The following is a 142,410-nucleotide window of genomic DNA, read 5'->3' as shown; positions in this document are numbered from 1 at the left end:
TTTCCGATTTTTTTCGTTTTTTTTCGATTTTTTTTCGATTTTTTCCGTTTTTTTCCCGTTTTTTTTCCAATTTTTTTCGGATTTTTTTACCGATTTTTTTCCGATTTTTTTTCCAATTCTTCCGATTTTTTTCCGATTTTTTTTCCCGATTTTTCCGATTTTTTTCCGATTTTTTTCCGATTTTTCAAAAAAAAATCCCGATTTTTCCGATTTTTTTCCGATTTTTTTCCGATTTTTTTCTGATTTTTTACCGATTTTTCCGATTTTTTTCCGATTTTTTCCGTTTTTTTTCGGAATTTTTTTCCGATTTTTCCGATTTTTTTCCGATTTTTTCCGATTTTTCCGATTTTTTCCGATTTTTTTTCCGATTTTTTTCCGATTTTTTCCGATTTTTTCCGATATTTTTTCCGATTTTTTCGGATTTTTTCCCCGATTTTTTTCCGATTTTTTCCGATTTTTTCCGATATTTTTTCCGATTTTTTCGGATTTTTTCCCCGATTTTTTTCCGATTTTTTCCGATTTTTTCCAATTTTTTTTCCGATTTTTTCCGATTTTTTTCCGATTTTTTCCGATTTTTCCCGATTTTTTCCGATTTTTTTTCCGATTTTTTCCGATTTTTTTCCGATTTTTTCAGATTTTTTTCCCGATTTTTTCCGATTTTTTCTGTTTTTTCCGATTTTTTTCTGAATTTTTTTCCGTTTTTTCAGATTTTTTCAGATTTTTTCAGATTTTTTTTCAAATTTTTTGCCGATTTTTTCCGATTTTTTTCAGATTTTTTTCCCGATTTTTCCGATTTTTTTCCCAATTTTTTCTGAATTTTTTTCCGATTTTTTCCGATTTTTTCCCGTTTTTTCCGATTTTTTTTCAAATTTTTCCGATTTTTTTCGTTTTTTTTCGATTTTTTCCGATTTTTTCCGGATTTTTTCCCCCGATTTTTTTCCGATTTTTTTTCCGATTTTTTTCGGATTTTTTTTCAGATTTTTTCCGATTTTTTCCAATTTTTTTCCGATTTTTTTTCCCGATTTTTCCGATTTTTTTCCGATTTTTTTCCGATTTTTTCAAAAAAAAAATCCGATTTTTCCGATTTTTTTCCCTATTTTTTCCGATTTTTTTCCCATCTTTTCCGATTTTTTTCCGATTTTTTCCGATTTTTTCGGATTTTTTTATAGATTTTTTAAGATTTTTTCCGATTTTTTCGGATTTTTTCCCCGATTTTTTTCCGATTTTTTCCGATTTTTTCCGATTTTTTTTCCGATTTTTTTTCGGATTTTTTCAGATTTTTTCAGATTTTTTCTGTTTTTTTCAGATTTTTTCCAGATTTTTTCCAGATTTTTTTCCGATTTTTTTCCGTTTTTTCCGATTTTTTCAAATTTTTTGCCGATTTTTTCCGATTTTTTTCGGATTTTTTTCCGAATTTTTTTCCGATTCTTTCCGATTTTTTTACCGATTTTTCTGAATTTTTTCCAATTTTTTTTCCGATTTTTTCCAATTTTTTTCCCGATTTTTCCGATTTTTTTTCCGATTTTTTTCAGATTTTTCTCGGAATTTTTTTCCGATTTTTTCCGATTTTTTCCAATTTTTTTTCCGATTTTTTCCGATTTTTTTCCGATTTTTTCCGATTTTTTCCGATTTTTTCCGATTTTTTTTCCGATTTTTTCCGATTTTTTTCCGATTTTTTCAGATTTTTTTCCCGATTTTTTCCGATTTTTTCTGTTTTTTCCGATTTTTTTCTGAATTTTTTTCCGTTTTTTCAGATTTTTTCAGATTTTTTCAGATTTTTTTTCAAATTTTTTGCCGATTTTTTCCGATTCTTTTCAGATTTTTTTCCCGATTTTTCCGATTTTTTTCCCAATTTTTTCTGAATTTTTTTCCGATTTTTTCCGATTTTTTCCCGTTTTTTCCGATTTTTTTTCAAATTTTTCCGATTTTTTTCGTTTTTTTTCGATTTTTTTTCGATTTTTTAAGTTTTTTTTTCCCGATTTTTCCGATTTTTTTTCGGATTTTTTCGAATTTTTTCCGATTTTTTTCAGATTTTTTTCGGATTTTTTCCGATTTTTTAAAAAAAAAATCCGATTTTTTCCGATTTTTTTTGGATTTTTTCCGATTTTTTCCGATTTTTTGGGGATTTTTTTTTCCCGATTTTTCCGATTTTTTTCGGATTTTTTTCCGATTTTTTCAGATTTTTTCCCGATTTTTCCAATTTTTTTTCCAGATTTTTTCCGATTTCTTTCCGATTTTTTCCAGATTTTTTCCGATTTATTCCGATTTTTTTCACATTTTTTTCGGATTTTTTTTCCGATTTTTTTCCGATTTTTTCCAATTTTTTCCAATTTTTTTTCCAGATTTTTTCCGATTTCTTTCCGATTTTTTCCGATTTTTTCCGATTTTTTCCGATTTTTTCCCGTTTTTTCCGATTTTTTTTTCCAATTTTTCCGTTTTTTTTCGTTTTTTTTCGATTTTTTTTCGATTTTTTCCGTTTTTTTTTCCGTTTTTTTCCAATTTTTTTCCAATTTTTTCCGTTTTTTTCAGATTTTTTTCCGATTTTTTTTCCAATTTTTTCCGAATTTTTTTCCGATTTTTTCCGATTTTTTCCCGTTTTTTCCGATTATTTTTCCAATTTTTCCGATTTTTTTCGTTTTTTTTCGATTTTTTTTCGATTTTTTCCGTTTTTTTCCCGTTTTTTTTCCAATTTTTTTCGGATTTTTTTACCGATTTTTTTCCGATTTTTTTTCCAATTCTTCCGATTTTTTTCCGATTTTTTTTCCCGATTTTTCCGATTTTTTTCCGATTTTTTTCCGATTTTTCAAAAAAAAATCCCGATTTTTCCGATTTTTTTCCGATTTTTTTCCGATTTTTTTCTGATTTTTTACCGATTTTTCCGATTTTTTTCCGATTTTTTCCGTTTTTTTTCGGAATTTTTTTCCGATTTTTCCGATTTTTTTCCGATTTTTTCCGATTTTTCCGATTTTTTCCGATTTTTTTTCCGATTTTTTTCCGATTTTTTCCGATTTTTTCCGATATTTTTTCCGATTTTTTCGGATTTTTTCCCCGATTTTTTTCCGATTTTTTCCGATTTTTTCCGATATTTTTTCCGATTTTTTCGGATTTTTTCCCCGATTTTTTTCCGATTTTTTCCGATTTTTTCCAATTTTTTTTCCGATTTTTTCCGATTTTTTTCCGATTTTTTCCGATTTTTCCCGATTTTTTCCGATTTTTTTTCCGATTTTTTCCGATTTTTTTCCGATTTTTTCAGATTTTTTTCCCGATTTTTTCCGATTTTTTCTGTTTTTTCCGATTTTTTTCTGAATTTTTTTCCGTTTTTTCAGATTTTTTCAGATTTTTTCAGATTTTTTTTCAAATTTTTTGCCGATTTTTTCCGATTTTTTTCAGATTTTTTTCCCGATTTTTCCGATTTTTTTCCCAATTTTTTCTGAATTTTTTTCCGATTTTTTCCGATTTTTTCCCGTTTTTTCCGATTTTTTTTCAAATTTTTCCGATTTTTTTCGTTTTTTTTCGATTTTTTCCGATTTTTTCCGGATTTTTTCCCCCGATTTTTTTCCGATTTTTTTTCCGATTTTTTTCGGATTTTTTTTCAGATTTTTTCCGATTTTTTCCAATTTTTTTCCGATTTTTTTTCCCGATTTTTCCGATTTTTTTCCGATTTTTTTCCGATTTTTTCAAAAAAAAAATCCGATTTTTCCGATTTTTTTCCCTATTTTTTCCGATTTTTTTCCCATCTTTTCCGATTTTTTTCCGATTTTTTCCGATTTTTTCGGATTTTTTTATAGATTTTTTAAGATTTTTTCCGATTTTTTCTGATTTTTTCCCCGATTTTTTTCCGATTTTTTCCGATTTTTTCCGATTTTTTTTCCGATTTTTTTTCGGATTTTTTCAGATTTTTTCAGATTTTTTCTGTTTTTTTCAGATTTTTTCCAGATTTTTTCCAGATTTTTTTCCGATTTTTTTCCGTTTTTTCCGATTTTTTCAAATTTTTTGCCGATTTTTTCCGATTTTTTTCGGATTTTTTTCCGAATTTTTTTCCGATTCTTTCCGATTTTTTTACCGATTTTTCTGAATTTTTTCCAATTTTTTTTCCGATTTTTTCCAATTTTTTTCCCGATTTTTCCGATTTTTTTTCCGATTTTTTTCAGATTTTTCTCGGAATTTTTTTCCGATTTTTTCCGATTTTTTCCAATTTTTTTTCCGATTTTTTCCGATTTTTTTCCGATTTTTTCCGATTTTTTCCGATTTTTTCCGATTTTTTTTCCGATTTTTTCCGATTTTTTTCCGATTTTTTCAGATTTTTTTCCCGATTTTTTCCGATTTTTTCTGTTTTTTCCGATTTTTTTCTGAATTTTTTTCCGTTTTTTCAGATTTTTTCAGATTTTTTCAGATTTTTTTTCAAATTTTTTGCCGATTTTTTCCGATTCTTTTCAGATTTTTTTCCCGATTTTTCCGATTTTTTTCCCAATTTTTTCTGAATTTTTTTCCGATTTTTTCCGATTTTTTCCCGTTTTTTCCGATTTTTTTTCAAATTTTTCCGATTTTTTTCGTTTTTTTTCGATTTTTTTTCGATTTTTTAAGTTTTTTTTTTCCGTTTTTTTCCAATTTTTTTCCGATTTTTTCCGATTTTTTCAGATTTTTTTCCGATTTTTTTCGGATTTTTCCGATTTTTTCCGATTTTTTTCCGATTTTTCCGATTTTTTTCAGATTTTTCCCGATTTTTCCGATTTTTTTTCCGAATTTTTCCGATTTTTTTCCGATTTTTTCGATTTTTTTCCCATCTTTTCCGATTTTTTCCGATTTTTTCCGATTTTTTTCGGTTTTTTCCATTTTTTTTTCCAGATTTTTTCAGATTTTTTCAGATTTTTTTCAGATTTTTTGCAGATTTTTTCGGATTTTTTTATAGATTTTTTTCGATTTTTTCCGATTTTTTCCCCAATTTTTTTCTGATTTTTTTCCCGATTTTTCCGATTTTTTTCCGATTTTTTTCCGTTTTTTTTCGGAATTTTTTTCCGATTTTTCCGATTTTCTTCCGATTTTTTCCGATTTTTCCCGATTTTTTCCGATTTTTTTCCGATTTTTTTCGGATTTTTTCCGATTTTTTCCGATTTTTTTTTCCAATTTTTCCGATTTTTTTCGTTTTTTTTCGATTTTTTTTCGATTTTTTCCGTTTTTTTTCCGTTTTTTTTCCAATTTTTTTCCGATTTTTTCCGATTTTTTCCGATTTTTTCCCGATTTTTTTCGGAATTTTTTTCCGATTTTTCCGATTTTTTTCCGATTTTTTCCGATTTTTCCGATTTTTTTCGGAATTTTTTTTCCGATTTTTTTCCGATTTTTTCCGATTTTTTCCGATTTTTTCCGATTTTTTCCGATTTTTTTTCCGATTTTTTTCCGATTTTTTCCGATTTTTTCCGATTTTTTTCCCAATTTTTTCTGAATTTTTTTCCGATTTTTTCCGATTTTTTCCCGTTTTTTCCGATTTTTTTTCAAATTTTTCCGATTTTTTTCGTTTTTTTTCGATTTTTTTCCGATTTTTTCCGGATTTTTTCCCCCGATTTTTTTCCGATTTTTTTTCCGATTTTTTTCGGATTTTTTTTCAGATTTTTTCCGATTTTTTCCAATTTTTTTCCGATTTTTTTTCCCGATTTTTCCGATTTTTTTCCGATTTTTTTCCGATTTTTTCAAAAAAAAAATCCGATTTTTCCGATTTTTTTCCCTATTTTTTCCGATTTTTTTCCCATCTTTTCCGATTTTTTTCCGATTTTTTCCGATTTTTTCGGATTTTTTTATAGATTTTTTAAGATTTTTTCCGATTTTTTCGGATTTTTTCCCCGATTTTTTTCCGATTTTTTCCGATTTTTTCCGATTTTTTTTCCGATTTTTTTTCGGATTTTTTCAGATTTTTTCAGATTTTTTCTGTTTTTTTCAGATTTTTTCCAGATTTTTTCCAGATTTTTTTCCGATTTTTTTCCGTTTTTTCCGATTTTTTCAAATTTTTTGCCGATTTTTTCCGATTTTTTTCGGATTTTTTTCCGAATTTTTTTCCGATTCTTTCCGATTTTTTTACCGATTTTTCTGAATTTTTTCCAATTTTTTTTCCGATTTTTTCCAATTTTTTTCCCGATTTTTCCGATTTTTTTTCCGATTTTTTTCAGATTTTTCTCGGAATTTTTTTCCGATTTTTTCCGATTTTTTCCAATTTTTTTTCCGATTTTTTCCGATTTTTTTCCGATTTTTTCCGATTTTTTCCGATTTTTTCCGATTTTTTTTCCGATTTTTTCCGATTTTTTTCCGATTTTTTCAGATTTTTTTCCCGATTTTTTCCGATTTTTTCTGTTTTTTCCGATTTTTTTCTGAATTTTTTTCCGTTTTTTCAGATTTTTTCAGATTTTTTCAGATTTTTTTTCAAATTTTTTGCCGATTTTTTCCGATTCTTTTCAGATTTTTTTCCCGATTTTTCCGATTTTTTTCCCAATTTTTTCTGAATTTTTTTCCGATTTTTTCCGATTTTTTCCCGTTTTTTCCGATTTTTTTTCAAATTTTTCCGATTTTTTTCGTTTTTTTTCGATTTTTTTTCGATTTTTTAAGTTTTTTTTTCCGTTTTTTTCCAATTTTTTTCCGATTTTTTCCGATTTTTTCAGATTTTTTTCCGATTTTTTTCGGATTTTTCCGATTTTTTCCGATTTTTTTCCGATTTTTCCGATTTTTTTCAGATTTTTCCCGATTTTTCCGATTTTTTTTCCGAATTTTTCCGATTTTTTTCCGATTTTTTCGATTTTTTTAACCATATTTTCCGATTTTTTCCGATTTTTTCCGATTTTTTTCGGTTTTTTCCAATTTTTTTTCCAGATTTTTTCAGATTTTTTCAGATTTTTTTCAGATTTTTTTCCGATTTTTTCGGATTTTTTTATAGATTTTTTTCGATTTTTTCCGATTTTTTCCCCAATTTTTTTCTGATTTTTTTCCCGATTTTTCCGATTTTTTTCCGTTTTTTTTCGGAATTTTTTTCCGATTTTTCCGATTTTCTTCCGATTTTTTCCGATTTTTCCCGATTTTTTCCGATTTTTTTCCGATTTTTTTCGGATTTTTTCCGATTTTTTCCGATTTTTTTTTCCAATTTTTCCGATTTTTTTCGTTTTTTTTCGATTTTTTTTCGATTTTTTCCGTTTTTTTTCCGTTTTTTTTCCAATTTTTTTCCGATTTTTTCCGATTTTTTCCGATTTTTTTCCGATTTTTTTCGGAATTTTTTTCCGATTTTTCCGATTTTTTTCCGATTTTTTCCGATTTTTCCGATTTTTTTCGGAATTTTTTTTCCGATTTTTTTCCGATTTTTTCCGATTTTTTCCGATTTTTTCCGATTTTTTCCGATTTTTTTTCCGATTTTTTTCCGATTTTTTCCGATTTTTTCCGATTTTTTCCGATTTTTTTTCGGATTTTTTTTCGGATTTTTTCGGATTTTTTTCTGATTTTTTCAGATTTTTTTCCCGATTTTTTCAGATTTTTTCAGTTTTTTTCCGATTTTTTCCAATTTTTTTCCGATTTTTTTTTCCCAATTTTTCCGATTTTTTTCCGATTTTTTTCCGATTTTTCCCATTTTTTTTCAGATTTTTTCCGATTTTTTTCCAGATTTTTTTCGGATTTTTTTTCAGATTTTTTTCCGATTTTTTTTCCAATTTTTCCGATTTTTCCCATTTTTTTTCCAGATTTTTTCCGATTTTTTTTCAGATTTTTTTCGGATTTTTTTACCGATTTTTTTCCGATTTCTTTTCCAATTTTTCCGATTTTTTTCGTTTTTTTTCGATTTTTTTTCGATTTTTTCCGTTTTTTTTCCGTTTTTTTTCCAATTTTTTTCCGATTTTTTCCGATTTTTTCCGATTTTTTCCGATTTTTTTCAGATTTTTTTCGGATTTTTTCAGATTTTTTCCGATTTTTTTCAGATTTTTTTCGGATTTTTTCAGATTTTTTCAAAAAAAAATCCGATTTTTTCCGATTTTTTTGGGATTTTTTTTTCCCGATTTTTCCGATTTTTTTTCGGATTTTTTCGGATTTTTTCCGATTTTTTTCAGATTTTTTTCGGATTTTTTCCGATTTTTTAAAAAAAAAATCCGATTTTTTCCGATTTTTTTTGGATTTTTTCCGATTTTTTCCGATTTTTTGGGGATTTTTTTTCCCCGATTTTTCCGATTTTTTCGGATTTTTTTATAGATTTTTTAAGATTTTTTCCGATTTTTTCGGATTTTTTCCCCGATTTTTTTCCGATTTTTTCCGATTTTTTCCGATTTTTTTTCCGATTTTTTTTCGGATTTTTTCAGATTTTTTCAGATTTTTTCTGTTTTTTTCAGATTTTTTCCAGATTTTTTCCAGATTTTTTTCCGATTTTTTTCCGTTTTTTCCGATTTTTTCAAATTTTTTGCCGATTTTTTCCGATTTTTTTCGGATTTTTTTCCGAATTTTTTTCCGATTCTTTCCGATTTTTTTACCGATTTTTCTGAATTTTTTCCAATTTTTTTTCCGATTTTTTCCAATTTTTTTCCCGATTTTTCCGATTTTTTTTCCGATTTTTTTCAGATTTTTCTCGGAATTTTTTTCCGATTTTTTCCGATTTTTTCCAATTTTTTTTCCGATTTTTTCCGATTTTTTTCCGATTTTTTCCGATTTTTTCCGATTTTTTCCGATTTTTTTTCCGATTTTTTCCGATTTTTTTCCGATTTTTTCAGATTTTTTTCCCGATTTTTTCCGATTTTTTCTGTTTTTTCCGATTTTTTTCTGAATTTTTTTCCGTTTTTTCAGATTTTTTCAGATTTTTTCAGATTTTTTTTCAAATTTTTTGCCGATTTTTTCCGATTCTTTTCAGATTTTTTTCCCGATTTTTCCGATTTTTTTCCCAATTTTTTCTGAATTTTTTTCCGATTTTTTCCGATTTTTTCCCGTTTTTTCCGATTTTTTTTCAAATTTTTCCGATTTTTTTCGTTTTTTTTCGATTTTTTTTCGATTTTTTAAGTTTTTTTTTCCGTTTTTTTCCAATTTTTTTCCGATTTTTTCCGATTTTTTCAGATTTTTTTCCGATTTTTTTCGGATTTTTCCGATTTTTTCCGATTTTTTTCCGATTTTTCCGATTTTTTTCAGATTTTTCCCGATTTTTCCGATTTTTTTTCCGAATTTTTCCGATTTTTTTCCGATTTTTTCGATTTTTTTAACCATATTTTCCGATTTTTTCCGATTTTTTCCGATTTTTTTCGGTTTTTTCCAATTTTTTTTCCAGATTTTTTCAGATTTTTTCAGATTTTTTTCAGATTTTTTTCCGATTTTTTCGGATTTTTTTATAGATTTTTTTCGATTTTTTCCGATTTTTTCCCCAATTTTTTTCTGATTTTTTTCCCGATTTTTCCGATTTTTTTCCGTTTTTTTTCGGAATTTTTTTCCGATTTTTCCGATTTTCTTCCGATTTTTTCCGATTTTTCCCGATTTTTTCCGATTTTTTTCCGATTTTTTTCGGATTTTTTCCGATTTTTTCCGATTTTTTTTTCCAATTTTTCCGATTTTTTTCGTTTTTTTTCGATTTTTTTTCGATTTTTTCCGTTTTTTTTCCGTTTTTTTTCCAATTTTTTTCCGATTTTTTCCGATTTTTTCCGATTTTTTTCCGATTTTTTTCGGAATTTTTTTCCGATTTTTCCGATTTTTTTCCGATTTTTTCCGATTTTTCCGATTTTTTTCGGAATTTTTTTTCCGATTTTTTTCCGATTTTTTCCGATTTTTTCCGATTTTTTCCGATTTTTTCCGATTTTTTTTCCGATTTTTTTCCGATTTTTTCCGATTTTTTCCGATTTTTTCCGATTTTTTTTCGGATTTTTTTTCGGATTTTTTCGGATTTTTTTCTGATTTTTTCAGATTTTTTTCCCGATTTTTTCAGATTTTTTCAGTTTTTTTCCGATTTTTTCCAATTTTTTTCCGATTTTTTTTTCCCAATTTTTCCGATTTTTTTCCGATTTTTTTCCGATTTTTCCCATTTTTTTTTCAGATTTTTTCCGATTTTTTTCCAGATTTTTTTCGGATTTTTTTTCAGATTTTTTTCCGATTTTTTTCCAATTTTTCCGATTTTTCCCATTTTTTTTCCAGATTTTTTCCGATTTTTTTTCAGATTTTTTTCGGATTTTTTTACCGATTTTTTTCCGATTTCTTTTCCAATTTTTCCGATTTTTTTCGTTTTTTTTCGATTTTTTTTCGATTTTTTCCGTTTTTTTTCCGTTTTTTTTCCAATTTTTTTCCGATTTTTTCCGATTTTTTCCGATTTTTTCCGATTTTTTTCAGATTTTTTTCGGATTTTTTCAGATTTTTTCCGATTTTTTTCAGATTTTTTTCGGATTTTTTCAGATTTTTTCAAAAAAAAATCCGATTTTTTCCGATTTTTTTGGGATTTTTTTTTCCCGATTTTTCCGATTTTTTTTCGGATTTTTTCGGATTTTTTCCGATTTTTTTCAGATTTTTTTCGGATTTTTTCCGATTTTTTAAAAAAAAAATCCGATTTTTTCCGATTTTTTTTGGATTTTTTCCGATTTTTTCCGATTTTTTGGGGATTTTTTTTCCCCGATTTTTCCGATTTTTTTCGGATTTTTTTCCGATTTTTTCAGATTTTTTCCCGATTTTTCCAATTTTTTTTCCAGATTTTTTCCGATTTCTTTCCGATTTTTTCCAGATTTTTTCCGATTTATTCCGATTTTTTTCACATTTTTTTCGGATTTTTTTTCCGATTTTTTTCCGATTTTTTCCAATTTTTTCCCGTTTTTTCCGATTATTTTTCCAATTTTTCCGAATTTTTTCGTTTTTTTTCGATTTTTTTTCGATTTTTTCCGTTTTTTTCCCGTTTTTTTTCCAATTTTTTCGGATTTTTTTACCGATTTTTTTCCGATTTTTTTTCCAATTCTTCCGATTTTTTTCCGATTTTTTTTCCCGATTTTTCCGATTTTTTTCCGATTTTTTTCCGATTTTTCAAAAAAAAATCCCGATTTTTCCGAATTTTTTCTGATTTTTTACCGATTTTTCCGATTTTTTTCCGATTTTTTCCGTTTTTTTTCGGAATTTTTTTCCGATTTTTCCGATTTTTTTCCGATTTTTTCCGATTTTTCCGATTTTTTCCGATTTTTTTCCGATTTTTTTCCGATTTTTTCCGATTTTTTTCCGATTTTTTTTCGGATTTTTTCCGATTTTTTTCCGATTTTTTCCGATTTTTTCCGATTTTTTTCCGATTTTTTCCGATTTTTTCCGATTTTTTTTCTGATTTTTTTCGGATTTTTTTGGATTTTTTTCTGATTTTTTCAGATTTTTTTCCCGTTTCATTTCCAATTTTTTTCCGATTTTTTCCAATTTTTTCCGATTTTTTTTTCCCGATTTTTCCGATTTTTTTCCGATTTTTTTCCGATTTTTCAAAAAAAAAATCCGATTTTTCCGATTTTTTTTCCGATTTTTTTCCGATTTTTTTCCGATTTTTCCCATTTTTTTTTCAGATTTTTTCCGATTTTTTTCCAGATTTTTTTCGGATTTTTTTTCAGATTTTTTTCCGATTTTTTTTCCAATTTTTCCGATTTTTTTCGTTTTTTTTCGATTTTTTTTCGATTTTTTCCGTTTTTTTTCCGTTTTATTTCCAATTTTTTTCCGATTTTTTCCGATTTTTTCCAATTTTTTTCCCAGATTTTTTCCGATTTCTTTCCGATTTTTTCCAGATTTTTTCCGATTTATTCCGATTTTTTTCACATTTTTTTCGGATTTTTTTTCCGATTTTTTTCCGATTTTTTCCAATTTTTTCCATTTTTTTTTCCAGATTTTTTCCGATTTCTTTCCGATTTTTTCCGATTTTTTCCGATTTTTTCCGATTTTTTCCCGTTTTTTCCGATTTTTTTTTCCAATTTTTCCGTTTTTTTTCGATTTTTTTCGATTTTTTTTCGATTTTTTCCGTTTTTTTTCCGTTTTTTCCCAATTTTTTTCCAATTTTTTCCGTTTTTTTCAGATTTTTTTCCGATTTTTTTTCCAATTTTTTCTGAATTTTTTTCCGATTTTTTCCGATTTTTTCCCGTTTTTTCCGATTATTTTTCCAATTTTTCCGATTTTTTTCGTTTTTTTTCGATTTTTTTTCGATTTTTTCCGTTTTTTTCCCGTTTTTTTTCCAATTTTTTCGGATTTTTTTACCGATTTTTTTCCGATTTTTTTTCCAATTCTTCCGATTTTTTTCCGATTTTTTTTCCCGATTTTTCCGATTTTTTTCCGATTTTTTTCCGATTTTTCAAAAAAAAATCCCGATTTTTCCGATTTTTTTCAGATTTTTTTCCGATTTTTTTCTGATTTTTTTACCGATTTTTCCGATTTTTTTCCGATTTTTTCCGTTTTTTTTCGGAATTTTTTTCCGATTTTTCCGATTTTTTTCCGATTTTTTCCGATTTTTCCGATTTTTTCCGATTTTTTTTCCGATTTTTTTCCGATTTTTTCCGATTTTTTCCGATTTTTTTTCGGATTTTTTTTCGGATTTTTTCGGATTTTTTTCTGATTTTTTCAGATTTTTTTCCCGATTTTTTCAGATTTTTTCAGTTTTTTTCCGATTTTTTCCAATTTTTTTCCGATTTTTTTTCCCAATTTTTCCGATTTTTTTCCGATTTTTTTCCGATTTTTCAAAAAAAAATTCCGATTTTTCTGATTTTTTTTCCGATTTTTTTCCGATTTTTTTCCGATTTTTCCCATTTTTTCCGATTTTTTCCGATTTTTTTTCCGATTTTTTTCCGATTTTTTCCGATTTTTTCCGATTTTTTTTCTGATTTTTTTTCGGATTTTTTCGGATTTTTTTCTGATTTTTTCAGATTTTTTTCCCGTTTCATTTCCAATTTTTTTCCGATTTTTTCCAATTTTTTTCCGATTTTTTTTTCCCGATTTTTCCGATTTTTTTCCGATTTTTTTCCGATTTTTCAAAAAAAAAATCCGATTTTTCCGATTTTTTTTCCGATTTTTTTCCGATTTTTTTCCGATTTTTCCCATTTTTTTTTCAGATTTTTTCCGATTTTTTTCCAGATTTTTTTCGGATTTTTTTTCAGATTTTTTTCCGATTTTTTTCCAATTTTTCCGATTTTTTTCGTTTTTTTTCGATTTTTTTTCGATTTTTTCCGTTTTTTTTTCCGTTTTATTTCCAATTTTTTTCCGATTTTTTCCGATTTTTTCCAATTTTTTTCGGAATTTTTTTCAGATTTTTCCGATTTTTTTCCGATTTTTTTCCGATTTTTCCCGATTTTTTTTCCGATTTTTTTCCGATTTTTTCCGATTTTTTCCGATTTTTTTTCGGATTTTTTTTCGGATTTTTTCGGATTTTTTTCTGATTTTTTCAGATTTTTTTCCCGATTTTTTCAGATTTTTTCAGTTTTTTTCCGATTTTTTCCAATTTTTTTCCGATTTTTTTTCCCAATTTTTCCGATTTTTTTCCGATTTTTTTCCGATTTTTCAAAAAAAAATTCCGATTTTTCCGATTTTTTTTCCGATTTTTTCCGATTTTTTTCCGATTTTTCCCATTTTTTCCGATTTTTTCCGATTTTTTTTCCGATTGTTTTCCGATTTTTTCCAATTTTTTCCAATTTTTTTTCCAGATTTTTTCCGATTTCTTTCCGATTTTTTCCGATTTTTTCCGATTTTTTCCGATTTTTTCCGATTTTTTCCCGTTTTTTCCGATTTTTTTTTCCAATTTTTCCGTTTTTTTTCGTTTTTTTTCGATTTTTTTTCGATTTTTTCCGTTTTTTTTTCCGTTTTTTCCCAATTTTTTTCCAATTTTTTCCGTTTTTTCAGATTTTTTTCCGATTTTTTTTCCAATTTTTTCTGAATTTTTTTCCGATTTTTTCCGATTTTTTCCCGTTTTTTCCGATTATTTTTCCAATTTTTCCGATTTTTTTCGTTTTTTTTCGATTTTTTTCGATTTTTTCCGTTTTTTTCCCGTTTTTTTTTCCAATTCTTTTCGGATTTTTTTACCGATTTTTTCCGATTTTTTTTCCAATTCTTCCGATTTTTTTCCGATTTTTTTTCCCGATTTTTCCGATTTTTTTCCGATTTTTTTCCGATTTTTCAAAAAAAAATCCCGATTTTTCCGATTTTTTTCAGATTTTTTTCCGATTTTTTTCTGATTTTTTTACCGATTTTTCCGATTTTTTTCCGATTTTTTCCGTTTTTTTTCGGATTTTTTCCGATTTTTTCAGATTTTTTTCCGATTTTTTTCGGATTTTTTCCGATTTTTTAAAAAAAAAATCCGATTTTTTCCGATTTTTTTCGGATTTTTTCCGATTTTTTCAAAAAAAAATCCGATTTTTTCCGATTTTTTTCGGATTTTTTTTCCCGATTTTTCCGATTTTTTCCGAATTTTTTTCCGATTTTTCCGATTTATTTCAGATTTTTCCCGATTTTTCCGATTTTTTTCCGATTTTTTTCTGATTTTTTTCCCGATTTTTCCGATTTTTTTTCCCGATTTATTCCGATTTTTTTCGTTTTTTTCGATTTTTTTTCGATTTTTTCCGTTTTTTTTTCCGTTTTTTTTCCAATTTTTTTCCAATTTTTTCCGATTTTTTCAGATTTTTTTCCGATTTTTTTTCCAATTTTTCCGATTTTTTTCGTTTTTTTTCGATTTTTTTTCGATTTTTTCCGGGTTTTTTTCCGTTTTTTTTCCAATTTTTTTCCGATTTTTTTCAGATTTTTTTCCGATTTTTTTCGGATTTTTTCCGATTTTTTCAAAAAAAAAATCCGATTTTTTCCGATTTTTTCCGAATTTTTTTCCGATTTTTCCGATTTATTTCAGATTTTTCCCGATTTTTCCGATTTTTTTCAGATTTTTTTCAGATTTTTTTCCCGATTTTTCCGATTTTTTTTTCCGATTTTTTTTCCGATTTTTTTCGGAATTTTTTTCCGTTTTTTTCCGATTTTTTTCCGATTTTTTTCCGATTTTTTTCCGATTTTTTCCGATTTATTCCGATTTTTTTCACATTTTTTTCCGATTTTTTTTCCGATTTTTTTCCGATTTTTTTCCGATTTTTTCCAATTTTTTCCAATTTTTTTTCCAGATTTTTTCCGATTTCTTTCCGTTTTTTTCCGATTTTTTTCCGATTTTTTCCGATTTTTTTCCGATTTTTTCAGATTTTTTTCGGGATTTTTTCAGATTTTTTCTGTTTTTTTCCGATTTTTTTTCCGATTTTTTTCCGATTTTTTCCGATTTTTTTCCGATTTTTTTCGATTTTTTTTCCAATTTTTTTCTGAATTTTTTTCCGATTTTTTCCCGTTTTTTCCGATTTTTTTTTCCAATTTTTCCGATTTTTTTCGTTTTTTTTCGATTTTTTTTCGATTTTTTCCGTTTTTTTTCCCGTTTTTTTTCCAATTTTTTCCGATTTTTTCCGATTTTTTTCCGATTTTTTTCGGATTTTTTTTCCCGATTTTTCCGACTTTTTCCGATTTTTTTTCTGTTTTTTTTCCCGATTTTTCCGATTTTTTTTTCCGATTTTTTTCGGAATTTTTTTCAGTTTTTTTCCGATTTTTTTCCGATTTTTTCCGATTTTTTTCAGATTTTTTCCGATTTATTCCGATTTTTTTCACATTTTTTTCGGATTTTTTTTCCGATTTTTTTCCGATTTTTTTCCGATTTTTTCCAATTTTTTCCAATTTTTTTTCCAGATTTTTTCCGATTTCTTTCCGATTTCTTTCCGATTTTTTCCGATTTTTTTCCGATTTTTTCCGATTTTTTTCAGATTTTTTCCGATTTATTCCGATTTTTTTCACATTTTTTTCGGAATTTTTTTCCGATTTTTTTCCGATTTTTTTCCGATTTTTTCCAATTTTTTCCAATTTTTTTTCCAGATTTTTTCCGATTTCTTTCCGATTTTTTCCGATTTTTTCCGATTTTTTTTCCGATTTTTTTCCGATTTTTTCCGATTTTTTTTTACCAATTTTTTTTCCGGATTTTTTTCGATTTTTTTCCGATTTTTTCCGATTTTTCCGGGATTTTTTCAGATTTTTTCTGTTTTTTTCCGATTTTTTTTCCGATTTTTTTCCGATTTTTTCCGATTTTTTTCCGATTTTTTTCGATTTTTTTTCCAATTTTTTCTGAAATTTTTTCCGATTTTTTCCCGTTTTTTCCGATTTTTTTTTCCAAATTTTCCGATTTTTTTCGTTTTTTTTCGATTTTTTTCCGATTTTTTCCGATTTTTTTTACCAATTTTTTTTCGGATTTTTTCCGATTTTTTCAGATTTTTTTCCGATTTTTTTCGGATTTTTTCCGATTTTTTCAAAAAAAATCGGATTTTTTTCCGATTTTTTTCCGATTTTTTTTCCCGATTTTTCCGATTTTTTCCGATTTTTTCCGATTTTTTTCCGATTTTTTTCGAATTTTTTCCGATTTTTTCAGATTTTTTTCCGATTTTTTTCGGATTTTTTCCGATTTTTTAAAAAAATCCGATTTTTTCCGATTTTTTTCCGATTTTTTCCGATTTTTTCAAAAAAAAATCCGATTTTTTCCGATTTTTTTCGTATTTTTTTTCCCGATTTTTCCGATTTTTTCCGAATTTTTTTCCGATTTTTCCGATTTATTTCAGATTTTTCCCGATTTTTCCGATTTTTTTCCGATTTTTTTCTGATTTTTTTCCCGATTTTTCCGATTTTTTTTTCCGATTTTTTTCCGATTTTTTTCGGAATTTTTTTCCGTTTTTTTCCGATTTTTTTCCGATTTTTTCCGATTTTTTTCCGATTTTTTCCGATTTAATTCCGATTTTTTTCACATTTTTTTCGGATTTTTTTTCCGATTTTTTTTCCGATTTTTTTCCGATTTTTTCCAATTTTTTCCAATTTTTTTTCCAGATTTTTTCCGATTTCTTTCCGATTTTTTCCGATTTTTTCCGATTTTTTTTCCGATTTTTTTCCGATTTTTTCCGATTTTTTTCCGATTTTTTCCGATTTTTTTCGGGATTTTTTCAGATTTTTTCTGTTTTTTTCCGATTATTTTTCCGATTATTTTCCGATTTTTTCAGATTTTTTTCCGATTTTTTTCGATTTTTTTTCCAATTTTTTTCTGAATTTTTTTCCGATTTTTTCCGATTTTTCCGGGATTTTTTCAGATTTTTTCTGTTTTTTTCCGATTTTTTTTTCCGATTTTTTTCCGATTTTTTCCGATTTTTTCCCGATTTTTTTCGATTTTTTTTCCAATTTTTTCTGAATTTTTTTCCGATTTTTTTTCCAGATTTTTTCCGATTTCTTTCCGATTTTTTCCGATTTTTTCCGATTTTTTTTCCGATTTTTTCCGATTTTTTCCGATTTTTTTTACCAATTTTTTTTCCGGATTTTTTTCGATTTTTTTCCGATTTTTTCCGATTTTTCCGGGATTTTTTCAGATTTTTTCTGTTTTTTTCCGATTTTTTTTTCCGATTTTTTTCCGATTTTTTCCGATTTTTTTCCGATTTTTTTCGATTTTTTTTCCAATTTTTTCTGAATTTTTTTCCGATTTTTTCCGATTTTTTCCCGTTTTTTCCGATTTTTTTTCCAAATTTTCCGATTTTTTTCGTTTTTTTTCGATTTTTTTCCGATTTTTTCCGATTTTTTTTACCAATTTTTTTTCGGATTTTTTCCGATTTTTCAGATTTTTTTCCGATTTTTTTCGGATTTTTTCCGATTTTTTCAAAAAAAAATCGGATTTTTTTCCGATTTTTTTCCGATTTTTTTTCCCGATTTTTCCGATTTTTTCCGATTTTTTCCGATTTTTTTCCGATTTTTTTCGGATTTTTTCCGATTTTTTCAGATTTTTTTCCGATTTTTTTCGGATTTTTTCCGATTTTTTAAAAAAATAATCCGATTTTTTCCGATTTTTTTCCGATTTTTTCCGATTTTTTCAAAAAAAAATCCGATTTTTTCCGATTTTTTTCGTATTTTTTTTCCCGATTTTTCCGATTTTTTCCGAATTTTTTTCCGATTTTTCCGATTTTTTTCAGATTTTTCCCGATTTTTCCGATTTTTTTCCGATTTTTTTCTGATTTTTTTCCCGATTTTTCCGATTTTTTTTCCGATTTTTTTCGGAATTTTTTTCAGTTTTTTTCCGATTTTTTTCCGATTTTTTCCGATTTTTTTCAGATTTTTTCCGATTTATTCCGATTTTTTTCACATTTTTTTCGGATTTTTTTTCCGATTTTTTTCCGATTTTTTTCCGATTTTTTCCAATTTTTTCCAATTTTTTTTCCAGATTTTTTCCGATTTCTTTCCGATTTCTTTCCGATTTTTTCCGATTTTTTTCCGATTTTTTCCGATTTTTTTCAGATTTTTTCCGATTTTTTCCGATTTTTTTTACCAATTTTTTTTCGGATTTTTTTCCGATTTTTTCAGATTTTTTTCCGATTTTTTTCGGATTTTTTCCGATTTTTTCAAAAAAAAATCGGATTTTTTTCCGATTTTTTTCCGATTTTTTTTCCCGATTTTTCCGATTTTTTCCGATTTTTTCCGATTTTTTTCCGATTTTTTTCGGATTTTTTCCGATTTTTTCAGATTTTTTTCCGATTTTTTTCCGATTTTTTCCGATTTTTTAAAAAAAAAATCCGATTTTTTCCGATTTTTTTCCGATTTTTTCCGATTTTTTCAAAAAAAAATCCGATTTTTTCCGATTTTTGTCGTATTTTTTTTCCCGATTTTTCCGATTTTTTCCGAATTTTTTTCCGATTTTTCCGATTTATTTCAGATTTTTCCCGATTTTTCCGATTTTTTTCCGATTTTTTTCTGATTTTTTTCCCGATTTTTCCGATTTTTTTTCCGATTTTTTTCCGATTTTTTTCGGAATTTTTTTCCGTTTTTTTCCGATTTTTTTCCGATTTTTTCCGATTTTTTCCGATTTTTTCCGATTTAATTCCGATTTTTTTCACATTTTTTTCGGATTTTTTTTCCGATTTTTTTCCGATTTTTTTCCGATTTTTTCCAATTTTTTCCAATTTTTTTTCCAGATTTTTTCCGATTTCTTTCCGATTTTTTCCGATTTTTTCCGATTTTTTTTCCGATTTTTTTCCGATTTTTTCCGATTTTTTTCCGATTTTTTCCGATTTTTTTCGGGATTTTTTCAGATTTTTTCTGTTTTTTTCCGATTATTTTTCCGATTTTTTTCCGATTTTTTCCGATTTTATTCCGATTTTTTTCGATTTTTTTCCAATTTTTTTCTGAATTTTTTTCCGATTTTTTCCGATTTTTTCCCGTTTTTTCCGATTTTTTTTCCAATTTTTCCGATTTTTTTCGTTTTTTTTCGATTTTTTTTCGATTTTTTCCGTTTTTTTTCCCGTTTTTTTTCCAATTTTTTCCGATTTTTTCCGATTTTTTTCCGATTTTTTTCGATTTTTTTCCGATTTTTTCCGATTTTTTCAAAAAAAAATCCGATTTTTTCCGATTTTTTTCGTATTTTTTTTCCCGATTTTTCCGATTTTTTCCGAATTTTTTTCCGATTTTTCCGATTTATTTCAGATTTTTCCCGATTTTTCCGATTTTTTTCCGATTTTTTTCTGATTTTTTTCCCGATTTTTCAGATTTTTTTTTCCGATTTTTTTCCGATTTTTTTCGGAATTTTTTTCCGTTTTTTTCCGATTTTTTTCCGATTTTTTCCGATTTTTTTCCGATTTTTTCCGATTTAATTCCGATTTTTTTCACATTTTTTTCGGATTTTTTTTCCGATTTTTTTCCGATTTTTTTCCGATTTTTTCCAATTTTTTCCAATTTTTTTTCCAGATTTTTTCCGATTTCTTTCCGATTTTTTCCGATTTTTTCCGATTTTTTTTCCGATTTTTTTCCGATTTTTTCCGATTTTTTTCAGATTTTTTCCGATTTTTTCCGATTTTTTTTACCAATTTTTTTTCGGATTTTTTCCGATTTTTTCAGATTTTTTTCCGATTTTTTTCGGATTTTTTCCGATTTTTTCAAAAAAAAATCGGATTTTTTTCCGATTTTTTTCCGATTTTTTTTCCCGATTTTTCCGATTTTTTCCGATTTTTTCCGATTTTTTTCCGATTTTTTTCGGATTTTTTCCGATTTTTTCAGATTTTTTTCAGATTTTTTTCCGATTTTTTCCGATTTTTTAAAAAAAAAATCCGATTTTTTCCGATTTTTTTCCGATTTTTTCCGATTTTTTCAAAAAAAAATCCGATTTTTTCCGATTTTTTTCGTATTTTTTTTCCCGATTTTTCCGATTTTTTCCGAATTTTTTTCCGATTTTTCCGATTTATTTCAGATTTTTCCCGATTTTTCCGATTTTTTTCCGATTTTTTTCTGATTTTTTTCCCGATTTTTCCGATTTTTTTTCCGATTTTTTTCCGATTTTTTTCGGAATTTTTTTCCGTTTTTTTCCGATTTTTTTCCGATTTTTTCCGATTTTTTTCCGATTTTTTCCGATTTAATTCCGATTTTTTTCACATTTTTTTCGGATTTTTTTTCCGATTTTTTTCCGATTTTTTTCCGATTTTTTCCAATTTTTTCCAATTTTTTTTCCAGATTTTTTCCGATTTCTTTCCGATTTTTTCCGATTTTTTCCGATTTTTTTTCCGATTTTTTTCCGATTTTTTCCGATTTTTTCCGATTTTTTCCGATTTTTTCCGATTTTTTTCCGATTTTTTTCGGATTTTTTCCGATTTTTTCAGATTTTTTTCCGATTTTTTTCGGATTTTTTCCGATTTTTTAAAAAAAAAATCCGATTTTTTCCGATTTTTTCCGATTTTTTCAAAAAAAAATCCGATTTTTTCCGATTTTTTTCGTATTTTTTTTCCCGATTTTTCCGATTTTTTCCGAATTTTTTTCCGATTTTTCCGATTTTTTTCAGATTTTTCCCGATTTTTCCGATTTTTTTCCGATTTTTTTCTGATTTTTTTCCCGATTTTTCCGATTTTTTTTTCCGATTTTTTTCCGATTTTTTTCGGAATTTTTTTCCGTTTTTTTCCGATTTTTTTTAGATTTTTTCCGATTTTTTTCCGATTTTTTTCCGATTTTTTCCAATTTTTTCCAATTTTTTCCAATTTTTTTTCCAGATTTTTTCCGATTTCTTTCCGATTTTTTCCGATTTTTTCCGATTTTTTTTCCGATTTTTTTCCGATTTTTTCCGATTTTTTTCCGATTTTTTCCGATTTTTTTCGGGATTTTTTCAGATTTTTTCTGTTTTTTTCCGATTATTTTTCCGATTTTTTTCCGATTTTTTCAGATTTTTTTCCGATTTTTTTCGATTTATTTTCCAATTTTTTTCTGAATTTTTTTCCGATTTTTTCCGATTTTTCCGGGATTTTTTCAGATTTTTTCTGTTTTTTTCCGATTCTTTTTTCCGATTTTTTTCCGATTTTTTCCGATTTTTTTCCGATTTTTTTCGATTTTTTTTCCAATTTTTTCTGAATTTTTTTCCGATTTTTTCCGATTTTTTCCCGTTTTTTCCGATTTTTTTTCCAAATTTTCCGATTTTTTTCGTTTTTTTTCGATTTTTTTCCGATTTTTTCCGATTTTTTTTACCAATTTTTTTTCGGATTTTTTCCGATTTTTTCAGATTTTTTTCCGATTTTTTTCGGATTTTTTCCGATTTTTTCAAAAAAAAATCGGATTTTTTTCCGATTTTTTTCCGATTTTTTCTCCCGATTTTTCCGATTTTTTCCGATTTTTTCAGATTTTTTTCCGATTTTTTTCGGATTTTTTCCGATTTTTTCAGATTTTTTTCCGATTTTTTTCCGATTTTTTCCGATTTTTTAAAAAAAAATCCGATTTTTTCCGATTTTTTTCCGATTTTTTCCGATTTTTTCAAAAAAAAATCCGATTTTTTCCGATTTTTTTCGTATTTTTTTTCCCGATTTTTCCGATTTTTTCCGAATTTTTTTCCGATTTTTCCGATTTATTTCAGATTTTTCCCGATTTTTCCGATTTTTTTCCGATTTTTTTCTGATTTTTTTCCCGATTTTTCCGATTTTTTTTCCGATTTTTTTCCGATTTTTTTCGGAATTTTTTTCCGTTTTTTTCCGATTTTTTTCCGATTTTTTCCGATTTTTTTCCGATTTTTTCCGATTTAATTCCGATTTTTTTCACATTTTTTTCGGATTTTTTTTCCGATTTTTTTCCGATTTTTTTCCGATTTTTTCCAATTTTTTCCAATTTTTTTTCCAGATTTTTTCCGATTTCTTTCCGATTTTTCCGATTTTTTCCGATTTTTTTTCCGATTTTTTTCCGATTTTTTCCGATTTTTTTCCGATTTTTTCCGATTTTTTTCGGGATTTTTTCAGATTTTTTCTGTTTTTTTCCGATTATTTTTCCGATTTTTTTCCGATTTTTTCAGATTTTTTTCCGATTTTTTTCGATTTTTTTTCCAATTTTTTTCTGAATTTTTTTCCGATTTTTTCCGATTTTTCCGGGATTTTTTCAGATTTTTTCTGTTTTTTTCCGATTTTTTTTTCCGATTTTTTTCCGATTTTTTCCGATTTTTTTCCGATCTTTTTCGATTTTTTTTCCAATTTTTTCTGAATTTTTTTCCGATTTTTTCCGATTTTTTCCCGTTTTTTCCGATTTTTTTTCCAAATTTTCCGATTTTTTTCGTTTTTTTTCGATTTTTTTCCGATTTTTTCCGATTTTTTTTACCAATTTTTTTTCGGATTTTTTCCGATTTTTTCAGATTTTTTTCCGATTTTTTTCCGATTTTTTCCGATTTTTTTCGGATTTTTTCCGATTTTTTTCGGGATTTTTTCAGATTTTTTCTGTTTTTTTCCGATTATTTTTCCGATTTTTTTCCGATTTTTTCAGATTTTTTTCCGATTTTTTTCGGTTTTTTTTCCAATTTTTTTCTGAATTTTTTTCCGATTTTTTCCGATTTTTCCGGGATTTTTTCAGATTTTTTCTGTTTTTTTCCGATTCTTTTTCCGATTTTTTTCCGATTTTTTCCGATTTTTTCCGATTTTTTTCGATTTTTTTTCCAATTTTTTCTGAGAATTTTTTTCCAATTTTTTCCGATTTTTTCCCGTTTTTTCCGATTTTTTTCCAAATTTTCCGATTTTTTTCGTTTTTTTTCGATTTTTTTCCGATTTTTTCCGATTTTTTTTACCAATTTTTTTCGGATTTTTTCCGATTTTTTCAGATTTTTTTCCGATTTTTTTCGGATTTTTTCCGATTTTTTCAAAAAAAAATCGGATTTTTTTCCGATTTTTTTCCGATTTTTTTCCCGATTTTTCCGATTTTTTCCGATTTTTCCGATTTTTTTCCGATTTTTTTCGATTTTTTCCGATTTTTTCAGATTTTTTTCCGATTTTTTCCGATTTTTTCCGATTTTTTTTAAAAAAATCCGATTTTTTCCGATTTTTTTCCGATTTTTTCCGATTTTTTCAAAAAAAATCCGATTTTTTCCGATTTTTTTCGTATTTTTTTTCCCGATTTTTCCGATTTTTTCCGAATTTTTTTCCGATTTTTCCGATTTATTTCAGATTTTTCCCGATTTTTCCGATTTTTTTCCGATTTTTTTCTGATTTTTTTCCCGATTTTTCCGATTTTTTTTTCCGATTTTTTTCCGATTTTTTTCGGAATTTTTTTCCGTTTTTTTCCGATTTTTTTCCGATTTTTTCCGATTTTTTTCCGATTTTTTCCGATTTAATTCCGATTTTTTTCACATTTTTTTGGATTTTTTTTTCCGATTTTTTTCCGATTTTTTTCCGATTTTTTCCAATTTTTTCCAATTTTTTTTCCAGATTTTTTCCGATTTCTTTCCGATTTTTTCCGATTTTTTCCGATTTTTTTTCCGATTTTTTTCCGATTTTTTCCGATTTTTTTCCGATTTTTTCCGATTTTTTTCGGGATTTTTTCAGATTTTTTCTGTTTTTTTCCGATTATTTTTCCGATTTTTTTCCGTTTTTTTCAGATTTTTTTCCGATTTTTTTCGATTTTTTTTCCAATTTTTTTCTGAATTTTTTTCCGATTTTTTCCGATTTTTTCCGGGATTTTTCAGATTTTTCTGTTTTTTTCCGATTTTTTTTTCCGATTTTTTTCCGATTTTTTCCGATTTTTTTCCGATCTTTTTCGATTTTTTTTCCAATTTTTCTGAATTTTTTTCCGATTTTTCCGATTTTTCCCGTTTTTTCCGATTTTTTTTCCAAATTTTCCGATTTTTTTCGTTTTTTTTCGATTTTTTTCCGATTTTTTCCGATTTTTTTTACCAATTTTTTTTCGGATTTTTTCCGATTTTTTCAGATTTTTTTCCGATTTTTTTCGGATTTTTTCCGATTTTTTCAAAAAAAAATCGGATTTTTTTCCGATTTTTTTCCGATTTTTTTTCCCGATTTTTCCGATTTTTTCGAATTTTTTCCGATTTTTTTCCGATTTTTTTCGGATTTTTTTCCGTTTTTTTCCGATTTTTTTCCGATTTTTTCCGATTTTTTTCCGATTTTTTCCGATTTAATTCCGATTTTTTCACATTTTTTTCGGATTTTTTTTCCGATTTTTTTCCGATTTTTTTCCGATTTTTTCCAATTTTTTCCAATTTTTTTTCCAGATTTTTTCCGATTTCTTTCCGATTTTTTCCGATTTTTTCCGATTTTTTTTTCCGATTTTTTTCCGATTTTTTCCGATTTTTTTCCGATTTTTTCCGATTTTTTTCGGGATTTTTCAGATTTTTCTGTTTTTTTCCGATTATTTTTCCGATTTTTTTCCGATTTTTTCAGATTTTTTTCCGATTTTTTTCGATTTTTTTTCCAATTTTTTTCTGAATTTTTTTCCGATTTTTTCCGATTTTTCCCGGGATTTTTTCAGATTTTTTCTGTTTTTTTCCGATTTTTTTTTCCGATTTTTTTCCGATTTTTCCGATTTTTTCCGATCTTTTTCGATTTTTTTTCCAATTTTTTCTGAATTTTTTTCCGATTTTTTCCGATTTTTTCCCGTTTTTTTCCGATTTTTTTTCCAAATTTTCCGATTTTTTCGTTTTTTTTCGATTTTTTTCCGATTTTTTCCGATTTTTTTTACCAATTTTTTTTCGGATTTTTTCCGATTTTTTCAGATTTTTTTCCGATTTTTTTCGGATTTTTTCCGATTTTTTCAAAAAAAATCGATTTTTTCCGATTTTTTTCCGATTTTTTTTCCCGATTTTTCCGATTTTTTCGAATTTTTTCCGATTTTTTTCCGATTTTTTTCGGATTTTTTCCGATTTTTTCAGATTTTTTTCCGATTTTTTTCCGATTTTTTCCGATTTTTTCAAAAAAAAATCCGATTTTTTCCGATTTTTTTCCGATTTTTTCCGATTTTTTCAAAAAAAAAATCCGATTTTTTCCGATTTTTTTCGTATTTTTTTTCCCGATTTTTCCGATTTTTTCCGAATTTTTTTCCGATTTTTCCGATTTATTTCAGATTTTTCCCGATTTTTCCCGATTTTTTTCCGATTTTTTTCTGATTTTTTTCCCGATTTTTCCGATTTTTTTTTCCGATTTTTTTCCGATTTTTTTCGGAATTTTTTTCCGTTTTTTTCCGATTTTTTTCCGATTTTTTCCGATTTTTTTCCGATTTTTTCCGATTTAATTCCGATTTTTTTCACATTTTTTTCGGATTTTTTTTCCGATTTTTTTCCGATTTTTTTCCGATTTTTTCCAATTTTTTCCAATTTTTTTTCCAGATTTTTTCCGATTTTTTCCGATTTTTTTCCGATTTTTTCCGATTTTTTTCGGGATTTTTTCAGATTTTTTCTGTTTTTTTCCGATTATTTTTCCGATTTTTTTCCGATTTTTTCCGATTTTTTTCCGATTTTTTTCGATTTTTTTCCAATTTTTTTCTGAATTTTTTTCCGATTTTTTCCGATTTTTTCCCGTTTTTTCCGATTTTTTTTCCAATTTTTCCGATTTTTTTCGTTTTTTTTCGATTTTTTTTCGATTTTTTCCGTTTTTTTTCCCGTTTTTTTTCCAATTTTTTCCGATTTTTTCCGGTTTTTTCCGATTTTTTTCGGATTTTTTTCCCCGATTTTTCCGACTTTTTCCGAATTTTTTTCCGATTTTTCCGATTTTTTTCAGATTTTTCCCGATTTTTCCGATTTTTTTCCGATTTTTTTCTGATTTTTTTCCCGATTTTTCCGATTTTTTTTTCCGATTTTTTTCGGAATTTTTTTCAGTTTTTTTTCCGATTTTTTTCCGATTTTTTCCGATTTTTTTCAGATTTTTTCCGATTTATTCCGATTTTTTTCACATTTTTTTCGGATTTTTTTTCCGATTTTTTTCCGATTTTTTTCCGATTTTTTCCAATTTTTTCCAATTTTTTTTCCAGATTTTTTCCGATTTCTTTCCGATTTCTTTCCGATTTTTTCAGATTTTTTTCCGATTTTTTTCGATTTTTTTTTCCAATTTTTTTCTGAATTTTTTTCCGATTTTTTCCGATTGTTCCGGGATTTTTCAGATTTTTTCTGTTTTTTTCCGATTTTTTTTTCCGATTTTTTTCCGATTTTTTCCGATTTTTTTCCGATCTTTTTCGATTTTTTTTCCAATTTTTTCTGAATTTTTTTCCGATTTTTTCCGATTTTTTCCCGTTTTTTCCGATTTTTTTCCAAATTTTCCGATTTTTTTCGTTTTTTTTCGATTTTTTTCCGATTTTTTCCGATTTTTTTTACCAATTTTTTTCGGATTTTTTCCGATTTTTTCAGATTTTTTTCCGATTTTTTTCGGATTTTTTCCGATTTTTTCAAAAAAAAATCGGATTTTTTTCCGATTTTTTTCCGATTTTTTTTCCCGATTTTTTCCGATTTTTTCGAATTTTTTCCGATTTTTTTCCGATTTTTTTCGGATTTTTTCCGATTTTTTCAGATTTTTTTCCGATTTTTTTCCGATTTTTTTCGATTTTTTCAAAAAAAAATCCGATTTTTTCCGATTTTTTTCCGATTTTTTCCGATTTTTTCAAAAAAAAATCCGATTTTTTCCGATTTTTTTCGTATTTTTTTTCCCGATTTTTCCGATTTTTTCCGAATTTTTTTCCGATTTTTCCGATTTATTTCAGATTTTTCCCGATTTTTCCCGATTTTTTTCCGATTTTTTTCTGATTTTTTTCCCGATTTTTCCGATTTTTTTTTCCGATTTTTTTCCGATTTTTTTCGGAATTTTTTTCCGTTTTTTTCCGATTTTTTTCCGATTTTTTCCGATTTTTTTCCGATTTTTTCCGATTTAATTCCGATTTTTTTCACATTTTTTTCGGATTTTTTTTCCGATTTTTTTCCGATTTTTTTCCGATTTTTTCCAATTTTTTCCAATTTTTTTTCCAGATTTTTTCCGATTTTTTCCGATTTTTTTCCGATTTTTTCCGATTTTTTTCGGGATTTTTTCAGATTTTTTCTGTTTTTTTCCGATTATTTTTCCGATTTTTTTCCGATTTTTTCCGATTTTTTTCCGATTTTTTTCGATTTTTTTTCCAATTTTTTCTGAATTTTTTTCCGATTTTTTCCGATTTTTTCCCGTTTTTTCCGATTTTTTTTCCAATTTTTCCGATTTTTTTCGTTTTTTTTCGATTTTTTTTCGATTTTTTCCGTTTTTTTTCCCGTTTTTTTTCAAATTTTTTCCGATTTTTTCCGGTTTTTTCCGATTTTTTTCGGATTTTTTTCCCCGATTTTTCCGACTTTTTCCGAATTTTTTTCCGATTTTTCCGATTTTTTTCCGATTTTTCCCGATTTTTCCGATTTTTTTCCGATTTTTTTCTGATTTTTTTCCCGATTTTTCCGATTTTTTTTTCCGATTTTTTTCGGAATTTTTTTCAGTTTTTTTCCGATTTTTTTCCGATTTTTTCCGATTTTTTTCCGATTTTTTCCGATTTATTCCGATTTTTTTCACATTTTTTTCGGATTTTTTTTCCGATTTTTTTCCGATTTTTTTCCGATTTTTTCCAATTTTTTCCAATTTTTTTTCCAGATTTTTTCCGATTTCTTTCCGATTTCTTTCCGATTTTTTCCGATTTTTTTCCGATTTTTTCCGATTTTTTTCAGATTTTTTCCGATTTATTCCGATTTTTTTCACATTTTTTTCGGATTTTTTTTCCGATTTTTTTCCGATTTTTTTCCGATTTTTTCCAATTTTTTTTCCAGATTTTTTCCGATTTCTTTCCGATTTTTTCCGATTTTTTCCGATTTTTTTTCCGATTTTTTTCCGATTTTTTCCGATTTTTTTTACCAATTTTTTTTCCGGATTTTTTTCGATTTTTTTCCGATTTTTTTCCGATTTTTTTCGATTTTTTTTCCAATTTTTTCTGAATTTTTTTCCGATTTTTTCCGATTTTTTCCCGTTTTTTCCGATTTTTTTTCCAAATTTTCCGATTTTTTTCGTTTTTTTTCGATTTTTTTCCGATTTTTTCCGATTTTTTTTACCAATTTTTTTTCGGATTTTTTCGGATTTTTTCAGATTTTTTTCCGATTTTTTTCCGATTTTTTCGGATTTTTTCAAAAAAAAATCGGATTTTTTCCGATTTTTTTCCGATTTTTTTTCCCGATTTTTCCGATTTTTTCCGATTTTTTCCGATTTTTTTCCGATTTTTTTCGGATTTTTTCCGATTTTTTCAGATTTTTTTCCGATTTTTTTCGGATTTTTTCCGATTTTTTTTTAAAAAAATCCGTTTTTTTCCGATTTTTTTCGGATTTTTTCAGATTTTTTCAAAAAAAAATCCGATTTTTTCCGATTTTTTTCGGATTTTTTTTCCCGATTTTTCCGATTTTTTCCGAATTTTTTTCCGATTTTTCCGATTTATTTCAGATTTTTCCCGATTTTTCCGATTTTTTTCCGATTTTTTTCTGATTTTTTTCCCGATTTTTCCGATTTTTTTTTCCAATTTTTTCCGATTTTTTCCGATTTTTTTCCGATTTTTTTCGGATTTTTTTTCCCGATTTTTCCGACTTTTTCCGATTTTTTTCTGATTTTTTTCCCGATTTTTCCGATTTTTTTTTCCGATTTTTTTCGGAATTTTTTTCAGTTTTTTTCCGATTTTTTTCCGATTTTTTCCGATTTTTTTCAGATTTTTTCCGATTTATTCCGATTTTTTTCACATTTTTTTCGGATTTTTTCCGATTTTTTTCCGATTTTTTTCAGATTTTTTTCGGGATTTTTTCAGATTTTTTCTGTTTTTTTCCGATTTTTTTTCCGATTTTTTTCCGATTTTTTCCGATTTTTTTCCGATTTTTTTCGATTTTTTTTCCAATTTTTTTCTGAATTTTTTTCCGATTTTTTCCGATTTTTTCCCGTTTTTTCCGATTTTTTTTCCAATTTTTCCGATTTTTTTCGTTTTTTTTCGATTTTTTTTCGATTTTTTCCGTTTTTTTTCCCGTTTTTTTTCCAATTTTTTCCGATTTTTTCCGATTTTTTTCCGATTTTTTTCGGATTTTTTTTCCCGATTTTTCCGACTTTTTCCGATTTTTTTCTGATTTTTTTCCCGATTTTTCCGATTTTTTTTCCCGATTTTTTTCGGAATTTTTTTCAGTTTTTTTCCGATTTTTTTCCGATTTTTTCCGATTTTTTTCAGATTTTTTCCGATTTATTCCGATTTTTTTCACATTTTTTTCGGATTTTTTTTCCGATTTTTTTCCGATTTTTTTCCGATTTTTTCCAATTTTTTCCAATTTTTTTTCCAGATTTTTTCCGATTTCTTTCCGATTTCTTTCCGATTTTTTCCGATTTTTTTCCGATTTTTTCCGATTTTTTTCAGATTTTTTCCGATTTATTCCGATTTTTTTCACATTTTTTTCGGATTTTTTTTCCGATTTTTTTCCGATTTTTTTCCGATTTTTTCCAATTTTTTTTCCAGATTTTTTCCGATTTCTTTCCGATTTTTTCCGATTTTTTCCGATTTTTTTTCCGATTTTTTTCCGATTTTTTCCGATTTTTTTTACCAATTTTTTTTCCGGATTTTTTTCGATTTTTTTCCGATTTTTTTCCGATTTTTTTCGATTTTTTTTCCAATTTTTTCTGAATTTTTTTCCGATTTTTTCCGATTTTTTCCCGTTTTTTCCGATTTTTTTTCCAAATTTTCCGATTTTTTTCGTTTTTTTTCGATTTTTTTCCGATTTTTTCCGATTTTTTTTACCAATTTTTTTTCGGATTTTTTCGGATTTTTTCAGATTTTTTTCCGATTTTTTTCCGATTTTTTCGGATTTTTTCAAAAAAAAATCGGATTTTTTCCGATTTTTTTCCGATTTTTTTTCCCGATTTTTCCGATTTTTTCCGATTTTTTCCGATTTTTTTCCGATTTTTTTCGGATTTTTTCCGATTTTTTCAGATTTTTTTCCGATTTTTTTCGGATTTTTTCCGATTTTTTTTAAAAAAAATCCGTTTTTTTCCGATTTTTTTCGGATTTTTTCAGATTTTTTCAAAAAAAAATCCGATTTTTTCCGATTTTTTTCGGATTTTTTTTCCCGATTTTTCCGATTTTTTCCGAATTTTTTTCCGATTTTTCCGATTTATTTCAGATTTTTCCCGATTTTTCCGATTTTTTTCCGATTTTTTTCTGATTTTTTTCCCGATTTTTCCGATTTTTTTTTCCAATTTTTTCCGATTTTTTCCGATTTTTTTCCGATTTTTTTCGGATTTTTTTTCCCGATTTTTCCGACTTTTTCCGATTTTTTTCTGATTTTTTTCCCGATTTTTCCGATTTTTTTTTCCGATTTTTTTCGGAATTTTTTTCAGTTTTTTTCCGATTTTTTTCCGATTTTTTCCGATTTTTTTCAGATTTTTTCCGATTTATTCCGATTTTTTTCACATTTTTTTCGGATTTTTTCCGATTTTTTTCCGATTTTTTTCAGATTTTTTTCGGGATTTTTTCAGATTTTTTCTGTTTTTTTCCGATTTTTTTTCCGATTTTTTTCCGATTTTTTCCGATTTTTTTCCGATTTTTTTCGATTTTTTTTCCAATTTTTTTCTGAATTTTTTTCCGATTTTTTCCGATTTTTTCCCGTTTTTTCCGATTTTTTTTCCAATTTTTCCGATTTTTTTCGTTTTTTTTCGATTTTTTTTCGATTTTTTCCGTTTTTTTTCCCGTTTTTTTTCCAATTTTTTCCGATTTTTTCCGATTTTTTTCCGATTTTTTTCGGATTTTTTTTCCCGATTTTTCCGACTTTTTCCGATTTTTTTCTGATTTTTTTCCCGATTTTTCCGATTTTTTTTCCCGATTTTTTTCGGAATTTTTTTCAGTTTTTTTCCGATTTTTTTCCGATTTTTTCCGATTTTTTTCAGATTTTTTCCGATTTATTCCGATTTTTTTCACATTTTTTTCGGATTTTTTTTCCGATTTTTTTCCGATTTTTTTCCGATTTTTTCCAATTTTTTCCAATTTTTTTTCCAGATTTTTTCCGATTTCTTTCCGATTTCTTTCCGATTTTTTCCGATTTTTTTCCGATTTTTTCCGATTTTTTTCAGATTTTTTCCGATTTATTCCGATTTTTTTCACATTTTTTTCGGATTTTTTTTCCGATTTTTTTCCGATTTTTTTCCGATTTTTTCCAATTTTTTTTCCAGATTTTTTCCGATTTCTTTCCGATTTTTTCCGATTTTTTCCGATTTTTTTTCCGATTTTTTTCCGATTTTTTCCGATTTTTTTTACCAATTTTTTTTCCGGATTTTTTTCGATTTTTTTCCGATTTTTTTCCGATTTTTTTCGATTTTTTTTCCAATTTTTTCTGAATTTTTTTCCGATTTTTTCCGATTTTTTCCCGTTTTTTCCGATTTTTTTTTCCAAATTTTCCGATTTTTTTCGTTTTTTTTCGATTTTTTTCCGATTTTTTCCGATTTTTTTTACCAATTTTTTTTCGGATTTTTTCGGATTTTTTCAGATTTTTTTCCGATTTTTTTCCGATTTTTTCGGATTTTTTCAAAAAAAAATCGGATTTTTTCCGATTTTTTTCCGATTTTTTTTCCCGATTTTTCCGATTTTTTCCGATTTTTTCCGATTTTTTTCCGATTTTTTTCGGATTTTTTCCGATTTTTTCAGATTTTTTTCCGATTTTTTTCGGATTTTTTCCGATTTTTTTTAAAAAAAATCCGATTTTTTCCGATTTTTTTCGGATTTTTTCAGATTTTTTCAAAAAAAAATCCGATTTTTTCCGATTTTTTTCGGATTTTTTTTCCCGATTTTTCCGATTTTTTCCGAATTTTTTTCCGATTTTTCCGATTTATTTCAGATTTTTCCCGATTTTTCCGATTTTTTTCCGATTTTTTTCTGATTTTTTTCCCGATTTTTCCGATTTTTTTTTCCAATTTTTTCCGATTTTTTCCGATTTTTTTCCGATTTTTTTCGGATTTTTTTTCCCGATTTTTCCGACTTTTTCCGATTTTTTTCTGATTTTTTTCCCGATTTTTCCGATTTTTTTTTCCGATTTTTTTCGGAATTTTTTTCAGTTTTTTTCCGATTTTTTTCCGATTTTTTCCGATTTTTTTCAGATTTTTTCCGATTTATTCCGATTTTTTTCACATTTTTTTCGGATTTTTTCCGATTTTTTTCCGATTTTTTTCAGATTTTTTTCGGGATTTTTTCAGATTTTTTCTGTTTTTTTCCGATTTTTTTTCCGATTTTTTTCCGATTTTTTCCGATTTTTTTCCGATTTTTTTCGATTTTTTTTCCAATTTTTTCTGAATTTTTTTCCGATTTTTTCCGATTTTTTCCCGTTTTTTCCGATTTTTTTTCCAATTTTTCCGATTTTTTTCGTTTTTTTTCGATTTTTTTTCGATTTTTTCCGTTTTTTTTCCCGTTTTTTTTCCAATTTTTTCCGATTTTTTCCGATTTTTTTCCGATTTTTTTCGGATTTTTTTTCCCGATTTTTCCGACTTTTTCCGATTTTTTTCTGATTTTTTTCCCGATTTTTCCGATTTTTTTTCCCGATTTTTTTCGGAATTTTTTTCAGTTTTTTTCCGATTTTTTTCCGATTTTTTCCGATTTTTTTCAGATTTTTTCCGATTTATTTCGATTTTTTTCACATTTTTTTCGGATTTTTTTTCCGATTTTTTTCCGATTTTTTTCCGATTTTTTCCAATTTTTTCCAATTTTTTTTCCAGATTTTTTCCGATTTCTTTCCGATTTCTTTCCGATTTTTTCCGATTTTTTTCCGATTTTTTCCGATTTTTTTCAGATTTTTTCCGATTTATTCCGATTTTTTTCACATTTTTTTCGGATTTTTTTTCCGATTTTTTTCCGATTTTTTTCCGATTTTTTCCAATTTTTTCCAATTTTTTTTCCAGATTTTTTCCGATTTCTTTCCGATTTTTTCCGATTTTTTCCGATTTTTTTTCCGATTTTTTTCCGATTTTTTCCGATTTTTTTTACCAATTTTTTTTCCGGATTTTTTTCGATTTTTTTCCGATTTTTTCCGATTTTTCCGGGATTTTTTCAGATTTTTTCTGTTTTTTTCCGATTTTTTTTCCGATTTTTTTCCGATTTTTTCCGATTTTTTTCCGATTTTTTTCGATTTTTTTTCCAATTTTTTCTGAATTTTTTTCCGATTTTTTCCGATTTTTTCCCGTTTTTTCCGATTTTTTTTCCAAATTTTCCGATTTTTTTCGTTTTTTTTCGATTTTTTTCCGATTTTTTCCGATTTTTTTTACCAATTTTTTTTCGGATTTTTTCCGATTTTTTCAGATTTTTTTCCGATTTTTTTCGGATTTTTTTTCCGATTTTTTCGGATTTTTTCAAAAAAAAATCGGATTTTTTCCGATTTTTTTCCGATTTTTTTTCCCGATTTTTCCGATTTTTTCCGATTTTTTCCGATTTTTTTCCGATTTTTTTCGGATTTTTTCCGATTTTTTCAGATTTTTTTCCGATTTTTTTCGGATTTTTTCCGATTTTTTTTAAAAAAAATCCGATTTTTTCCGATTTTTTTCGGATTTTTTCAGATTTTTTCAAAAAAAAATCCGATTTTTTCCGATTTTTTTCGGATTTTTTTTCCCGATTTTTCCGATTTTTTCCGAATTTTTTTCCGATTTTTCCGATTTATTTCAGATTTTTCCCGATTTTTCCGATTTTTTTCCGATTTTTTTCTGATTTTTTTCCCGATTTTTCCGATTTTTTTTTCCAATTTTTTCCGATTTTTTCCGATTTTTTTCCGATTTTTTTCGGATTTTTTTTCCCGATTTTTCCGACTTTTTCCGATTTTTTTCTGATTTTTTTCCCGATTTTTCCGATTTTTTTTTCCGATTTTTTTCGGAATTTTTTTCAGTTTTTTTCCGATTTTTTTCCGATTTTTTCCGATTTTTTTCAGATTTTTTCCGATTTATTCCGATTTTTTTCACATTTTTTTCGGATTTTTTCCGATTTTTTTCCGATTTTTTTCAGATTTTTTTCGGGATTTTTTCAGATTTTTTCTGTTTTTTTCCGATTTTTTTTCCGATTTTTTTCCGATTTTTTCCGATTTTTTTCCGATTTTTTTCGATTTTTTTTCCAATTTTTTTCTGAATTTTTTTCCGATTTTTTCCGATTTTTTCCCGTTTTTTCCGATTTTTTTTCCAATTTTTCCGATTTTTTTCGTTTTTTTTCGATTTTTTTTCGATTTTTTCCGTTTTTTTTCCCGTTTTTTTTCCAATTTTTTCCGATTTTTTCCGATTTTTTTCCGATTTTTTTCGGATTTTTTTTCCCGATTTTTCCGACTTTTTCCGATTTTTTTCAGATTTTTTTCCCGATTTTTCCGATTTTTTTTCCCGATTTTTTTCGGAATTTTTTTCAGTTTTTTTCCGATTTTTTTCCGATTTTTTCCGATTTTTTTCAGATTTTTTCCGATTTATTTCGATTTTTTTCACATTTTTTTCGGATTTTTTTTCCGATTTTTTTCCGATTTTTTTCCGATTTTTTCCAATTTTTTCCAATTTTTTTTCCAGATTTTTTCCGATTTCTTTCCGATTTCTTTCCGATTTTTTCCGATTTTTTTCCGATTTTTTCCGATTTTTTTCAGATTTTTTCCGATTTATTCCGATTTTTTTCACATTTTTTTCGGATTTTTTTTCCGATTTTTTTCCGATTTTTTTCCGATTTTTTCCAATTTTTTCCGATTTTTTTCACATTTTTTTCGGATTTTTTCCGATTTTTTTCCGATTTTTTTCAGATTTTTTTCGGGATTTTTTCAGATTTTTTCTGTTTTTTTCCGATTTTTTTTCCGATTTTTTTCCGATTTTTTCCGATTTTTTTCCGATTTTTTTCGATTTTTTTTCCAATTTTTTTCTGAATTTTTTTCCGATTTTTTCCGATTTTTTCCCGTTTTTTCCGATTTTTTTTCCAATTTTTCCGATTTTTTTCGTTTTTTTTCGATTTTTTTTCGGTTTTTTCCGTTTTTTTTCCCGTTTTTTTTCCAATTTTTTCCGATTTTTTCCGATTTTTTTCCGATTTTTTTCGGATTTTTTTTCCCGATTTTTCCGACTTTTTCCGATTTTTTTCTGATTTTTTTCCCGATTTTTCCGATTTTTTTTTCCGATTTTTTTCGGAATTTTTTTCAGTTTTTTTCCGATTTTTTTCCGATTTTTTCCGATTTTTTTCAGATTTTTTCCGATTTATTTCGATTTTTTTCACATTTTTTTCGGATTTTTTTTCCGATTTTTTTCCGATTTTTTTCCGATTTTTTCCAATTTTTTCCAATTTTTTTTCCAGATTTTTTCCGATTTCTTTCCGATTTCTTTCCGATTTTTTCCGATTTTTTTCCGATTTTTTCCGATTTTTTTCAGATTTTTTCCGATTTATTCCGATTTTTTTCACATTTTTTTCGGATTTTTTTTCCGATTTTTTTCCGATTTTTTTTCCGATTTTTTCCAATTTTTTCCAATTTTTTTTCCAGATTTTTTCCGATTTCTTTCCGATTTTTTCCGATTTTTTCCGATTTTTTTTACCAATTTTTTTTCCGGATTTTTTTCGATTTTTTTCCGATTTTTTCCGATTTTTCCGGGATTTTTTCAGATTTTTTCTGTTTTTTCCGATTTTTTTTCCGATTTTTTTCCGATTTTTTTCGATTTTTTTCCGATTTTTTTCGATTTTTTTTCCAATTTTTTCTGAATTTTTTTCCGATTTTTTCCGATTTTTTCCCGTTTTTTCCGATTTTTTTTTCCAAATTTTCCGATTTTTTTCGTTTTTTTTCGATTTTTTTCCGATTTTTTCCGATTTTTTTTACCAATTTTTTTTCGGATTTTTTCCGATTTTTTCAGATTTTTTTCCGATTTTTTTCGGATTTTTTCCGATTTTTTCAAAAAAAAATCGGATTTTTTTCCGATTTTTTTCCGATTTTTTTTCCCGATTTTTCCGATTTTTTCCGATTTTTTCCGATTTTTTTCCGATTTTTTTCGGATTTTTTCCGATTTTTTCAGATTTTTTTCCGATTTTTTTCGGATTTTTTCCGATTTTTTAAAAAAAAAATCCGATTTTTTCCGATTTTTTTCGGATTTTTTCCGATTTTTTCAAAAAAAAATCCGATTTTTTTCGATTTTTTTCGGATTTTTTTTCCCGATTTTTCCGATTTTTTCCGATTTTTTTTCCGATTTTTCCGATTTATTTCAGATTTTTCCCGATTTTTCCGATTTTTTTCCGATTTTTTTCTGATTTTTTTCCCGATTTTTCCGATTTTTTTTTCCGATTTTTTTCCGATTTTTTTCGGATTTTTTTTCCGATTTTTTCCGATTTTTTTCCGATTTTTTCCGATTTTTTTCAGATTTTTTCCGATTTAATTCCGATTTTTTTCACATTTTTTTCGGATTTTTTTTCCGATTTTTTTCCGATTTTTTTCCGATTTTTTCCAATTTTTTCCAATTTTTTTTCCAGATTTTTTCCGATTTCTTTCCGATTTTTTCCGATTTTTTTAAAAAAAAATCCGATTTTTTCCGATTTTTTTCGGATTTTTTCAGATTTTTTCAAAAAAAAATCCGATTTTTTCCGATTTTTTTCGGATTTTTTTTCCCGATTTTTCCGATTTTTTCCGAATTTTTTTCCGATTTTTCCGATTTATTTCAGATTTTTCCCGATTTTTCCGATTTTTTTCCGATTTTTTTCTGATTTTTTTCCCGATTTTTCCGATTTTTTTTTCCAATTTTTTCCGATTTTTTCCGATTTTTTTCCGATTTTTTTCGGATTTTTTTTCCCGATTTTTCCGACTTTTTCCGATTTTTTTCTGATTTTTTTCCCGATTTTTCCGATTTTTTTTTCCGATTTTTTTCGGAATTTTTTTCAGTTTTTTTCCGATTTTTTTCCGATTTTTTCCGATTTTTTTCAGATTTTTCCGATTTATTCCGATTTTTTTCACATTTTTTTCGGATTTTTTCCGATTTTTTTCCGATTTTTTTCAGATTTTTTTCGGGATTTTTTCAGATTTTTTCTGTTTTTTTCCGATTTTTTTTCCGATTTTTTTCCGATTTTTTCCGATTTTTTTCCGATTTTTTTCGATTTTTTTTCCAATTTTTTTCTGAATTTTTTTCCGATTTTTTCCGATTTTTTCCCGTTTTTTCCGATTTTTTTTCCAATTTTTCCGATTTTTTTCGTTTTTTTTCGATTTTTTTTCGATTTTTTCCGTTTTTTTTCCCGTTTTTTTTCCAATTTTTTCCGATTTTTTCCGATTTTTTTCCGATTTTTTTCGGATTTTTTTTCCCGATTTTTCCGACTTTTTCCGATTTTTTTCTGATTTTTTTCCCGATTTTTCCGATTTTTTTTTCCGATTTTTTTCGGAATTTTTTTCAGTTTTTTTCCGATTTTTTTCAGATTTTTTCCGATTTAATTCCGATTTTTTTCACATTTTTTTCGGATTTTTTTTCCGATTTTTTTCCGATTTTTTTCCGATTTTTTCCAATTTTTTCCAATTTTTTTTCCAGATTTTTTCCGATTTCTTTCCGATTTTTTCCGATTTTTTTAAAAAAAAATCCGATTTTTTCAGATTTTTTTCGGATTTTTTCAGATTTTTTCAAAAAAAAATCCGATTTTTTCCGATTTTTTTCGGATTTTTTTTCCCGATTTTTCCGATTTTTTCCGAATTTTTTTCCGATTTTTCCGATTTATTTCAGATTTTTCCCGATTTTTCCGATTTTTTTCCGATTTTTTTCTGATTTTTTTCCCGATTTTTCCGATTTTTTTTTCCAATTTTTTCCGATTTTTTCCGATTTTTTTCCGATTTTTTTCGGATTTTTTTTCCCGATTTTTCCGACTTTTTCCGATTTTTTTCTGATTTTTTTCCCGATTTTTCCGATTTTTTTTTCCGATTTTTTTCGGAATTTTTTTCAGTTTTTTTCCGATTTTTTTCCGATTTTTTCCGATTTTTTTCAGATTTTTCCGATTTATTCCGATTTTTTTCACATTTTTTTCGGATTTTTTCCGATTTTTTTCCGATTTTTTTCAGATTTTTTTCGGGATTTTTTCAGATTTTTTCTGTTTTTTTCCGATTTTTTTTCCGATTTTTTTCCGATTTTTTCCGATTTTTTTCCGATTTTTTTCGATTTTTTTTCCAATTTTTTTCTGAATTTTTTTCCGATTTTTTCCGATTTTTTCCCGTTTTTTTCCGATTTTTTTTCCAATTTTTCCGATTTTTTTCGTTTTTTTTCGATTTTTTTTCGATTTTTTCCGTTTTTTTTCCCGTTTTTTTTCCAATTTTTTCCGATTTTTTCCGATTTTTTTCCGATTTTTTTCGGATTTTTTTTCCCGATTTTTCCGACTTTTTCCGATTTTTTTCTGATTTTTTTCCCGATTTTTCCGATTTTTTTTTCCGATTTTTTTCGGAATTTTTTTCAGTTTTTTTCCGATTTTTTTCCGATTTTTTCCGATTTTTTTCAGATTTTTTCCGATTTATTTCGATTTTTTTCACATTTTTTTCGGATTTTTTTTCCGATTTTTTTCCGATTTTTTTCCGATTTTTTCCAATTTTTTCCAATTTTTTTTCCAGATTTTTTCCGATTTCTTTCCGATTTCTTTCCGATTTTTTCCGATTTTTTTCCGATTTTTTCCGATTTTTTTCAGATTTTTTCCGATTTATTCCGATTTTTTTCACATTTTTTTCGGATTTTTTTTCCGATTTTTTTCCGATTTTTTTCCGATTTTTTCCAATTTTTTCCAATTTTTTTTCCAGATTTTTTCCGATTTCTTTCCGATTTTTTCCGATTTTTTCCGATTTTTTTTCCGATTTTTTTCCGATTTTTTCCGATTTTTTTTACCAATTTTTTTTCCGGATTTTTTTCGATTTTTTTCCGATTTTTTCCGATTTTTCCGGGATTTTTTCAGATTTTTTCTGTTTTTTTCCGATTTTTTTTCCGATTTTTTTCCGATTTTTTTCGATTTTTTTCCGATTTTTTTCGATTTTTTTCCAATTTTTTCTGAATTTTTTTCCGATTTTTTCCGATTTTTTCCCGTTTTTTCCGATTTTTTTTCCAAATTTTCCGATTTTTTTCGTTTTTTTTCGATTTTTTTCCGATTTTTTCCGATTTTTTTTACCAATTTTTTTTCGGATTTTTTCGGATTTTTTCCGATTTTTTTCCGATTTTTTTCGGATTTTTTCCGATTTTTTCAAAAAAAAATCGGATTTTTTTCCGATTTTTTTCCGATTTTTTTTCCCGATTTTTCCGATTTTTCCGATTTTTTCCGATTTTTTTCCGATTTTTTTCGGATTTTTTCCGATTTTTTCAGATTTTTTTCCGATTTTTTTCGGATTTTTTCCGATTTTTTAAAAAAAAAATCCGATTTTTTCCGATTTTTTTCGGATTTTTTTTCCCGATTTTTCCGACTTTTTCCGATTTTTTTCTGATTTTTTTCCCGATTTTTCCGATTTTTTTTTCCGATTTTTTTCGGAATTTTTTTCAGTTTTTTTCCGATTTTTTTCCGATTTTTTCCGATTTTTTTCAGATTTTTTCCGATTTATTTCGATTTTTTTCACATTTTTTTCGGATTTTTTTTCCGATTTTTTTCCGATTTTTTTCCGATTTTTTCCAATTTTTTCCAATTTTTTTTCCAGATTTTTTCCGATTTCTTTCCGATTTCTTTCCGATTTTTTCCGATTTTTTTCCGATTTTTTCCGATTTTTTTCAGATTTTTTCCGATTTATTCCGATTTTTTTCACATTTTTTTCGGATTTTTTTTCCGATTTTTTTCCGATTTTTTTCCGATTTTTTCCAATTTTTTCCAATTTTTTTTCCAGATTTTTTCCGATTTCTTTCCGATTTTTTCCGATTTTTTCCGATTTTTTTTCCGATTTTTTTCCGATTTTTTCCGATTTTTTTTACCAATTTTTTTTCCGGATTTTTTTCGATTTTTTTCCGATTTTTTCCGATTTTTCCGGGATTTTTTCAGATTTTTTCTGTTTTTTTCCGATTTTTTTTCCGATTTTTTTCCGATTTTTTTCGATTTTTTTCCGATTTTTTTCGATTTTTTTCCAATTTTTTCTGAATTTTTTTCCGATTTTTTCCGATTTTTTCCCGTTTTTTCCGATTTTTTTTCCAAATTTTCCGATTTTTTTCGTTTTTTTTCGATTTTTTTCCGATTTTTTCCGATTTTTTTTACCAATTTTTTTTCGGATTTTTTCGGATTTTTTCCGATTTTTTTCCGATTTTTTTCGGATTTTTTCCGATTTTTTCAAAAAAAAATCGGATTTTTTTCCGATTTTTTTCCGATTTTTTTTCCCGATTTTTCCGATTTTTTCCGATTTTTTCCGATTTTTTTCGATTTTTTTCGGATTTTTTCCGATTTTTTCAGATTTTTTTCCGATTTTTTTCGGATTTTTTCCGATTTTTTAAAAAAAAAATCCGATTTTTTCCGATTTTTTTCGGATTTTTTCCGATTTTTTCAAAAAAAAATCCGATTTTTTCCGATTTTTTTCGGATTTTTTTTCCCGATTTTTCCGATTTTTTCCGAATTTTTTTCCGATTTTTCCGATTTATTTCAGATTTTTCCCGATTTTTCCGATTTTTTTCCGATTTTTTTCTGATTTTTTTCCCGATTTTTCCGATTTTTTTTTCCGATTTTTTTCCGATTTTTTTCGGAATTTTTTTCCGATTTTTTCCGATTTTTTTCCGATTTTTTCCGATTTTTTTCAGATTTTTTCCGATTTAATTCCGATTTTTTTCACATTTTTTTCGGATTTTTTTTCCGATTTTTTTCCGATTTTTTTCCGATTTTTTCCAATTTTTTCCAATTTTTTTTCCAGATTTTTTCCGATTTCTTTCCGATTTTTTCCGATTTTTTCCGATTTTTTTTCCGATTTTTTTCCGATTTTTTCCGATTTTTTTCCGATTTTTTCCGATTTTTTTCGGGATTTTTTCAGATTTTTTCTGTTTTTTTCCGATTATTTTTCCGATTTTTTTCCGATTTTTTCCGATTTTTTTCCGATTTTTTTCGATTTTTTTTCCAATTTTTTTCTGAATTTTTTTCCGATTTTTTCCGATTTTTTCCCGTTTTTTCCGATTTTTTTTCCAATTTTCCGACTTTTTTCGTTTTTTTTCGATTTTTTTTCGATTTTTTCCGTTTTTTTCGGATTTTTTCCGATTTTTTAAAAAAAAAATCCGATTTTTTCCGATTTTTTTCGGATTTTTTTTCCCGATTTTTCTGATTTTTTCCGAATTTTTTTCCGATTTTTCCGATTTATTTCAGATTTTTCCCGATTTTTCCGATTTTTTTCCGATTTTTTTCTGATTTTTTTCCCGATTTTTCCGATTTTTTTTTCCGATTTTTTTCCGATTTTTTTCGGAATTTTTTTCCGTTTTTTTCCGATTTTTTTCCGATTTTTTCCGATTTTTTTCAGATTTTTTCCGATTTAATTCCGATTTTTTTCACATTTTTTTCGGATTTTTTTTCCGATTTTTTTCCGATTTTTTTCCGATTTTTTCCAATTTTTTCCAATTTTTTTTCCAGATTTTTTCCGATTTCTTTCCGATTTTTTCCGATTTTTTCCGATTTTTTTTCCGATTTTTTTCCGATTTTTTCCGATTTTTTTCCGATTTTTTCCGATTTTTTTCGGGATTTTTTCAGATTTTTTCTGTTTTTTTCCGATTATTTTTCCGATTTTTTTCCGATTTTTTCCGATTTTTTTCCGATTTTTTTCGATTTTTTTTCCAATTTTTTTCTGAATTTTTTTCCGATTTTTTCCGATTTTTTCCCGTTTTTTCCGATTTTTTTTCCAATTTTCCGACTTTTTTCGTTTTTTTTCGATTTTTTCCGTTTTTTTTCCCGTTTTTTTTCCAATTTTTTCCGATTTTTTCCGATTTTTTTCCGATTTTTTTCGGATTTTTTTTCCCGATTTTTCCGACTTTTTCCGAATTTTTTTCCGATTTTTCCGATTTTTTTCAGATTTTTCCCGATTTTTCCGATTTTTTTCCGGTTTTTTTCTGATTTTTTTCCCGATTTTTCCGATTTTTTTTTCCGATTTTTTTCGGAATTTTTTTCAGTTTTTTTCCGATTTTTTTCCGATTTTTTCCGATTTTTTTCAGATTTTTTCCGATTTATTCCGATTTTTTTCACATTTTTTTCGGATTTTTTTTCCGATTTTTTTCCGATTTTTTTCCGATTTTTTCAAAATTTTTCCAATTTTTTTTCCAGATTTTTTCCGATTTCTTCCGATTTTTTTCCGAATTTTTTCGGATTTTTTCGGATTTTTTCAGATTTTTTTCCGATTTTTTTCGGATTTTTTCCGATTTTTTAAAAAAAAAATCCGATTTTTTCCGATTTTTTTCGGATTTTTTCAGATTTTTTCAAAAAAAAATCCGATTTTTTCCGATTTTTTTCGGATTTTTTTTCCCGATTTTTCCGATTTTTTCCGAATTTTTTTCCGATTTTTCCGATTTATTTCAGATTTTTCCCGATTTTTCCGATTTTTTTCCGATTTTTTTCCGATTTTTTTCAGATTTTTTTCCGATTTTTTTCGGATTTTTTCCGATTTTTAAAAAAAAAAATCCGATTTTTTCCGATTTTTTTCGGATTTTTTCCGATTTTTTCAAAAAAAAATCCGATTTTTTCCGATTTTTTTCGGATTTTTTTTCCCGATTTTTCCGATTTTTTCCGAATTTTTTTCCGATTTTTTTCGGATTTTTTCCGATTTTTTCAGATTTTTTTCCGATTTTTTTCGGATTTTTTCCGATTTTTAAAAAAAAAAATCCGATTTTTTCCGATTTTTTTCGGATTTTTTCAGATTTTTTCAAAAAAAAATCCGATTTTTTCCGATTTTTTTCGGATTTTTTTTCCCGATTTTTCCGATTTTTTCCGAATTTTTTTCCGATTTTTCCGATTTATTTCAGATTTTTCCCGATTTTTCCGATTTTTTTCCGATTTTTTTCCGATTTTTTTCAGATTTTTTTCCGATTTTTTTCGGATTTTTTCCGATTTTTTAAAAAAAAAATCCGATTTTTTCCAATTTTTTTCGGATTTTTTCCGATTTTTTCAAAAAAAAATCCGATTTTTTCCGATTTTTTTCGGATTTTTTTTCCCGATTTTTCCGATTTTTTCCGAATTTTTTTCCGATTTTTCCGATTTATTTCAGATTTTTCCCGATTTTTCCGATTTTTTTCCGATTTTTTTCTGATTTTTTTCCCGATTTTTCCGATTTTTTTTTCCGATTTTTTTCCGATTTTTTTCGGAATTTTTTTCCGTTTTTTTCCGATTTTTTTCCGATTTTTTCCGATTTTTTTCAGATTTTTTCCGATTTAATTCCGATTTTTTTCACATTTTTTTCGGATTTTTTTTCCGATTTTTTTCCGATTTTTTTCCGATTTTTTCCAATTTTTTCCAATTTTTTTTCCAGATTTTTTCCGATTTCTTTCCGATTTTTTCCGATTTTTTCCGATTTTTTTTCCGATTTTTTTCCGATTTTTTCCGATTTTTTTCCGATTTTTTCCGATTTTTTTCGGGATTTTTTCAGATTTTTTCTGTTTTTTCCGATTATTTTTCCGATTTTTTTCCGATTTTTTCCGATTTTTTTCCGATTTTTTTCGATTTTTTTTCCAATTTTTTTCTGAATTTTTTTCCGATTTTTTCCGATTTTTTCCCGTTTTTTCCGATTTTTTTTCCAATTTTTCCGATTTTTTTCGTTTTTTTTCGATTTTTTTTCGATTTTTTCCGTTTTTTTTCCCGTTTTTTTTCCAATTTTTTCCGATTTTTTCCGATTTTTTTCCGATTTTTTTCGGATTTTTTTTCCCGATTTTTCCGACTTTTTCCGAATTTTTTTCCGATTTTTCCGATTTTTTTCAGATTTTTCCCGATTTTTCCGATTTTTTTCCGATTTTTTTCTGATTTTTTTCCCGATTTTTCCGATTTTTTTTTCCGATTTTTTTCGGATTTTTTTTCAGTTTTTTTCCGATTTTTTTCAGATTTTTTCCGATTTTTTTCAGATTTTTTCCGATTTATTCCGATTTTTTTCACATTTTTTTCGGATTTTTTTTCCGATTTTTTTCCGATTTTTTTCCGATTTTTTCAAATTTTTTCCAATTTTTTTTCCAGATTTTTTCCGATTTCTTCCGATTTTTTTCCGATTTTTTTCGGATTTTTTCCGATTTTTTCAGATTTTTTTCGGATTTTTTCCGATTTTTTAAAAAAAAAATCCGATTTTTTCCGATTTTTTTCGGATTTTTTCAGATTTTTTCAAAAAAAAATCCGATTTTTTCCGATTTTTTTCGGATTTTTTTTCCCGATTTTTCCGATTTTTTCCGAATTTTTTTCCGGTTTTTCCGATTTATTTCAGATTTTTCCCGATTTTTCCGATTTTTTTTCTGATTTTTTTCCCGATTTTTCCGATTTTTTTTTCCAATTTTTTCCGATTTTTTCCGATTTTTTTCCGATTTTTTTCGGATTTTTTTTCCCGATTTTTCCGACTTTTTCCGATTTTTTTCTGATTTTTTTCCCGATTTTTCCGATTTTTTTTTCCGATTTTTTTCGGAATTTTTTTCAGTTTTTTTCCGATTTTTTTCCGATTTTTTCCGATTTTTTTCAGATTTTTTCCGATTTATTCCGATTTTTTTCACATTTTTTTCGGATTTTTTCCGATTTTTTTCCGATTTTTTCAGATTTTTTTCGGGATTTTTTCAGATTTTTTCTGTTTTTTTCCGATTTTTTTTCCGATTTTTTCCGATTTTTTTCCGATTTTTTTCGGATTTTTTTTCCCGATTTTTCCGACTTTTTCAGATTTTTTTCTGATTTTTTTCCCGATTTTTCCGATTTTTTTTCCGATTTTTTTCGGAATTTTTTTCAGTTTTTTTCCGATTTTTTTCCGATTTTTTCCGATTTTTTTCAGATTTTTTCCGATTTATTCCGATTTTTTTCACATTTTTTTCGGATTTTTTCAGATTTTTTTCCGATTTTTTCAGATTTTTTTCGGGATTTTTTCAGATTTTTTCTGTTTTTTTCCGATTTTTTTTCCGATTTTTTTCCGATTTTTTCCGATTTTTTTCCGATTTTTTTCGATTTTTTTTCCAATTTTTTTCTGAATTTTTTTCCGATTTTTTCCGATTTTTTCCCGTTTTTTCCGATTTTTTTTCCAATTTTTCCAATTTTTTTCGTTTTTTTTCGATTTTTTTTCGATTTTTTCCGTTTTTTTTCCCGTTTTTTTTCCAATTTTTTCCGATTTTTTCCGATTTTTTTCGGATTTTTTTTCCCGATTTTTCCGACTTTTTCCGATTTTTTTCTGATTTTTTTCCCGATTTTTCCGATTTTTTTTTCCGATTTTTTTCGGAATTTTTTTCAGTTTTTTTCCGATTTTTTTCCGATTTTTTCCGATTTTTTTCAGATTTTTTCCGATTTATTCCGATTTTTTTCACATTTTTTTCGGATTTTTTTTCCGATTTTTTTCCGATTTTTTTCCGATTTTTTCCAATTTTTTCCAATTTTTTTTCCAGATTTTTTCCGATTTCTTTCCGATTTCTTTCCGATTTTTTCCGATTTTTTTCCGATTTTTTCCGATTTTTTTCAGATTTTTTCCGATTTATTCCGATTTTTTTCACATTTTTTTCGGATTTTTTTTCCGATTTTTTTCCGATTTTTTTCCGATTTTTTCCAATTTTTTCCAATTTTTTTTCCAGATTTTTTCCGATTTCTTTCCGATTTTTTCCGATTTTTTCCGATTTTTTTTCCGATTTTTTTCCGATTTTTTCCGATTTTTTTTACCAATTTTTTTTCCGGATTTTTTTCGATTTTTTTCCGATTTTTTCCGATTTTTCCGGGATTTTTTCAGATTTTTTCTGTTTTTTTCCGATTTTTTTTCCGATTTTTTTCCGATTTTTTCCGATTTTTTTCCGATTTTTTTCGATTTTTTTTCCAATTTTTTCTGAATTTTTTTCCAAATTTTCCGATTTTTTTCGTTTTTTTTCGATTTTTTTCCGATTTTTTCCGATTTTTTTTACCAATTTTTTTTCGGATTTTTTCCGATTTTTTCAGATTTTTTTCCGATTTTTTTCGGATTTTTTCCGATTTTTTCAAAAAAAAATCGGATTTTTTTCCGATTTTTTTCCGATTTTTTTTCCCGATTTTTCCGATTTTTTCCGATTTTTTCCGATTTTTTTCCGATTTTTTTCGGATTTTTTCCGATTTTTTCAGATTTTTTTCCGATTTTTTTCGGATTTTTTCCGATTTTTTCAAAAAAAAATCCGATTTTTTCCGATTTTTTTCGGATTTTTTTTCCCGATTTTTCCGATTTTTTCCGAATTTTTTTCCGATTTTTCCGATTTATTTCAGATTTTTCCCGATTTTTCCGATTTTTTTCCGATTTTTTTCTGATTTTTTTCCCGATTTTTCCGATTTTTTTTCCGATTTTTTTCCGATTTTTTTCGGAATTTTTTTCCGTTTTTTCCGATTTTTTTCCGATTTTTTCCGATTTTTTTCAGATTTTTTCCGATTTAATTCCGATTTTTTTCACATTTTTTTCGGATTTTTTTTCCGATTTTTTTCCGATTTTTTTCCGATTTTTTCCAATTTTTTCCAATTTTTTTTCCAGATTTTTTCCGATTTCTTTCCGATTTTTTCCGATTTTTTCCGATTTTTTTTCCGATTTTTTTCCGATTTTTTCCGATTTTTTTCCGATTTTTTCCAATTTTTTTCGGGATTTTTTCAGATTTTTTCTGTTTTTTTCCGATTATTTTTCCGATTTGTTTCCGATTTTTTCCGATTTTTTTCCGATTTTTTTCGATTTTTTTTCCAATTTTTTTCTGAATTTTTTTCCGATTTTTTCCGATTTTTTCCCGTTTTTTCCGATTTTTTTTTCCAATTTTTCCGATTTTTTTCGTTTTTTTTCGATTTTTTTTCGATTTTTTCCGTTTTTTTTCCCGTTTTTTTTCCAATTTTTTCCGATTTTTTCCGATTTTTTTCCGATTTTTTTCGGATTTTTTTTCCCGATTTTTCCGACTTTTTCCGAATTTTTTTCCGATTTTTCCGATTTTTTTCAGATTTTTCCCGATTTTTCCGATTTTTTTCAGATTTTTTTCTGATTTTTTTCCCGATTTTTCCGATTTATTCCGATTTTTTTCACATTTTTTTCGGATTTTTTTTCCGATTTTTTTCCGATTTTTTTCCGATTTTTTCCAATTTTTTCCAATTTTTTTTCCAGATTTTTTCCGATTTCTTTCCGATTTCTTTCCGATTTTTTCCGATTTTTTTCCGATTTTTTCCGATTTTTTTCAGATTTTTTCCGATTTATTCCGATTTTTTTCACATTTTTTTCGGATTTTTTTTCCGATTTTTTTCCGATTTTTTCCAATTTTTTCCAATTTTTTTTCCAGATTTTTTCCGATTTCTTTCCGATTTTTTCCGATTTTTTCCGATTTTTTTTCCGATTTTTTTCCGATTTTTTCCGATTTTTTTTACCAATTTTTTTTCCGGATTTTTTTCGATTTTTTTCCGATTTTTTCCGATTTTTCCGGGATTTTTTCAGATTTTTTCTGTTTTTTTCCGATTTTTTTTCCGATTTTTTTCCGATTTTTTCCGATTTTTTTCCGATTTTTTTCGATTTTTTTCCAATTTTTTCTGAATTTTTTTCCGATTTTTTCCGATTTTTTCCCGTTTTTTCCGATTTTTTTTCCAAATTTTCCGATTTTTTTCGTTTTTTTTCGATTTTTTTCCGATTTTTTCCGATTTTTTTTACCAATTTTTTTTCGGATTTTTTCCGATTTTTTCAGATTTTTTTCCGATTTTTTTCGGATTTTTTCCGATTTTTTCAAAAAAAAATCGGATTTTTTTCCGATTTTTTTCCGATTTTTTTTCCCGATTTTTCCGATTTTTTCCGATTTTTTCCGAATTTTTTCCGATTTTTTTCGGATTTTTTCCGATTTTTTCAGATTTTTTTCCGATTTTTTTCGGATTTTTTCCGATTTTTTCAAAAAAAAATCCGATTTTTTCCGATTTTTTTCGGATTTTTTTTCCCGATTTTTCCGATTTTTTCCGAATTTTTTTCCGATTTTTCCGATTTATTTCAGATTTTTCCCGATTTTTCCGATTTTTTTCCGATTTTTTTCTGATTTTTTTCCCGATTTTTCCGATTTTTTTTCCGATTTTTTTCCGATTTTTTTCGGAATTTTTTTCCGTTTTTTTCCGATTTTTTTCCGATTTTTTCCGATTTTTTTCAGATTTTTTCCGATTTAATTCCGATTTTTTTCACATTTTTTTCGGATTTTTTTTCCGATTTTTTTCCGATTTTTTTCCGATTTTTTCCAATTTTTTCCAATTTTTTTTCCAGATTTTTTCCGATTTCTTTCCGATTTTTTCCGATTTTTTCCGATTTTTTTTCCGATTTTTTTCCGATTTTTTCCGATTTTTTTCCGATTTTTTCCGATTTTTTTCGGGATTTTTTCAGATTTTTTCTGTTTTTTTTCCGATTTTTTTTCCGATTTTTTTCCGATTTTTTCCGATTTTTTTCCGATTTTTTTCGATTTTTTTTCCAATTTTTTTCTGAATTTTTTTCCGATTTTTTCCGATTTTTTCCCGTTTTTTCCGATTTTTTTTCCAATTTTTTCAATTTTTTTCGTTTTTTTCGATTTTTTTTCGATTTTTTCCGTTTTTTTTCCCGTTTTTTTTCCAATTTTTCCAATTTTTTTCGTTTTTTTTCGATTTTTTTTCGATTTTTTCCGTTTTTTTTCCCGTTTTTTTTCCAATTTTTTCCGATTTTTTCCGATTTTTTTCAGATTTTTTTCGGATTTTTTTTCCCGATTTTTCCGACTTTTTCCGATTTTTTTTCCGATTTTTCCGATTTTTTTCAGATTTTTCCCGATTTTTCCGATTTTTTCCGATTTTTTTCTGATTTTTTCCCGATTTTTCCGATTTTTTTTTCCGATTTTTTCGGAATTTTTTTCAGTTTTTTTCGATTTTTTTCCGATTTTTTCCGATTTTTTTCAGATTTTTTCCGATTTATTCCGATTTTTTCACATTTTTTTTGAATTTTTTTTCCGATTTTTTTCCGATTTTTTTCCAGATTTTTTCCGATTTCTTTCCGATTTCTTTCCGATTTTTTCCGATTTTTTTCCGATTTTTTCCGATTTTTTTCAGATTTTTTCCGATTTATTCCGATTTTTTTCACATTTTTTTCGGATTTTTTTTCCGATTTTTTTCCGATTTTTTCCGATTTTTTCCGTTTTTTTTCCCGTTTTTTTTCCAATTTTTCCAATTTTTTTCGTTTTTTTTCGATTTTTTTCGATTTTTTCCGTTTTTTTCCCGTTTTTTTTCCAATTTTTTCCGATTTTTTCCGATTTTTTTCAGATTTTTTCCGATTTATTCCGATTTTTTTCACATTTTTTTCGGATTTTTTTTCCGATTTTTTTCCGATATTTTTCCGATTTTTTCCAATTTTTTCCAATTTTTTTTCCAGATTTTTTCCGATTTCTTTCCGATTTTTTCCGATTTTTTCCGATTTTTTTTCCGATTTTTTTCCGATTTTTTCCGATTTTTTTTACCAATTTTTTTTCCGGATTTTTTTCGATTTTTTCCGATTTTTTCCGATTTTTCCGGGATTTTTTCAGATTTTTCTGTTTTTTTCCGATTTTTTTTCCGATTTTTTTCCGATTTTTTCCGATTTTTTTCCGATTTTTTTCGATTTTTTTTCCAATTTTTTCTGAATTTTTTTCCGATTTTTTCCGATTTTTTCCCGTTTTTTCCGATTTTTTTTCCAAATTTTCCGATTTTTTTCGTTTTTTTTCGATTTTTTTCCGATTTTTTCCGATTTTTTTTACCAATTTTTTTCGGATTTTTTCCGATTTTTTCAGATTTTTTTCCGATTTTTTTCGGATTTTTTCCGATTTTTTCAAAAAAAAATCGGATTTTTTTCCGATTTTTTTCCGATTTTTTTCCCGATTTTTCCGATTTTTTCCGATTTTTTCCGATTTTTTTCCGATTTTTTTCGGATTTTTTCCGATTTTTTCCGATTTTTTTCCGATTTTTTTCGATTTTTTTTCCAATTTTTTTCTGAATTTTTTTCCGATTTTTTCCGATTTTTTCCCGTTTTTTCCGATTTTTTTTCCAATTTTTTCAATTTTTTTCGTTTTTTTCGATTTTTTTTCGATTTTTTCCGTTTTTTTCCCGTTTTTTTTCCAATTTTTCCAATTTTTTTCGTTTTTTTTCGATTTTTTTTCGATTTTTTCCGTTTTTTTTCCCGTTTTTTTTCCAATTTTTTCCGATTTTTTCCGATTTTTTTCAGATTTTTTTCGGATTTTTTTTCCCGATTTTTCCGACTTTTTCCGAATTTTTTTCCGATTTTTCCGATTTTTTTCAGATTTTTCCCGATTTTCCGATTTTTTCCGATTTTTTTCTGATTTTTTTCCCGATTTTTCCGATTTTTTTTTCCGATTTTTTTCGGAATTTTTTTCAGTTTTTTTCCGATTTTTTTCCGATTTTTTCCGATTTTTTTCAGATTTTTTCCGATTTATTCCGATTTTTTTCACATTTTTTTTGAATTTTTTTTCCGATTTTTTTCCGATTTTTTTCCAGATTTTTTCCGATTTCTTTCCGATTTCTTTCCGATTTTTTCCGATTTTTTTCCGATTTTTTCCGATTTTTTTCAGATTTTTTCCGATTTATTCCGATTTTTTTCACATTTTTTTCGGATTTTTTTTCCGATTTTTTTCCGATTTTTTTCCGATTTTTTCCGTTTTTTTTCCCGTTTTTTTTCCAATTTTTCCAATTTTTTTCGTTTTTTTTCGATTTTTTTTCGATTTTTTCCGTTTTTTTTCCCGTTTTTTTTCCAATTTTTTCCGATTTTTTCCGATTTTTTTCAGATTTTTTCCGATTTATTCCGATTTTTTTCACATTTTTTTCGGATTTTTTTTCCGATTTTTTTCCGATATTTTTCCGATTTTTTCCAATTTTTTCCAATTTTTTTTCCAGATTTTTTCCGATTTCTTTCCGATTTTTTCCGATTTTTTCCGATTTTTTTTCCGATTTTTTTCCGATTTTTTCCGATTTTTTTTACCAATTTTTTTTCCGGATTTTTTTCGATTTTTTTCCGATTTTTTCCGATTTTTCCGGGATTTTTTCAGATTTTTTCTGTTTTTTCCGATTTTTTTCCGATTTTTTCCGATTTTTTCCGATTTTTTTCCGATTTTTTTCGATTTTTTTCCAATTTTTTCTGAATTTTTTTCCGATTTTTTCCGATTTTTTCCCGTTTTTTCCGATTTTTTTTCCAAATTTTCCGATTTTTTTCGTTTTTTTTCGATTTTTTCCGATTTTTTCCGATTTTTTTTACCAATTTTTTTTCGGATTTTTTCCGATTTTTTCAGATTTTTTCCGATTTTTTTCGGATTTTTTCCGATTTTTTCAAAAAAAAATCGGATTTTTTTCCGATTTTTTTCCGATTTTTTTTCCCGATTTTTCCGATTTTTTCCGATTTTTTCCGATTTTTTTCCGATTTTTTTCGGATTTTTTCCGATTTTTTCAGATTTTTTTCCGATTTTTTTCGGATTTTTTCCGATTTTTTCAAAAAAAAATCCGATTTTTTCCGATTTTTTTCGGATTTTTTTTCCCGATTTTTCCGATTTTTTCCGAATTTTTTTCCGATTTTTCCGATTTATTTCAGATTTTTCCCGATTTTTCCGATTTTTTCCGATTTTTTTCTGATTTTTTTCCCGATTTTTCCGATTTTTTTTCCGATTTTTTTCCCGATTTTTTTCGGAATTTTTTTCCGTTTTTTTCCGATTTTTTTCCGATTTTTCCGATTTTTTTCCGATTTTTTCCGATTTAATTCCGATTTTTTTCACATTTTTTTCGGATTTTTTTTCCGATTTTTTTCCGATTTTTTTCCGATTTTTTCCAATTTTTTCCAATTTTTTTTCCAGATTTTTTCCGATTTCTTTCCGATTTTTTCCGATTTTTTCCGATTTTTTTTCCGATTTTTTTCCGATTTTTTCCGATTTTTTTCCGATTTTTTCCGATTTTTTTCGGGATTTTTTCAGATTTTTCTGTTTTTTTTCCGATTATTTTTCCGATTTTTTTCCGATTTTTTCCGATTTTTTTCCGATTTTTTTCGATTTTTTTTCCAATTTTTTTCTGAATTTTTTTCCGATTTTTTCCGATTTTTTCCCGTTTTTTTCCGATTTTTTTTCCAATTTTTCCAATTTTTTTCGTTTTTTTTCGATTTTTTTTCGATTTTTTCCGTTTTTTTTCCCGTTTTTTTTCCAATTTTTCCAATTTTTTTCGTTTTTTTTCGATTTTTTTTCGATTTTTTCCGTTTTTTTTCCCGTTTTTTTTCCAATTTTTCCGATTTTTTCCGATTTTTTCCGATTTTTTTCGGATTTTTTTTCCCGATTTTTCCGACTTTTTCCGAATTTTTTTCCGATTTTTCCGATTTTTTTCAGATTTTTCCCGATTTTTCCGATTTTTTCCGATTTTTTTCTGATTTTTTTCCCGATTTTTCCGATTTTTTTTTCCGATTTTTTTCGGAATTTTTTCAGTTTTTTCCGATTTTTTTCCGATTTTTTCCGATTTTTTTCAGATTTTTTCCGATTTATTCCGATTTTTTTCACATTTTTTTTGGATTTTTTTTCCGATTTTTTTCCGATTTTTTTCCGATTTTTTCCAATTTTTTCCAACTTTTTTTCCAGATTTTTTCCGATTTCTTTCCGATTTCTTTCCGATTTTTTCCGATTTTTTTCCGATTTTTTCCGATTTTTTTCAGATTTTTTCCGATTTATTCCGATTTTTTTCACATTTTTTTCGGATTTTTTTTCCGATTTTTTTCCGATTTTTTTCCGATTTTTTCCAATTTTTTCCAATTTTTTTTCCAGATTTTTTTCCGATTTCTTTCCGATTTTTTCCGATTTTTTTCCGATTTTTTTTCCGATTTTTTTCCGATTTTTTCCGATTTTTTTCCGATTTTTTCCGATTTTTTCGGGATTTTTCAGATTTTTTCAGATTTTTTCCGATTTTTTTTCCGATTTTTTTCCGATTTTATTCCGATTTTTTTCACATTTTTTTCGGATTTTTTCCGATTTTTTTCCGATTTTTTCAGATTTTTTTCGGGATTTTTTCAGATTTTTTCTGTTTTTTTCCGATTTTTTTTCCGATTTTTTTCCGTTTTTTTCCGATTTTTTTCCGATTTTTTCCGATTTTTTTCGGGATTTTTTCAGATTTTTTCTGTTTTTTTTTCCGATTTTTTTCGATTTTTTTTCCAATTTTTTTCTGAATTTTTTTCCGATTTTTTCCGATTTTTTCCCGTTTTTTCCGATTTTTTTTTCCAATTTTTCCAATTTTTTTCGTTTTTTTTCGATTTTTTTTCGATTTTTTCCGTTTTTTTTCCCGTTTTTTTTCCAATTTTTTCCGATTTTTTCCGATTTTTTTCCGATTTTTTTCGGATTTTTTTCCCGATTTTTCCGACTTTTTCCGATTTTTTTCTGATTTTTTTCCCGATTTTTCCGATTTTTTTTTCCGATTTTTTTCGGAATTTTTTTCAGTTTTTTTTCCGATTTTTTTCCGATTTTTTCCGATTTTTTTCAGATTTTTTCCGATTTATTCCGATTTTTTTCACATTTTTTTCGGATTTTTTTTCCGATTTTTTTCCGATTTTTTTCCGATTTTTTCCAATTTTTTCCAATTTTTTTTCCAGATTTTTTCCGATTTCTTTCCGATTTCTTTCCGATTTTTTCAGATTTTTTTCCGATTTTTTCCGATTTTTTTCAGATTTTTTCCGATTTATTCCGATTTTTTTCACATTTTTTTCGGATTTTTTTTCCGATTTTTTTCCGATTTTTTTCCGATTTTTTCCAATTTTTTCCAATTTTTTTTCCAGATTTTTTCCGATTTCTTTCCGATTTTTTCCGATTTTTTCCGATTTTTTTCCGATTTTTTTCCGATTTTTTCCGATTTTTTTTACCAATTTTTTTCCGGATTTTTTCCAATTTTTTCCAATTTTTTTTCCAGATTTTTTCCGATTTCTTTCCGATTTCTTTCCGATTTTTTTCCGATTTTTTTCCGATTTTTTCCGATTTTTTTCAGATTTTTTCCGATTTATTCCGATTTTTTTCACATTTTTTTCGGATTTTTTTTCCGATTTTTTTCCGATTTTTTTCCGATTTTTTCCAATTTTTTCCAATTTTTTTTCCAGATTTTTTCCGATTTCTTTCCGATTTTTTCCGATTTTTTCCGATTTTTTTTCCGATTTTTTTCCGATTTTTCCCGATTTTTTTTACCAATTTTTTTTCCGGATTTTTTTCGATTTTTTTCCGATTTTTCCGATTTTTCCGGGATTTTTTCAGATTTTTTCTGTTTTTTTCCGATTTTTTTTCCGATTTTTTTCCGATTTTTTCCGATTTTTTTCCGATTTTTTTCGATTTTTTTTCCAATTTTTTCTGAATTTTTTTCCGATTTTTTCCGATTTTTTCCCGTTTTTTCCGATTTTTTTTCCAAATTTTCCGATTTTTTTCGTTTTTTTTCGATTTTTTTCCGATTTTTTCCGATTTTTTTTACCAATTTTTTTTCGGATTTTTTCCGATTTTTTCAGATTTTTTTCCGATTTTTTTCGGATTTTTTCCGATTTTTTCAAAAAAAAATCGGATTTTTTTCCGATTTTTTTCCGATTTTTTTTCCCGATTTTTCCGATTTTTTCCGATTTTTTCCGATTTTTTTCCGATTTTTTTCGGATTTTTTCCGATTTTTTCCGATTTTTTCCGATTTTTTTCGATTTTTTTTCCAATTTTTTTCTGAATTTTTTTCCGATTTTTTCCGATTTTTTCCCGTTTTTTCCGATTTTTTTTTCCAATTTTTCCGATTTTTTTCGTTTTTTTTCGATTTTTTTTCGATTTTTTCCGTTTTTTTTCCCGTTTTTTTTCCAATTTTTTCCGATTTTTTCCGATTTTTTTCCGATTTTTTTCGGATTTTTTTTCCCGATTTTTCCGACTTTTTCCGAATTTTTTTCCGATTTTTCCGATTTTTTTCAGATTTTTCCCGATTTTTCCGATTTTTTTCTGATTTTTTTCTGATTTTTTTCCCGATTTTTCCGATTTTTTTTCCGATTTTTTTCGGAATTTTTTTCAGTTTTTTTCCGATTTTTTTCCGATTTTTTCCGATTTTTTTCAGATTTTTTCCGATTTATTCCGATTTTTTTCACATTTTTTTCGGATTTTTTTTCCGATTTTTTTCCGATTTTTTTCCGATTTTTTCAAATTTTTTCCAATTTTTTTTCCAGATTTTTTCCGATTTCTTCCGATTTTTTTCCGATTTTTTTCGGATTTTTTCCGATTTTTTAAAAAAAAAATCCGATTTTTTCCGATTTTTTTCGGATTTTTTCAGATTTTTTCAAAAAAAAATCCGATTTTTTCCGATTTTTTTCGGATTTTTTTTCCCGATTTTTCCGACTTTTTGCGATTTTTTTCTGATTTTTTTCCCGATTTTTCCGATTTTTTTTTCCGATTTTTTTCGGAATTTTTTTCAGTTTTTTTCCGATTTTTTTCCGATTTTTTCCGATTTTTTTCAGATTTTTTCCGATTTATTCCGATTTTTTTCACATTTTTTTCGGATTTTTTCCGATTTTTTTCCGATTTTTTCAGATTTTTTTCGGGATTTTTTCAGATTTTTTCTGTTTTTTTCCGATTTTTTTTCCGATTTTTTCCGATTTTTTCCGATTTTTTTTCGGATTTTTTTTCCGATTTTTCCGACTTTTTCCGATTTTTTTCTGATTTTTTTCCCGATTTTTCCGATTTTTTTTCCGATTTTTTTCGGAATTTTTTTCAGTTTTTTTCCGATTTTTTTCCGATTTTTTCCGATTTTTTTCAGATTTTTTCCGATTTTATTCCGATTTTTTTCACATTTTTTTCGGATTTTTTCCGATTTTTTTCCGATTTTTTCAGATTTTTTTCGGGATTTTTTCAGATTTTTTCTGTTTTTTTTCCGTTTTTTTTCCGATTTTTTTCCGATTTTTTCCGATTTTTTTCCGATTTTTTTCGATTTTTTTTCCAATTTTTTTCTGAATTTTTTTCCGATTTTTTCCGATTTTTTCCCGTTTTTTCCGATTTTTTTTCCAATTTTTCCAATTTTTTCGTTTTTTTTCGATTTTTTTTCGATTTTTTCCGTTTTTTTTCCCGTTTTTTTTCCAATTTTTTCCGATTTTTTCCGATTTTTTTCCGATTTTTTTCGGATTTTTTTTCCCGATTTTTCCGACTTTTTCCGATTTTTTTCTGATTTTTTTCCCGATTTTTCCGATTTTTTTTTCCGATTTTTTTCGGAATTTTTTTCAGTTTTTTTCCGATTTTTTTCCGATTTTTTCCGATTTTTTTCAGATTTTTTCCGATTTATTCCGATTTTTTTCACATTTTTTTCGGATTTTTTTTCCGATTTTTTTCCGATTTTTTTCCGATTTTTTCCAATTTTTTCCAATTTTTTTTCCAGATTTTTTCCGATTTCTTTCCGATTTCTTTCCGATTTTTTCCGATTTTTTTCCGATTTTTTCCGATTTTTTTCAGATTTTTTCCGATTTATTCCGATTTTTTTCACATTTTTTTCGGATTTTTTTTCCGATTTTTTTCCGATTTTTTTCCGATTTTTTCCAATTTTTTCCAATTTTTTTTCCAGATTTTTTCCGATTTCTTTCCGATTTTTTCCGATTTTTTCCGATTTTTTTTCCGATTTTTTTCCGATTTTTTCCGATTTTTTTTACCAATTTTTTTTCCGGATTTTTTTCGATTTTTTTCCGATTTTTTCCGATTTTTCCGGGATTTTTTCAGATTTTTTCTGTTTTTTTCCGATTTTTTTTCCGATTTTTTTCCGATTTTTTCCGATTTTTTTCCGATTTTTTTCGATTTTTTTCCAATTTTTTCTGAATTTTTTTCCGATTTTTTCCGATTTTTTCCCGTTTTTTCCGATTTTTTTTCCAAATTTTCCGATTTTTTTCGTTTTTTTTCGATTTTTTTCCGATTTTTTCCGATTTTTTTTACCAATTTTTTTTTCGGATTTTTTCCGATTTTTTCAGATTTTTTTCCGATTTTTTTCGGATTTTTTCCGATTTTTTCAAAAAAAAATCGGATTTTTTTCCGATTTTTTCCGATTTTTTTTCCCGATTTTTCCGATTTTTTCCGATTTTTTCCGATTTTTTTCCGATTTTTTTCGGATTTTTTCCGATTTTTTCAGATTTTTTTCCGATTTTTTTCGGATTTTTTCAGATTTTTTCAAAAAAAAATCCGATTTTTTCCGATTTTTTTCGGATTTTTTTTCCCGATTTTTCCGATTTTTTCCGAATTTTTTTCCGATTTTTCCGATTTATTTCAGATTTTTCCCGATTTTTCCGATTTTTTTCCGATTTTTTTCTGATTTTTTTCCCGATTTTTCCGATTTTTTTTCCGATTTTTTTCCGATTTTTTTCGGAATTTTTTTCCGTTTTTTTCCGATTTTTTTCCGATTTTTTCCGATTTTTTTCAGATTTTTTCCGATTTAATTCCGATTTTTTTCACATTTTTTTCGGATTTTTTTTCCGATTTTTTTCCGATTTTTTTCCGATTTTTTCCAATTTTTTCCAATTTTTTTTCCAGATTTTTTCCGATTTCTTTCCGATTTTTTCCGATTTTTTCCGATTTTTTTTCCGATTTTTTTCCGATTTTTTCCGATTTTTTTCCGATTTTTTCCGATTTTTTTCGGGATTTTTTCAGATTTTTTCTGTTTTTTTTCCGATTATTTTTCCGATTTTTTTCCGATTTTTTCCGATTTTTTTCCGATTTTTTTCGATTTTTTTTCCAATTTTTTTCTGAATTTTTTTCCGATTTTTTCCGATTTTTTCCCGTTTTTTCCGATTTTTTTTCCAATTTTTCCAATTTTTTTCGATTTTTTTTCGATTTTTTTTCGATTTTTTCCGTTTTTTTTCCCGTTTTTTTTCCAATTTTTCCAATTTTTTTCGTTTTTTTTCGTTTTTTTTTCGATTTTTTCCGTTTTTTTCCCGTTTTTTTTCCAATTTTTTCCGATTTTTTCCGATTTTTTTCAGATTTTTTTCGGATTTTTTTTCCCGATTTTTCCGACTTTTTCCGAATTTTTTTCCGATTTTTCCGATTTTTTTCAGATTTTTCCCGATTTTTCCGATTTTTTTCCGATTTTTTTCTGATTTTTTTCCCGATTTTTCCGATTTTTTTTTCCGATTTTTTTCGGAATTTTTTTCAGTTTTTTTTCCGATTTTTTTCCGATTTTTTCCGATTTTTTTCAGATTTTTTCCGATTTATTCCGATTTTTTTCACATTTTTTTTGGATTTTTTTTCCGATTTTTTTCCGATTTTTTTCCGATTTTTTCCAATTTTTTCCAACTTTTTTTCCAGATTTTTTCCGATTTCTTTCCGATTTCTTTCCGATTTTTTCCGATTTTTTTCCGATTTTTTCCGATTTTTTTCAGATTTTTTCCGATTTATTCCGATTTTTTTCACATTTTTTTCGGATTTTTTTTCCGATTTTTTTCCGATTTTTTTCCGATTTTTTCCGTTTTTTTTCCCGTTTTTTTTCCAATTTTTCCAATTTTTTTCGTTTTTTTTCGATTTTTTTTCGATTTTTTCCGTTTTTTTTCCCGTTTTTTTTCCAATTTTTTCCGATTTTTTCCGATTTTTTTCAGATTTTTTCCGATTTATTCCGATTTTTTTCACATTTTTTTCGGATTTTTTTTCCGATTTTTTTCCGATTTTTTTCCGATTTTTTCCAATTTTTTCCAATTTTTTTTCCAGATTTTTTCCGATTTCTTTCCGATTTTTTCCGATTTTTTCCGATTTTTTTTCCGATTTTTTTCCGATTTTTTCCGATTTTTTTTACCAATTTTTTTTCCGGATTTTTTTCGATTTTTTTCCGATTTTTTCCGATTTTTCCGGGATTTTTTCAGATTTTTTCTGTTTTTTTCCGATTTTTTTTCCGATTTTTTTCCGATTTTTTCCGATTTTTTTCCGATTTTTTTCGATTTTTTTCCAATTTTTTCTGAATTTTTTTCCGATTTTTTCCGATTTTTTCCCGTTTTTTCCGATTTTTTTTCCAAATTTTCCGATTTTTTTCGTTTTTTTTCGATTTTTTTCCGATTTTTTCCGATTTTTTTTACCAATTTTTTTTCGGATTTTTTCCGATTTTTTCAGATTTTTTTCCGATTTTTTTCCGATTTTTTTCCGATTTTTTCCAATTTTTTCCAATTTTTTTTCCAGATTTTTTCCGATTTCTTTCCGATTTTTTCCGATTTTTTCCGATTTTTTTTCCGATTTTTTTCCGATTTTTTCCGATTTTTTTCCGATTTTTTCCGATTTTTTTCGGGATTTTTTCAGATTTTTTCTGTTTTTTTTCCGATTATTTTTCCGATTTTTTTCCGATTTTTTCCGATTTTTTTCCGATTTTTTTCGATTTTTTTTCCAATTTTTTTCTGAATTTTTTTCCGATTTTTTCCGATTTTTTCCCGTTTTTTCCGATTTTTTTTCCAATTTTTTCAATTTTTTTCGTTTTTTTTCGATTTTTTTTCGATTTTTTCCGTTTTTTTTCCCGTTTTTTTTCCAATTTTTCCAATTTTTTTCGTTTTTTTTCGATTTTTTTTCGATTTTTTCCGTTTTTTTTCCCGTTTTTTTCCAATTTTTTCCGATTTTTTCCGATTTTTTTCCGATTTTTTTCGGATTTTTTTTCCCGATTTTCCGACTTTTTCCGAATTTTTTTCCGATTTTTCCGATTTTTTTCAGATTTTTCCCGATTTTTCCGATTTTTTTCCGATTTTTTTCTGATTTTTTTCCCGATTTTTCCGATTTTTTTTTCCGATTTTTTTCGGAATTTTTTTCAGTTTTTTTCCGATTTTTTTCCGATTTTTTCCGATTTTTTTCAGATTTTTTCCGATTTATTCCGATTTTTTTCACATTTTTTTTGGATTTTTTTTCCGATTTTTTTCCGATTTTTTTCCGATTTTTTCCAATTTTTTCCAACTTTTTTTCCAGATTTTTTCCGATTTCTTTCCGATTTCTTTCCGATTTTTTCCGATTTTTTTCCGATTTTTTCCGATTTTTTTCAGATTTTTTCCGATTTATTCCGATTTTTTTCACATTTTTTTCGGATTTTTTTTCCGATTTTTTTCCGATTTTTTTCCGATTTTTTCCAATTTTTTCCAATTTTTTTTCCAGATTTTTTTCCGATTTCTTTCCGATTTTTTCCGATTTTTTTCCGATTTTTTTTCCGATTTTTTTCCGATTTTTTCCGATTTTTTTCCGATTTTTTCCGATTTTTTTCGGGATTTTTTCAGATTTTTTCAGATTTTTTCCGATTTTTTTTCCGATTTTTTTCCGATTTTATTCCGATTTTTTTCACATTTTTTTCGGATTTTTTCCGATTTTTTTCCGATTTTTTCAGATTTTTTTCGGGATTTTTTCAGATTTTTTCTGTTTTTTTCCGATTTTTTTTCCGATTTTTTTCCGTTTTTTTCCGATTTTTTTCCGATTTTTTTCGATTTTTTTTCCAATTTTTTTCTGAATTTTTTTCCGATTTTTTCCGATTTTTTCCCGTTTTTTCCGATTTTTTTTCCAATTTTTCCAATTTTTTTCGTTTTTTTTCGATTTTTTTTCGATTTTTTCCGTTTTTTTTCCCGTTTTTTTTCCAATTTTTTCCGATTTTTTCCGATTTTTTTCCGATTTTTTTCGGATTTTTTTTCCCGATTTTTCAGACTTTTTCCGATTTTTTTCTGATTTTTTTCCCGATTTTTCCGATTTTTTTTTCCGATTTTTTTCGGAATTTTTTTCAGTTTTTTTCCGATTTTTTTCCGATTTTTTCCGATTTTTTTCAGATTTTTTCCGATTTATTCCGATTTTTTTCACATTTTTTTCGGATTTTTTTTCCGATTTTTTTCCGATTTTTTTCCGATTTTTTCCAATTTTTTCCAATTTTTTTTCCAGATTTTTTCCGATTTCTTTCCGATTTCTTTCCGATTTTTTCCGATTTTTTTCCGATTTTTTCCGATTTTTTTCAGATTTTTTCCGATTTATTCCGATTTTTTTCACATTTTTTTCGGATTTTTTTTCCGATTTTTTTCCGATTTTTTTCCGATTTTTTCCAATTTTTTCCAATTTTTTTTCCAGATTTTTTCCGATTTCTTTCCGATTTTTTCCGATTTTTTCCGATTTTTTTTCCGATTTTTTTCCGATTTTTTCCGATTTTTTTTACCAATTTTTTTTCCGGATTTTTTTCGATTTTTTTCCGATTTTTTCCGATTTTTCCGGGATTTTTTCAGATTTTTTCTGTTTTTTTCCGATTTTTTTTCCGATTTTTTTCCGATTTTTTCCGATTTTTTTCCGATTTTTTTCGATTTTTTTTCCAATTTTTTCTGAATTTTTTTCCGATTTTTTTCCGATTTTTTCCCGTTTTTTCCGATTTTTTTTCCAAATTTTCCGATTTTTTTCGTTTTTTTTCGATTTTTTTCCGATTTTTTCCGATTTTTTTTACCAATTTTTTTTCGGATTTTTTCCGATTTTTTCAGATTTTTTTCAGATTTTTTTCGGATTTTTTCCGATTTTTTCAAAAAAAAATCGGATTTTTTTCCGATTTTTTTCCGATTTTTTTTCCCGATTTTTCCGATTTTTTCCGATTTTTTCCGATTTTTTTCCGATTTTTTTCGGATTTTTTCCGATTTTTTCAGATTTTTTTCCGATTTTTTTCGGATTTTTTCCGATTTTTTCAAAAAAAAATCCGATTTTTTCCGATTTTTTTTGGATTTTTTTTCCCGATTTTTCCGATTTTTTCCGAATTTTTTTCCGATTTTTCCGATTTATTTCAGATTTTTCCCGATTTTTCCGATTTTTTTCCGATTTTTTTCTGATTTTTTTCCCGATTTTTCCGATTTTTTTTCCGATTTTTTTCCGATTTTTTTCGGAATTTTTTCCGTTTTTTTCCGATTTTTTTCCGATTTTTTCCGATTTTTTTCAGATTTTTTCCGATTTAATTCCGATTTTTTTCACATTTTTTTCTGATTTTTTTTCCGATTTTTTTCCGATTTTTTTCCGATTTTTTCCAATTTTTTCCAATTTTTTTTCCAGATTTTTTCCGATTTCTTTCCGATTTTTTCCGATTTTTTCCGATTTTTTTTCCGATTTTTTTCCGATTTTTTCCGATTTTTTTCCGATTTTTTCCGATTTTTTTCGGGATTTTTTCAGATTTTTTCTGTTTTTTTCCGATTATTTTTCCGATTTTTTTCCGATTTTTTCCGATTTTTTTCCGATTTTTTTCGATTTTTTTTCCAATTTTTTTCTGAATTTTTTTCCGATTTTTTCCGATTTTTTCCCGTTTTTTCCGATTTTTTTTTCCAATTTTTCCGATTTTTTTCGTTTTTTTTCGATTTTTTTTCGATTTTTTCCGTTTTTTTTCCCGTTTTTTTTCCAATTTTTTCCGATTTTTTCCGATTTTTTTCCGATTTTTTTCGGATTTTTTTCCCGATTTTTCCGACTTTTTCCGAATTTTTTTCCGATTTTTCCGATTTTTTTCAGATTTTTCCCGATTTTTCCGATTTTTTTCAGATTTTTTTCTGATTTTTTTCCCGATTTTTCCGATTTTTTTTCCGATTTTTTTCGGAATTTTTTTCAGTTTTTTTCCGATTTTTTTCCGATTTTTTCCGATTTTTTTCAGATTTTTTCCGATTTATTCCGATTTTTTTCACATTTTTTTCGGATTTTTTTTCCGATTTTTTTCCGATTTTTTTCCGATTTTTTCAAATTTTTTCCAATTTTTTTTCCAGATTTTTTCCGATTTCTTCCGATTTTTTTCCGATTTTTTTCGGATTTTTTCCGATTTTTTAAAAAAAAAATCCGATTTTTTCCGATTTTTTTCGGATTTTTTCAGATTTTTTCAAAAAAAAATCCGATTTTTTCCGATTTTTTTCGGATTTTTTTTCCCGATTTTTCCGATTTTTTCCGAATTTTTTTCCGATTTTTCCGATTTATTTCAGATTTTTCCCGATTTTTCCGATTTTTTTCCGATTTTTTTCTGATTTTTTTCCCGATTTTTCCGATTTTTTTTTCCGATTTTTTCCGATTTTTTCCGATTTTTTTCCGATTTTTTTCGGATTTTTTTTCCCGATTTTTCCGACTTTTTGCGATTTTTTTCTGATTTTTTTCCCGATTTTTCCGATTTTTTTTTCCGATTTTTTTCGGAATTTTTTTCAGTTTTTTTCCGATTTTTTTCCGATTTTTTCCGATTTTTTTCAGATTTTTTCCGATTTATTCCGATTTTTTTCACATTTTTTTCCGATTTTTTCCGATTTTTTTCCGATTTTTTCAGATTTTTTTCGGGATTTTTTCAGATTTTTTCTGTTTTTTTCCGATTTTTTTTCCGATTTTTTCCGATTTTTTTCCGATTTTTTTCCGATTTTTTTTCCCGATTTTTCCGACTTTTTCCGATTTTTTTCTGATTTTTTTCCCGATTTTTCCGATTTTTTTTCCGATTTTTTTCGGAATTTTTTTCAGTTTTTTTCCGATTTTTTTCCGATTTTTTCCGATTTTTTTCCGATTTTTTCCGATTTTATTCCGATTTTTTTCACATTTTTTTCGGATTTTTTCCGATTTTTTTCCGATTTTTTCAGATTTTTTTCGGGATTTTTTCAGATTTTTTCTGTTTTTTTCCGATTTTTTTTCCGATTTTTTTCCGATTTTTTCCGATTTTTTTCCGATTTTTTTCGATTTTTTTTCCAATTTTTTTCTGAATTTTTTTCCGATTTTTTCCGATTTTTTCCCGTTTTTTCCGATTTTTTTTCCAATTTTTCCAATTTTTTTCGTTTTTTTTCGATTTTTTTTCGATTTTTTCCGTTTTTTTCCCGTTTTTTTTCCAATTTTTTCCGATTTTTTCCGATTTTTTTCCGATTTTTTTCGGATTTTTTTTCCCGATTTTTCCGACTTTTTCCGATTTTTTTCTGATTTTTTTCCCGATTTTTCCGATTTTTTTTTCCGATTTTTTTCGGAATTTTTTTCACTTTTTTTCCGATTTTTTTCCGATTTTTTCCGATTTTTTTCAGATTTTTTCCGATTTATTCCGATTTTTTTCACATTTTTTTCGGATTTTTTTTCCGATTTTTTTCCGATTTTTTTCCGATTTTTTCCAATTTTTTCAAATTTTTTTTCCAGATTTTTTCCGATTTCTTTCCGATTTCTTTCCGATTTTTTCCGATTTTTTCCGATTTTTTTCAGATTTTTTCCGATTTATTCCGATTTTTTTCACATTTTTTTCGGATTTTTTTTCCGATTTTTTTCCGATTTTTTTCCGATTTTTTCCAATTTTTTCCAATTTTTTTTCCAGATTTTTTCCGATTTCTTTCCGATTTTTTCCGATTTTTTCCGATTTTTTTTCCGATTTTTTTCCGATTTTTTCCGATTTTTTTTACCAATTTTTTTTCCGGATTTTTTTCGATTTTTTTCCGATTTTTTCCGATTTTTCCGGGATTTTTTCAGATTTTTTCTGTTTTTTTCCGATTTTTTTTCCGATTTTTTTCCGATTTTTTCCGATTTTTTTCCGATTTTTTTCGATTTTTTTCCAATTTTTTCTGAATTTTTTTCCGATTTTTTCCGATTTTTTCCCGTTTTTTCCGATTTTTTTTCCAAATTTTCCGATTTTTTTCGTTTTTTTTCGATTTTTTTCCGATTTTTTCCGATTTTTTTTACCAATTTTTTTTCGGATTTTTTCCGATTTTTTCAGATTTTTTTCCGATTTTTTTCGGATTTTTTCCGATTTTTTCAAAAAAAAATCGGATTTTTTTCCGATTTTTTTCCGATTTTTTTTCCCGATTTTTCCGATTTTTTCCGATTTTTTCCGATTTTTTTCCGATTTTTTTCGGATTTTTTCCGATTTTTTCAGATTTTTTTCCGATTTTTTTCGGATTTTTTCCGATTTTTTCAAAAAAAAATCCGATTTTTTCCGATTTTTTTCGGATTTTTTTTCCCGATTTTTCCGATTTTTTCCGAATTTTTTTCCGATTTTTCCGATTTATTTCAGATTTTTTCCGATTTAATTCCGATTTTTTTCACATTTTTTTCGGATTTTTTTTCCGATTTTTTTCCGATTTTTTTCCGTTTTTTTTCCAATTTTTTCCAATTTTTTTTCCAGATTTTTTCCGATTTCTTTCCGATTTTTTCCGATTTTTTCCGATTTTTTTTCCGATTTTTTTCCGATTTTTTCCGATTTTTTTCCGATTTTTTCCGATTTTTTTCGGGATTTTTTCAGATTTTTTCTGTTTTTTTCCGATTATTTTTCCGATTTTTTTCCGATTTTTTCCGATTTTTTTCCGATTTTTTTCGATTTTTTTTCCAATTTTTTTCTGAATTTTTTTCCGATTTTTTCCGATTTTTTTTCCGATTTTTTTCCGATTTTTTCCGATTTTTTTTACCAATTTTTTTTCCGGATTTTTTTCGATTTTTTTCCGATTTTTTCCGATTTTTCCGGGATTTTTTCAGATTTTTTCTGTTTTTTTCCGATTTTTTTTCCGATTTTTTTCCGATTTTTTCCGATTTTTTTCCGATTTTTTTCGATTTTTTTTCCAATTTTTTCTGAATTTTTTTCCGATTTTTTCCGATTTTTTCCCGTTTTTTCCGATTTTTTTTCCAAATTTTCCGATTTTTTTCGTTTTTTTTCGATTTTTTTCCGATTTTTTCCGATTTTTTTTACCAATTTTTTTTCGGATTTTTTCCGATTTTTTCAGATTTTTTTCAGATTTTTTTCGGATTTTTTCCGATTTTTTCAAAAAAAAATCGGATTTTTTTCCGATTTTTTTCCGATTTTTTTTCCCGATTTTTCCGATTTTTTCCGATTTTTTCCGATTTTTTTCCGATTTTTTTCGGATTTTTTCCGATTTTTTCAGATTTTTTTCCGATTTTTTTCGGATTTTTTCCGATTTTTTCAAAAAAAAATCCGATTTTTTCCGATTTTTTTCGGATTTTTTTTCCCGATTTTTCCGATTTTTTCCGAATTTTTTTCCGATTTTTCCGATTTATTTCAGATTTTTCCCGATTTTTCCGATTTTTTTCCGATTTTTTTCTGATTTTTTTCCCGATTTTTCCGATTTTTTTTCCGATTTTTTTCCGATTTTTTTCGGAATTTTTTTCCGTTTTTTTCCGATTTTTTTCCGATTTTTTCCGATTTTTTTCAGATTTTTTCCGATTTAATTCCGATTTTTTTCACATTTTTTTCGGATTTTTTTTCCGATTTTTTTCCGATTTTTTTCCGATTTTTTCCAATTTTTTCCAATTTTTTTTCCAGATTTTTTCCGATTTCTTTCCGATTTTTTCCGATTTTTTCCGATTTTTTTTCCGATTTTTTTCCGATTTTTTCCGATTTTTTTCCGATTTTTTCCGATTTTTTTCGGGATTTTTTCAGAATTTTTCTGTTTTTTTCCGATTATTTTTCCGATTTTTTTCCGATTTTTTCCGATTTTTTTCCGATTTTTTTCGATTTTTTTTCCAATTTTTTTCTGAATTTTTTTCCGATTTTTTCCGATTTTTTCCCGTTTTTTCCGATTTTTTTTCCAATTTTTCCAATTTTTTTTCGTTTTTTTTCGATTTTTTTTCGATTTTTTCCGTTTTTTTTCCCGTTTTTTTTTCCAATTTTTCCAATTTTTTTCGTTTTTTTTCGATTTTTTTTCGATTTTTTCCGTTTTTTTTCCCGTTTTTTTTCCAATTTTTTCCGATTTTTTCCGATTTTTTTCCGATTTTTTTCGGATTTTTTTTCCCGATTTTTCCGACTTTTTCCGAATTTTTTTCCGATTTTTCCGATTTTTTTCAGATTTTTCCCGATTTTTCCGATTTTTTTCCGATTTTTTTCTGATTTTTTTCCCGATTTTTCCGATTTTTTTTTCCGATTTTTTTCGGAATTTTTTTCAGTTTTTTTCCGATTTTTTTCCGATTTTTTCCGATTTTTTTCAGATTTTTTCCGATTTATTCCGATTTTTTTCACATTTTTTTAGGATTTTTTTCCCGATTTTTTTCCGATTTTTTTCCGATTTTTTCCAATTTTTTCCAATTTTTTTTCCAGATTTTTTCCGATTTCTTTCCGATTTCTTTCCGATTTTTTCCGATTTTTTTCCGATTTTTTCCGATTTTTTTCAGATTTTTTCCGATTTATTCCGATTTTTTTCACATTTTTTTCGGATTTTTTTTCCGATTTTTTTCCGATTTTTTTCCGATTTTTTCCAATTTTTTCCAATTTTTTTTCCAGATTTTTTTCCGATTTCTTTCCGATTTTTTCCGATTTTTTTCCGATTTTTTTTCCGATTTTTTTCCGATTTTTTCCGATTTTTTTCCGATTTTTTCCGATTTTTTTCGGGATTTTTTCAGATTTTTTCAGATTTTTTCCGATTTTTTTTCCGATTTTTTTCCGATTTTTTCCGATTTTTTTCCGATTTTTTTCGATTTTTTTTCCAATTTTTTTCTGAATTTTTTTCCGATTTTTTCCGATTTTTTCCCGTTTTTTCCGATTTTTTTTCCAATTTTTCCGATTTTTTTCGTTTTTTTTCGATTTTTTTTCGATTTTTTCCGTTTTTTTTCCGTTTTTTTTCCAATTTTTTCAGATTTTTTCAGATTTTTTTCCGATTTTTTTCCGATTTTTTCCGATTTATTTTTAGATTTTTTCTGATTTTTTCCCGTTTTTTTCCGATTTTTTTCCAATTTTTCCGATTTTTTTCGTTTTTTTTCGATTTTTTTTCGATTTTTTCCGGTTTTTTTTCAGTTTTTTTTCCAATTTTTTTCCGATTTTTTCCGATTTTTTCCGATTTTTTTCCGATTTTTTTCGGATTTTTTCCGATTTTTTCCGATTTTTTTCCGATTTTTTTCGGATTTTTTTTCCCGATTTTTCCGATTTTTTCCCGATTTTTTTTCCGATTTTTCCGATTTTTTTCCGATTTTTCCCGATTTTTCCGATTTTTTTCCGGATTTTTTTGATTCTTTCCGATTTTTTTTCCAAAAAAAACGAAAAAAATCGGAAAAATTGGAAAAAAATCGGAAAAAACGGGAAAAAATCGGAAAAAATCTTAAAAAAAATCGGAAAAAATCGGAAAAAAATCGGAAAAATCGGAAAAAAAATCGGGAAAAAATCGGAAAAATCGGGAAAAAAAATCCGAAAAAAATCGGGAAAAAATCGGAAAAATCGGGAAAAAAAATCCGAAAAAAATCTGAAAAAAATCGGAAAAAATCCGAAAAAATCCGAAAAAAATCGGAAAAAAATCGGAAAAAATCGGAAAAAATCGAAAAAAAACCGAAAAAAATCGGAAAAAAATCGGAAAAAATCGGAAAAAATCGAAAAAAAATCGAAAAAAAACGAAAAAAATCGGAAAAATTGGAAAAAAATCGGAAAAAACGGGAAAAAATCGGAAAAAATCTAAAAAAAAATCGGAAAAAAATCGGAAAAAATCGGAAAAAATCGAAAAAAAATCGAAAAAAATCGAAAAAAATCGGAAAAATCGAAAAAAAATCGAAAAAAAACGAAAAAAATCGGAAAAATTGGAAAAAAAATCGGAAAAAAATCGGAAAAAATCGGAAAAAAATCTGAAAAAAAATCGGAAAAAATCGGAAAAAATCTGAAAAAATTCCGAAAAAAATCGGAAAAAATCGGAAAAAAATCGAAAAAAATCGGAAAAAAATCGGAAAAAATTGGAAAAAAATCGGAAAAAATTGGAAAAAAATTGGAAAAAATCGGAAAAAAATTCCGAAAAAAATCGGAAAAAAATCGGAAAAATCGGGAAAAAAATCAGAAAAAAATCGGAAAAAAATACGAAAAAATCGGAAAAAAATTGCAAAAAATCGGAAAAAAAATTGGAAAAAATAGGAAAAAATTATTTTTTTCCCGATTTTTTCCGATTTTTTCCCGATTTTTCCCCGATTTTTTCAGATTTTTTCCCATTTTTTCCCGATTTTTTTCCGATTTTTTCCCGATTTTTTTCCGATTTTTTTTTTTTTTTTTTTCCGATTTTTTCCGATTTTTTCCGATTTTTTTCCCGATTTTTTCCGATTTTTTCCGATTTTTTTCCGATTTTTTCAGATTTTTTCCGATTTTTTAACCGATTTTTTTCCGATTTTTTTCCCCGATTTTTTTCCCCTATTTTTTTCGGATTTTTTTTCCCGATTTTTCCGATTTTTTTCCGATTTTTTTCCGATTTTTCAAAAAAAAAATCCGATTTTTCCGATTTTTCCGATTTTTTTTCCGATTTTTTCCGATTTTTCCCATTTTTTTTCAGATTTTTTCCGATTTTTTTCCAGATTTTTTTCGGATTTTTTTACCGATTTTTTCCGATTTTTTTGGGAATTGTTTTCCAATTTTTTCCCGATTTTTTCCGATTTTTTTCCGATTTTTGTCGATTTTTTTTCCAATTTTTTCTGAATTTTTTTCCGATTTTTTCCGATTTTTTTCGGTTTTTTTTCGATTTTTTTTCGATTTTTTCCGTTTTTTTTCCCAATTTTTTTCCGATTTTTTCCGATTTTTTCCGATTTTTTTCCGATTTTTTTCGGATTTTTTCCGATTTTTTTAGATTTTTTTCCGATTTTTTTCGGATTTTTTCCCGATTTTTCCCCGATTTTTTCAGATTTTTTCCCATTTTTTTCCCGATTTTCCCGTTTTTTTTCGATTTTTTTTCGATTTTTTCGGGTTTTTTTCCGTTTTTTTCCAATTTTTTTCCGATTTTTTTCCGATTTTTTTCGGATTTTTTCCGATTTTTTTCGGATTTTTTTTCCCGATTTTTCCGATTTTTTTCCTAATTTTTTTCCGATTTTTCCGATTTTTTTCAGATTTTTCCCGATTTTTCCGATTTTTTTCCGAATTTTTTTCCGATTTTTCAGATTTTTTTCAGATTTTTCCCGATTTTTCCGATTTTTTTTCCGAATTTTTCCGATTTTTTTCCGATTTTTTCAGATTTTTTTCCGATTTTTTTCGGATTTTTTCCGATTTTTTCAGATTTTTTTCCGATTTTTTTCGGATTTTTTCCGATTTTTTCAAAAAAAAATCCGATTTTTTCCGATTTTTTTCGGATTTTTTTTCCCGATTTTTCCGATTTTTTTCCGAATTTTTTTCCAATTCTTTCCGAATTTTTTTCCGATTTTTCAGAATTTTTTCCTATTTTTTCCAATTTTTTTTCCGATTTTTTGCAATTTTTTTCCAATTTTTTCCTATTTTTTTCCGATTTTTTTCTGATTTTTTTCCCGATTTTGCCGATGTTTTTTCCGATTTTTTTCCGATTTTTTTCGGAATTTTTTTCCGATTTTTTCAGATTTTTTTCCGATTTTTTCCGATTTTTTTCCGATTTTTTCCGAGTTATTCCGATTTTTTTCACATTTTTTTCGGATTTTTTTTCCGATTTTTTTCCGATTTTTTTCCGATTTTTTCCAATTTTTTCCAATTTTTTTTCCAGATTTTTTCCGATTTTTTTCCGATTTTTTCCGTTTTTTTCCGATTTTTTCCGATTTTTTTCCGATTTTTCCCATTTTTTTTCAGATTTTTTCCGATTTTTTTCCAGATTTTTTTCGGATTTTTTTACCGATTTTTTCCGATTTTTTTGGGAATTGTTTTCCAATTTTTTTCCGATTTTTTCCGAATTTTTTCCGATTTTTGTCGATTTTTTTTCCAATTTTTTCTGAATTTTTTTCCGATTTTTTCCGATTTTTTCCCGTTTTTTCCGATTTTTTTTCCAATTTTTCCGATTTTTTTCGGTTTTTTTCGATTTTTTTTCGATTTTTTCCGTTTTTTTCCGTTTTTTTCCCAATTTTTTTCCGATTTTTTTCGGATTTTTTCCGATTTTTTTTAGATTTTTTTCCGATTTTTTTCGGATTTTTTCCGATTTTTTCAAAAAAAAATCCGATTTTTTCCGATTTTTTTCGGATTTTTTTTCCCGATTTTTCCGATTTTTTTCGGATTTTTTCCGATTTTTTCAGATTTTTTTCCGATTTTTTTCGGATTTTTTCCGATTTTTTTTCCAATTTTTCCGATTTTTTTCGTTTTTTTTCGATTTTTTTTCGATTTTTTCCGGATTTTTTTCCGTTTTTTTCCGATTTTTTTCCGATTTTTTCCGATTTTTTCCGATTTTTTTCCGATTTTTTTTCCAATTTTTCCGATTTTTTTCGTTTTTTTTTCGTTTTTTTTTCGATTTTTTCGGGTTTTTTTCCGTTTTTTTCCAATTTTTTTCCGATTTTTTTCCGATTTTTTTCGGATTTTTTCCGATTTTTTTCGGATTTTTTTTTCCCGATTTTTCCGATTTTTTTCCTAATTTTTTTCCGATTTTTCCGATTTTTTTCAGATTTTTCCCGATTTTTCCGATTTTTTTCCGAATTTTTTTCCGATTTTTCAGATTTTTTTCAGATTTTTCCCGATTTTTCCGATTTTTTTTCCGAATTTTTCAAAAAAAAATCCGATTTTTTCCGATTTTTTTCGGATTTTTTTTCCCGATTTTTCCGATTTTTTTCCGATTTTTTTTCGGATTTTTCCGATTTTTTTCAGATTTTTCCCGATTTTTCCGATTTTTTTCCGAATTTTTTTCCGATTCTTTCCGAATTTTTTTCCGATTTTTCTGAATTTTTTCCTATTTTTTCCAATTTTTTTTCCGATTTTTTGCAATTTTTTTCCGATTTTTTCCTATTTTTTTCCGATTTTTTTCTGATTTTTTTCCCGATTTTGCCGATGTTTTTTCCGATTTTTTTCCGATTTTTTTCGGAATTTTTTTCCGATTTTTTCCGATTTTTTTCCGATTTTTTCCGATTTTTTTCCGATTTTTTCCGATTTATTCCGATTTTATTCACATTTTTTTCGGATTTTTTTTCCGATTTTTTTCCGATTTTTTTCCGATTTTTTCCAATTTTTTCCAATTTTTTTTCCAGATTTTTTCCGATTTTTTTCCGATTTTTTCCGTTTTTTCCGATTTTTTTCCGATTTTTTCCGATTTTTTCCGAATTTTTTCCGATTTTTTTTCGGATTTTTTACCGATTTTTTTCCGATTTTTTTTAAAAAATTTTTCCGATTTTTTCCGATTTTTTCCGATTTTTTTCCCGATTTTTTCCGATTTTTTCCGATTTTTTTCCGATTTTTTCCCGATTTTTTCCCGATTTTTTTACCGATTTTTTTCCGATTTTTTCCGATTTTTTTCCCCGATTTTTTCCCCGATTTTTTTTCCAATTTTTTCTGAATTTTTTTCCGATTTTTCCGATTTTTTCCCGTTTTTTCCGATTTTTTTTCCAATTTTTCCGATTTTTTTCGTTTTTTTTCGATTTTTTTTCGATTTTTTCCGGTTTTTTTTCCGATTTTTTTCCGATTTTTTCCGATTTTTTCAGATTTTTTTCCGATTTTTTTTCCAATTTTTCCGATTTTTTTCGTTTTTTTCTCGATTTTTTTTCGATTTTTTCGGGTTTTTTTCCGTTTTTTTCCAATTTTTTTTCGATTTTTTTCCGATTTTTTTCGGATTTTTTCCGATTTTTTTCGGATTTTTTTTTCCCGATTTTTCCGCTTTTTTTCCTAATTTTTTTCCGATTTTTCCGATTTTTTTCAGATTTTTCCCGATTTTTCCGATTTTTTTCCGAATTTTTTTCCGATTTTTCAGATTTTTTTCAGATTTTTCCCGATTTTTCCGATTTTTTTTCCGAATTTTTCCGATTTTTTTCCGATTTTTTCAGATTTTTTTCCGATTTTTTTCGGATTTTTCCGATTTTTTTTCGATTTTTTTCCGATTTTTTTCGGATTTTTTCCGATTTTTTTCGGATTTTTTTTCCCGATTTTTCCGATTTTTTTCTGAATTTTTTTCCGATTTTTCCGATTTTTTTCAGATTTTTCCCGATTTTTCCGATTTTTTTCCGAATTTTTTTCCGATTCTTTCCGAATTTTTTTCCGATTTTTCTGAATTTTTTCCTATTTTTTCCAATTTTTTTTCCGATTTTTTGCAATTTTTTTCCGATTTTTTCCTATTTTTTTCCGATTTTTTTCTGATTTTTTTCCCGATTTTGCCGATGTTTTTTCCGATTTTTTTCCGATTTTTTTCGGAATTTTTTTCCGATTTTTTCAGATTTTTTTCCGATTTTTTCCGATTTTTTTCCGATTTTTTCCGATTTATTCCGATTTTTTTCACATTTTTTTCGGATTTTTTTTCCGATTTTTTTCCGATTTTTTTCCGATTTTTTCCAATTTTTTCCAATTTTTTTTCCAGATTTTTTCCGATTTTTTTCCGATTTTTTCCGTTTTTTTCCGATTTTTTTCCGATTTTTTCCGATTTTTTCCGATTTTTTTCCGATTTTTTTTCGGATTTTTTACCGATTTTTTTCCGATTTTTTTCCGATTTTTTTTAAAAAAAAATTCCGATTTTTTCCGATTTTTTCCGATTTTTTTCCCGATTTTTTCCGATTTTTTCCGATTTTTTTCCGATTTTTTCCCGATTTTTTCCCGATTTTTTTACCGATTTTTTTCCGATTTTTTCCGATTTTTTCCCCCGATTTTTTCCCCGATTTTTTTCCGATTTTTTCCGATTTTTTTTCGATTTTTTCAGATTTTTTCCGATTTTTTTACCGATTTTTTTCCGATTTTTTTCCCCGATTTTTTTCCCCGATTTTTTTCCGATTTTTTTCCGATTTTTTCCGATTTTTTTTCGATTTTTTCAGATTTTTTCCGATTTTTTTCCCGATTTTTTCCCGATTTTTTCCCGATTTTTTCCGATTTTTTCCGATTTTTTCCCGATTTTTTTCGATTTTTTCCGATTTTTTTACCGATTTCTTTCCGATTTTTTTCCGATTTTTTTCCCCGATTTTTTTCCGATTTTTTCCGATTTTTTCCGATTTTTTTTCGATTTTTTCAGATTTTTTTCCCGATTTTTTTCGATTTTTTCCCGATTTTTTCCCGATTTTTTTCGATTTTTTTCCGATTTTTTTCCCCGATTTTTTCCCGATTTTTTTCCCGATTTTTTCCGATTTTTTTCGATTTTTTTCTGATTTTTTCCCGATTTTTTCCGATTTTTTTCGATTTTATTCGATTTTTTCAGATTTTTTCAGATTTTTTCCCGATTTTTTCCGATTTTTTCCCGATTTTTCCCCGATTTTTTCAGATTTTTTCCCATTTTTTTCCCGATTTTTTTCCGATTTTTTCCCGATTTTTTTCCGATTTTTTTTTTATTTTTTTCCGATTTTTTCCGATTTTTTTCGATTTTTTTCCCGATTTTTTCCGATTTTTTCCGATTTTTTTCCGATTTTTTCAGATTTTTTCCGATTTTTTAACCGATTTTTTTCCGATTTTTTTCCCCGATTTTTTTCCCCTATTTTTTTCGGATTTTTTTTCCCGATTTTTCCGATTTTTTTCCGATTTTTTTCCGATGTTTCAAAAAAAAAATCCGATTTTTCCGATTTTTCCGATTTTTTTTCCGATTTTTTCCGATTTTTCCCATTTTTTTTCAGATTTTTTCCGATTTTTTTCCAGATTTTTTTCGGATTTTTTTACCGATTTTTTCCGATTTTTTTGGGAATTGTTTTCCAATTTTTTTCCGATTTTTTCCGATTTTTTTCCGATTTTTGTCGATTTTTTTTCCAATTTTTTCTGAATTTTTTTCCGATTTTTTCCGATTTTTTTCGGGTTTTTTTCGATTTTTTTTCGATTTTTTCCGTTTTTTTTCCGTTTTTTTCCCAATTTTTTTCCGATTTTTTCCGATTTTTTCCGATTTTTTTCCGATTTTTTTCGGATTTTTTCCGATTTTTTTAGATTTTTTTCCGATTTTTTTCTGATTTTTTCCCGATTTTTCCCCGATTTTTTCAGATTTTTTCCCATTTTTTTCCCGATTTTCCCGTTTTTTTTCGATTTTTTTTCGATTTTTTCGGGTTTTTTTCCGTTTTTTTCCAATTTTTTTCCGATTTTTTTCCGATTTTTTTCGGATTTTTTCCGATTTTTTTCGGATTTTTTTTCCCGATTTTTCCGATTTTTTTCCTAATTTTTTTCCGATTTTTCCGATTTTTTTCAGATTTTTCCCGATTTTTCCGATTTTTTTCCGAATTTTTTTCCGATTTTTCAGATTTTTTTCAGATTTTTCCCGATTTTTCCGATTTTTTTTCCGAATTTTTCCGATTTTTTTCCGATTTTTTCAGATTTTTTTCCGATTTTTTTCGGATTTTTTCCGATTTTTTCAGATTTTTTTCCGATTTTTTTCGGATTTTTTCCGATTTTTTCAAAAAAAAATCCGATTTTTTCCGATTTTTTTCGGATTTTTTTTCCCGATTTTTCCGATTTTTTTCCGAATTTTTTTCCAATTCTTTCCGAATTTTTTTCCGATTTTTCAGAATTTTTTCCTATTTTTTCCAATTTTTTTTCCGATTTTTTGCAATTTTTTTCCAATTTTTTCCTATTTTTTTCCGATTTTTTTCTGATTTTTTTCCCGATTTTGCCGATGTTTTTTCCGATTTTTTTCCGATTTTTTTCGGAATTTTTTTCCGATTTTTTCAGATTTTTTTCCGATTTTTTCCGATTTTTTTCCGATTTTTTCCGAGTTATTCCGATTTTTTTCACATTTTTTTCGGATTTTTTTTCCGATTTTTTTCCGATTTTTTTCCGATTTTTTCCAATTTTTTCCAATTTTTTTTCCAGATTTTTTCCGATTTTTTTCCGATTTTTTCCGATTTTTTCCGATTTTTTCCGATTTTTTTCCGATTTTTCCCATTTTTTTTCAGATTTTTTCCGATTTTTTTCCAGATTTTTTTCGGATTTTTTTACCGATTTTTTCCGATTTTTTTGGGAATTGTTTTCCAATTTTTTTCCGATTTTTTCCGAATTTTTTCCGATTTTTGTCGATTTTTTTTCCAATTTTTTCTGAATTTTTTTCCGATTTTTTCCGATTTTTTCCCGTTTTTTCCGATTTTTTTTCCAATTTTTCCGATTTTTTTTCGCTTTTTTTCGATTTTTTTTCGATTTTTTCCGTTTTTTTCCGTTTTTTTCCCAATTTTTTTCCGATTTTTTTCGGATTTTTTCCGATTTTTTTTAGATTTTTTTCCGATTTTTTTCGGATTTTTTCCGATTTTTTCAAAAAAAAATCCGATTTTTTCCGATTTTTTTCGGATTTTTTTTCCCGATTTTTCCGATTTTTTTCGGATTTTTTCCGATTTTTTCAGATTTTTTTCCGATTTTTTTCGGATTTTTTCCGATTTTTTCAAAAAAAAATCCGATTTTTTCCGATTTTTTTCGATTTTTTTTCCAATTTTTTCTGAATTTTTTTCCGATTTTTCCGATTTTTTCCCGTTTTTTCCGATTTTTCGTTTTTTTTTCGATTTTTTTTCGATTTTTTCGGGTTTTTTTCGATTTTTTTCCAATTTTTTTCCGATTTTTTTCCGATTTTTTTCCGATTTTTTCCGATTTTTTTCGGATTTTTTTTCCCGATTTTTCCGATTTTTTTCCTAATTTTTTTCCGATTTTTCCGATTTTTTTCAGATTTTTCCCGATTTTTCCGATTTTTTTCCGAATTTTTTTCCGATTTTTCAGATTTTTTTCAGATTTTTCCCGATTTTTCCGATTTTTTTTCCGAATTTTTCCGATTTTTTTCCGATTTTTTCAAAAAAAAATCCGATTTTTTCCGATTTTTTTCGGATTTTTTTCGGATTTTTTCCGATTTTTTCAAAAAAAAATCCGATTTTTTCCGATTTTTTTCGGATTTTTTTTCCCGATTTTTCCGATTTTTTTCCGAATTTTTTTCCAATTCTTTCCGAATTTTTTTCCGATTTTTCAGAATTTTTTCCTATTTTTTCCAATTTTTTTTCCGATTTTTTGCAATTTTTTTCCAATTTTTTCCTATTTTTTTCCGATTTTTTTCTGATTTTTTTCCCGATTTTGCAGATGTTTTTTCCGATTTTTTTCCGATTTTTTTCGGAATTTTTTTCCGATTTTTTCAGATTTTTTTCCGATTTTTTCCGATTTTTTTCCGATTTTTTCCGAGTTATTCCGATTTTTTTCACATTTTTTTCGGATTTTTTTTCCGATTTTTTTCCGATTTTTTTCCGATTTTTTCCAATTTTTTCCAATTTTTTTTCCAGATTTTTTCCGATTTTTTTCCGATTTTTTCCGTTTTTTCCGATTTTTTTCCGATTTTTTCCGATTTTTTCCGATTTTTTCCGATTTTTTTCCGATTTTTCCCATTTTTTTTCAGATTTTTTCCGATTTTTTTCCAGATTTTTTTCGGATTTTTTTACCGATTTTTTCCGATTTTTTTGGGAATTGTTTTCCAATTTTTTTCCGATTTTTTCCGAATTTTTTCCGATTTTTGTCGATTTTTTTTCCAATTTTTTCTGAATTTTTTTCCGATTTTTTCCGATTTTTTCCCGTTTTTTCCGATTTTTTTTCCAATTTTTCCGATTTTTTTCGGTTTTTTTCGATTTTTTTTCGATTTTTTCCGTTTTTTTCCGTTTTTTTCCCAATTTTTTTCCGATTTTTTTCGGATTTTTTCCGATTTTTTTTAGATTTTTTTCCGATTTTTTTCGGATTTTTTCCGATTTTTTCAAAAAAAAATCCGATTTTTTCCGATTTTTTTCGGATTTTTTTTCCCGATTTTTCCGATTTTTTTCGGATTTTTTCCGATTTTTTCAGATTTTTTTCCGATTTTTTTCGGATTTTTTCCGATTTTTTCAAAAAAAAATCCGATTTTTTCCGATTTTTTTCGATTTTTTTTCCAATTTTTTCTGAATTTTTTTCCGATTTTTCCGATTTTTTCCCGTTTTTTCCGATTTTTTTTCCAATTTTTCCAATTTTTTTCGTTTTTTTTCGATTTTTTTTCGATTTTTTCCGGATTTTTTTCCGTTTTTTTCCGATTTTTTTCCGATTTTTTCCGATTTTTTCAGATTTTTTTCCGATTTTTTTTCCAATTTTTCCGATTTTTTTCGTTTTTTTTTCGATTTTTTTTCGATTTTTTCGGGTTTTTTTCCGTTTTTTTCCAATTTTTTTCCGATTTTTTTCCGATTTTTTTCGGATTTTTTCCGATTTTTTTCGGATTTTTTTTTCCCGATTTTTCCGATTTTTTTCCTAATTTTTTTCCGATTTTTCCGATTTTTTTCAGATTTTTCCCGATTTTTCCGATTTTTTTCCGAATTTTTTTCCGATTTTTCAGATTTTTTTCAGATTTTTCCCGATTTTTCCGATTTTTTTTCCGAATTTTTCCGATTTTTTTCCGATTTTTTCAGATTTTTTTCCGATTTTTTTCGGATTTTTTCCGATTTTTTTCAGATTTTTTTCCGTTTTTTTTCGGATTTTTTCCGATTTTTTCAAAAAAAAATCCGATTTTTTCCGATTTTTTTCGGATTTTTTTTCCCGATTTTTCCGATTTTTTTCCGAATTTTTTTCCGATTTTTCCGATTTTTTTCCGATTTTTCCCGATTTTTCCGATTTTTTTCCGAATTTTTTTCCGATTCTTTCCGAATTTTTTTCCGATTTTTCTGAATTTTTTCCTATTTTTTCCAATTTTTTTTCCGATTTTTTGCAATTTTTTTCCGATTTTTTCCTATTTTTTTCCGATTTTTTTCTGATTTTTTTCCCGATTTTGCCGATGTTTTTTCCGATTTTTTTCCGATTTTTTTCGGAATTTTTTTCCGATTTTTTCAGATTTTTTTCCGATTTTTTCCGATTTTTTTCCGATTTTTTCCGATTTATTCCGATTTTTTTCACATTTTTTTCGGATTTTTTTTCCGATTTTTTTCCGATTTTTTTCCGATTTTTTCCAATTTTTTCCAATTTTTTTTCCAGATTTTTTCCGATTTTTTTCCGATTTTTTCCGTTTTTTCCGATTTTTTCCGATTTTTTCCGATTTTTTCCGAATTTTTTCCGATTTTTTTTCGGATTTTTTACCGATTTTTTTCCGATTTTTTTTAAAAAAATTTTCCGATTTTTTCCGATTTTTTCCGATTTTTTTCCCGATTTTTTCCGATTTTTTCCGATTTTTTTCCGATTTTTTCCCGATTTTTTCCCGATTTTTTTACCGATTTTTTTCCGATTTTTTCCGATTTTTTTCCCCGATTTTTTCCCCGATTTTTTTTCCAATTTTTTCTGAATTTTTTTCCGATTTTTCCGATTTTTTCCCGTTTTTTCCGATTTTTTTTCCAATTTTTCCGATTTTTTTTCGTTTTTTTCGATTTTTTTTCGATTTTTTCCGTTTTTTTTTCCGATTTTTTTCCGATTTTTTCCGATTTTTTCAGATTTTTTTCCGATTTTTTTTCCAATTTTTCCGATTTTTTTCGTTTTTTTTTCGATTTTTTTTCGATTTTTTCGGGTTTTTTTCAGTTTTTTTCCAATTTTTTTCCGATTTTTTTCCGATTTTTTTCGGATTTTTTCCGATTTTTTTCGGATTTTTTTTTCCCGATTTTTCCGATTTTTTTCCTAATTTTTTTCCGAATTTTTCCGATTTTTTTCCGATTTTTTCAGATTTTTTTCCGATTTTTTTCGGATTTTTTCGGATTTTTTCAGATTTTTTTCCGTTTTTTTTCGGATTTTTTCCGATTTTTTCAAAAAAAAATCCGATTTTTTCCGATTTTTTTCGGATTTTTTTTCCCGATTTTTCCGATTTTTTTCCGAATTTTTTTCCGATTTTTCCGATTTTTTTCCGATTTTTCCCGATTTTTCCGATTTTTTTCCGAATTTTTTTCCGATTCTTTCCGAATTTTTTTCCGATTTTTCTGAATTTTTTCCTATTTTTTCCAATTTTTTTTCCGATTTTTTGCAATTTTTTTCCGATTTTTTCCTATTTTTTTCCGATTTTTTTCTGATTTTTTTCCCGATTTTGCCGATGTTTTTTCCGATTTTTTTCCGATTTTTTTCGGAATTTTTTTCCAATTTTTTCAGATTTTTTTCCGATTTTTTCCGATTTTTTTCCGATTTTTTCCGATTTATTCCGATTTTTTTCACATTTTTTTCGGATTTTTTTCCGATTTTTTTCCGATTTTTTTCCGATTTTTTCCAATTTTTTCCAATTTTTTTTCCAGATTTTTTCCGATTTTTTTCCGATTTTTTCCGTTTTTTCCGATTTTTTTCCGATTTTTTCCGATTTTTTCCGATTTTTTTCCGATTTTTTTTCGGATTTTTTACCGATTTTTTTCCGATTTTTTTCCGATTTTTTTAAAAAAAAAATTCCGATTTTTTCCGATTTTTTCCGATTTTTTTCCCGATTTTTTCCGATTTTTTCCGATTTTTTTCCGATTTTTTCCCGATTTTTTCCCGATTTTTTTACCGATTTTTTCCGATTTTTTCCCCCGATTTTTTCCCCGATTTTTTTCCGATTTTTTCCGATTTTTTTTCGATTTTTTCAGATTTTTTCCGATTTTTTTACCGATTTTTTTCCGATTTTTTTCCCCGATTTTTTTCCCCGATTTTTTTCCGATTTTTTTCCGATTTTTTCCGATTTTTTTTCGATTTTTTCAGATTTTTTCCGATTTTTTTACCGATTTTTTTCCGATTTTTTTCCCCGATTTTTTTCCGATTTTTTTCCGATTTTTTCCGATTTTTTCCGATTTTTTCCGATTTTTTCCCGATTTTTTTCGATTTTTTCCGATTTTTTTACCGATTTCTTTCCGATTTTTTTCCGATTTTTTCCCGATTTTTTTCGATTTTTTCCGATTTTTTTCCCCGATTTTTTCCCGATTTTTTTCCCGATTTTTTCCGATTTTTTTCGATTTTTTTCTGATTTTTTCCCGATTTTTTCCGATTTTTTTCGATTTTATTCGATTTTTTCAGATTTTTTCAGATTTTTTCCCGATTTTTCCGATTTTTTTTCCGAATTTTTCCGATTTTTTTCCGATTTTTTCAGATTTTTTTCCGATTTTTTTCGGATTTTTTCCGATTTTTTCAGATTTTTTTCCGATTTTTTTCGGATTTTTTCCGATTTTTTCAAAAAAAAATCCGATTTTTTCCGATTTTTTTCGGATTTTTTTTCCCGATTTTTCCGATTTTTTTCCGAATTTTTTTCCAATTCTTTCCGAATTTTTTTCCGATTTTTCAGAATTTTTTCCTATTTTTTCCAATTTTTTTTCCGATTTTTTGCAATTTTTTTCCAATTTTTTCCTATTTTTTTCCGATTTTTTTCTGATTTTTTTCCCGATTTTGCCGATGTTTTTTCCGATTTTTTTCCGATTTTTTTCGGAATTTTTTTCCGATTTTTTCAGATTTTTTTCCGATTTTTTCCGATTTTTTTCCGATTTTTTCCGAGTTATTCCGATTTTTTTCACATTTTTTTCGGATTTTTTTTCCGATTTTTTTCCGATTTTTTTCCGATTTTTTCCAATTTTTTCCAATTTTTTTTCCAGATTTTTTCCGATTTTTTTCCGATTTTTTCCGATTTTTTCCGATTTTTTCCGATTTTTTTCCGATTTTTCCCATTTTTTTTCAGATTTTTTCCGATTTTTTTCCAGATTTTTTTCGGATTTTTTTACCGATTTTTTCCGATTTTTTTGGGAATTGTTTTCCAATTTTTTTCCGATTTTTTCCGAATTTTTTCCGATTTTTGTCGATTTTTTTTCCAATTTTTTCTGAATTTTTTTCCGATTTTTTCCGATTTTTTCCCGTTTTTTCCGATTTTTTTTCCAATTTTTCCGATTTTTTTTCGGTTTTTTTCGATTTTTTTTCGATTTTTTCCGTTTTTTTCCGTTTTTTTCCCAATTTTTTTCCGATTTTTTTCGGATTTTTTCCGATTTTTTTTAGATTTTTTTCCGATTTTTTTCGGATTTTTTCCGATTTTTTCAAAAAAAAATCCGATTTTTTCCGATTTTTTTCGGATTTTTTTTCCCGATTTTTCCGATTTTTTTCGGATTTTTTCCGATTTTTTCAGATTTTTTTCCGATTTTTTTCGGATTTTTTCCGATTTTTTCAAAAAAAAATCCGATTTTTTCCGATTTTTTTCGATTTTTTTTCCAATTTTTTCTGAATTTTTTTCCGATTTTTCCGATTTTTTCCCGTTTTTTCCGATTTTTCGTTTTTTTTTCGATTTTTTTTCGATTTTTTCGGGTTTTTTTCGATTTTTTTCCAATTTTTTTCCGATTTTTTTCCGATTTTTTTCCGATTTTTTCCGATTTTTTTCGGATTTTTTTTTCCCGATTTTTCCGATTTTTTTCCTAATTTTTTTCCGATTTTTCCGATTTTTTTCAGATTTTTCCCGATTTTTCCGATTTTTTTCCGAATTTTTTTCCGATTTTTCAGATTTTTTTCAGATTTTTCCCGATTTTTCCGATTTTTTTTCCGAATTTTTCCGATTTTTTTCCGATTTTTTCAAAAAAAAATCCGATTTTTTCCGATTTTTTTCGGATTTTTTTCGGATTTTTTCCGATTTTTTCAAAAAAAAATCCGATTTTTTCCGATTTTTTTCGGATTTTTTTTCCCGATTTTTCCGATTTTTTTCCGAATTTTTTTCCAATTCTTTCCGAATTTTTTTCCGATTTTTCAGAATTTTTTCCTATTTTTTCCAATTTTTTTTCCGATTTTTTGCAATTTTTTTCCAATTTTTTCCGATTTTTTTACCGATTTTTTTCCGATTTTTTTCCCCGATTTTTTTCCCCGATTTTTTTCCGATTTTTTTCCGATTTTTTCCGATTTTTTCCGATTTTTTCCGATTTTTTCCCGATTTTTTTCGATTTTTTCCGATTTTTTTACCGATTTCTTTCCGATTTTTTTCCGATTTTTTCCCGATTTTTTTCGATTTTTTCCGATTTTTTTCCCCGATTTTTTCCCGATTTTTTTCCCGATTTTTTCCGATTTTTTTCGATTTTTTTCTGATTTTTTCCCGATTTTTTCCGATTTTTTTCGATTTTATTCGATTTTTTCAGATTTTTTCAGATTTTTTCCCGATTTTTCCGATTTTTTTTCCGAATTTTTCCGATTTTTTTCCGATTTTTTCAGATTTTTTTCCGATTTTTTTCGGATTTTTTCCGATTTTTTCAGATTTTTTTCCGATTTTTTTCGGATTTTTTCCGATTTTTTCAAAAAAAAATCCGATTTTTTCCGATTTTTTTCGGATTTTTTTTCCCGATTTTTCCGATTTTTTTCCGAATTTTTTTCCAATTCTTTCCGAATTTTTTTCCGATTTTTCAGAATTTTTTCCTATTTTTTCCAATTTTTTTTCCGATTTTTTGCAATTTTTTTCCAATTTTTTCCTATTTTTTTCCGATTTTTTTCTGATTTTTTTCCCGATTTTGCCGATGTTTTTTCCGATTTTTTTCCGATTTTTTTCGGAATTTTTTTCCGATTTTTTCAGATTTTTTTCCGATTTTTTCCGATTTTTTTCCGATTTTTTCCGAGTTATTCCGATTTTTTTCACATTTTTTTCGGATTTTTTTTCCGATTTTTTTCCGATTTTTTTCCGATTTTTTCCAATTTTTTCCAATTTTTTTTCCAGATTTTTTCCGATTTTTTTCCGATTTTTTCCGATTTTTTCCGATTTTTTCCGATTTTTTTCCGATTTTTCCCATTTTTTTTCAGATTTTTTCCGATTTTTTTCCAGATTTTTTTCGGATTTTTTTACCGATTTTTTCCGATTTTTTTGGGAATTGTTTTCCAATTTTTTTCCGATTTTTTCCGAATTTTTTCCGATTTTTGTCGATTTTTTTCCAATTTTTTCTGAATTTTTTTCCGATTTTTTCCGATTTTTTCCCGTTTTTTCCGATTTTTTTTCCAATTTTTCCGATTTTTTTTCGGTTTTTTTCGATTTTTTTTCGATTTTTTCCGTTTTTTTCCGTTTTTTTCCCAATTTTTTTCCGATTTTTTTCGGATTTTTTCCGATTTTTTTTAGATTTTTTTCCGATTTTTTTCGGATTTTTTCCGATTTTTTCAAAAAAAAATCCGATTTTTTCCGATTTTTTTCGGATTTTTTTTCCCGATTTTTCCGATTTTTTTCGGATTTTTTCCGATTTTTTCAGATTTTTTTCCGATTTTTTTCGGATTTTTTCCGATTTTTTCAAAAAAAAATCCGATTTTTTCCGATTTTTTTCGATTTTTTTTCCAATTTTTTCTGAATTTTTTTCCGATTTTTCCGATTTTTTCCCGTTTTTTCCGATTTTTCGTTTTTTTTTCGATTTTTTTTCGATTTTTTCGGGTTTTTTTCGATTTTTTTCCAATTTTTTTCCGATTTTTTTCCGATTTTTTTCCGATTTTTTCCGATTTTTTTCGGATTTTTTTTTCCCGATTTTTCCGATTTTTTTCCTAATTTTTTTCCGATTTTTCCGATTTTTTTCAGATTTTTCCCGATTTTTCCGATTTTTTTCCGAATTTTTTTCCGATTTTTCAGATTTTTTTCAGATTTTTCCCGATTTTTCCGATTTTTTTTCCGAATTTTTCCGATTTTTTTCCGATTTTTTCAAAAAAAAATCCGATTTTTTCCGATTTTTTTCGGATTTTTTTCGGATTTTTTCCGATTTTTTCAAAAAAAAATCCGATTTTTTCCGATTTTTTTCGGATTTTTTTTCCCGATTTTTCCGATTTTTTTCCGAATTTTTTTCCAATTCTTTCCGAATTTTTTTCCGATTTTTCAGAATTTTTTCCTATTTTTTCCAATTTTTTTTCCGATTTTTTGCAATTTTTTTCCAATTTTTTCCTATTTTTTTCCGATTTTTTTCTGATTTTTTTCCCGATTTTGCAGATGTTTTTTCCGATTTTTTTCCGATTTTTTTCGGAATTTTTTTCCGATTTTTTCAGATTTTTTTCCGATTTTTTCCGATTTTTTTCCGATTTTTTCCGAGTTATTCCGATTTTTTTCACATTTTTTTCGGATTTTTTTTCCGATTTTTTTCCGATTTTTTTCCGATTTTTTCCAATTTTTTCCAATTTTTTTTCCAGATTTTTTCCGATTTTTTTCCGATTTTTTCCGTTTTTTCCGATTTTTTTCCGATTTTTTCCGATTTTTTCCGATTTTTTCCGATTTTTTTCCGATTTTTCCGATTTTTTTTCAGATTTTTTCCGATTTTTTTCCAGATTTTTTTCGGATTTTTTTACCGATTTTTTCCGATTTTTTTGGGAATTGTTTTCCAATTTTTTTCCGATTTTTTCCGAATTTTTTCCGATTTTTGTCGATTTTTTTTCCAATTTTTTCTGAATTTTTTTCCGATTTTTTCCGATTTTTTCCCGTTTTTTCCGATTTTTTTTCCAATTTTTCCGATTTTTTTCGGTTTTTTTCGATTTTTTTTCGATTTTTTCCGTTTTTTTCCGTTTTTTTCCCAATTTTTTTCCGATTTTTTTAGGATTTTTTCCGATTTTTTTTAGATTTTTTTCCGATTTTTTTCGGATTTTTTCCGATTTTTTCAAAAAAAAATCCGATTTTTTCCGATTTTTTTCGGATTTTTTTTCCCGATTTTTCCGATTTTTTTCGGATTTTTTCCGATTTTTTCAGATTTTTTTCCGATTTTTTTCGGATTTTTTCCGATTTTTTCAAAAAAAAATCCGATTTTTTCCGATTTTTTTCGATTTTTTTTCCAATTTTTTCTGAATTTTTTTCCGATTTTTCCGATTTTTTCCCGTTTTTTCCGATTTTTTTTCCAATTTTTCCAATTTTTTTCGTTTTTTTTCGATTTTTTTTCGATTTTTTCCGGATTTTTTTCCGTTTTTTTCCGATTTTTTTCCGATTTTTTCCGATTTTTTCAGATTTTTTTCCGATTTTTTTTCCAATTTTTCCGATTTTTTTCGTTTTTTTTTCGATTTTTTTTCGATTTTTTCGGGTTTTTTTCCGTTTTTTTCCAATTTTTTTCCGATTTTTTTCCGATTTTTTTCGGATTTTTTCCGATTTTTTTCGGATTTTTTTTTCCCGATTTTTCCGATTTTTTTCCTAATTTTTTTCCGATTTTTCCGATTTTTTTCAGATTTTTCCCGATTTTTCCGATTTTTTTCCGAATTTTTTTCCGATTTTTCCGATTTTTTTCAGATTTTTCCCGATTTTTCCGATTTTTTTTCCGAATTTTTCCGATTTTTTTCCGATTTTTTCCGATTTTTTTCCGATTTTTTTCGGATTTTTTCCGATTTTTTTCAGATTTTTTTCCGTTTTTTTTCGGATTTTTTCCGATTTTTTCAAAAAAAAATCCGATTTTTTCCGATTTTTTTCGGATTTTTTTTCCCGATTTTTCCGATTTTTTTCCGAATTTTTTTCCGATTTTTCCGATTTTTTTCCGATTTTTCCCGATTTTTCCGATTTTTTTCCGAATTTTTTTCCGATTCTTTCCGAATTTTTTTCCGATTTTTCTGAATTTTTTCCTATTTTTTCCAATTTTTTTTCCGATTTTTTGCAATTTTTTTCCGATTTTTTCCTATTTTTTTCCGATTTTTTTCTGATTTTTTTCCCGATTTTGCCGATGTTTTTTCCGATTTTTTTCCGATTTTTTTCGGAATTTTTTTCCAATTTTTTCAGATTTTTTTCCGATTTTTTCCGATTTTTTGTCCGATTTTTTTCCGATTTTTTTCCGATTTTTTCCAATTTTTTTTCCAGATTTTTTCCGATTTTTTTCCGATTTTTTCCGTTTTTTCCGATTTTTTTCCGATTTTTTCCGATTTTTTCCGATTTTTTTCCGATTTTTTTTCGGATTTTTTACCGATTTTTTTCCGATTTTTTTCCGATTTTTTTTAAAAAAAAATTCCGATTTTTTCCGATTTTTTCCGATTTTTTTCCCGATTTTTTCCGATTTTTTCCGATTTTTTTCCGATTTTTTCCCGATTTTTTCCCGATTTTTTTACCGATTTTTTCCGATTTTTTCCCCCGATTTTTTCCCCGATTTTTTTCCGATTTTTTCCGATTTTTTTTCGATTTTTTCAGATTTTTTCCGATTTTTTTACCGATTTTTTTCCGATTTTTTTCCCCGATTTTTTTCCCCGATTTTTTTCCGATTTTTTTCCGATTTTTTCCGATTTTTTTTCGATTTTTTCAGATTTTTTCCGATTTTTTTACCGATTTTTTTCCGATTTTTTTCCCCGATTTTTTTCCCCGATTTTTTTCCGATTTTTTTCCGATTTTTTCCGATTTTTTCCGATTTTTTCCGATTTTTTCCCGATTTTTTTCGATTTTTTCCGATTTTTTTACCGATTTCTTTCCGATTTTTTTCCGATTTTTTCCCGATTTTTTTCGATTTTTTCCGATTTTTTTCCCCGATTTTTTCCCGATTTTTTTCCCGATTTTTTCCGATTTTTTTCGATTTTTTTCTGATTTTTTCCCGATTTTTTCCGATTTTTTTCGATTTTATTCGATTTTTTCAGATTTTTTCAGATTTTTTCCCGATTTTTTCCGATTTTTTCCCGATTTTTCCCCGATTTTTTCAGATTTTTTCCCATTTTTTTCCCGATTTTTTTCCGATTTTTTCCCGATTTTTTTCCGATTTTTTTTTTTATTTTTTTCCGATTTTTTCCGATTTTTTCCGATTTTTTTCCCGATTTTTTCCGATTTTTTCCGATTTTTTTCCGATTTTTTCAGATTTTTTCCGATTTTTTAACCGATTTTTTTCCGATTTTTTTCCCCGATTTTTTTCCCCTATTTTTTTCGGATTTTTTTTCCCGATTTTTCCGATTTTTTTCCGATTTTTTTCCGATTTTTCAAAAAAAAAATCCGATTTTTCCGATTTTTCCGATTTTTTTTCCGATTTTTTCCGATTTTTCCCATTTTTTTTCAGATTTTTTCCGATTTTTTTCCAGATTTTTTTCGGATTTTTTTACCGATTTTTTCCGATTTTTTTGGGAATTGTTTTCCAATTTTTTTCCGATTTTTTCCGATTTTTTTCCGATTTTTGTCGATTTTTTTTCCAATTTTTTCTGATTTTTTTTCCGATTTTTTCCGATTTTTTTCGGATTTTTTCCGATTTTTTTCGGATTTTTTTTCCCCGATTTTTCCGATTTTTTTCCTAATTTTTTTCCGATTTTTCCGATTTTTTTCAGATTTTTCCCGATTTTTCCGATTTTTTTCCGAATTTTTTTCCGATTTTTCAGATTTTTTTCAGATTTTTCCCGATTTTTCCGATTTTTTTTCCGAATTTTTCCGATTTTTTTCCGATTTTTTCAGATTTTTTTCCGATTTTTTTCGGATTTTTTCCGATTTTTTTCAGATTTTTTTCCGTTTTTTTTCGGATTTTTTCCGATTTTTTCAAAAAAAAATCCGATTTTTTCCGATTTTTTTCGGATTTTTTTTCCCGATTTTTCCGATTTTTTTCCGAATTTTTTTCCGATTTTTCCGATTTTTTTCCGATTTTTCCCGATTTTTCCGATTTTTTTCCGAATTTTTTTCCGATTCTTTCCGAATTTTTTTCCGATTTTTCTGAATTTTTTCCTATTTTTTCCAATTTTTTTTCCGATTTTTTGCAATTTTTTTCCGATTTTTTCCTATTTTTTTCCGATTTTTTTCTGATTTTTTTCCCGATTTTGCCGATGTTTTTTCCGATTTTTTTCCGATTTTTTTCGGAATTTTTTTCCGATTTTTTCAGATTTTTTTCCGATTTTTTCCGATTTTTTTCCGATTTTTTCCGATTTATTCCGATTTTTTTCACATTTTTTTCGGATTTTTTTTCCGATTTTTTTCCGATTTTTTTCCGATTTTTTCCAATTTTTTCCAATTTTTTTTCCAGATTTTTTCCGATTTTTTTCCGATTTTTTCCGTTTTTTCCGATTTTTTTCCGATTTTTTCCGATTTTTTCCGAATTTTTTCCGATTTTTTTTCGGATTTTTTACCGATTTTTTTCCGATTTTTTTTAAATTTTTTTTCCGATTTTTTCCGATTTTTTCCGATTTTTTTCCCGATTTTTTCCGATTTTTTCCGATTTTTTTCCGATTTTTTCCCGATTTTTTCCCGATTTTTTTACCGATTTTTTTCCGATTTTTTCCGATTTTTTTCCCCGATTTTTTCCCCGATTTTTTTTCCAATTTTTTCTGAATTTTTTTCCGATTTTTTCCGATTTTTTCCCGTTTTTTCCGATTTTTTTTCCAATTTTTCCGATTTTTTTTCGTTTTTTTTCGATTTTTTTTCGATTTTTTCCGTTTTTTTTTCCGATTTTTTTCCGATTTTTTCCGATTTTTTCAGATTTTTTTCGATTTTTTTTCGATTTTTTCCGTTTTTTTCCGTTTTTTTCCCAATTTTTTTCCGATTTTTTTCGGATTTTTTCCGATTTTTTTTAGATTTTTTTCCGATTTTTTTCGGATTTTTTCCGATTTTTTCAAAAAAAAATCCGATTTTTTCCGATTTTTTTCGGATTTTTTTTCCCGATTTTTCAGATTTTTTTCGGATTTTTTCCGATTTTTTCAGATTTTTTTCCGATTTTTTTCGGATTTTTTCCGATTTTTTCAAAAAAAAATCCGATTTTTTCCGATTTTTTTCGATTTTTTTTCCAATTTTTTCTGAATTTTTTTCCGATTTTTCCGATTTTTTCCCGTTTTTTCCGATTTTTCGTTTTTTTTTCGATTTTTTTTCGATTTTTTCGGGTTTTTTTCGATTTTTTTCCAATTTTTTTCCGATTTTTTTCCGATTTATTTCCGATTTTTTCCGATTTTTTTCGGATTTTTTTTTCCCGATTTTTCCGATTTTTTTCCTAATTTTTTTCCGATTTTTCCGATTTTTTTCAGATTTTTCCCGATTTTTCCGATTTTTTTCCGAATTTTTTTCCGATTTTTCAGATTTTTTTCAGATTTTTCCCGATTTTTCCGATTTTTTTTCCGAATTTTTCCGATTTTTTTCCGATTTTTTCAAAAAAAAATCCGATTTTTTCCGATTTTTTTCGGATTTTTTTCGGATTTTTTCCGATTTTTTCAAAAAAAAATCCGATTTTTTCCGATTTTTTTCGGATTTTTTTTCCCGATTTTTCCGATTTTTTTCCGAATTTTTTTCCAATTCTTTCCGAATTTTTTTCCGATTTTTCAGAATTTTTTCCTATTTTTTCCAATTTTTTTTCCGATTTTTTGCAATTTTTTTCCAATTTTTTCCTATTTTTTTCCGATTTTTTTCTGATTTTTTTCCCGATTTTGCAGATGTTTTTTCCGATTTTTTTCCGATTTTTTTCGGAATTTTTTTCCGATTTTTTCAGATTTTTTTCCGATTTTTTCCGATTTTTTTCCGATTTTTTCCGAGTTATTCCGATTTTTTTCACATTTTTTTCGGATTTTTTTTCCGATTTTTTTCCGATTTTTTTCCGATTTTTTCCAATTTTTTCCAATTTTTTTTCCAGATTTTTTCCGATTTTTTTCCGATTTTTTCCGTTTTTTCCGATTTTTTTCCGATTTTTTCCGATTTTTTCCGATTTTTTCCGATTTTTTTCCGATTTTTCCCATTTTTTTTCAGATTTTTTCCGATTTTTTTCCAGATTTTTTTCGGATTTTTTTACCGATTTTTTCCGATTTTTTTGGGAATTGTTTTCCAATTTTTTTCCGATTTTTTCCGAATTTTTTCCGATTTTTGTCGATTTTTTTTCCAATTTTTTCTGAATTTTTTTCCGATTTTTTCCGATTTTTTCCCGTTTTTTCCGATTTTTTTTCCAATTTTTCCGATTTTTTTCGGTTTTTTTCGATTTTTTTTCGATTTTTTCCGTTTTTTTCCGTTTTTTTCCCAATTTTTTTCCGATTTTTTTCGGATTTTTTCCGATTTTTTTTAGATTTTTTTCCGATTTTTTTCGGATTTTTTCCGATTTTTTCAAAAAAAAATCCGATTTTTTCCGATTTTTTTCGGATTTTTTTTCCCGATTTTTCCGATTTTTTTCGGATTTTTTCCGATTTTTTCAGATTTTTTTCCGATTTTTTTCGGATTTTTTCCGATTTTTTCAAAAAAAAATCCGATTTTTTCCGATTTTTTTCGATTTTTTTTCCAATTTTTTCTGAATTTTTTTCCGATTTTTCCGATTTTTTCCCGTTTTTTCCGATTTTTTTTCCAATTTTTCCAATTTTTTTCGTTTTTTTTCGATTTTTTTTCGATTTTTTCCGGATTTTTTTCCGTTTTTTTCCGATTTTTTTCCGATTTTTTCAGATTTTTTCAGATTTTTTTCCGATTTTTTTTCCAATTTTTCCGATTTTTTTCGTTTTTTTTTCGATTTTTTTTCGATTTTTTCGGGTTTTTTTCCGTTTTTTTCCAATTTTTTTCCGATTTTTTTCCGATTTTTTTCGGATTTTTTCCGATTTTTTTCGGATTTTTTTTTCCCGATTTTTCCGATTTTTTTCCTAATTTTTTTCCGATTTTTCCGATTTTTTTCAGATTTTTCCCGATTTTTCCGATTTTTTTCCGAATTTTTTTCCGATTTTTCAGATTTTTTTCAGATTTTTCCCGATTTTTCCGATTTTTTTTCCGAATTTTTCCGATTTTTTTCCGATTTTTTCAGATTTTTTTCAGATTTTTTTCGGATTTTTTCCGATTTTTTTCAGATTTTTTTCCGTTTTTTTTCGGATTTTTTCCGATTTTTTCAAAAAAAAATCCGATTTTTTCCGATTTTTTTCGGATTTTTTTTCCCGATTTTTCCGATTTTTTTCCGAATTTTTTTCCGATTTTTCCGATTTTTTTCCGATTTTTCCCGATTTTTCCGATTTTTTTCCGAATTTTTTTCCGATTCTTTCCGAATTTTTTTCCGATTTTTCTGAATTTTTTCCTATTTTTTCCAATTTTTTTTCCGATTTTTTGCAATTTTTTTCCGATTTTTTCCTATTTTTTTCCGATTTTTTTCTGATTTTTTTCCCGATTTTGCCGATGTTTTTTCCGATTTTTTTCCGATTTTTTTCGGAATTTTTTTCCGATTTTTTCAGATTTTTTTCCGATTTTTTCCGATTTTTTTCCGATTTTTTCCGATTTATTCCGATTTTTTTCACATTTTTTTCGGATTTTTTTTCCGATTTTTTTCCGATTTTTTTCCGATTTTTTCCAATTTTTTCCAATTTTTTTTCCAGATTTTTTCCGATTTTTTTCCGATTTTTTCCGTTTTTTCCGATTTTTTTCCGATTTTTTCCGATTTTTTCCGAATTTTTTCCGATTTTTTTTCGGATTTTTTACCGATTTTTTTCCGATTTTTTTTAAAAATTTTTTCCGATTTTTTCCGATTTTTTCCGATTTTTTTCCCGATTTTTTCCGATTTTTTCCGATTTTTTTCCGATTTTTTCCCGATTTTTTCCCGATTTTTTTACCGATTTTTTTCCGATTTTTTCCGATTTTTTTCCCCGATTTTTTCCCCGATTTTTTTCCAATTTTTTCTGAATTTTTTTCCGATTTTTCCGATTTTTTCCCGTTTTTTCCGATTTTTTTTCCAATTTTTCCGATTTTTTTTCGTTTTTTTCGATTTTTTCCGTTTTTTTTTCCGATTTTTTTCCGATTTTTTCCGATTTTTTCAGATTTTTTTCCGATTTTTTTTCCAATTTTTCCGATTTTTTTCGTTTTTTTTTCGATTTTTTTTCGATTTTTTCGGGTTTTTTTCAGTTTTTTTCCAATTTTTTTCCGATTTTTTTCCGATTTTTTTCGGATTTTTTCCGATTTTTTTCGGATTTTTTTTTCCCGATTTTTCCGATTTTTTTCCTAATTTTTTTCCGAATTTTTCCGATTTTTTTCCGATTTTTTCAGATTTTTTTCCGATTTTTTTCGGATTTTTTCGGATTTTTTCAGATTTTTTTCCGTTTTTTTTCGGATTTTTTCCGATTTTTTCAAAAAAAAATCCGATTTTTTCCGATTTTTTTCGGATTTTTTTTCCCGATTTTTCCGATTTTTTTCCGAATTTTTTTCCGATTTTTCCGATTTTTTTCCGATTTTTCCCGATTTTTCCGATTTTTTTCCGATTTTTTTTCCGATTCTTTCCGAATTTTTTTCCGATTTTTCTGAATTTTTTCCTATTTTTTCCAATTTTTTTTCCGATTTTTTGCAATTTTTTTCCGATTTTTTCCTATTTTTTTCCGATTTTTTTCTGATTTTTTTCCCGATTTTGCCGATGTTTTTTCCGATTTTTTTCCGATTTTTTTCGGAATTTTTTTCCAATTTTTTCAGATTTTTTTCCGATTTTTTCCGATTTTTTTCCGATTTTTTCCGATTTATTCCGATTTTTTTCACATTTTTTTCGGATTTTTTTCCGATTTTTTTCCGATTTTTTCCAATTTTTTCCTATTTTTTTTCCAGATTTTTTCCGATTTTTTTCCGATTTTTTCCGTTTTTTCCGATTTTTTTCCGATTTTTTCCGATTTTTTCCGATTTTTTTCCGATTTTTTTTCGGATTTTTTACCGATTTTTTTCCGATTTTTTTCCGATTTTTTTTAAAAAAAAATTCCGATTTTTTCCGATTTTTTCCGATTTTTTTCCCGATTTTTTCCGATTTTTTCCGATTTTTTTCCGATTTTTTCCCGATTTTTTCCCGATTTTTTTACCGATTTTTTCCGATTTTTTCCCCCGATTTTTTCCCCGATTTTTTTCCGATTTTTTCCGATTTTTTTTCGATTTTTTCAGATTTTTTCCGATTTTTTTACCGATTTTTTTCCGATTTTTTTCCCCGATTTTTTTCCCCGATTTTTTTCCGATTTTTTTCCGATTTTTTCCGATTTTTTTTCGATTTTTTCAGATTTTTTCCGATTTTTTTACCGATTTTTTTCCGATTTTTTTCCCCGATTTTTTTCCCCGATTTTTTTCCGATTTTTTTCCGATTTTTTCCGATTTTTTCCGATTTTTTCCGATTTTTTCCCGATTTTTTTCGATTTTTTCCGATTTTTTTACCGATTTCTTTCCGATTTTTTTCCGATTTTTTCCCGATTTTTTTCGATTTTTTCCGATTTTTTTCCCCGATTTTTTCCCGATTTTTTTCCCGATTTTTTCCGATTTTTTTCGATTTTTTTCTGATTTTTTCCCGATTTTTTCCGATTTTTTTCGATTTTATTCGATTTTTTCAGATTTTTTCAGATTTTTTCCCGATTTTTTCCGATTTTTTCCCGATTTTTCCCCGATTTTTTCAGATTTTTTCCCATTTTTTTCCCGATTTTTTTCCGATTTTTTCCCGATTTTTTTCCGATTTTTTTTTTTATTTTTTTCCGATTTTTTCCGATTTTTTCCGATTTTTTTCCCGATTTTTTCCGATTTTTTCCGATTTTTTTCCGATTTTTTCAGATTTTTTCCGATTTTTTAACCGATTTTTTTCCGATTTTTTTCCCCGATTTTTTTCCCCTATTTTTTTCGGATTTTTTTTCCCGATTTTTCCGATTTTTTTCCGATTTTTTTCCGATTTTTCAAAAAAAAAATCCGATTTTTCCGATTTTTCCGATTTTTTTTCCGATTTTTTCCGATTTTTCCCATTTTTTTTCAGATTTTTTCCGATTTTTTTCCAGATTTTTTTCGGATTTTTTTACCGATTTTTTCCGATTTTTTTGGGAATTGTTTTCCAATTTTTTTCCGATTTTTTCCGATTTTTTTCCGATTTTTGTCGATTTTTTTTCCAATTTTTTCTGATTTTTTTTCCGATTTTTTCCGATTTTTTTCGGATTTTTTCCGATTTTTTTCGGATTTTTTTTTCCCGATTTTTCCGATTTTTTTCCTAATTTTTTTCCGATTTTTCCGATTTTTTTCAGATTTTTCCCGATTTTTCCGATTTTTTTCCGAATTTTTTTCCGATTTTTCAGATTTTTTTCAGATTTTTCCCGATTTTTCCGATTTTTTTTCCGAATTTTTCCGATTTTTTTCCGATTTTTTCAGATTTTTTTCCGATTTTTTTCGGATTTTTTCCGATTTTTTTCAGATTTTTTTCCGTTTTTTTTCGGATTTTTTCCGATTTTTTCAAAAAAAAATCCGATTTTTTCCGATTTTTTTCGGATTTTTTTTCCCGATTTTTCCGATTTTTTTCCGAATTTTTTTCCGATTTTTCCGATTTTTTTCCGATTTTTCCCGATTTTTCCGATTTTTTTCCGAATTTTTTTCCGATTCTTTCCGAATTTTTTTCCGATTTTTCTGAATTTTTTCCTATTTTTTCCAATTTTTTTTCCGATTTTTTGCAATTTTTTTCCGATTTTTTCCTATTTTTTTCCGATTTTTTTCTGATTTTTTTCCCGATTTTGCCGATGTTTTTTCCGATTTTTTTCCGATTTTTTTCGGAATTTTTTTCCGATTTTTTCAGATTTTTTTCCGATTTTTTCCGATTTTTTTCCGATTTTTTCCGATTTATTCCGATTTTTTTCACATTTTTTTCGGATTTTTTTTCCGATTTTTTTCCGATTTTTTTCCGATTTTTTCCAATTTTTTCCAATTTTTTTTCCAGATTTTTTCCGATTTTTTTCCGATTTTTTCCGTTTTTTCCGATTTTTTTCCGATTTTTTCCGATTTTTTCCGAATTTTTTCCGATTTTTTTTCGGATTTTTTACCGATTTTTTTCCGATTTTTTTTAAAAAAATTTTCCGATTTTTTCCGATTTTTTCCGATTTTTTTCCCGATTTTTTCCGATTTTTTCCGATTTTTTTCCGATTTTTTCCCGATTTTTTCCCGATTTTTTTACCGATTTTTTTCCGATTTTTTCCGATTTTTTTCCCCGATTTTTTCCCCGATTTTTTTTCCAATTTTTTCTGAATTTTTTTCCGATTTTTCCGATTTTTTCCCGTTTTTTCCGATTTTTTTTCCAATTTTTCCGATTTTTTTCGTTTTTTTTCGATTTTTTTTCGATTTTTTCCGTTTTTTTTTCCGATTTTTTTCCGATTTTTTCCGATTTTTTCAGATTTTTTTCCGATTTTTTTTCCAATTTTTCCGATTTTTTTCGTTTTTTTTTCGATTTTTTTTCGATTTTTTCGGGTTTTTTTCAGTTTTTTTCCAATTTTTTTCCGATTTTTTTCCGATTTTTTTCGGATTTTTTCCGATTTTTTTCGGATTTTTTTTTCCCGATTTTTCCGATTTTTTTCCTAATTTTTTTCCGAATTTTTCCGATTTTTTTCCGATTTTTTCAGATTTTTTTCCGATTTTTTTCGGATTTTTTCCGATTTTTTCAGATTTTTTTCCGTTTTTTTTCGGATTTTTTCCGATTTTTTCAAAAAAAAATCCGATTTTTTCCGATTTTTTTCGGATTTTTTTTCCCGATTTTTCCGATTTTTTTCCGAATTTTTTTCCGATTTTTCCGATTTTTTTCCGATTTTTCCCGATTTTTCCGATTTTTTTCCGAATTTTTTTCCGATTCTTTCCGAATTTTTTTCCGATTTTTCTGAATTTTTTCCTATTTTTTCCAATTTTTTTTCCGATTTTTTGCAATTTTTTTCCGATTTTTTCCTATTTTTTTCCGATTTTTTTCTGATTTTTTTCCCGATTTTGCCGATGTTTTTTCCGATTTTTTTCCGATTTTTTTCGGAATTTTTTTCCAATTTTTTCAGATTTTTTTCCGATTTTTTCCGATTTTTTTCCGATTTTTTCCGATTTATTCCGATTTTTTTCACATTTTTTCGGATTTTTTTCCGATTTTTTTCCGATTTTTTTCCGATTTTTTCCAATTTTTTCCAATTTTTTTTCCAGATTTTTTCCGATTTTTTTCCGATTTTTTCCGTTTTTTCCGATTTTTTTCCGATTTTTTCCGATTTTTTCCGATTTTTTTCCGATTTTTTTTCGGATTTTTTACCGATTTTTTTCCGATTTTTTTCCGATTTTTTTTAAAAAAAAATTCCGATTTTTTCCGATTTTTTCCGATTTTTTTCCCGATTTTTTCCGATTTTTTCCGATTTTTTTCCGATTTTTTCCCGATTTTTTCCCGATTTTTTTACCGATTTTTTCCGATTTTTTCCCCCGATTTTTTCCCCGATTTTTTTCCGATTTTTTCCGATTTTTTTTCGATTTTTTCAGATTTTTTCCGATTTTTTTACCGATTTTTTTCCGATTTTTTTCCCCGATTTTTTTCCCCGATTTTTTTCCGATTTTTTTCCGATTTTTTCCGATTTTTTTTCGATTTTTTCAGATTTTTTCCGATTTTTTTACCGATTTTTTTCCGATTTTTTTCCCCGATTTTTTTCCCCGATTTTTTTCCGATTTTTTTCCGATTTTTTCCGATTTTTTCCGATTTTTTCCCGATTTTTTTCGATTTTTTCCGATTTTTTTACCGATTTCTTTCCGATTTTTTTCCGATTTTTTCCCGATTTTTTTCGATTTTTTTCCGATTTTTTTCCCCGATTTTTTCCCGATTTTTTTCCCGATTTTTTCCGATTTTTTTCGATTTTTTTCTGATTTTTTCCCGATTTTTTCCGATTTTTTTCGATTTTATTCGATTTTTTCAGATTTTTTCAGATTTTTTCCCGATTTTTTCCGATTTTTTCTCGATTTTTCCCCGATTTTTTCAGATTTTTTCCCATTTTTTTCCCGATTTTTTTCCGATTTTTTCCCGATTTTTTTCCGATTTTTTTTTTTATTTTTTTCCGATTTTTTCCGATTTTTTCCGATTTTTTTCCCGATTTTTTCCGATTTTTTCCGATTTTTTTCCGATTTTTTCAGATTTTTTCCGATTTTTTAACCGATTTTTTTCCGATTTTTTTCCCCGATTTTTTTCCCCTATTTTTTTCGGATTTTTTTTCCCGATTTTTCCGATTTTTTTCCGATTTTTTTCCGATTTTTCAAAAAAAAAATCCGATTTTTCCGATTTTTCCGATTTTTTTTCCGATTTTTTCCGATTTTTCCCATTTTTTTTCAGATTTTTTCCGATTTTTTTCCAGATTTTTTTCGGATTTTTTTACCGATTTTTTCCGATTTTTTTGGGAATTGTTTTCCAATTTTTTTCCGATTTTTTCCGATTTTTTTCCGATTTTTGTCGATTTTTTTTCCAATTTTTTCTGATTTTTTTTCCGATTTTTTCCGATTTTTTTCGGTTTTTTTTCGATTTTTTTTCGATTTTTTCCGTTTTTTTTCCGTTTTTTCCCCAATTTTTTTCCGATTTTTTCCGATTTTTTCCGATTTTTTTCCGATTTTTTTCGGATTTTTTCCCGATTTTTCCCCGATTTTTTCAGATTTTTTCCCATTTTTTTCCCGATTTTCCCGTTTTTTTTCGATTTTTTTTCGATTTTTTCGGGTTTTTTTCCGTTTTTTTCCAATTTTTTTCCGATTTTTTTCCGATTTTTTTCGGATTTTTTCCGATTTTTTTCGGATTTTTTTTCCCGATTTTTCCGATTTTTTTCCTAATTTTTTTCCGATTTTTCCGATTTTTTTCAGATTTTTCCCGATTTTTCCGATTTTTTTCCGAATTTTTTTCCGATTTTTCCGATTTTTTTCAGATTTTTCCCGATTTTTCCGATTTTTTTTCCGAATTTTTCCGATTTTTTTCCGATTTTTTCAGATTTTTTTCCGATTTTTTTCGGATTTTTTCCGATTTTTTCAGATTTTTTTCCGATTTTTTTCGGATTTTTTCCGATTTTTTCAAAAAAAAATCCGATTTTTTCCGATTTTTTTCGGATTTTTTTTCCCGATTTTTCCGATTTTTTTCCGAATTTTTTTCCAATTCTTTCCGAATTTTTTTCCGATTTTTCAGAATTTTTTCCTATTTTTTCCAATTTTTTTTCCGATTTTTTGCAATTTTTTTCCAATTTTTTCCTATTTTTTTCCGATTTTTTTCTGATTTTTTTCCCGATTTTGCCGATGTTTTTTCCGATTTTTTTCCGATTTTTTTCGGAATTTTTTTCCAATTTTTTCAGATTTTTTTCCGATTTTTTCCGATTTTTTTCCGATTTTTTCCGATTTATTCCGATTTTTTTCACATTTTTTTCGGATTTTTTTCCGATTTTTTTCCGATTTTTTTCCGATTTTTTCCAATTTTTTCCAATTTTTTTTCCAGATTTTTTCCGATTTTTTTCCGATTTTTTCCGTTTTTTCCGATTTTTTTCCGATTTTTTCCGATTTTTTCCGATTTTTTTCCGATTTTTTTTCGGATTTTTTACCGATTTTTTTCCGATTTTTTTCCGATTTTTTTTAAAAAAAAATTCCGATTTTTTCCGATTTTTTCCGATTTTTTTCCCGATTTTTTCCGATTTTTTCCGATTTTTTTCCGATTTTTTCCCGATTTTTTCCCGATTTTTTTACCGATTTTTTCCGATTTTTTCCCCCGATTTTTTCCCCGATTTTTTTCCGATTTTTTCCGATTTTTTTTCGATTTTTTCAGATTTTTTCCGATTTTTTTACCGATTTTTTTCCGATTTTTTTCCCCGATTTTTTTCCCCGATTTTTTTCCGATTTTTTTCCGATTTTTTCCGATTTTTTTTCGATTTTTTCAGATTTTTTCCGATTTTTTTACCGATTTTTTTCCGATTTTTTTCCCCGATTTTTTTCCCCGATTTTTTTCCGATTTTTTTCCGATTTTTTCCGATTTTTTCCGATTTTTTCCGATTTTTTCCCGATTTTTTTCGATTTTTTCCGATTTTTTTACCGATTTCTTTCCGATTTTTTTCCGATTTTTTCCCGATTTTTTTCGATTTTTTTCCGATTTTTTTCCCCGATTTTTTCCCGATTTTTTTCCCGATTTTTTCCGATTTTTTTCGATTTTTTTCTGATTTTTTCCCGATTTTTTCCGATTTTTTTCGATTTTATTCGATTTTTTCAGATTTTTTCAGATTTTTTCCCGATTTTTTCCGATTTTTTCCCGATTTTTCCCCGATTTTTTCAGATTTTTTCCCATTTTTTTCCCGATTTTTTTCCGATTTTTTTCCGATTTTTTTCCGATTTTTTTTTTTATTTTTTTCCGATTTTTTCCGATTTTTTCCGATTTTTTTCCCGATTTTTTCCGATTTTTTCCGATTTTTTTCCGATTTTTTCAGATTTTTTCCGATTTTTTAACCGATTTTTTTCCGATTTTTTTCCCCGATTTTTTTCCCCTATTTTTTTCGGATTTTTTTTCCCGATTTTTCCGATTTTTTTCCGATTTTTTTCCGATTTTTCAAAAAAAAAATCCGATTTTTCCGATTTTTCCGATTTTTTTTCCGATTTTTTCCGATTTTTCCCATTTTTTTTCAGATTTTTTCCGATTTTTTTCCAGATTTTTTTCGGATTTTTTTACCGATTTTTTCCGATTTTTTTGGGAATTGTTTTCCAATTTTTTTCCGATTTTTTCCGATTTTTTTCCGATTTTTGTCGATTTTTTTTCCAATTTTTTCTGATTTTTTTTCCGATTTTTTTCCGATTTTTTTCGGTTTTTTTTCGATTTTTTTTCGATTTTTTCCGTTTTTTTCCGTTTTTTCCCCAATTTTTTTCCGATTTTTTCCGATTTTTTCCGATTTTTTTCCGATTTTTTTCGGATTTTTTCCCGATTTTTCCCCGATTTTTTCAGATTTTTTCCCATTTTTTTCCCGATTTTCCCGTTTTTTTTCGATTTTTTTTCGATTTTTTCGGGTTTTTTTCCGTTTTTTTCCAATTTTTTTCCGATTTTTTTCCGATTTTTTTCGGATTTTTTCCGATTTTTTTCGGATTTTTTTTCCCGATTTTTCCGATTTTTTTCCTAATTTTTTTCCGATTTTTCCGATTTTTTTCAGATTTTTCCCGATTTTTCCGATTTTTTTCCGAATTTTTTTCCGATTTTTCAGATTTTTTTCAGATTTTTCCCGATTTTTCCGATTTTTTTTCCGAATTTTTCCGATTTTTTTCCGATTTTTTCAGATTTTTTTCCGATTTTTTTCGGATTTTTTCCGATTTTTTCAGATTTTTTTCCGATTTTTTTCGGATTTTTTCCGATTTTTTCAAAAAAAAATCCGATTTTTTCCGATTTTTTTCGGATTTTTTTTCCCGATTTTTCCGATTTTTTTCCGAATTTTTTTCCAATTCTTTCCGAATTTTTTTCCGATTTTTCAGAATTTTTTCCTATTTTTTCCAATTTTTTTTCCGATTTTTTGCAATTTTTTTCCAATTTTTTCCTATTTTTTTCCGATTTTTTTCTGATTTTTTTCCCGATTTTGCCGATGTTTTTTCCGATTTTTTTCCGATTTTTTTCGGAATTTTTTTCCGATTTTTTCAGATTTTTTTCCGATTTTTTCCGAATTTTTTCCGATTTTTTCCGAGTTATTCCGATTTTTTTCACATTTTTTTCGGATTTTTTTTCCGATTTTTTTCCGATTTTTTCCAATTTTTTCCAATTTTTTTTCCAGATTTTTTCCGATTTTTTTCCGATTTTTTCCGTTTTTTCCGATTTTTTTCCGATTTTTTCCGATTTTTTCCGATTTTTTTCAGATTTTTTTTCGGATTTTTTACCGATTTTTTTCCGATTTTTTTCCGATTTTTTTTAAAACATTTTTCCGATTTTTTCCGATTTTTTCCGATTTTTTTCCCGATTTTTTCCGATTTTTTCCGATTTTTTTCCGATTTTTTCCCGATTTTTTTCGATTTTTTTCCGATTTTTTTCCCCGATTTTTTCCCGATTTTTTTCCCGATTTTTTCCGATTTTTTTCGATTTTTTTCTGATTTTTTCCCGATTTTTTCCGATTTTTTTCGATTTTATTCGATTTTTTCAGATTTTTTCAGATTTTTTCCCGATTTTTTCCGATTTTTTCCCGATTTTTCCCCGATTTTTTCAGATTTTTTCCCATTTTTTTCCCGATTTTTTTCCGATTTTTTCCCGATTTTTTTCCGATTTTTTTTTTTATTTTTTTCCGATTTTTTCCGATTTTTTCCGATTTTTTTCCCGATTTTTTCCGATTTTTTCCGATTTTTTTCCGATTTTTTCAGATTTTTTCCGATTTTTTAACCGATTTTTTTCCGATTTTTTCCGATTTTTTTCCCGATTTTTCCGATTTTTTTCCGATTTTTTTCCGATTTTTCAAAAAAAAAATCCGATTTTTCCGATTTTTCCGATTTTTTTTCCGATTTTTTCCGATTTTTCCCATTTTTTTTCAGATTTTTTCCGATTTTTTTCCAGATTTTTTTCGGATTTTTTTACCGATTTTTTCCGATTTTTTTGGGAATTGTTTTCCAATTTTTTTCCGATTTTTTCCGATTTTTTTCCGATTTTTGTCGATTTTTTTTCCAATTTTTTCTGATTTTTTTTCCGATTTTTTCCGATTTTTTTCGGTTTTTTTTCGATTTTTTTTCGATTTTTTCCGTTTTTTTTCCGTTTTTTCCCCAATTTTTTTCCGATTTTTTCCGATTTTTTCCGATTTTTTTCCGATTTTTTTCGGATTTTTTCCCGATTTTTCCCCGATTTTTTCAGATTTTTTCCCATTTTTTTCCCGATTTTCCCGATTTTTTTCGATTTTTTTTCGATTTTTTCGGGTTTTTTTCCGTTTTTTTCCAATTTTTTTCCGATTTTTTTCCGATTTTTTTCGGATTTTTTCCGATTTTTTTCGGATTTTTTTTCCCGATTTTTCCGATTTTTTTCCTAATTTTTTTCCGATTTTTCCGATTTTTTTCAGATTTTTCCCGATTTTTCCGATTTTTTTCCGAATTTTTTTCCGATTTTTCAGATTTTTTTCAGATTTTTCCCGATTTTTCCGATTTTTTTTCCGAATTTTTCCGATTTTTTTCCGATTTTTTCAGATTTTTTTCCGATTTTTTTCGGATTTTTTCCGATTTTTTCAGATTTTTTTCCGATTTTTTTCGGATTTTTTCCGATTTTTTCAAAAAAAAATCCGATTTTTTCCGATTTTTTTCGGATTTTTTTTCCCGATTTTTCCGATTTTTTTCCGAATTTTTTTCCAATTCTTTCCGAATTTTTTTCCGATTTTTCAGAATTTTTTCCTATTTTTTCCAATTTTTTTTCCGATTTTTTGCAATTTTTTTCCAATTTTTTCCTATTTTTTTCCGATTTTTTTCTGATTTTTTTCCCGATTTTGCCGATGTTTTTTCCGATTTTTTTCCGATTTTTTTCGGAATTTTTTTCCGATTTTTTCAGATTTTTTTCCGATTTTTTCCGATTTTTTTCCGATTTTTTCCGAGTTATTCCGATTTTTTTCACATTTTTTTCGGATTTTTTTTCCGATTTTTTTCCGATTTTTTTCCGATTTTTTCCAATTTTTTCCAATTTTTTTTCCAGATTTTTTCCGATTTTTTTCCGATTTTTTCCGTTTTTTCCGATTTTTTTCCGATTTTTTCCGATTTTTTCCGATTTTTTTCAGATTTTTTTTCGGATTTTTTACCGATTTTTTTCCGATTTTTTTCCGATTTTTTTTAAAACATTTTTCCGATTTTTTCCGATTTTTTCCGATTTTTTTCCCGATTTTTTCCGATTTTTTCCGATTTTTTTCCGATTTTTTCCCGATTTTTTCCCGATTTTTTTACCGATTTTTTTCCGATTTTTTTCGATTTTTTTCCCCGATTTTTTCCCCGATTTTTTTCCGATTTTTTCCGATTTTTTTTCGATTTTTTCAGATTTTTTCCGATTTTTTTACCGATTTTTTTCCCCGATTTTTTTCCCCGATTTTTTTCCGATTTTTTTCCGATTTTTTTCCGATTTTTTCCGATTTTTTTTCGATTTTTTCAGATTTTTTCCGATTTTTTTCCCGATTTTTTCCCGATTTTTTCCCGATTTTTTCCGATTTTTTCCGATTTTTTCCCGATTTTTTTCGATTTTTTCCGATTTTTTTACCGATTTCTTTCCGATTTTTTTCAGATTTTTTTCCCCGATTTTTTTCCCCGATTTTTTTCCGATTTTTTCCGATTTTTTTTCGATTTTTTCAGATTTTTTCAGATTTTTTTCCCGATTTTTTTCGATTTTTTCCCGATTTTTTCCCGATTTTTTTCGATTTTTTTCCGATTTTTTTCCCCGATTTTTTCCCGATTTTTTTCCCGATTTTTTCCGATTTTTTTCGATTTTTTTCTGATTTTTTCCCGATTTTTTCCGATTTTTTTCGATTTTATTCGATTTTTTCAGATTTTTTCAGATTTTTTCCCGATTTTTTCCGATTTTTTCCCGATTTTTCTCCGATTTTTTCAGATTTTTTCCCATTTTTTTCCCGATTTTTTTCCGATTTTTTCCCGATTTTTTTCCGATTTTTTTTTTATTTTTTTCCGATTTTTTCCGATTTTTTCCGATTTTTTTCCCGATTTTTTCCGATTTTTTCCGATTTTTTTCCGATTTTTTCCCGATTTTTTCCCGATTTTTTTACCGATTTTTTTCCGATTTTTTTCCCCGATTTTTTTCCCCGATTTTTTTCCCGATTTTTTCCGATTTTTTCCGATTTTTTTTCGATTTTTTCAGATTTTTTCCGATTTTTTAACCGATTTTTTCCGATTTTTTTCCGATTTTTTTCCCCGATTTTTTTCCCCTATTTTTTTCGGATTTTTTTTCCAGATTTTTCCGATTTTTTTCCGATTTTTTTCCGATTTTTCAAAAAAAAAATCCAATTTTTCCGATTTTTCCGATTTTTTTTCCGATTTTTTCCGTTTTTTTTCCGATTTTTCCCATTTTTTTCAGATTTTTTCCGATTTTTTTTCAGATTTTTTTCGGATTTTTTCCAATTTTTTTCCGATTTTTTCCGATTTTTTTCCGATTTTTTCCGATTTTTTCCGATTTTTTCCGATTTTTTTTCCGATTTTTTTTCGGATTTTTTCCGATTTTTTTCCCGATTTTTTTCGATTTTTTTTCCGATTTTTTCCGATTTTTTCAGATTTTTTTCCCGATTTTTTCAGATTTTTTCTGTTTTTTTCCGATTTTTTTCTGATTTTTTTTCCGTTTTTTCCGATTTTTTCCGATTTTTTCCGATTTTTTTCCCGATTTTTTTCGATTTTTTTTTCGATTTTTTTCCGAATTTTTTCCCGATTTTTTTCGGATTTTTTTTCCGATTTTTTCCGATTTTATCAGATTTTTTTGCCCGATTTTTTTGCCCGTTTTTTTCCGATTTTTTTTCCGATTTTTTTCGGATTTTTTTTCAGATTTTTCCCGATTTTTTCCGATTTTTTCCGATTTTTTTTCGGATTTTTTTTCCCGATTTTTCCGATTTTTTTCCGAATTTTTTTCCAATTCTTTCCGAATTTTTTTCCGATTTTTCAGAATTTTTTCCTATTTTTTCCAATTTTTTTTCCGATTTTTTCCAATTTTTTTCCAATTTTTTCCTATTTTTTTCCGATTTTTTTCTGATTTTTTTCCCGATTTTGCCGATGTTTTTTCCGATTTTTTTCCGATTTTTTTCGGAATTTTTTTCCGATTTTTTCAGATTTTTTTCCGATTTTTTCCGATTTTTTTCCGATTTTTTCCGATTTATTCCGATTTTTTTCACATTTTTTTCGGATTTTTTTTCCGATTTTTTTCCGATTTTTTTCCGATTTTTTCCAATTTTTTCCAATTTTTTTTCCAGATTTTTTCAGATTTTTTTCCGATTTTTTCCGATTTTTTTCCGATTTTTTCCGATTTATTCCGATTTTTTTCACATTTTTTTCGGATTTTTTTTCCGATTTTTTTCCGATTTTTTTCCGATTTTTTCCAATTTTTTCCAATTTTTTTTCCAGATTTTTTCCGATTTTTTTCCGATTTTTTCCGTTTTTTCCGATTTTTTTCCGATTTTTTCCGATTTTTTCCGATTTTTTTCCGATTTTTTTTCGGATTTTTTACCGATTTTTTTCCGATTTTTTTCCGATTTTTTTTTAATTTTTTTTCCGATTTTTTCCGATTTTTTCCGATTTTTTTCCCGATTTTTTCCGATTTTTTCCGATTTTTTTCCGATTTTTTCCCGATTTTTTCCCGATTTTTTTACCGATTTTTTTCCGATTTTTTCCGATTTTTTTCCCCTATTTTTTCCCCGATTTTTTTCCGATTTTTTTTCGATTTTTTCAGATTTTTTCCGATTTTTTTACCGATTTTTTTCCGATTTTTTTCCACGATTTTTTTCCCCGATTTTTTTCCGATTTTTTTCCGATTTTTTCCGATTTTTTTTCGATTTTTTCAGATTTTTTCCGATTTTTTTTCCCGATTTTTTCCCGATTTTTTCCCGATTTTTTCCAATTTTTTCCGATTTTTTCCCGATTTTTTTCGATTTTTTCCGATTTTTTTACCGATTTCTTTCCGATTTTTTTCCGATTTTTTTCCCCGATTTTTTTCCCCGATTTTTTTCCGATTTTTTCCGATTTTTTTTCGATTTTTTCAGATTTTTTCAGATTTTTTTCCCGATTTTTTTCGATTTTTTCCCGATTTTTTCCCGATTTTTTTCGATTTTTTTCCGATTTTTTTCCCCGATTTTTTCCCGATTTTTTTCCCGATTTTTTCCGATTTTTTTCGATTTTTTTCTGATTTTTTCCCGATTTTTTCCGATTTTTTTCGATTTTATTCGATTTTTTCAGATTTTTTCAGATTTTTTCCCGATTTTTTCCGATTTTTTCCCGATTTTTCCCCGATTTTTTCAGATTTTTTCCCATTTTTTTCCCGATTTTTTTCCGATTTTTTCCCGATTTTTTTCCGATTTTTTTTTTATTTTTTTCCGATTTTTTCCGATTTTTTCCGATTTTTTTCCCGATTTTTTCCGATTTTTTCCGATTTTTTTCCGATTTTTTCCCGATTTTTTCCCGATTTTTTTACCGATTTTTTTCCGATTTTTTTCCCCGATTTTTTTCCCGATTTTTTTCCGATTTTTTCCGATTTATTCCGATTTTTTTCACATTTTTTTCGGATTTTTTTTCCGATTTTTTTCCGATTTTTTTCCGATTTTTTCCAATTTTTTCCAATTTTTTTTCCAGATTTTTTCCGATTTTTTTCCGATTTTTTCCGTTTTTTCCGATTTTTTTCCGATTTTTTCCGATTTTTTCCGATTTTTTTCCGATTTTTTTTCGGATTTTTTACCGATTTTTTTCCGATTTTTTTCCGATTTTTTTTTAATTTTTTTTCCGATTTTTTCCGATTTTTTCCGATTTTTTTCCCGATTTTTTCCGATTTTTTCCGATTTTTTTCCGATTTTTTCCCGATTTTTTCCCGATTTTTTTACCGATTTTTTTCCGATTTTTTCCGATTTTTTTCCCCTATTTTTTCCCCGATTTTTTTCCGATTTTTTTTCGATTTTTTCAGATTTTTTCCGATTTTTTTACCGATTTTTTTCCGATTTTTTTCCCCGATTTTTTTCCCCGATTTTTTTCCGATTTTTTTCCGATTTTTTCCGATTTTTTTTCGATTTTTTCAGATTTTTTCCGATTTTTTTTCCCGATTTTTTCCCGATTTTTTCCCGATTTTTTCCAATTTTTTCCGATTTTTTCCCGATTTTTTTCGATTTTTTCCGATTTTTTTACCGATTTCTTTCCGATTTTTTTCCGATTTTTTTCCCCGATTTTTTTCCCCGATTTTTTTCCGATTTTTTCCGATTTTTTTTCGATTTTTTCAGATTTTTTCAGATTTTTTTCCCGATTTTTTTCGATTTTTTCCCGATTTTTTCCCGATTTTTTTCGATTTTTTTCCGATTTTTTTCCCCGATTTTTTCCCGATTTTTTTCCCGATTTTTTCCGATTTTTTTCGATTTTTTTCTGATTTTTTCCCGATTTTTTCCGATTTTTTTCGATTTTATTCGATTTTTTCAGATTTTTTCAGATTTTTTCCCGATTTTTTCCGATTTTTTCCCGATTTTTCCCCGATTTTTTCAGATTTTTTCCCATTTTTTTCCCGATTTTTTTCCGATTTTTTCCCGATTTTTTTCCGATTTTTTTTTTATTTTTTTCCGATTTTTTCCGATTTTTTCCGATTTTTTTCCCGATTTTTTCCGATTTTTTCCGATTTTTTTCCGATTTTTTCCCGATTTTTTCCCGATTTTTTTACCGATTTTTTTCCGATTTTTTTCCCCGATTTTTTTCCCCGATTTTTTTCCCGATTTTTTCCGATTTTTTCCGATTTTTTTTCGATTTTTTCAGATTTTTTCCGATTTTTTAACCGATTTTTTTCCGATTTTTTTCAGATTTTTTTCCCCGATTTTTTTCCCCTATTTTTTTCGGATTTTTTTTCCAGATTTTTCCGATTTTTTTCCGATTTTTTTCCGATTTTTCAAAAAAAAAATCCGATTTTTCCGATTTTTCCGATTTTTTTTCCGATTTTTTCCGATTTTTTTCAGATTTTTCCCATTTTTTTTCAGATTTTTTCCGATTTTTTTTCAGATTTTTTTCGGATTTTTTCCAATTTTTTTCCAATTTTTTCCGATTTTTTTCCGATTTTTTCCGATTTTTTTCCGATTTTTTCCGATTTTTTCCGATTTTTTCCGATTTTTTTTCCGAATTTTTTTCGGATTTTTTCCGATTTTTTTCCCGATTTTTTTCGATTTTTTTTCCGATTTTTTCCGATTTTTTCAGATTTTTTTCCCGATTTTTTCTGATTTTTTTTCCGTTTTTTCAGATTTTTTCCGATTTTTTCCGATTTTTTTCCCGATTTTTTTCGATTTTTTTTTCGATTTTTTTCCGAATTTTTTCCCGATTTTTTTCGGATTTTTTTTCCGATTTTTTCCGATTTTTTCCGATTTTTTTCCCGATTTTTTTCGATTTTTTTTTCGAATTTTTTCCGAATTTTTTCCCGATTTTTTTCGGATTTTTTTTCCGATTTTTTCCGATTTTATCAGATTTTTTTGCCCGATTTTTTTGCCCGTTTTTTTCCGATTTTTTTTCCGATTTTTTTCGGATTTTTTTTCAGATTTTTCCCGATTTTTTCCGATTTTTTCCGATTTTTTTTCGGATTTTTTTTCCCGATTTTTCCGATTTTTTTCCGAATTTTTTTCCAATTCTTTCCGAATTTTTTTCCGATTTTTCAGAATTTTTTCCTATTTTTTCCAATTTTTTTTCCGATTTTTTCCAATTTTTTTCCAATTTTTTCCAATTTTTTTCCAATTTTTTCCTATTTTTTTCCGATTTTTTTCTGATTTTTTTCCCGATTTTGCCGATGTTTTTTCCGATTTTTTTCCGATTTTTTTCGGAATTTTTTTCCGATTTTTTCAGATTTTTTTCCGATTTTTTCCGATTTTTTTCCGATTTTTTCCGATTTATTCCGATTTTTTTCACATTTTTTTCGGATTTTTTTTCCGATTTTTTTCCGATTTTTTTCAGATTTTTTCCAATTTTTTCCAATTTTTTTTCCAGATTTTTTCAGATTTTTTTCCGATTTTTTCCGATTTTTTTCCGATTTTTTCCGATTTATTCCGATTTTTTTCACATTTTTTTCGGATTTTTTTTCCGATTTTTTTCCGATTTTTTTCCGATTTTTTCCAATTTTTTCCAATTTTTTTTCCAGATTTTTTCCGATTTTTTTCCGATTTTTTCCGATTTTTTCCGATTTTTTTCCGATTTTTTTTCGGATTTTTTACCGATTTTTTTCCGATTTTTTTCCGATTTTTTTTTAATTTTTTTTCCGATTTTTTCCGATTTTTTCCGATTTTTTTCCCGATTTTTTCCGATTTTTTCCGATTTTTTTCCGATTTTTTCCCGATTTTTTCCCGATTTTTTTACCGATTTTTTCCCGATTTTTTTACCGATTTTTTTCCCCGATTTTTTCCCCGATTTTTTTCCGATTTTTTCCGATTTTTTTTCGATTTTTTCAGATTTTTTCCGATTTTTTTACCGATTTTTTTCCGATTTTTTTCCCCGATTTTTTTCCCCGATTTTTTTCCGATTTTTTTCCGATTTTTTCCGATTTTTTTTCGATTTTTTCAGATTTTTTCCGATTTTTTTCCCGATTTTTTCCCGATTTTTTCCCGATTTTTTCCAATTTTTTCCGATTTTTTCCCGATTTTTTTCGATTTTTTCCGATTTTTTTACCGATTTCTTTCCGATTTTTTTCCGATTTTTTTCCCCGATTTTTTTCCCCGATTTTTTTCCGATTTTTTCCGATTTTTTTTCGATTTTTTCAGATTTTTTCAGATTTTTTTCCCGATTTTTTTCGATTTTTTCCCGATTTTTTCCCGATTTTTTTCGATTTTTTTCCGATTTTTTTCCCCGATATTTTCCCGATTTTTTTCCCGATTTTTTCCGATTTTTTTCGATTTTTTTCTGATTTTTTCCCGATTTTTTCCGATTTTTTTCGATTTTATTCGATTTTTTCAGATTTTTTCAGATTTTTTCCCGATTTTTTCCGATTTTTTCCCGATTTTTCCCCGATTTTTTCAGATTTTTTCCCATTTTTTTCCCGATTTTTTTCCGATTTTTTCCCGATTTTTTTCCGATTTTTTTTATATTTTTTTCCGATTTTTTCCGATTTTTTCCGATTTTTTTCCCGATTTTTTCCGATTTTTTCCGATTTTTTTCCGATTTTTTCCCGATTTTTTCCCGATTTTTTTACCGATTTTTTTCCGATTTTTTTCCCCGATTTTTTTCCCCGATTTTTTTCCCGATTTTTTCCGATTTTTTCCGATTTTTTTTCGATTTTTTCAGATTTTTTCCGATTTTTTAACCGATTTTTTTCCGATTTTTTTCCGATTTTTTTCCCCGATTTTTTTCCCCTATTTTTTTCGGATTTTTTTTCCCGATTTTTCCGATTTTTTTCCGATTTTTTTCCGATTTTTAAAAAAAAAAATCCGATTTTTCCGATTTTTCCGATTTTCTTTCCGATTTTTTCCGATTTTTTTCCGATTTTTCCCATTTTTTTTCAGATTTTTTCCGATTTTTTTTCAGATTTTTTTCGGATTTTTTTACCGATTTTTTCCGATTTTTTGGGGAATTTTTTTCCAATTTTTTTCCGATTTTTTCCAATTTTTTTCCGATTTTTTCCGATTTTTTTCCGATTTTTTCCGATTTTTTTCCGATTTTTTCCGATTTTTTTCCCGATTTTTTTCGATTTTTTTCCGATTTTTTCCGATTTTTTCAGATTTTTTTCCCGATTTTTTCAGATTTTTTCTGTTTTTTTCCGATTTTTTTCTGATTTTTTTTCCGTTTTTTCCGATTTTTTCCGATTTTTTCCGATTTTTTTCCCGATTTTTTTCGATTTTTTTTTCGATTTTTTTCCGAATTTTTTCCCGATTTTTTTCGGATTTTTTTCCCGATTTTTTCCGATTTTATCAGATTTTTTTGCCCGATTTTTTTGCCCGTTTTTTTCCGATTTTTTTTCCGATTTTTTTCGGATTTTTTTTCCGATTTTTCCCGATTTTTTCCGATTTTTTCCGATTTTTTTTCCGAATTTTTTTCCGATTTTTTCCGATTTTTTTCCGATTTTTTTCCCCGATTTTTTCCCCCGATTTTTTTCCGATTTTTTTCCGATTTTTTCCGATTTTTTTTCGGTTTTTTCAGATTTTTTCCGATTTTTTTCCCGATTTTTTCCCGATTTTTTCCCGATTTTTTCCGATTTTTTTCCCGATTTTTTCAGATTTTTTCTGTTTTTTTCCGATTTTTTTCTGATTTTTTTTCCGTTTTTTCCGATTTTTTCCGATTTTTTCCGATTTTTTTCCCGATTTTTTTCGATTTTTTTTTCGATTTTTTTCCGAATTTTTTCCCGATTTTTTTCGGATTTTTTTTCCGATTTTTTCCGATTTTATCAGATTTTTTTGCCCGATTTTTTTGCCCGTTTTTTTCCGATTTTTTTTCCGATTTTTTTCGGATTTTTTTCGGATTTTTCCCGATTTTTTCCGATTTTTTCCGATTTTTTTCCGATTTTTTCCGATTTATTCCGATTTTTTTCACATTTTTTTCGGATTTTTTTTCCGATTTTTTTCCGATTTTTTTCCGATTTTTTCCAATTTTTTCCAATTTTTTTTCCAGATTTTTTCCGATTTTTTTCCGAATTTTTCCGTTTTTTCCGATTTTTTTCCGATTTTTTCCGATTTTTTCCGATTTTTTTCCGATTTTTTTTCGGATTTTTTACCGATTTTTTTCCGATTTTTTTCCGATTTTTTTTTAATTTTTTTTCCGATTTTTTCCGATTTTTTCCGATTTTTTTCCCGATTTTTTCCGATTTTTTCCGATTTTTTTCCGATTTTTTCCCGATTTTTTCCCGATTTTTTTACCGATTTTTTCCCGATTTTTTTACCGATTTTTTTCCCCGATTTTTTCCCCGATTTTTTTCCGATTTTTTCCGATTTTTTTTCGATTTTTTCAGATTTTTTCCGATTTTTTTACCGATTTTTTTCCGATTTTTTTCCCCGATTTTTTTCCCCGATTTTTTTCCGATTTTTTCCGATTTTTTCCGATTTTTTTTCGATTTTTTCAGATTTTTTCCGATTTTTTTCCCGATTTTTTCCCGATTTTTTCCCGATTTTTTCCAATTTTTTCCGATTTTTTCCCGATTTTTTTCGATTTTTTCCGATTTTTTTACCGATTTCTTTCCGATTTTTTTCCGATTTTTTTCCCCGATTTTTTTCCCCGATTTTTTTCCGATTTTTTCCGATTTTTTTTCGATTTTTTCAGATTTTTTCAGATTTTTTTCCCGATTTTTTTCGATTTTTTCCCGATTTTTTCCCGATTTTTTTCGATTTTTTTCCGATTTTTTTCCCCGATTTTTTCCCGATTTTTTTCCCGATTTTTTCCGATTTTTTTCGATTTTTTTCTGATTTTTTCCCGATTTTTTCCGATTTTTTTCGATTTTATTCGATTTTTTCAGATTTTTTCAGATTTTTTCCCGATTTTTTCCGATTTTTTCCCGATTTTTCCCCGATTTTTTCAGATTTTTTCCCATTTTTTTCCCGATTTTTTTCCGATTTTTTCCCGATTTTTTTCCGATTTTTTTTTTATTTTTTTCCGATTTTTTCCGATTTTTTCCGATTTTTTTCCCGATTTTTTCCGATTTTTTCCGATTTTTTTCCGATTTTTTCCCGATTTTTTCCCGATTTTTTTACCGATTTTTTTCCGATTTTTTTCCCCGATTTTTTTCCCCGATTTTTTTCCCGATTTTTTCCGATTTTTTCCGATTTTTTTTCGATTTTTTCAGATTTTTTCCGATTTTTTAACCGATTTTTTTCCGATTTTTTTCCGATTTTTTTCCCCGATTTTTTTCCCCTATTTTTTTCGGATTTTTTTTCCCGATTTTTCCGATTTTTTTCCGATTTTTTTCCGATTTTTAAAAAAAAAAATCCGATTTTTCCGATTTTTCCGATTTTCTTTCCGATTTTTTCCGATTTTTTTCCGATTTTTCCCATTTTTTTTCAGATTTTTTCCGATTTTTTTTCAGATTTTTTTCGGATTTTTTTACCGATTTTTTCCGATTTTTTGGGGAATTTTTTTCCAATTTTTTTCCGATTTTTTCCAATTTTTTTCCAATTTTTTCCGATTTTTTCCCGATTTTTTTCGATTTTTTCCGATTTTTTTACCGATTTCTTTCCGATTTTTTTCCGATTTTTTTCCCCGATTTTTTTCCCCGATTTTTTTCCGATTTTTTCCGATTTTTTTTCGATTTTTTCAGATTTTTTCAGATTTTTTTCCCGATTTTTTTCGATTTTTTCCCGATTTTTTCCCGATTTTTTTCGATTTTTTTCCGATTTTTTTTCCCGATTTTTTTCCCGATTTTTTCCGATTTTTTTCGATTTTTTTCTGATTTTTTCCCGATTTTTTCCGATTTTTTTCGATTTTTTCAGATTTTTTCCCATTTTTTTCCATTTTTTTCCCGATTTTTTTCCGATTTTTTCCCGATTTTTTCAGATTTTTTCCCATTTTTTTCCCGATTTTTTTCCGATTTTTTCCCGATTTTTTTCCGATTTTTTTTTTATTTTTTTCCGATTTTTTCCGATTTTTTTCGATTTTTTCCCGATTTTTTCCGATTTTTTCCGATTTTTTTCCGATTTTTTCCCGATTTTTTCCCGATTTTTTTACCGATTTTTTTCCGATTTTTTTCCCCGATTTTTTTCCCCTATTTTTTTCGGATTTTTTTTCCCGATTTTTCCGATTTTTTTCCGATTTTTTTCCGATTTTTAAAAAAAAAAATCCGATTTTTCCGATTTTTCCGATTTTCTTTCCGATTTTTTCCGATTTTTTTCCGATTTTTCCCATTTTTTTTCAGATTTTTTCCGATTTTTTTTCAGATTTTTTTCGGATTTTTTTACCGATTTTTTCCGATTTTTTGGGGAATTTTTTTCCAATTTTTTTCCGATTTTTTCCAATTTTTTTCCGATTTTTTCCGATTTTTTTCCGATTTTTTCCGATTTTTTTTCGATTTTTTCAGATTTTTTCAGATTTTTTTCCCGATTTTTTTCGATTTTTTCCCGATTTTTTCCCGATTTTTTTCGATTTTTTTCCGATTTTTTTTCCCGATTTTTTTCCCGATTTTTTCCGATTTTTTTCGATTTTTTTCTGATTTTTTCCCGATTTTTTCCGATTTTTTTCGATTTTTTCAGATTTTTTCCCATTTTTTTCCATTTTTTTCCCGATTTTTTTCCGATTTTTTCCCGATTTTTTCAGATTTTTTCCCATTTTTTTCCCGATTTTTTTCCGATTTTTTCCCGATTTTTTTCCGATTTTTTTTTTATTTTTTTCCGATTTTTTCCGATTTTTTTCGATTTTTTTCCCGATTTTTTCCGATTTTTTCCGATTTTTTTCCGATTTTTTCCCGATTTTTTCCCGATTTTTTTACCGATTTTTTTCCGATTTTTTTCCCCGATTTTTTTCCCCTATTTTTTTCGGATTTTTTTTCCCGATTTTTCCGATTTTTTTCCGATTTTTTTCCGATTTTTAAAAAAAAAAATCCGATTTTTCCGATTTTTCCGATTTTCTTTCCGATTTTTTCCGATTTTTTTCCGATTTTTCCCATTTTTTTTCAGATTTTTTCCGATTTTTTTTCAGATTTTTTTCGGATTTTTTTACCGATTTTTTCCGATTTTTTGGGGAATTTTTTTCCAATTTTTTTCCGATTTTTTCCAATTTTTTTCCGATTTTTTCCGATTTTTTTCCGATTTTTTCCGATTTTTTTCCGATTTTTTCCGATTTTTTTCCCGATTTTTTTCGATTTTTTTCCGATTTTTTCCGATTTTTTCAGATTTTTTTCCCGATTTTTTCAGATTTTTTCTGTTTTTTTCCGATTTTTTTCTGATTTTTTTTCCGTTTTTTCCGATTTTTTCCGATTTTTTCCGATTTTTTTCCCGATTTTTTTCGATTTTTTTTTCGATTTTTTTCCGAATTTTTTCCCGATTTTTTTCGGATTTTTTTTCCGATTTTTTCCGATTTTATCAGATTTTTTTGCCCGATTTTTTTGCCCGTTTTTTTCCGATTTTTTTTCCGATTTTTTTCGGATTTTTTTTCCGATTTTTCCCGATTTTTTCCGATTTTTTCCGATTTTTTTTCCGAATTTTTTTCCGATTTTTTCCGATTTTTTTCCGATTTTTTTCCCCGATTTTTTCCCCCGATTTTTTTCCGATTTTTTTCCGATTTTTTCCGATTTTTTTTCGGTTTTTTCAGATTTTTTCAGATTTTTTCCGATTTTTTCCCGATTTTTTCCCGATTTTTTCCGATTTTTTCGGATTTTTTCCCGATTTTTTTCGATTTTTTCCGATTTTTTTACCGATTTTTTTCCGATTTTTTTCCGATTTTTTTCCCCAATTTTTTTCCCCGATTTTTTTCCGATTTTTTCCGATTTTTTTTTCGATTTTTTCCGATTTTTTTCCGATTTTTTCCCGATTTTTTCCCGATTTTTTTACCGATTTTTTTCCGATTTTTTCCGATTTTTTTCCCCGATTTTTTCCCCGATTTTTTTCCGATTTTTTCCGATTTTTTTTCGATTTTTTCAGATTTTTTCCGATTTTTTTACCGATTTTTTTCCGATTTTTTTCCCCGATTTTTTTCCCCGATTTTTTTCCGATTTTTTTCCGATTTTTTCCGATTTTTTTTCGATTTTTTCAGATTTTTTCCGATTTTTTTCCCGATTTTTTCCCGATTTTTTCCCGATTTTTTCCAATTTTTTCCGATTTTTTCCCGATTTTTTTCGATTTTTTCCGATTTTTTTACCGATTTCTTTCCGATTTTTTTCCGATTTTTTTCCCCGATTTTTTTCCCCGATTTTTTTCCGATTTTTTCCGATTTTTTTTCGATTTTTTCAGATTTTTTCAGATTTTTTTCCCGATTTTTTTCGATTTTTTCCCGATTTTTTCCCGATTTTTTTCGATTTTTTTCCGATTTTTTTCCCCGATTTTTTCCCGATTTTTTTCCCGATTTTTTCCGATTTTTTTCGATTTTTTTCTGATTTTTTCCCGATTTTTTCCGATTTTTTTCGATTTTATTCGATTTTTTCAGATTTTTTCAGATTTTTTCCCGATTTTTTCCGATTTTTTCCCGATTTTTCCCCGATTTTTTCAGATTTTTTCCCATTTTTTTCCCGATTTTTTTCCGATTTTTTCCCGATTTTTTTCCGATTTTTTTTTTATTTTTTTCCCATTTTTTCCGATTTTTTCCGATTTTTTCCGATTTTTTTCCCGATTTTTTCCGATTTTTTTCCGATTTTTTCCCGATTTTTTCCCGATTTTTTTACCGATTTTTTTCCGATTTTTTTCCCCGATTTTTTTCCCCGATTTTTTTCCCGATTTTTTCCGATTTTTTCCGATTTTTTTTCGATTTTTTCAGATTTTTTCCGATTTTTTAACCGATTTTTTTCCGATTTTTTTCCGATTTTTTTCCCCGATTTTTTTCCCCTATTTTTTTCGGATTTTTTTTCCAGATTTTTCCGATTTTTTTCCGATTTTTTTCCGATTTTTCAAAAAAAAAATCCGATTTTTCCGATTTTTCCGATTTTTTTTCCGATTTTTTCCGATTTTTTTCCGATTTTTCCCATTTTTTTTCAGATTTTTTCCGATTTTTTTTCAGATTTTTTTCGGATTTTTTTACCGATTTTTTCCGATTTTTTTGGGAATTTTTTTCCAATTTTTTTCCGATTTTTTCCAATTTTTTTCCGATTTTTTCCGATTTTTTTCCGATTTTTTCCGATTTTTTTCCGATTTTTTCCGATTTTTTCCGATTTTTTTTCCGATTTTTTTTCGGATTTTTTCCGATTTTTTTCCCGATTTTTTTCGATTTTTTTTCCGATTTTTTCAGATTTTTTCAGATTTTTTTCCCGATTTTTTCAGATTTTTTTCGATTTTATTCGATTTTTTCAGATTTTTTCAGATTTTTTCCCGATTTTTTCCGATTTTTTCCCGATTTTTCCCCGATTTTTTCAGATTTTTTCCCATTTTTTTCCCGATTTTTTTCCGATTTTTTCCCGATTTTTTTCCCATTTTTTTTTTATTTTTTTCCGATTTTTTCCGATTTTTTCCGATTTTTTTCCCGATTTTTTCCGATTTTTTCCGATTTTTTTCCGATTTTTTCCCGATTTTTTCCCGATTTTTTTACCGATTTTTTTCCGATTTTTTTCCCCGATTTTTTTCCCCGATTTTTTTCCCGATTTTTTCCGATTTTTTCCGATTTTTTTTCGATTTTTTCAGATTTTTTCCGATTTTTTAACCGATTTTTTTCCGATTTTTTTCCGATTTTTTTCCCCGATTTTTTTCCCCTATTTTTTTCGGATTTTTTTTCCCGATTTTTCCGATTTTTTTCCGATTTTTTTCCGATTTTTCAAAAAAAAAATCCGATTTTTCCGATTTTTCCGATTTTTTTTCCGATTTTTTCCGATTTTTTTCCGATTTTTCCCATTTTTTTTCAGATTTTTTCCGATTTTTTTTCAGATTTTTTTCGGATTTTTTTACCGATTTTTTCCGATTTTTTTGGGAATTTTTTTCCAATTTTTTTCCGATTTTTTCCAATTTTTTTCCGATTTTTTCCGATTTTTTTCCGATTTTTTCCGATTTTTTCCGATTTTTTCCGATTTTTTCCGATTTTTTTTCCGATTTTTTTTCGGATTTTTTCCGATTTTTTTCCCGATTTTTTTCGATTTTTTTTCCGATTTTTTCAGATTTTTTCAGATTTTTTTCCCGATTTTTTCAGATTTTTTCTGTTTTTTTCCGATTTTTTTCTGATTTTTTTTCCGTTTTTTCCGATTTTTTCCGATTTTTTTCGATTTTTTTTCCGATTTTTTCCGATTTTTTCAGATTTTTTTCCCGATTTTTTCAGATTTTTTCTGTTTTTTTCCGATTTTTTTCTGATTTTTTTTCCGTTTTTTCCGATTTTTTCCGATTTTTTCCGATTTTTTTCCCGATTTTTTTCGATTTTTTTTCCGATTTTTTCAGATTTTTTCAGATTTTTTTCCCGATTTTTTCCGATTTTTTTCGATTTTATTCGATTTTTTCAGATTTTTTCAGATTTTTTCCCGATTTTTTCCGATTTTTTAACCGATTTTTTTCCGATTTTTTTCCGATTTTTTTCCCCGATTTTTTTCCCCTATTTTTTTCGGATTTTTTTTCCAGATTTTTCCGATTTTTTTCCGATTTTTTTCCGATTTTTCAAAAAAAAAATCCGATTTTTCCGATTTTTCCGATTTTTTTTCCGATTTTTTCCGATTTTTTTCCGATTTTTCCCATTTTTTTTCAGATTTTTTCCGATTTTTTTTCAGATTTTTTTCGGATTTTTTTACCGATTTTTTCCGATTTTTTTGGGAATTTTTTTCCAATTTTTTTCCGATTTTTTCCAATTTTTTTCCGATTTTTTCCGATTTTTTTCCGATTTTTTCCGATTTTTTTCCGATTTTTTCCGATTTTTTCCGATTTTTTTTCCGATTTTTTTTCGGATTTTTTCCGATTTTTTTCCCGATTTTTTTCGATTTTTTTTCCGATTTTTTCAGATTTTTTCAGATTTTTTTCCCGATTTTTTCAGATTTTTTTCGATTTTATTCGATTTTTTCAGATTTTTTCAGATTTTTTCCCGATTTTTTCCGATTTTTTCCCGATTTTTCCCCGATTTTTTCAGATTTTTTCCCATTTTTTTCCCGATTTTTTTCCGATTTTTTCCCGATTTTTTTCCCATTTTTTTTTTATTTTTTTCCGATTTTTTCCGATTTTTTCCGATTTTTTTCCCGATTTTTTCCGATTTTTTCCGATTTTTTTCCGATTTTTTCCCGATTTTTTCCCGATTTTTTTACCGATTTTTTTCCGATTTTTTTCCCCGATTTTTTTCCCCGATTTTTTTCCCGATTTTTTCCGATTTTTTCCGATTTTTTTTCGATTTTTTCAGATTTTTTCCGATTTTTTAACCGATTTTTTTCCGATTTTTTTCCGATTTTTTTCCCCGATTTTTTTCCCCTATTTTTTTCGGATTTTTTTTCCCGATTTTTCCGATTTTTTTCCGATTTTTTTCCGATTTTTCAAAAAAAAAATCCGATTTTTCCGATTTTTCCGATTTTTTTTCCGATTTTTTCCGATTTTTTTCCGATTTTTCCCATTTTTTTTCAGATTTTTTCCGATTTTTTTTCAGATTTTTTTCGGATTTTTTTACCGATTTTTTCCGATTTTTTTGGGAATTTTTTTCCAATTTTTTTCCGATTTTTTCCAATTTTTTCCGATTTTTTCCGATTTTTTTCCGATTTTTTCCGATTTTTTCCGATTTTTTCCGATTTTTTCCGATTTTTTTTCCGATTTTTTTTCGGATTTTTTCCGATTTTTTTCCCGATTTTTTTCGATTTTTTTTCCGATTTTTTCAGATTTTTTCAGATTTTTTTCCCGATTTTTTCAGATTTTTTCTGTTTTTTTCCGATTTTTTTCTGATTTTTTTTCCGTTTTTTCCGATTTTTTCCGATTTTTTTCGATTTTTTTTCCGATTTTTTCCGATTTTTTCAGATTTTTTTCCCGATTTTTTCAGATTTTTTCTGTTTTTTTCCGATTTTTTTCTGATTTTTTTTCCGTTTTTTCCGATTTTTTCCGATTTTTTCCGATTTTTTTCCCGATTTTTTTCGATTTTTTTTCCGATTTTTTCAGATTTTTTCAGATTTTTTTCCCGATTTTTTCCGATTTTTTTCGATTTTATTCGATTTTTTCAGATTTTTTCAGATTTTTTCCCGATTTTTTCCGATTTTTTCCCGATTTTTCCCCGATTTTTTCAGATTTTTTCCCATTTTTTTCCCGATTTTTTTCCGATTTTTTCCCGATTTTTTTCCCATTTTTTTTTTATTTTTTTCCGATTTTTTCCGATTTTTTTCCGATTTTTTTCCCGATTTTTTCCGATTTTTTCCGATTTTTTTCCGATTTTTTCCCGATTTTTTCCCGATTTTTTTACCGATTTTTTTCCGATTTTTTTCCCCGATTTTTTTCCCCGATTTTTTTCCCGATTTTTTCCGATTTTTTCCGATTTTTTTTCGATTTTTTCAGATTTTTTCCGATTTTTTAACCGATTTTTTTCCGATTTTTTTCCGATTTTTTTCCCCGATTTTTTTCCCCTATTTTTTTCGGATTTTTTTTCCCGATTTTTCCGATTTTTTTCCGATTTTTTTCCGATTTTTCAAAAAAAAAATCCGATTTTTCCGATTTTTCCGATTTTTTTTCCGATTTTTTCCGATTTTTTTCCGATTTTTCCCATTTTTTTCAGATTTTTTCCGATTTTTTTTCAGATTTTTTTCGGATTTTTTTACCGATTTTTTCCGATTTTTTTGGGAATTTTTTTCCAATTTTTTTCCGATTTTTTCCGATTTTTTTCCGATTTTTTTCCCGATTTTTTCCGATTTTTTCCGATTTTTTTCCGATTTTTTCCCGATTTTTTCCCGATTTTTTTACCGATTTTTTTCCGATTTTTTTCCCCGATTTTTTCCCCGATTTTTTTCCCGATTTTTTCCGATTTTTTCCGATTTTTTTTCGATTTTTTCAGATTTTTTCCGATTTTTTAACCGATTTTTTTCCGATTTTTTTCCGATTTTTTTCCCCGATTTTTTTCCCCTATTTTTTTCGGATTTTTTTTCCCGATTTTTCCGATTTTTTTCCGATTTTTTTCCGATTTTTCAAAAAAAAAATCCGATTTTTCCGATTTTTCCGATTTTTTTTCCGATTTTTTCCGATTTTTTTCCGATTTTTCCCATTTTTTTTCAGATTTTTTCCGATTTTTTTTCAGATTTTTTTCGGATTTTTTTACCGATTTTTTCCGATTTTTTTGGGAATTTTTTTCCAATTTTTTTCCGATTTTTTCCAATTTTTTTCCGATTTTTTCCGATTTTTTTCCGATTTTTTCCGATTTTTTTTCCGATTTTTTCCGATTTTTTTCGGATTTTTTTTCCGATTTTTTCCGATTTTATCAGATTTTTTTGCCCGATTTTTTTGCCCGTTTTTTTCCGATTTTTTTTCCGATTTTTTTCGGATTTTTTTTCCGATTTTTCCCGATTTTTTCCGATTTTTTCCGATTTTTTTTCCGAATTTTTTTCCGATTTTTTCCGATTTTTTTCCGATTTTTTTCCCCGATTTTTTCCCCCGATTTTTTTCCGATTTTTTTCCGATTTTTTCCGATTTTTTTTTTTCGGTTTTTTCAGATTTTTTCAGATTTTTTTCCCGATTTTTTCCCGATTTTTTCCCGATTTTTTCCGATTTTTTCGGATTTTTTCCCGATTTTTTTCGATTTTTTCCGATTTTTTTACCGATTTTTTTCCGATTTTTTTCCGATTTTTTTCCCCAATTTTTTTCCCCGATTTTTTTCCGATTTTTTCCGATTTTTTTTCGATTTTTTCAGATTTTTTTCAGATTTTTTTCCCGATTTTTTTCGAATTTTTTCCCGATTTTTTCCCGATTTTTTTTGATTTTTTTCCGATTTTTTCCCGATTTTTTCCCGATTTTTTCCGATTTTTTTCCGATTTTTTTCCCCGATTTTTTCCCGATTTTTTTCCCGATTTTTTCCGATTTTTTTCGATTTTTTTCTGATTTTTTCCCGATTTTTTCCGATTTTTTTCGATTTTATTCGATTTTTTCCGATTTTTTCCGATTTTTTCCCGATTTTTTCCGATTTTTTCCCGATTTTTCCCCGATTTTTTCAGATTTTTTCCCGATTTTTTCCCGATTTTTTTACCGATTTTTTTCCGATTTTTTTCCGATTTTTTTCCCCGATTTTTTTTCCCGATTTTTTCCGATTTTTTCCGATTTTTTCCGATTTTTTTTCGATTTTTTCAGATTTTTTTCGATTTTTTCCCGATTTTTTCCCGATTTTTTTCGATTTTTTTCCGATTTTTTCCCGATTTTTTCCCGATTTTTTCCGATTTTTTCCCGATTTTTTCCCGATTTTTTTACCGATTTTTTTCCGATTTTTTCCGATTTTTTTCCCCGATTTTTTCCCCGATTTTTTTCCGATTTTTTCCGATTTTTTTTCGATTTTTTCAGATTTTTTCCGATTTTTTTACCGATTTTTTTCCGATTTTTTTCCCCGATTTTTTTCCCCGATTTTTTTCCGATTTTTTTCCGATTTTGTCCGATTTTTTTTCGATTTTTTCAGATTTTTTCCGATTTTTTTCCGATTTTGTCCGATTTTTTTTCGATTTTTTCAGATTTTTTACCGATTTTTTTCCGATTTTTTTCCGATTTTTTTTAAATTTTTTTTCCGATTTTTTCCGATTTTTTCCGATTTTTTTCCCGATTTTTTCCGATTTTTCCCGATTTTTTTCCGATTTTTTCCCGATTTTTTTCCGATTTTTTTTTTATTTTTTTCCGATTTTTTCCGATTTTTTCCGATTTTTTCCGATTTTTTTCCCGATTTTTTCCGATTTTTTTCCGATTTTTTCCCGATTTTTTCCCGATTTTTTTACCGATTTTTTTCCGATTTTTTTCCCCGATTTTTTTCCCCGATTTTTTTCCCGATTTTTTCCGATTTTTTCCGATTTTTTTTCGATTTTTTCAGATTTTTTCCGATTTTTTAACCGATTTTTTTCCGATTTTTTTCCGATTTTTTTCCCCGATTTTTTTCCCCTATTTTTTTCGGATTTTTTTTCCAGATTTTTCCGATTTTTTTCCGATTTTTTTCCGATTTTTCAAAAAAAAAATCCGATTTTTCCGATTTTTCCGATTTTTTTTCCGATTTTTTCCGATTTTTTTCCGATTTTTCCCATTTTTTTTCAGATTTTTTCCGATTTTTTTTCAGATTTTTTTCGGATTTTTTTACCGATTTTTTCCGATTTTTTTGGGAATTTTTTTCCAATTTTTTTCCGATTTTTTCCAATTTTTTTCCGATTTTTTCCGATTTTTTTCCGATTTTTTCCGATTTTTTTCCGATTTTTTCCGATTTTTTCCGATTTTTTTTCCGATTTTTTTTCGGATTTTTTCCGATTTTTTTCCCGATTTTTTTCGATTTTTTTTCCGATTTTTTCAGATTTTTTCAGATTTTTTTCCCGATTTTTTCAGATTTTTTTCGATTTTATTCGATTTTTTCAGATTTTTTCAGATTTTTTCCCGATTTTTTCCGATTTTTTCCCGATTTTTCCCCGATTTTTTCAGATTTTTTCCCATTTTTTTCCCGATTTTTTTCCGATTTTTTCCCGATTTTTTTCCCATTTTTTTTTTATTTTTTTCCGATTTTTTCCGATTTTTTCCGATTTTTTTCCCGATTTTTTCCGATTTTTTCCGATTTTTTTCCGATTTTTTCCCGATTTTTTCCCGATTTTTTTACCGATTTTTTTCCGATTTTTTTCCCCGATTTTTTTCCCCGATTTTTTTCCCGATTTTTTCCGATTTTTTCCGATTTTTTTTCGATTTTTTCAGATTTTTTCCGATTTTTTAACCGATTTTTTTCCGATTTTTTTCCGATTTTTTTCCCCGATTTTTTTCCCCTATTTTTTTCGGATTTTTTTTCCCGATTTTTCCGATTTTTTTCCGATTTTTTTCCGATTTTTCAAAAAAAAAATCCGATTTTTCCGATTTTTCCGATTTTTTTTCCGATTTTTTCCGATTTTTTTCCGATTTTTCCCATTTTTTTTCAGATTTTTTCCGATTTTTTTTCAGATTTTTTTCGGATTTTTTTACCGATTTTTTCCGATTTTTTTGGGAATTTTTTTCCAATTTTTTTCCGATTTTTTCCAATTTTTTTCCGATTTTTTCCGATTTTTTTCCGATTTTTTCCGATTTTTTCCGATTTTTTCCGATTTTTTCCGATTTTTTTTCCGATTTTTTTTCGGATTTTTTCCGATTTTTTTCCCGATTTTTTTCGATTTTTTTTCCGATTTTTTCAGATTTTTTCAGATTTTTTTCCCGATTTTTTCAGATTTTTTCTGTTTTTTTCCGATTTTTTTCTGATTTTTTTTCCGTTTTTTCCGATTTTTTCCGATTTTTTTCGATTTTTTTTCCGATTTTTTCCGATTTTTTCAGATTTTTTTCCCGATTTTTTCAGATTTTTTCTGTTTTTTTCCGATTTTTTTCTGATTTTTTTTCCGTTTTTTCCGATTTTTTCCGATTTTTTCCGATTTTTTTCCCGATTTTTTTCGATTTTTTTTCCGATTTTTTCAGATTTTTTCAGATTTTTTTCCCGATTTTTTCCGATTTTTTTCGATTTTATTCGATTTTTTCAGATTTTTTCAGATTTTTTCCCGATTTTTTCCGATTTTTTCCCGATTTTTCCCCGATTTTTTCAGATTTTTTCCCATTTTTTTCCCGATTTTTTTCCGATTTTTTCCCGATTTTTTTCCCATTTTTTTTTTATTTTTTTCCGATTTTTTCCGATTTTTTTCCGATTTTTTTCCCGATTTTTTCCGATTTTTTCCGATTTTTTTCCGATTTTTTCCCGATTTTTTCCCGATTTTTTTACCGATTTTTTTCCGATTTTTTTCCCCGATTTTTTCCCCGATTTTTTTCCCGATTTTTTCCGATTTTTTCCGATTTTTTTTCGATTTTTTCAGATTTTTTCCGATTTTTTAACCGATTTTTTTCCGATTTTTTTCCGATTTTTTTCCCCGATTTTTTTCCCCTATTTTTTTCGGATTTTTTTTCCCGATTTTTCCGATTTTTTTCCGATTTTTTTCCGATTTTTCAAAAAAAAAATCCGATTTTTCCGATTTTTCCGATTTTTTTTCCGATTTTTTCCGATTTTTTTCCGATTTTTCCCATTTTTTTTCAGATTTTTTCCGATTTTTTTTCAGATTTTTTTCGGATTTTTTTACCGATTTTTTCCGATTTTTTTGGGAATTTTTTTCCAATTTTTTTCCGATTTTTTCCATTTTTTTCCGATTTTTTCCGATTTTTTTCCGATTTTTTCCGATTTTTTTTCCGATTTTTTCCGATTTTATCAGATTTTTTTGCCCGATTTTTTTGCCCGTTTTTTTCCGATTTTTTTTCCGATTTTTTTCGGATTTTTTTTCCGATTTTTCCCGATTTTTTCCGATTTTTTCCGATTTTTTTTCCGAATTTTTTTCCGATTTTTTCCGATTTTTTTCCGATTTTTTTCCCCGATTTTTTCCCCCGATTTTTTTCCGATTTTTTTCCGATTTTTTCCGATTTTTTTTTTTCGGTTTTTTCAGATTTTTTCCGATTTTTTTCCCGATTTTTTCCCGATTTTTTCCCGATTTTTTCCGATTTTTTCGGATTTTTTCCCGATTTTTTTCGATTTTTTCCGATTTTTTTACCGATTTTTTTCCGATTTTTTTCCGATTTTTTTCCCCAATTTTTTTCCCCGATTTTTTTCCGATTTTTTCCGATTTTTTTTCGATTTTTTCAGATTTTTTCAGATTTTTTTCCCGATTTTTTTCGAATTTTTTCCCGATTTTTTCCCGATTTTTTTCGATTTTTTTCCGATTTTTTCCCGATTTTTTCCCGATTTTTTCCGATTTTTTTCCGATTTTTTTCCCCGATTTTTTCCCGATTTTTTTCCCGATTTTTTCCGATTTTTTTCGATTTTTTTCTGATTTTTTCCCGATTTTTTCCGATTTTTTTCGATTTTATTCGATTTTTTCCGATTTTTTCCGATTTTTTCCCGATTTTTTCCGATTTTTTCCCGATTTTTCCCCGATTTTTTCAGATTTTTTCCCGATTTTTTCCCGATTTTTTTACCGATTTTTTTCCGATTTTTTTCCGATTTTTTTCCCCGATTTTTTTTCCCGATTTTTTCCGATTTTTTCCGATTTTTTCCGATTTTTTTTCGATTTTTTCAGATTTTTTTCGATTTTTTCCCGATTTTTTCCCGATTTTTTTCGATTTTTTTCCGATTTTTTCCCGATTTTTTCCCGATTTTTTCCGATTTTTTCCCGATTTTTTCCAGATTTTTTTACCGATTTTTTTCCGATTTTTTCCGATTTTTTTCCCCGATTTTTTCCCCGATTTTTTTCCGATTTTTTCCGATTTTTTTTCGATTTTTTCAGATTTTTTCCGATTTTTTTACCGATTTTTTTCCGATTTTTTTCCCCGATTTTTTTCCCCGATTTTTTTCCGATTTTTTTCCGATTTTGTCCGATTTTTTTTCGATTTTTTCAGATTTTTTCCGATTTTTTTCCGATTTTGTCCGATTTTTTTTCGATTTTTTCAGATTTTTTACCGATTTTTTTCCGATTTTTTTCCGATTTTTTTTAATTTTTTTTTCCGATTTTTTCCGATTTTTTCCGATTTTTTTCCCGATTTTTTCCGATTTTTTCCGATTTTTTTCCGATTTTTTCCCGATTTTTTCCCGATTTTTTTACCGATTTTTTTCCGATTTTTTCCGATTTTTTTCCCCGATTTTTTCCCCGATTTTTTTCCGATTTTTTCCGATTTTTTTTCGATTTTTTCAGATTTTTTCCGATTTTTTTACCGATTTTTTTCCGATTTTTTTCCCCGATTTTTTTCCCCGATTTTTTTCCGATTTTTTTCCGATTTTGTCCGATTTTTTTTCGATTTTTTCAGATTTTTCCCGATTTTTTTCGATTTTTTTCCAATTTTTTTCCCCGATTTTTTCCCGATTTTTTTCCCGATTTTTTCCGATTTTTTTCGATTTTTTTCTGATTTTTTCCCGATTTTTTCCGATTTTTTTCGATTTTATTCGATTTTTTCCGATTTTTTCCGATTTTTTCCCGATTTTTTCCGATTTTTTCCCGATTTTTCCCCGATTTTTTCAGATTTTTTCCCGATTTTTTCCCGATTTTTTTACCGATTTTTTTCCGATTTTTTTCCGATTTTTTTCCCCGATTTTTTTCCCCGATTTTTTTTCCCGATTTTTTCCGATTTTTTCCGATTTTTTCCGATTTTTTTTCGATTTTTTTCGATTTTTTCCCGATTTTTTCCCGATTTTTTTCGATTTTTTTCCGATTTTTTCCCGATTTTTTCCGATTTTTTCCCGATTTTTTCCCGATTTTTTTACCGATTTTTTTCCGATTTTTTCCGATTTTTTTCCCCGATTTTTTCCCCGATTTTTTTCCGATTTTTTCCGATTTTTTTTCGATTTTTTCAGATTTTTTCCGATTTTTTTACCGATTTTTTTCCGATTTTTTTCCCCGATTTTTTTCCCCGATTTTTTTCCGATTTTTTTCCGATTTTGTCCGATTTTTTTTCGATTTTTTCAGATTTTTTCCGATTTTTTTCCGATTTTGTCCGATTTTTTTTCGATTTTTTCAGATTTTTTACCGATTTTTTTCCGATTTTTTTCCGATTTTTTTTAAATTTTTTTTCCGATTTTTTCCGATTTTTTCCGATTTTTTTCCCGATTTTTTCCGATTTTTCCCGATTTTTTTCCGATTTTTTCCCGATTTTTTTCCGATTTTTTTATTATTTTTTTCCGATTTTTTCCGATTTTTTCCGATTTTTTCCGATTTTTTTCCCGATTTTTTCCGATTTTTTTCCGATTTTTTCCCGATTTTTTCCCGATTTTTTTACCGATTTTTTTCCGATTTTTTTCCCCGATTTTTTTCCCCGATTTTTTTCCCGATTTTTTCCGATTTTTTCCGATTTTTTTTCGATTTTTTCAGATTTTTTCCGATTTTTTAACCGATTTTTTTCCGATTTTTTTCCGATTTTTTTCCCCGATTTTTTTCCCCTATTTTTTTCGGATTTTTTTTCCAGATTTTTCCGATTTTTTTCCGATTTTTTTCCGATTTTTCAAAAAAAAAATCCGATTTTTCCGATTTTTCCGATTTTTTTTCCGATTTTTTCCGATTTTTTTCCGATTTTTCCCATTTTTTTTCAGATTTTTTCCGATTTTTTTTCAGATTTTTTTCGGATTTTTTTACCGATTTTTTCCGATTTTTTTGGGAATTTTTTTCCAATTTTTTTCCGATTTTTTCCAATTTTTTTCCGATTTTTTCCGATTTTTTTCCGATTTTTTCCGATTTTTTTCCGATTTTTTCCGATTTTTTCCGATTTTTTTTCCGATTTTTTTTCGGATTTTTTCCGATTTTTTTCCCGATTTTTTTCGATTTTTTTTCCGATTTTTTCAGATTTTTTCAGATTTTTTTCCCGATTTTTTCAGATTTTTTTCGATTTTATTCGATTTTTTCAGATTTTTTCAGATTTTTTCCCGATTTTTTCCGATTTTTTCCCGATTTTTCCCCGATTTTTTCAGATTTTTTCCCATTTTTTTCCCGATTTTTTTCCGATTTTTTCCCGATTTTTTTCCCATTTTTTTTTTATTTTTTTCCGATTTTTTCCGATTTTTTCCGATTTTTTTCCCGATTTTTTCCGATTTTTTCCGATTTTTTTCCGATTTTTTCCCGATTTTTTCCCGATTTTTTTACCGATTTTTTTCCGATTTTTTTCCCCGATTTTTTTCCCCGATTTTTTTCCCGATTTTTTCCGATTTTTTCCGATTTTTTTTCGATTTTTTCAGATTTTTTCCGATTTTTTAACCGATTTTTTTCCGATTTTTTTCCGATTTTTTTCCCCGATTTTTTTCCCCTATTTTTTTCGGATTTTTTTTCCCGATTTTTCCGATTTTTTTCCGATTTTTTTCCGATTTTTCAAAAAAAAAATCCGATTTTTCCGATTTTTCCGATTTTTTTTCCGATTTTTTCCGATTTTTTTCCGATTTTTCCCATTTTTTTTCAGATTTTTTCCGATTTTTTTTCAGATTTTTTTCAGATTTTTTTACCGATTTTTTCCGATTTTTTGGGGAATTTTTTTCCAATTTTTTTCCGATTTTTTCCAATTTTTTTCCGATTTTTTCCGATTTTTTTCCGATTTTTTCCGATTTTTTCCGATTTTTTCCGATTTTTTCCGATTTTTTTTCCGATTTTTTTTCGGATTTTTTCCGATTTTTTTCCCGATTTTTTTCGATTTTTTTTCCGATTTTTTCAGATTTTTTCAGATTTTTTTCCCGATTTTTTCAGATTTTTTCTGTTTTTTTCCGATTTTTTTCTGATTTTTTTTCCGTTTTTTCCGATTTTTTCCGATTTTTTTCGATTTTTTTTCCGATTTTTTCCGATTTTTTCAGATTTTTTTCCCGATTTTTTCAGATTTTTTCTGTTTTTTTCCGATTTTTTTCTGATTTTTTTTCCGTTTTTTCCGATTTTTTCCGATTTTTTCCGATTTTTTTCCCGATTTTTTTCGATTTTTTTTCCGATTTTTTCAGATTTTTTCAGATTTTTTTCCCGATTTTTTCCGATTTTTTTCGATTTTATTCGATTTTTTCAGATTTTTTCAGATTTTTTCCCGATTTTTTCCGATTTTTTCCCGATTTTTCCCCGATTTTTTCAGATTTTTTCCCATTTTTTTCCCGATTTTTTCCCGATTTTTTCCCGATTTTTTTCGATTTTTTTCCGATTTTTTCCCGATTTTTTCCCGATTTTTTCCGATTTTTTCCCGATTTTTTACCGATTTTTTTACCGATTTTTTTCCGATTTTTTCCGATTTTTTTCCCCGATTTTTTCCCCGATTTTTTTCCGATTTTTTCCGATTTTTTTTCGATTTTTTCAGATTTTTTCCGATTTTTTTACCGATTTTTTTCCGATTTTTTTCCCCGATTTTTTTCCCCGATTTTTTTCCGATTTTTTTCCGATTTTGTCCGATTTTTTTTCGATTTTTTCAGATTTTTTCCGATTTTTTTCCGATTTTGTCCGATTTTTTTTCGATTTTTTCAGATTTTTTACCGATTTTTTTCCGATTTTTTTCCGATTTTTTTTAAAATTTTTTTCCGATTTTTTCCGATTTTTTCCGATTTTTTTCCCGATTTTTTCCGATTTTTCCCGATTTTTTTCCGATTTTTTTCCCGATTTTTTTCCGATTTTTTTTTTATTTTTTTCCGATTTTTTCCGATTTTTTCCGATTTTTTCCGATTTTTTTCCCGATTTTTTCCGATTTTTTTCCGATTTTTTCCCGATTTTTTCCCGATTTTTTTACCGATTTTTTTCCGATTTTTTTCCCCGATTTTTTTCCCCGATTTTTTTCCCGATTTTTTCCGATTTTTTCCGATTTTTTTTCGATTTTTTCAGATTTTTTCCGATTTTTTAACCGATTTTTTTCCGATTTTTTTCCGATTTTTTTCCCCGATTTTTTTCCCCTATTTTTTTCGGATTTTTTTTCCAGATTTTTCCGATTTTTTTCCGATTTTTTTCCGATTTTTCAAAAAAAAAATCCGATTTTTCCGATTTTTCCGATTTTTTTTCCGATTTTTTCCGATTTTTTTCCGATTTTTCCCATTTTTTTTCAGATTTTTTCCGATTTTTTTTCAGATTTTTTTCGGATTTTTTTACCGATTTTTTCCGATTTTTTTGGGAATTTTTTTCCAATTTTTTTCCGATTTTTTCCAATTTTTTTCCGATTTTTTCCGATTTTTTTCCGATTTTTTCCGATTTTTTTCCGATTTTTTCCGATTTTTTCCGATTTTTTTTCCGATTTTTTTTCGGATTTTTTCCGATTTTTTTCCCGATTTTTTTCGATTTTTTTTCCGATTTTTTCAGATTTTTTCAGATTTTTTTCCCGATTTTTTCAGATTTTTTTCGATTTTATTCGATTTTTTCAGATTTTTTCAGATTTTTTCCCGATTTTTTCCGATTTTTTCCCGATTTTTCCCCGATTTTTTCAGATTTTTTCCCATTTTTTTCCCGATTTTTTTCCGATTTTTTCCCGATTTTTTTCCCATTTTTTTTTTATTTTTTTCCGATTTTTTCCGATTTTTTCCGATTTTTTTCCCGATTTTTTCCGATTTTTTCCGATTTTTTTCCGATTTTTTCCCGATTTTTTCCCGATTTTTTTACCGATTTTTTTCCGATTTTTTTCCCCGATTTTTTCCCCGATTTTTTTCCCGATTTTTTCCGATTTTTTCCGATTTTTTTTCGATTTTTTCAGATTTTTTCCGATTTTTTAACCGATTTTTTTCCGATTTTTTTCCGATTTTTTTCCCCGATTTTTTTCCCCTATTTTTTTCGGATTTTTTTTCCCGATTTTTCCGATTTTTTTCCGATTTTTTTCCGATTTTTCAAAAAAAAAATCCGATTTTTCCGATTTTTCCGATTTTTTTTCCGATTTTTTCCGATTTTTTTCCGATTTTTCCCATTTTTTTTCAGATTTTTTCCGATTTTTTTTCAGATTTTTTTCGGATTTTTTTACCGATTTTTTCCGATTTTTTGGGGAATTTTTTTCCAATTTTTTTCCGATTTTTTCCAATTTTTTTCCGATTTTTTCCGATTTTTTTTCCGATTTTTTCCGATTTTTTCCGATTTTTTCCGATTTTTTCCGATTTTTTTTCCGATTTTTTTTCGGATTTTTTCCGATTTTTTTCCCGATTTTTTTCGATTTTTTTTCCGATTTTTTCAGATTTTTTCAGATTTTTTTCCCGATTTTTTCAGATTTTTTCTGTTTTTTTCCGATTTTTTTCTGATTTTTTTTCCGTTTTTTCCGATTTTTTCCGATTTTTTTCGATTTTTTTTCCGATTTTTTCCGATTTTTTCAGATTTTTTTCCCGATTTTTTCAGATTTTTTCTGTTTTTTTCCGATTTTTTTCTGATTTTTTTTCCGTTTTTTCCGATTTTTTCCGATTTTTTCCGATTTTTTTCCCGATTTTTTTCGATTTTTTTTCCGATTTTTTCAGATTTTTTCAGATTTTTTTCGATTTTATTCGATTTTTTCAGATTTTTTCAGATTTTTTCCCGATTTTTTCCGATTTTTTCCCGATTTTTCCCCGATTTTTTCAGATTTTTTCCCATTTTTTTCCCGATTTTTTTCCGATTTTTTCCCGATTTTTTTCCCATTTTTTTTTTATTTTTTTCCGATTTTTTCCGATTTTTTCCGATTTTTTTCCCGATTTTTTCCGATTTTTTCCGATTTTTTTCCGATTTTTTCCCGATTTTTTCCCGATTTTTTTACCGATTTTTTTCCGATTTTTTTCCCCGATTTTTTTCCCCGATTTTTTTCCCGATTTTTTCCGATTTTTTCCGATTTTTTTTCGATTTTTTCAGATTTTTTCCGATTTTTTAACCGATTTTTTTCCGATTTTTTTCCGATTTTTTTCCCCGATTTTTTTCCCCTATTTTTTTCGGATTTTTTTTCCCGATTTTTCCGATTTTTTTCCGATTTTTTTCCGATTTTTCAAAAAAAAAATCCGATTTTTCCGATTTTTCCGATTTTTTTTCCGATTTTTTCCGATTTTTTTCCGATTTTTCCCATTTTTTTTCAGATTTTTTCCGATTTTTTTTCAGATTTTTTTCGGATTTTTTTACCGATTTTTTCCGATTTTTTGGGGAATTTTTTTCCAATTTTTTTCCGATTTTTTCCAATTTTTTTCCGATTTTTTCCGATTTTTTTTCCGATTTTTTCCGATTTTTTCCGATTTTTTCCGATTTTTTCCGATTTTTTTTCCGATTTTTTTTCGGATTTTTTCCGATTTTTTTCCCGATTTTTTTCGATTTTTTTTCCGATTTTTTCAGATTTTTTCAGATTTTTTTCCCGATTTTTTCAGATTTTTTCTGTTTTTTTCCGATTTTTTTCTGATTTTTTTTCCGTTTTTTCCGATTTTTTCCGATTTTTTTCGATTTTTTTTCCGATTTTTTCCGATTTTTTCAGATTTTTTTCCCGATTTTTTCAGATTTTTTCTGTTTTTTTCCGATTTTTTTCTGATTTTTTTTCCGTTTTTTCCGATTTTTTCCGATTTTTTCCGATTTTTTTCCCGATTTTTTTCGATTTTTTTTCCGATTTTTTCAGATTTTTTCAGATTTTTTTCCCGATTTTTTCCGATTTTTTTCGATTTTATTCGATTTTTTCAGATTTTTTCAGATTTTTTCCCGATTTTTTCCGATTTTTTCCCGATTTTTCCCCGATTTTTTCAGATTTTTTCCCGATTTTTTCCCGATTTTTTTACCGATTTTTTTCCGATTTTTTTCCGATTTTTTTCCCCGATTTTTTTTCCCGATTTTTTCCGATTTTTTCCGATTTTTTCCGATTTTTTTTCGATTTTTTCAGATTTTTTTCGATTTTTTCCCGATTTTTTCCCGATTTTTTTCGATTTTTTTCCGATTTTTTCCCGATTTTTTCCCGATTTTTTCCGATTTTTTCCCGATTTTTTCCCGATTTTTTTACCGATTTTTTTCCGATTTTTTCCGATTTTTTTCCCCGATTTTTTCCCCGATTTTTTTCCGATTTTTTCCGATTTTTTTTCGATTTTTTCAGATTTTTTCCGATTTTTTTACCGATTTTTTTCCGATTTTTTTCCCCGATTTTTTTCCCCGATTTTTTTCCGATTTTTTTCCGATTTTGTCCGATTTTTTTTCGATTTTTTCAGATTTTTTCCGATTTTTTTCCGATTTTGTCCGATTTTTTTTCGATTTTTTCAGATTTTTTACCGATTTTTTTCCGATTTTTTTCCGATTTTTTTTAAATTTTTTTTCCGATTTTTTCCGATTTTTTCCGATTTTTTTCCCGATTTTTTCCGATTTTTTCCGATTTTTTTCCGATTTTTTCCCGATTTTTTCCCGATTTTTTTACCGATTTTTTTCCGATTTTTTCCGATTTTTTTCCCCGATTTTTTCCCCGATTTTTTTCCGATTTTTTCCGATTTTTTTTCGATTTTTTCAGATTTTTTCCGATTTTTTTACCGATTTTTTTCCGATTTTTTTCCCCGATTTTTTTCCCCGATTTTTTTCCGATTTTTTTCCGATTTTGTCCGATTTTTTTTCGATTTTTTCAGATTTTTCCCGATTTTTTTCGATTTTTTTCCAATTTTTTTCCCCGATTTTTTCCCGATTTTTTTCCCGATTTTTTTCGATTTTTTTCGATTTTTTTCTGATTTTTTCCCGATTTTTTCCGATTTTTTTCGATTTTATTCGATTTTTTCAGATTTTTTCCGATTTTTTCCCGATTTTTTCCGATTTTTTCCCGATTTTTCCCCGATTTTTTCAGATTTTTTCCCATTTTTTTCCCGATTTTTTTCCGATTTTTTCCCGATTTTTTCCGATTTTTTTCGATTTTTTTCTGATTTTTTTCCCGATTTTTTCCGATTTTTTTCGATTTTATTCGATTTTTTCCGATTTTTTCCGATTTTTTCCCGATTTTTTTCCGATTTTTTTTACCGATTTTTTTCCACCATTTTTTTCGGATTTTTTTCGATTTTTTTCCGATTTTTTCCCGATTTTTTCCCGATTTTTTTACCGATTTTTTTCCGATTTTTTTCCCCGATTTTTTTCCCCGATTTTTTTCCCGATTTTTTCCGATTTTTTCCGATTTTTTCAGATTTTTTCCGATTTTTTCCGATTTTTTAACCGATTTTTTTCCGATTTTTTTCCGATTTTTTTCCCCGATTTTTTTTCCCTATTTTTTTCGGATTTTTTTTCCCGATTTTTCCGATTTTTTTCCGATTTTTTTCCGATTTTTCAAAAAAAAAATCCGATTTTTCCGATTTTTTCGATTTTTTTTCCGATTTTTTCCGATTTTTTTCCGATTTTTTTACCGATTTTTTCCGATTTTTTTGGGAATTTTTTTCCAATTTTTTTCCGATTTTTTCCAATTTTTTTCCGATTTTTTCCGATTTTTTTCCGATTTTTTCCGATTTTTTTCCGATTTTTTCCGATTTTTTCCGATTTTTTTTCCGAATTTTTTTCCGAATTTTTCCGATTTTTTTCCCGATTTTTTTCGATTTTTTTTCCAATTTTTTCCGATTTTTTCAGATTTTTTTCCCGATTTTTTCAAATTTTTTCTGTTTTTTTCCGATTTTTTTCTGATTTTTTTTCCGTTTTTTCCGATTTTTTCCGATTTTTTCCGATTTTTTTCCCGATTTTTTTCGATTTTTTTTCCGATTTTTTTCGATTTTTTCCGATTTTTTTACCGATTTTTTTACCGATTTTTTTCCGATTTTTATCCCCAATTTTTTTCCCCGATTTTTTTCCCCAATTTTTTCCGATTTTTTTTCGATTTTTTCAGATTTTTTCAGATTTTTTTCCCGATTTTTTTCGAATTTTTTCCCGATTTTTTCCCGATTTTTTTCGATTTTTTTCCGATTTTTTCCCGATTTTTTCCCGATTTTTTTCCGATTTTTTCCCCGATTTTTTCCCGATTTTTTTCCCGATTTTTTCCGATTTTTTTCGATTTTTTTCTGATTTTTTCCCGATTTTTTCCGATTTTTTTCGATTTTATTCGATTTTTTCCGATTTTTTCCGATTTTTTCCCGATTTTTTCCGATTTTTTCCCGATTTTTCCCCGATTTTTTCAGATTTTTTCCCGATTTTTTCCCGATTTTTTTACCGATTTTTTTCCGATTTTTTTCCGATTTTTTTCCCCGATTTTTTTTCCCGATTTTTTCCGATTTTTTCCGATTTTTTCCGATTTTTTTTCGATTTTTTCAGATTTTTTTTCGATTTTTTCCCGATTTTTTCCCGATTTTTTTCGATTTTTTTCCGATTTTTTCCCGATTTTTTCCCGATTTTTTCCGATTTTTTTCCGATTTTTTTCCCCGATTTTTTCCCGATTTTTTTCCCGATTTTTTCCGATTTTTTTCGATTTTTTTCTGATTTTTTTCCCGATTTTTTCCGATTTTTTTCGATTTTATTCGATTTTTTCCGTTTTTTTCCGATTTTTTCCCGATTTTTTTCCGATTTTTTTCCCCGATTTTTTTCCACCATTTTTTTCGGATTTTTTTTCCCGATTTTTCCGATTTTTTTCCGATTTTTTTCGGATTTTTTTTCCCGATTTTTCCGATTTTTTTCCGATTTTTTTTCCGATTTTTCAAAAAAAAAATCCGATTTTTCCGATTTTTTTTCCGATTTTTTCCGATTTTTTTCCGATTTTTCCCATTTTTTTTCAGATTTTTTCCGATTTTTTTTCAGATTTTTTTCGGATTTTTTTACCGATTTTTTCCGATTTTTTGGGGAATTTTTTTCCAATTTTTTTCCGATTTTTTCCAATTTTTTTCCGATTTTTTCCGATTTTTTTTCCGATTTTTTCCGATTTTTTCCGATTTTTTCCGATTTTTTCCGATTTTTTTTCCGATTTTTTTTCGGATTTTTTCCGATTTTTTTCCCGATTTTTTTCGATTTTTTTTCCGATTTTTTCAGATTTTTTCAGATTTTTTTCCCGATTTTTTCAGATTTTTTCTGTTTTTTTCCGATTTTTTTCTGATTTTTTTTCCGTTTTTTCCGATTTTTTCCGATTTTTTTCGATTTTTTTTCCGATTTTTTCCGATTTTTTCAGATTTTTTTCCCGATTTTTTCAGATTTTTTCTGTTTTTTTCCGATTTTTTTCTGATTTTTTTTCCGTTTTTTCCGATTTTTTCCGATTTTTTCCGATTTTTTTCCCGATTTTTTTCGATTTTTTTTCCGATTTTTTCAGATTTTTTCAGATTTTTTTCCCGATTTTTTCCGATTTTTTTCGATTTTATTCGATTTTTTCAGATTTTTTCAGATTTTTTCCCGATTTTTTCCGATTTTTTCCCGATTTTTCCCCGATTTTTTCAGATTTTTTCCCGATTTTTTCCCGATTTTTTTACCGATTTTTTTCCGATTTTTTTCCGATTTTTTTCCCCGATTTTTTTTCCCGATTTTTTCCGATTTTTTCCGATTTTTTCCGATTTTTTTTCGATTTTTTCAGATTTTTTTCGATTTTTTCCCGATTTTTTCCCGATTTTTTTCGATTTTTTTCCGATTTTTTCCCGATTTTTTCCCGATTTTTTCCGATTTTTTCCCGATTTTTTCCCGATTTTTTTACCGATTTTTTTCCGATTTTTTCCGATTTTTTTCCCCGATTTTTTCCCCGATTTTTTTCCGATTTTTTCCGATTTTTTTTCGATTTTTTCAGATTTTTTCCGATTTTTTTACCGATTTTTTTCCGATTTTTTTCCCCGATTTTTTTCCCCGATTTTTTTCCGATTTTTTTCCGATTTTGTCCGATTTTTTTTCGATTTTTTCAGATTTTTTCCGATTTTTTTCCGATTTTGTCCGATTTTTTTTCGATTTTTTCAGATTTTTTACCGATTTTTTTCCGATTTTTTTCCGATTTTTTTTAAATTTTTTTTCCGATTTTTTCCGATTTTTTCCGATTTTTTTCCCGATTTTTTCCGATTTTTTCCGATTTTTTTCCGATTTTTTCCCGATTTTTTCCCGATTTTTTTACCGATTTTTTTCCGATTTTTTCCGATTTTTTTCCCCGATTTTTTCCCCGATTTTTTTCCGATTTTTTCCGATTTTTTTTCGATTTTTTCAGATTTTTTCCGATTTTTTTACCGATTTTTTTCCGATTTTTTTCCCCGATTTTTTTCCCCGATTTTTTTCCGATTTTTTTCCGATTTTGTCCGATTTTTTTTCGATTTTTTCAGATTTTTCCCGATTTTTTTCGATTTTTTTCCAATTTTTTTCCCCGATTTTTTCCCGATTTTTTTCCCGATTTTTTTCGATTTTTTTCGATTTTTTTCTGATTTTTTCCCGATTTTTTCCGATTTTTTTCGATTTTATTCGATTTTTTCAGATTTTTTCCGATTTTTTCCCGATTTTTTCCGATTTTTTCCCGATTTTTCCCCGATTTTTTCAGATTTTTTCCCATTTTTTTCCCGATTTTTTTCCGATTTTTTCCCGATTTTTTCCGATTTTTTTCGATTTTTTTCTGATTTTTTTCCCGATTTTTTCCGATTTTTTTCGATTTTATTCGATTTTTTCCGATTTTTTCCGATTTTTTCCCGATTTTTTTCCGATTTTTTTTACCGATTTTTTTCCACCATTTTTTTCGGATTTTTTTCGATTTTTTTCCGATTTTTTCCCGATTTTTTCCCGATTTTTTTACCGATTTTTTTCCGATTTTTTTCCCCGATTTTTTTCCCCGATTTTTTTCCCGATTTTTTCCGATTTTTTCCGATTTTTTCAGATTTTTTCCGATTTTTTCCGATTTTTTAACCGATTTTTTTCCGATTTTTTTCCGATTTTTTTCCCCGATTTTTTTTCCCTATTTTTTTCGGATTTTTTTTCCCGATTTTTCCGATTTTTTTCCGATTTTTTTCCGATTTTTCAAAAAAAAAATCCGATTTTTCCGATTTTTTCGATTTTTTTTCCGATTTTTTCCGATTTTTTTCCGATTTTTTTACCGATTTTTTCCGATTTTTTTGGGAATTTTTTTCCAATTTTTTTCCGATTTTTTCCAATTTTTTTCCGATTTTTTCCGATTTTTTTCCGATTTTTTCCGATTTTTTTCCGATTTTTTCCGATTTTTTCCGATTTTTTTTCCGAATTTTTTTCCGAATTTTTCCGATTTTTTTCCCGATTTTTTTCGATTTTTTTTCCAATTTTTTCCGATTTTTTCAGATTTTTTTCCCGATTTTTTCAAATTTTTTCTGTTTTTTTCCGATTTTTTTCTGATTTTTTTTCCGTTTTTTCCGATTTTTTCCGATTTTTTCCGATTTTTTTCCCGATTTTTTTCGATTTTTTTTCCGATTTTTTTCGATTTTTTCCGATTTTTTTACCGATTTTTTTACCGATTTTTTTCCGATTTTTATCCCCAATTTTTTTCCCCGATTTTTTTCCCCAATTTTTTCCGATTTTTTTTCGATTTTTTCAGATTTTTTCAGATTTTTTTCCCGATTTTTTTCGAATTTTTTCCCGATTTTTTCCCGATTTTTTTCGATTTTTTTCCGATTTTTTCCCGATTTTTTCCCGATTTTTTTCCGATTTTTTCCCCGATTTTTTCCCGATTTTTTTCCCGATTTTTTCCGATTTTTTTCGATTTTTTTCTGATTTTTTCCCGATTTTTTCCGATTTTTTTCGATTTTATTCGATTTTTTCCGATTTTTTCCGATTTTTTCCCGATTTTTTCCGATTTTTTCCCGATTTTTCCCCGATTTTTTCAGATTTTTTCCCGATTTTTTCCCGATTTTTTTACCGATTTTTTTCCGATTTTTTTCCGATTTTTTTCCCCGATTTTTTTTCCCGATTTTTTCCGATTTTTTCCGATTTTTTCCGATTTTTTTTCGATTTTTTCAGATTTTTTTTCGATTTTTTCCCGATTTTTTCCCGATTTTTTTCGATTTTTTTCCGATTTTTTCCCGATTTTTTCCCGATTTTTTCCGATTTTTTTCCGATTTTTTTCCCCGATTTTTTCCCGATTTTTTTCCCGATTTTTTCCGATTTTTTTCGATTTTTTTCTGATTTTTTTCCCGATTTTTTCCGATTTTTTTCGATTTTATTCGATTTTTTCCGTTTTTTTCCGATTTTTTCCCGATTTTTTTCCGATTTTTTTCCCCGATTTTTTTCCACCATTTTTTTCGGATTTTTTTTCCCGATTTTTCCGATTTTTTTCCGATTTTTTTCGGATTTTTTTTCCCGATTTTTCCGATTTTTTTCCGATTTTTTTTCCGATTTTTCAAAAAAAAAATCCGATTTTTCCGATTTTTTTTCCGATTTTTTCCGAATTTTTTCCGATTTTTCCCATTTTTTTTCAGATTTTTTCCGATTTTTTTTCAGATTTTTTTCGGATTTTTTTACCGATTTTTTCCGATTTTTTTGTGAATTTTTTTCCAATTTTTTTCCGATTTTTTCCGATTTTTTTCCGATTTTTTTTTTATTTTTTTCCGATTTTTCCGATTTTTTCCGATTTTTTTCCCGATTTTTTCCGATTTTTTCCGATTTTTTTCCGATTTTTTCCCGATTTTTTTCCGATTTTTTTCCCCGATTTTTTTTCCCGATTTTTTCCGATTTTTTCCGATTTTTCCGATTTTTTTTCGATTTTTTCAGATTTTTTCCGATTTTTTTACCGATTTTTTTCCGATTTTTTTCCGATTTTTTTCCCCGATTTTTTTCCCCTATTTTTTTCGGATTTTTTTTCCCGATTTTTCCGATTTTTTTCCGATTTTTTTCGGATTTTTTTTCCCGATTTTTCCGATTTTTTTCCGAATTTTTTTCCGATTTTTCAGATTTTTTTCAGATTTTTCCCGATTTTTCCGATTTTTTTCCGAATTTTTTTCCGATTCTTTCCGAATTTTTTTCCGATTTTTCTGAATTTTTTCCAATTTTTTCCAATTTTTTTTCCGATTTTTCTGAATTTTTTCCTATTTTTTCCAATTTTTTTCCGATTTTTTCCTATTTTTTTCCGATTTTTTTCGGATTTTTTTTCCCGATTTTTCCGATTTTTTTCCGAATTTTTTTCCGATTTTTCAGATTTTTTTCAGATTTTTTCCGATTTTTTTCCGATTTTTTCCGATTTTTTCCGATTTTTTTCACATTTTTTTCGGATTTTTTTCCAATTTTTTCCAATTTTTTCCAATTTTTTTTCCAGATTTTTTCCGATTTTTTTCCGATTTTTTCCGTTTTTCCGATTTTTTTCCGATTTTTTCCGATTTTTTCCGATTTTTTTCCGATTTTTTTTCGGATTTTTTACCGATTTTTTTCCGATTTTTTTCCGATTTTTTTTTTAAAAAATTTCCGATTTTTTCCGATTTTTTCCGATTTTTTTCCCGATTTTTTCCGATTTTTTCCGATTTTTTTCCGATTTTTTCCCCGATTTTTTTCCGATTTTTTCCGATTTTTTTTCGATTTTTTCAGATTTTTTCCGATTTTTTTACCGATTTTTTTCCGATTTTTGTCCCCGATTTTTTTCCCCGATTTTTTTCCGATTTTTTTCCGATTTTTTCCGATTTTTTTTCGATTTTTTCAGATTTTTTCCCGATTTTTTCCCGATTTTTTCCCGATTTTTTCCGATTTTTCCCGATTTTTTTCGATTTTTTCCGATTTTTTTACCGATTTTTTTCCGATTTTTTTCCGATTTTTTTCCCCGATTTTTTTCCCCGATTTTTTTCCGATTTTTTCCGATTTTTTTTCGATTTTTTCAGATTTTTTCAGATTTTTTTCCCGATTTTTTTCGATTTTTTCCCGATTTTTTCCCGATTTTTTTCGATTTTTTTCCGATTTTTTCCCGAATTTTCCCCGATTTTTTCCGATTTTTTTTCGATTTTTTCAGATTTTTTCCGATTTTTTTACCGATTTTTTTCCGATTTTTTTCCCCGATTTTTTTCCCCGATTTTTTTCCCCGATTTTTTTCCGATTTTTTTCCGATTTTTTCCCGATTTTTTTTCGATTTTTTTCCCCGATTTTTTTTCCCGATTTTTTCCGATTTTTTCCGATTTTTCCGATTTTTTTTCGATTTTTTCAGATTTTTTCCGATTTTTTTACCGATTTTTTTCCGATTTTTTTCCGATTTTTTTCCCCGATTTTTTTCCCCTATTTTTTTCGGATTTTTTTTCCCGATTTTTCCGATTTTTTTCCGATTTTTTTCGGATTTTTTTTCCCGATTTTTCCGATTTTTTTCCGAATTTTTTTCCGATTTTTCAGATTTTTTTCAGATTTTTCCCGATTTTTCCGATTTTTTTCCGAATTTTTTTCCGATTCTTTCCGAATTTTTTTCCGATTTTTCTGAATTTTTTTCCAATTTTTTCCAATTTTTTTTCCGATTTTTCTGAATTTTTTCCTATTTTTTCCAATTTTTTTCCGATTTTTTCCTATTTTTTTCCGATTTTTTTCGGATTTTTTTTCCCGATTTTTCCGATTTTTTTCCGAATTTTTTTCCGATTTTTCAGATTTTTTTCAGATTTTTTCCGATTTTTTTCCGATTTTTTTCCGATTTTTTCCGATTTTTTTCACATTTTTTTCGGATTTTTTTCCGATTTTTTCCAATTTTTTCCAATTTTTTTTCCAGATTTTTTCCGATTTTTTTCCGATTTTTTCCGTTTTTCCGAATTTTTTCCGATTTTTTCCGATTTTTTCCGATTTTTTTCCGATTTTTTTTCGGATTTTTTACCGATTTTTTTCCGATTTTTTTCAGATTTTTTTTTAAAAAAATTTCCGATTTTTTCCGATTTTTTCCGATTTTTTTCCCGATTTTTTCCGATTTTTTCCGATTTTTTTCCGATTTTTTCCCCGATTTTTTTCCGATTTTTTCCGATTTTTTTTCGATTTTTTCAGATTTTTTCCGATTTTTTTACCGATTTTTTTCCGATTTTTGTCCCCGATTTTTTTCCCCGATTTTTTTCCGATTTTTTTCCGATTTTTTCCGATTTTTTTTCGATTTTTTCAGATTTTTTCCCGATTTTTTCCCGATTTTTTCCCGATTTTTTCCGATTTTTCCCGATTTTTTTCGATTTTTTCCGATTTTTTTACCGATTTTTTTCCGATTTTTTTCCGATTTTTTTCCCCGATTTTTTTCCCCGATTTTTTTCCGATTTTTTCCGATTTTTTTTCGATTTTTTCAGATTTTTTCAGATTTTTTTTCGATTTTTTCAGATTTTTTCCGATTTTT

The sequence above is a fragment of the Oncorhynchus mykiss genome, chromosome 9 (assembly GCF_057628025.1).
Source record: "Oncorhynchus mykiss isolate SJ-2025 chromosome 9, ASM5762802v1, whole genome shotgun sequence".
NCBI lineage: Eukaryota > Metazoa > Chordata > Actinopteri > Salmoniformes > Salmonidae > Oncorhynchus > Oncorhynchus mykiss.
The sequence above is the reverse complement of the archived record's forward strand: the minus strand, read 5'-3'. Positions refer to the sequence as shown.